This window comes from Bufo gargarizans, chromosome 2 (genome assembly GCF_014858855.1).
Source record: "Bufo gargarizans isolate SCDJY-AF-19 chromosome 2, ASM1485885v1, whole genome shotgun sequence".
Classification (NCBI taxonomy): Eukaryota; Metazoa; Chordata; class Amphibia; order Anura; family Bufonidae; genus Bufo; species Bufo gargarizans.
Window position 1 is genome coordinate 278737154 of NC_058081.1, and position 144179 is coordinate 278881332.

The window sequence follows — 144179 nt, forward strand, 5'->3', positions numbered from 1 at the left end:
TGATCCTTTATGCAAATGTCAGGTTTTTCAGGATAAGACAGTGATAAATAGTGTCCTTTCATACACCCAGCATCTGCATTTTTTGTGTCTTTCCCTTTCTTGTTGTTTGGGAGACTTCACAAAGGAAATGTTGCCCTGGTACAACACAGGCACATCACTTCCAAAATTACTGTGGCCCTCCCTTTCCTGGTTTAAAAAAAAAATTAGGGCATTGAGCATCACCACTTCTTGCAACTGATGAAATTTGCCTGCCTGGCCTGCCGATCTAAATAAAATGTAAGCATTACACAGTGCCATCTGTACAATGTACACAGACAGCTTTTTGTACACACCTTCATTTTCCACATGGCACTGTATGGATTTAGAAATTGACCTCTCCCATGTTAGTATTGTAGTCCAGAATGCAGTTTGGCTTGGGGTAGTGGTACCTCGTACAGGGGCAGGAGAGCTGGTGTTACGGTGAATGGTGGTCAGCACAATGAGATCCCTCTTGTCCTTGTGCTTAATCACTAGCATGTTCTCATTTAGGACCTACTGTTGCTCTTTCTTAGCGGTTGCAAGATCTAGATAGGCCTCTCTGATTTTTGCTTACCCTGCCACAAGCTGCAGAACCTTAGGAACTTAAATAGTGGAATACTCATGAAATAGTTATCTACATAGAAGTGATCTAGCAGTGGGTGCATTAAATTCCAAACTATTTTTGTACTAAATTTTTTGATGGAGCAGACATTCTGAGGATTAAATCCGGGTGTCCCTCCCTTCATAAACCCAGAATCTGTGGGTGTACTAAGAGGTATTATCGTACAGCTTGTAAGTTTTAATTGCATAACTTGCCCTCTTGCTGGTCAGGCATTGGTGAAGTTTTTCTCTTTCTTTAAAACTTATAAGGGACTTGTTTATCCAGATGTTTTTTTTCAGGGATGTACACTTCAGCAGATTTGATGTTAAAGTGGTCAAGAATTGGGCTAATTTTAACAGTCATACGTTGGCTCATTTCGGGGTGGGCATTGTGTGTTATATTTGTTAGAGATGAGTGAAGTTTTGAAAAATTCTATTTGGCAATTTTGCCGAAATTCACTAAGAAATTTGACTCCTTATGAATAGATATACCCAGGCCACTCTGTCTTAGGGTATGGCCACACTGCGGACGGGTTGTGGCAATGCTGTGGCAATGCTGCGGTGAAGAACCGCATGGCCAATTTACCTGTACTGTATATTCAGTGTTCATTGTTCATGGCTGCGTGGCACCGTTAATGCACCTTTAAACAGGGGCTGTTGCTGGTATGGGGTTTGGCGGGGGCACACAATGCAAATTATTGCTATTCTGGCCTGCAGTCTACTGCAGGTTATTTGACAGTAAACACAGATTATTAATCAGCTCTGGCATACCCACTTTTCCAACCCCAGTGCTCTCCTGCCCAACCCTTCTTCTGCCATCTGCTTTTCCTCCTTTTCCACATCATCTAATATTGATGAGTATATGTCATCAGGGTCATCCAGCTCCTTCTCTCTCTGCATCTTACTGACTTTTTTAGGACATGGAGACTTTGAAGGATGATTTGGAAGAAGTAAAGCCAGCAAAATATGAGAATGGTCATCTTTAAGACCTGGACCCCCTAAGGGGTAGAGACTGAATGGTATCGGATGGCATGCTGGAAGTGGAATACCATGCCAGGTCATAGTATGCAAAGTACATCCTGACACTGTTTTCAGTCAGAACATGGAGGAGCGGTGAGTACAGCGCTGATACGATAATTAGCAGTGGGCCACTGGCAAGGGTGGCCCTGCAGGCCCCTGGATTAGGAGATGGTTAGAGATGTCACAGATACAGCTCTGCTATACACACATACAGCTCTGCTACCTACAAAGTTCAGTTAAATACATACATACAGCTCAGCTACACACAAACAGCTCAGTTGAACACATACAGCTACACACATACAGTTCATTTACATACATACAGCTCTGCTACACACATACAGTTCGGTGACATACATGAAGCTCTGCTAAATACACACACACAGATTATCTTTAGTAAAAACATCTCCCTACACTAGTGCTGGCTGTACAATCTTCCTGCTCTGGCTCCTCCCATAGATAACATCATCAAAGGTCCTTAAGTTGTACTGGAGTTCTCATCTCCTCTCATTACAGCACAGAACCTTCCTCCCCAAGCACTAAATGATTTTGCTGTGCTCGATGTTGACTGGAAGAGAGAGGTGAGTGCCGGGCCCCCACCTATGCTGGTCCCCTGTGCAGCAGAGCTGCACATGCGGTATGTCCGCCCCTAGTCCATTTGAAATCAATCTGGGGGCTGCCTCAGAATTTGGTTGCATGCATCCGAAAATGTAGTATAAACATTTACCACAGTTAAAAAACAATAAACTAATATATATATATTTATAGAGAGAGAGACATTCACAGATTGTGCCAAAAAATGAGCACCGAAGAGATAAAAAAACACCTGCATAAAAAACTCAGGATCAGATCAGGGTTGCCAACTGTCCAGAAATTTCTGAACAGTCTGTAAAAATAGGCAACTTCTTTTCTGTGTCCGTAAAAATAAATAGATGTGATTTTTTTGAGGGTGGTGGCTTTTAAGTAGATTATTTTGGTGGTAATTATAATTTTGATAATGAGGTGTTATTAGTACATTGAGCTATAAACGTGTATTACTTTATAATCTTTATCATTCATTATGGTTTTCCAATTTGTCCATAAAAAATGTTGGATGTCCATGATTTTGGGATAAGTTGTCCAGAAAAAAGAAATATTTGGGTTGGTAACCCAGGTGCTGATCATCTGCACTAATTAGCACTTGGCGGTCACAGCCCATACACAGAAAAAACTGGTATAGGGCTTGAAAGAAAAGACAAAAAAGTTACAAAAAAGCATACCTGGATTGCTTGGCATTCATCAAAAGGAAGAGGGTGGAACATAGACAGGGATTTGAACTTGGGATCGGGGGTCAATGATCTGGAACTGCTGCAAATTCATAATAAATCGCTGAACACTGCAGCAGTTCCAGAAAAAAAAGTAATTGTTTTTAACAGAAGTACTTTGAACCCCAGATGCATTAGGATGCAAAGTCCCTGTGGCGAAATCCAAAGCACTAATCCTTTTGAAGGCTACCAGGCCTGTCCTAGTGAGCTGCCTGCAGAGACAGCCAGCAATCCTATAGACTGCAATAGTAAAATGTGCCGGCTCCACTACAGCCTGGTATAGTATATATGGTATATCAGCCTCTAGCAAAGCATTGTTGGAACATGTAGGAGAAGCAATGTGCATTCACACCTCTATAGTGCTCATTGCAACCCCTCAGTTGAATCTGTACACCTCTGACATATTTCTGTTAGGCCTCATGCACACGAACATATGTATTTTGCGGTCCACAAAAAACGGATCTGCAAAAAATATGGATGACGTCCGTGTGCATTAAATATTTTGCGGAACGGAACAGCTGGCCCCTAATAGTATAGTACTATCCTTGTCTGTAACGCGGAATGGAAATACGGACATACGGAAACGGAATGCACACAACAGAGTAACTTCCTTTTTTTTTGTGGACCCATTGAAATAAATGGTTCCGTATGTGGTCCGCAAAAAAAACTGAACGGAAAACGGAAAGAAAATACGAGGCCTTAAAGCGATTTTGGGGATTAGAATATTGATGACCTATCTCCAGGATAGGCCATCAATATCTGATCAATGGGAGTCAGACACCTGGCACCACCACTGATTGGGTGTTTGAAGATGCTCCGGAATACCATGCACAGCGTTGTAAATTCTATAGGGGCTGTGCTTGGTATTGCAGTCCAGTCCTGTTCACTTAAATAGGGCTGAGCTGCATATACGCCATATGACTGATGACATCGCTGGCCTAGGATGAGACTACAGCTCTCCCCAGAGTGTCGTAGGGTCCCAAAAGTCAGTCTCCACCAACGAGATATTAGTGACCTGTCCTGTAGAGATTAGCAAAGTTATCAAAAATTCAATTTGGCTGCTTTGCTGAAGTTCGCGAAGAAATTTGTTTCAAATTACTTTGTCACGAATCGCATTCCATTGTATGTAGCTGGCATAATGATGGGGAACTGCGATTGCCCCGACCCCCATGATTGAACCCCTCAAATGCCTTGTTCAGCGTTGATTGCGGCATCTGACAGTTATATTCAGGACTTTCAGGGGTAAATAAGGGGTTAAAATACATATCTTACCCATTTGCTCATAGAGAGGCTGTCGCGGCCATCTTGATTGAAGAAAGCACACCAAATCTTGCGCATGATGACGTCCTGATGACGTCACCATGCCCGGCCAGCATGATGATGACTGGTGACGTCACACATCAGTGTGAGTGAGATTTGGCACATTTTTTAATCATTCAAAATGGCCGCGACGGCTTCTCTGCGAGAATATAGATGAGGCGAGTATGTATTTTTTGTTTTTTTACCGCCATTTCAGGAAAAATTGATTCATTCATCCCAAGTGTGTGGAAATTCGGCCTTGTGACAAATCAAATTTATCCAGAAATTTGGATGGAAGTCGACTTTGTTAACTTTGATTCTCTCAACACTACTCATCAATATTATATTCCTCGAAAACCCTTTTAATTTGAGGTATATAGCTCTGTACATAGGAGATGACCTGTTCTTTTAAGGGAGTCAAATCTGGCACTGTGAATGGAGGGTTCTCTTATTTCCAATTTGTCCTATGGCATCCCAGTTCTTTTTTTCCACCCTACTTCAGTTGTATAAAACTTTACCTTCAGTTATGGTAAATAGTAAAAAAAAAATGCTTAAAGAAAGTGGTAACCTATTTCATACTCTGAGTGCTGTGGCACAAATGTGAGCAGTGTTACTTCACACCAATCACTATATTGTAATTAGAGATGGCCTTGTGGTTCGCCCGGCGGTCGTTTCAAGGTGAACTTTGCGCGTTCGTGATTCGCTGAACAAGTGAACATATGACGATGTCCGCCGGCGCCATATTCTTTTGCATTGCCCGGAACTTTAACCCATGACACACACATCAGGTGGGCAGGACAGCCAATTGAGACGTTTCAGCACATGGACACACCCCCACCCTGTAACAGAACCCGATCTGGCAGCCATTTTACATTCTGTGTTTTGCCAGTGTAGGGAGAGGTTGCTTTGTGGAACAGGGACAAACTGTTAGGGACACCAAATGCTAGCTAATAGTACTGGTATAGGTGTGCTATCCATAGGTGTGATATTCTGAGGGGTGTGATATACTTATAATATACTTTCTACCATAGAAAGTATATTAAAGTGCAATTGTATTGTGCAGCAGTCGCGCGTGGTTCTGCTGCGATACCGCAGCTATATAGAGGGACAAACGCTATTGGAATAACTAATTGCAACTGGTGTGATATAGCTGTTGCTCCCCAAAAAAAGGATATACAAAATACATATTGAGGGGTGCAATATATCTGCTTTCACCAAATATTGATTAAGGGGTTCTATATACCTGCTTCCACCAAATATTGATTAAGGTGTTCTATATACCTGCTTTCACCAAATATTAATTGAGGCCTGCAAAACACTTGCTTCCACAAAATACTGATTATGGGGTTTGATATATCTGCTTTCACCAAATACTAATTGAGGCCTGCGATACACCTTCTTCCACAAAATACTGATTAAGGGGTTTGATATACCTGCTTCCACCAAATACTGATTGTGGCATGCAAGATACCTGCTTCCACAAATTACTGATTAAGGGGACTGATATACCTGCTTCCACCAAATATTGATTGAGGCCTGCGATACACCTGCTTCCACAAAATACAAATTAAGGGGATTGATATACCAGCTTCCACCAAATACTGATTATGGCCTGCGATACAACTGCTTCAATAAAATACTGATTGAGGGCTGTGATATACCTGCTTCCACCAAATATTGTTTGAGGCCTGCGATACACCTGCTTCCAAAATATACTGATTAAGGGGATTGATATACTTCCTTCTACCAAGTATTAACCACTTCAACCCCGCTAGCTAAAACCCCCTTAATGACCAGGCCACTTTTTACACTTCTGCACTACACTACTTTCACCGTTTATCGCTCGGTCATGCAACTTACCACCCAAATGAATTTTACCTCCTTTTCTTCTCACTAATAGAGCTTTCATTTGGTGGTATTTCATTGCTGCTGACATTTTTACTTTTTTAATTATTAATCAAAATGTAACGATTTTTTTGCAAAAAAATGACATTTTTCACTTTCAGCTGTAAAATTTTGCAAAAAAAACGACATCCATATATAAATTTTTCGCTACATTTATTTTTCTACATGTCTTTGATAAAAAAAAATGTTAGGGCAAAAAAAAATGGTTTGGGTAAAAGTTATAGCGTTTACAAACTATGGTACAAAAATATGAATTTCCGCTTTTTGAAGCAGCTCTGACTTTCTGAGCACCTGTCATGTTTCCTGAGGTTCTACAATGCCCAAACAGTAGAAAAACCCCACAAATGACCCCATTTTGGAAATTAGACACCCTAAGGTATTCGCTGATGGGCATAGTGAGTTCATAGAACTTTTTATTTTTTGTCACAAGTTAGCGGAAAATGATGATTTATTTATTTATTTATTTTTCTTACAAAGTCTCATATTCCACTAACTTGCGACAAAAAATAAAAAATTCTAGGAACTCGCCATGCCTCTCACGGAATACCTTTGGGGGTCTTCTTTCCAAAATGGGGTCACTTGTGGTGTAGTTATACTGCCCTGACTTTTTAGGGGCCCTAAAGCGTGAGAAGAAGTCTGGGATCCAAATGTCTAGCCTCTGGGCTGAAAGAAAAAAATGAACGGCACAGATTTCTTCATTCGCATCGATCAATGTGGATGAAAAAATCTCTGCCAAAAAAAAAAAAAAGGGAGGGGAAAGGCGTCTGCCAGGACATAGGAGCTCCGCCCAACATCCATACCCACTTAGCTCGTATGCCCTGGCAAACCAGATTTCTCCATTCATATCAATCGATGTGGATGAATAAATCATTGCCGGGAATTTTTTATTTATTTTTTTATATACAAAGTGTTTGCCAAAGCATAGGAACGCCGCCTCCTCCTCAGCTCGTATGCCTTGGCAAACGTATCTGTTACTGCAGAGTAGAAATCTCGTCTTGCAGCGCCGCATACACCGACTTGCGTGTAATCTGACAGCAGCGCAATGCTTCTGTCAGAATGCACATCAGTGCTGCAGCTAGTCGATCGGTTGGTCCACCTGGAAGGTAAAAAAAAAAAAAAAACAGGCCGCAACGCAATAATTTTATTAACTTTGGAACAGAACATGTAACTTTAACTTTTTGAACTAAACATTAACGTGTTTGCTTACTGGTGTTTTTTTTGTTTTTGTTTTTTGTTTTTTTACCTTTATAGAACAAACCTCTCCTTCCCCATGGGTCAATGTGCAAAGCGCAAATCGCCCAAAGATGTGGCGAAGTGCGTTATGCACTTTGTCCCAGGTGAAAGGAGACGTTTGCAGCAGCTGTGAGTGAATGGGCCCTAATAGCCCTGTGTGCCTGTCCTGGTGAGATGATACCTATGCTAGGTGTACCTGTGTGTGGTACTTCCGGAAACACTCCCCTAAGCATAGGGCAGGGTGGTCAGGACAGTCAGGACAGAAATAGCGGGTGTCACGCCTTATTCCACTCCTGCTACAGACACGACATCTTTTTCGGGGTGACGGTTGGGTTGAGGTACCAGCAACGACATTGGGGAAATGTCGCTCGTGTAGACGGCTAACCTCCTGGGTACAGGAGTCTCTCGATGATCTCTTCCTGAAATTTGAGGAAGGATCGTGTTCTCCCAGCCTTACTGTAGAGAACAAAACTATTATACAGAGCCAATTGAATCAAATATACAGACACCTTCTTATACCAGCGTCTGGTTCTGCGGGACACTAAATACGGAAACAACATCTGGTCATTGAAGTCCACCCCTCCCATGTGAAGGTTATAGTCGTGGACTGAGAGGGGCTTTTCAATGACACGGGTTGCTCGCTCAATTTGTATTGTCTGCGTGAATGGAGGAGAGCATGTAAACGTCACGCTTGTCTCTCCATTTCACCGCGAGCAGTTCTTCGTTACACAGTGCGGCCCTCTGCCCCCTTGCAAGACGGGTGCTAACGAGCCGTTGGGGGAAGCCCGCGCGACTAGTTCGCGCGGTACCACAGGCGCCAATCCGTTCTAGAAACAAATGCCTAAAGAGGGCCAGAAATTGTCCACATAAAGATGGTACCCCTTGCCGAATAAGGGTGACACCAAGTCCCAGACTATCTTCCCACTGCTCCCCAGGTAGTCAGGGCAACCGACCGGCTCCAGGGTCTGATCTTTTCCCTCATAGACACGAAATTTGTGGGTATAGCCTGTGGCCCTTTCACAGAGCTTATACAATTTGACCCCATACCGGGTGCGCTTGCTTGGGATGTATTGTTTGAAGCCAAGGCGCCCTGTAAAATGTATCAGGGACTCGTCTACGCAGATGTTTTGCTCTGGGGTATACAAATCTGCAAATTTCAGGTTGAAATGGTCTATGAGGGGCCGAATTTTGTGGAGCCGGTCAAAAGCAGTGTGGCCTCTGGGACGGGAGGCGGTGTTGTCGCTAAAGTGCAGGAAACGCAGGATGGTCTCAAATCGTGTCCTGGACATAGCAGCAGAGAACATGGGCATGTGATGAATTGGGTTTGTGGACCAATGTGACCGCAATTCATGCTTTTTAGTTAGACCCATGTTGAGGAGAAGGCCCAAAAAAAATTTAATTTCGGAAACTTGGACTGGTTTCCACCGGAAAGGCTGGGCATAAAAGCTTCCCGGGTTAGCGGTTATAAATTGTGTGGCATACCGATTTGTTTCTGCCACAACTAAGTCTAAGAGCTCCGCAGTCAAGAACAGCTCAAAAAATCCCAGGGCCGAACCGATCTGTGCTGTCTCAACCCGAACTCCAGACTGGGCAGTGAAAGGGGGAACTACTGGTGCGGCTGAAGTTGGGGACTGCCAATCAGGTTTTGCCAGCACCTCAGGGATTCTAGGGGCTCTACGGGCACGTCTTTGCGGTGGCTGCGACGGGGTCACTACCGCACGTGCCACCGTACCAGCTTCAACTGCCCTTCTGGTGCTCGCTACTTCACCATGTTCTACGGCAGTGCTGGTACTAGGTCCAGGAAGGGCTGCACTGCTGGTGTATGCCTCACCACGTAATCCGACAGCACCAGCCCCACTCTGCTGCTCTTGAAGCGGATCCTGCGCAACCTGCGGTATAGCGACACGGGGCCAGGTATGCCTGGTGCTATCAGGGACCTCAGCCTCCTCGTCCGAACTTTGGGTCAGAGAGCCACTGCTTTCTACAGGTTTGTATTCTGACCCGCTAGATTCATCAGATGAGGGTTCCCATTCCTCATCCGACTGGGTCAGAAGCCTGTAGGCCTCTTCAGAAGAATACCCCCTGTTTGACATTTGGGCAACTAAATGTAGGGGTATTCCCTGAGACTACCCAAGAAAAAAAGCAAGCCTGTCTTACAAATAGGAGGCTAGCGAAGTACCGGAGGCCGCTGCGGTTGATAAAAAATATCAAAACTGATTTTTTTATCACCGCAGCGCGTGTAAAGTGAATGTGCAGTGATCCCCCAAAAATATTTTTGGTCACTGCGGTGGGGCGGGCGTGGGTGAACGCACGTGTGGGCGACCGATCAGGCCTGATCGGGCAAACACTGCGTTTTGGGTGGAGGGCGAACTAAAGTGACACTAATACAATTATAGATCTGACCGTGATCAGTTTTGATCACTTCCAGATGCGCGGGCCGGCTGTGACCGAAATCTCGCGTCTCGCGAGATGACGCACGGATGCGTCCAGAAGGAGTAAATCAACCACCTCCCGGACGCATCCGTGCGTTATGCGGTCGGGAGGTGGTTAATTGAGGCATCCGACACACCTGCTTCGGCAAAATACTGATTAAGAGGTTTGATATACCAGCTTCCACTAAATACTGATTGAGGCCTGTGATAAACCTGCTTCCACAAATACTGCTCTTCTCTAGCAGTGATGAGCGGCAGGGGCAATATTCAAATTTGTGATATTTTGTGAATATTTGGGCGAATAATCGTCATATATTCTCAAATTCTCAAATTTGTGATCTCCAGTCTTTATTTTCTTGATTGCAAAAATCGGCAATCGGAAAATCAGAATTAAAAATTCGCGCTAAAAAAATTTGCGATACGAAAATTCGTAATCAGCACTACTCAAACACTATTTTCTAGGTACTTTGGCACAGGGTTATTTTTAAAATGACTGGCAGAGGAAGAGGCAGGCCATTCCGCAGGGGTGGTAGGGGTCAGGCAGGTGCACCAGGCCAGAGCCTAAGTGGGAAGTTGGAGAAGGTGCGTGCGATTACAACAAAGGACACACCAGAGGTGGTTGAGTGGCTCACTCAGCCTTCCGCTTCTGCACCCACCTTATCCTCTGTATCTGCACCCTCCTCACTCTCTTCTGTATGCTCCCCTAAAGACACCACCACTACCACCACCATAGAACCTCCACTCGAGTCATAAGAATTATTTCCCTATTCATTTCCAGACATTACCGATGCGCAGCCATTCTTGCCATCAGATGAGGAAGAGGAGGTAGCCACGGCCGCCATCCAGCAGTCTTACGATAGTACCCAGCTCAGCCCAAGGAGGGTGGTCCCCGCTGTTGCTGCCTATTCCGAGAACTCTAATGTCAGTGGTGGTGAAGGTGACGATGATGACGTGTCGATGGACGTGACGTGGGTGTCCACAAGAGTGGAAGAGGAGGGGAGTTCAGAGGGAGAGACAGAGCAGCAGTTAGGGAGGAGAAGGAGAAGAAGTAGGCAGAACTCGCAGTGCACAGGAGGCAAAAAGCAGACTGCAAATGTATCTGGAGCGAGCCATCCACCATGCACAGTCACATCTTGCGCTCTTAGGACGCTGGCACATGGCTCCACAGGGTGGGCTTTTTTTAACGTGTCAGCTGCTGACAATATTGTTGCCATCTGCAGCCTGTGCTGTCAACGCATAAGTCGCGGTAAACCCAACACTCCCCTAGGGACGACCGCCTTAAGAAGACACCTGGCCTCCCATCACCAAGCCCAGTGGGAGCAACGCCGTCAGAACCCACAAAGCCACGTCCTGCCTCTTCTCCTTTTCCTCTCTCCTCCCATTTGTCCTCCACTCCACCTTCCACCATGCCATCAGCGTGTTTATCTTGCACAATGCAGGCTTCCATGGCCCAAGTGTTCGAGCTTAAAAGAATGATGATGCTGGATAATCCTCTTGCCTAACGGTTGACGCTGGCTTCTCGGAACTGCTAGCCTGCCAACTACTGCTATATAAATTGGTGGTCTCGGAGGCCTTTCAAAAATTTGTGGCCATTGGCACACTGGAATGGAAGGTCCCCAGAAGGTACATAACTTTTACTGTCCACTGGGTGAGCCTTCTAACGGCCGTCAAGCATGTAACCCGTGGCACCTGTGTGGATTTGGTGTTACAACCATGGATTGCATGCAGGCCTGCCTCTTCTCCTCCCCCTACTCTATACTCCGTCTCATCCTCGGCTGACTCCTCCTTTTCCACTGCTACCGCCTCTTCCGCTGCATCCCCCAAGCTCCCCAGAAGCTATTTGACGTGCCAGGTGAGACCTTGCCATGCTGTGCTGCGGCTGTTGTGCCTGGAAGCCACACCGGTCCTGCACTGCTTTCAGCTCTGCAGTCACAGGCCGATCAGTGGCTAACCCTTCTCAATTTGACAGTTTGTAAAGTGGTGTGCGACAACGGTGCCAATCTTCTGAGCTCGCTGAAACAGGGCAAAATGACACATGTGTCATGCATGGCACACGTCCTGAACTTAGTCGTGCAGCGATTCTTTGCCAAGTACCTCGGGGTCAAGGACGTCTTGCAGCAGGCCAGGAAAATCTCTGGCCATTTTAGATCTTACACGGCCATGGTTTGCCTTGCTGACTTTCAGCGGCGACACCACTTGCCTGTCAGATGTCTGATTTGTGACTGCCCGATGCTCTTGAACTCTACCTTGTATATGCCTGATAGACTGCTCCAGCAGAAACGTGCTGTTAGCGACTACCTGTACAAACTCTGCAGCAGGACAGGTTCTGGGGAGCTTGCTTATTTTTCATCGCACCAGTGGCTGCTCAAGCGCGAGCATGCAGATATCTACAGCCATTTGATGAGATCCCCAAACTGGTCAGTTGCAGCCAGGGCACCATCAGTGACATCGTACTTTAAGCCTTCTTTCTGGAGCGTGCATTGCGTTGTGTCATTGATCAAGCCGTCGAGGAGCAGGAGCTGGAAGATGAGGAAGACGCAATGCTGAATAAATTCCTAGGGGGGGCTACTCCATCTGAGTTAAGTCAGCAGGAGTCTGAAGAGAAGTCAGAAGAGGATGGTGGCTGGGGCAGGAGGAGGAGGAGCAAGAATAGCAGGTGTTAAACTTTTCGAGGATCCCTGGTGTTGTCTGTGACTGGGGGCAGGAGACCGAGGACGGCATTTTCCTGGGCGATGAGCAGGAGCCAGGCCGCTCCACTACTTCCAATTAAGTGAAAATGGGGGCCTTCATGCTCCAGTGTTTGAGGAGGGACCCCCGTATAAAAAGCATAAAGGTCAAGGACCTGTAAAGGGTGGCAACATACTTAGACCCCCGGCACAAACACAAAATGGTGGACATGTTACCAGCATCACAGAGGGCTGTCAGAATGCAGCATTTCCAGGCCTTGCTGCGAGAGATGCTGCATTCTGCTGTTGCGGACACTGGCAGAGGAATTTCCACCCACAGTGAAACAGGTGCGTGTACCAATCCTACCGCGCCTGGAAAAAGAGGGCGGTTTGAAGATGTGTTGGTCACTTCGGATATGAGATCATGGGATTATAAATAATATAATTGTACCATAAAATATATATTCACATCCATAAATAAATAATAAAACACGTGTACACAAGTATTTGGGTGGAATAAATTACAGCTATATACCTGTTAACGACAAAAATTGTGCCATATACCTTCTTCCACAAAATACTGATTGAGGGTTTCAATTGCTATATACCTTCTTCCACCAAATACTGATTAAGGGCTGCTATACACCTGCTTCCACATAATACTGATTGAGGGGTGCCATATACCTGTTTCCGCCAAATACTGATTGAGGGGCACTATAAACCTGTTTCCGCCAAATTCTGATTAAGTAGTGCCGCATACCTTCTTCCACTAAATACTGATTGAGGGGTGCTATTGCTATATACCTTCCTCCACCAAATACTGATTGAGTGCTGCAATACACCTGCTTCCACAAAATACTGATTGAGGGGTGCTATATACCTTTTTCTGCCAAATAATGATTTAGGGGTGCTATATACCTTCTTCCACAAAATACTGTTTGAGGGTGCTATTGCTATATAATTTTTTCCACCAAATACTGATTGAGGGCTGCAATATACCTTCTTTCACAAATACTGCTCTTCTCTACGGACTTAGATGGTCATTTAGAAAATGACAGGCAGAGGAAGAGGCAGACCGTTTTGCAGGGATGTTAGGGGTCGGGCAGGTGCACCAGGCCGGAACCTAAGTGGGAATTTGGAGAAGGCGCTCGCGATAACTTCAAAGGGCGCACAAGAGTTGGTTGAGTGGCTCACTCAGCCTTACTCTTCTGCACCCTCCTCATCCTCTGTATTGGCACCCTCCTCACTCACTGCTATGTGCACCCCCAAAGACACCACCACCAGCACCACCATAGCCCCTACACTCAAGTCAGAGGAATTATTTTCCCATCTATTCCCAGACCTTATTGATGCGCAGCCATTCTTGGCATTGGATGAGGAAGAGGAGGAAGCAACCGCCGCCACCCAGCGGTCTCACGACAGTACCCAGATCAGCCCAAGGAGGGTGTTCCTCGCTGTTGCTGCCTACTCTGGAATCTCTAATGTCAATGGTGGTGAAAGTGACGATGATGACGTGTCCATGGACGTCACGTGGGTGCCCACAAGAGAGGAAGAGGAGGGGAGTTCAGAGGGAGAGGTGGAGCAACAGATAGGGAGGAGTAGGAGGAGAAGTAGGCAGAACTGCAAATGTATCTGGAGCGAGCCATCCACCATGCACGGTGGAGGAGCCAGAAACCTTTCTTGGTATTTGAGGTCACACACAAAAAAGTTGAACTATGCCTCCACCATATAAATAAATAGAAAATTATTTATTCAATAAGCATTAGACAGACATTATAACATGTAAAAAGACAGCAGTAAAAATACATACTTCATTGAGGAATAAAACCCGAGGGGACTGGGGGTCGACACACAGGGGCATCAAAAGTCGTGGGTGCCCACAAGAGAGGAAGAGGAGGCGAGTTCAGAGGGAGAGATGGACCAACAGATAGGGAGGAGAAGGAGAAGTAGGCAGAACTGCAAATGTATCTGGAGCGAGCCATCCTCCATGCACGGTGGAGGAGCCAGAAACCTTTCTTGGTATTTAAGGTCACACACAAAAAAGTTGAACTGCGGCTCTACCATATAGATAAATAGAAAATTATTTATTCAATAAGCATTAGACAGACATTATAACATGTAAAATCAACAGTAAAAAGACAGCAGTAAAAAGACATACTCCGTTGAGGAATAAAACCCGAGGGGGCTGGGGGGTCGACACACAGGGGCATCCAAAATCAAAAGAAAAAAATAAACGACATTGGGAGGAGGAGACTGAGGAATTGATGTGCACTTTTGGGGTGTTTACTATTGTCTATTGATTTCCACATTTAGTTCACCAACTTCCTATTTGGACCATGATGTCCGGGGGTTACATGTTCCTTGTTGGTCCTATGTGTGGCTTTTTCTCTTGACTTTGGATGCCCCTGTGTGTCGACCCCCCAGTCCCCTCGGGTATTATTCCTTACCAAAGAATGTCTTTTTAATGCAGATTTTACATGTTATAATATCTGTCTAATGCTTATTGAATAAATCATTTTCTATTTATCTATATGATGGAGCAGTGGTTCAACTCTTTTATGTTTGAGTTTTGATTAGTGAAGGATCTTCATAGTATTATTTTTATGACCCGGTGTTAAAAATGTGGTGGGCGCTGGTTTTTGAGGTATCTACTCTACTGCAGCTCGTGCTTTGCACTTAGATGCCTGGTCATGCAGGTTGTGCGCAGGTTGAGAACGTTTATGCCTCGCTTCAGGCTCTGATTGCACAGCGTGCAAACTACTCGTCTCTTGTCATCAGCACATTGTCTGAAGAACTGCCACGCCAGGGTACTCCTTGGAGCTGGCTTTGGTGTGCTCGGTCCCTTGCTGCGGTGGGCAGTAGCAGGCGTACTGTCTAGGGGACGGCCATTTCGCTTTTGCACCCTGCTCCCTCTTCTGCTTTGCTGGTGGCTCTGTGCGACCACCACCTCTTCCTCCGAACTACACAGGTCACTCGCATGACCTTGATTCCATGTGGGGTCGAGGACCTCATCGTCCTCCACATCATCTTCCACCCAGTCTTCACCCCTGCCCTCCTTGTCGGTCTGCACACTTTCCAAAGCCCCAGCAGTTGGCACCTGCAAAGCAGAAGAGACTGTTGCATGACTTGGGGCTCAGACAGCTTAAATGATTTGCAAGGGGATGAGGTAAAAGACTGATGGACATTGGCTGCAGGTGCCAACTCTGATCTTTCAGCAGGAGACGGGGTGGGAGACAATGTGAAGTAACTGGAGGCACTGTCAGCAACCCAATCTACTATCGCCTGTACTTGTTTTGGCCTCACCATTCGTAGAGCCGCATTAGGCCCGACCAGATACCTCTGAAGGTTCTGTCACCTACTTGCACCTGGAGAAGGTGTTTCACTTGTGCGTGTAGCTGGCACAGATCGATATTGATATTTGATATTACTCAAATTTAGGATCTTGCCCAAAATGGAACAATGGAATAGAACAACAGTATCTAACATGTGTATCTCACATTGACAGATGCAGCAAAGGCTGCAAATTAAGATTTTTGCCCTAAATGGGTGATTTTTTTTATAGCCGAATAGAACAACAGTATCTAAAGGGTGTTATTCACAATTACATATGCAGCAAAGGCTGCAAAATTAAGATTTTTGCCCTAAATGGGTGTTGTTGTTTTTTAATACCAGAATAGCACAGCAGTATCTAAAGAGTGTATCTCACACGTACAGATGCAGACAAGACCGCAAATTAAGATTTTATTTAATACCAGAACATGACAGCAGTATATAACGTTTGTTTTTCACATGTAGAGCTGCAGACAAGGCTGCAAAACAACATATTTTGCCCAAAATGGGCGTTTTTCTAATATCAGAATAGCACAGCAGTATCTAAAGTGTGTATCTCACACTGACAGATGCAGAAAAGGCTGCAAATTAAGTATTTTTCCCTAAATGGGTGTTTTTTAAAACCCAGAAAATTATAGCTGTATTTCTAGCTTAAATTGCACACTGACTAATGCGGCAGAGGCCCCAGATGGAGGGTATCATCAAAAATTGTTTTTTTTTCAAAGCCAGAAAATTATTATAGTATTTCAAGCTTTTTTTAACAATCACAGATGCAGCAAAGGCTGCAATATTAAGTATTTTGCCCAAAATGGGTGTTATTTTAATAACAGAATATGACAGCAGTATATAACGCTTGAATTTCACACGTACAGATGCAGCAAGAGCTGTAAAATTGTGTATTTTGCCCAAAAAGGTGTTTTTTAACACCCAGAAAATTATAGCTGTATTTCTAGCTTAAATTGCACACTGACTAATGTGGCTGAAGCCCCAGATGGAGGGTATTGCCAAAAATCTGTGTTTTTTCAAAGCCAGAAAATTATTGAAGTATTTAAAGCTTGTTTTTAACAATCACAGAAGCAGCAAAGGCTGCAATATTAAGTATTTTGCCCAAAATGGGTGTTTATTTTTATTAACAAAATATGACAGCAGTATATAACGCTTGAATTTCACATGAACAGATGCAGCAAGGGCTGTAAAATTGTGTATTTTACCCAAAAAGGGTGTTTTTTTTTTAAACCCAGAAAATTAAAGCTGTATTTCTAGCTAAAATTGCACACTTACTAATGTGGCAGAGGCCCCAGATGGAGGGTATTGCAAAAAATGGGTGTTTTTTTAAAACCCTGAAAATAATTGAAGTATTTCAAGCTTGTTTTAACAATAACAGATGCAGCAAAGGCTGCAATATTAAGTACTTTGCCCAATTTTTTTTTAATAACAGAATATGACAGCAGTATATAACGCTTACATTTCACACTGACAGAAGCAGACAAGGCTGTAAATTAGGTATTTTGACCAAAATGGGTGTTTTTTGATTAACAGAATATGACAGCAGTATATAACGTTTGAATTTCACATGTACAGATGCAGCTAGGGCTGTAAAATTGTATATTTTGCCTAGAAAGGGTGTTTTTTAAAACCCAGAAAATTATATCTGTATTTCTAGCTTAAATTGCACACTGACTAATGTGGCAGAGGCCCAAGATGGAGATTATTGCCAAAAATGGGTGTTTTTATTGAAGTATTTCAAGCTTGTTTTTAACAATCATAGATGTAGCAAAGGCTGCAATATTAAGTATTTTGCCCAAAAAGGGTGTTTTTTTACTAACAGAATATGACAGCAGTATATAACACTTGAATTTCACACGTACAGATGCAGCAAGGGCTGTAAAATTAAGTCATTTGTCCAAAAAGGGTGTTTTTTTAAAATCCAGAAAATTATAGCTATATTTTTAGCTTAAAGGATAACTGTCACATTTAGACCCTAATTTCAATTTTCATATATGTAGTTACTAATAACATGATATTCCAGAATCAGTTACTATTAGACTGACTTACTCCATATTTTATAAGATTCAGACCTTAGCAACCAGTCTGCATAAAACTGCAATCTCACTATTCAGTTAAGATGGCCGCCACTGCCCTCACCCTGAGGCTAATCCCGCCTGCCCTCACTAGCCAGTAACAATAGCCCCCCAAAAGTGTCAGTAACCACAGCCCTCCCCCTAAAGGGTTAATCTCCTGCAGCACAAAGCGGTCCTCTTACCACATGTTGCTTTCATTTATACACTGAGCAGATGGCAGATCTCCCTTCCCTGCTCTGCACTGCTTCAACTCTGTATTCTCCAGCTCTGCTGAGTGAGGGAGTGTCTGCCAAGCGCAGGGACAGGGAGAAGTACACACAGCCCAGGCACTGTTATCAGCTGCTGGAGAGGACCTGGCTTTAATCATTTACTTACAGTCCCTGGCTGTCAGTAATGTGACCTTGCAGGCTGCCTGCTTCTGCATCCTCCGTCCTTCAACACATAGACGGACCCTGCATAGCAACCTGATTTTAAGCACAGGTAAATGTAGGCAGTACAGGGAACAAAACTGTGGAATTAAGGGGTAATTGAATACACAGTGAAAAGTTGAAATAGGGCCACCAAGGAGATATTAATCACCACAATCCAATACTCCAACAACAAAAAAAATAATACGACAGTTATCCTTTAAATTGCACACTGACTAATGTGGCAGAGGCCCAGATTATTATTGCAGTATTTCAAGCTTGGATTTCAATGTCACAAACGCAAATATGCAGTGCTGGTGCACTGAGCTTGCATAAAATGGCCCCGCCCACCTAACTAACAGACGGATAAAAATTATTTTTCTCTGTTACTGGGCTCAGGGCAGGGTAAAAAGATTGTGCACTGCACCCACACAACAAAATCTATGTAGATTGCTGAGTTCAATTGCGTTTCTGATTAAAGTTTCTTTCCTATTCTCTCCCTCACAGCAGCAGTATCCTCTCCCTACACTAAGCACAGCAGAGTGACGTGCAGCACTATGTGACTCCAGCTTATGTAGAGGCTGGTTCACATGCTGCACTGGCCACTCACAGTTATGCCATTAGTAGGCATGGCTGTGATGGCTTCTAAGGGCACAGAGTTAAACGCTTGTTGATTGGCTGCTCTGCAGCCTTTCAAAAAGCGCCATTAACTCGCCGAACACCGAACCCGAACCCAAACTTTTACTTAACTGTTCGGGTTTGGGGCCGGGGTCCAAAAATCCTAAAGTTCGGTACGAACCAGAACTTTACAGTTCGGGTTTGCTCAACCCTAATTAAAATATAAAATAATTTATCCCATATGGTGAATGCCATAACAAAAAAAGGCAGATTTGCCTTCACCTCCCTTCCAAAAATGTAATCATTTGCACAGCCACATCCCAAAATGCCCTTACTATTAAAATATTTATCCTATATAGTGAATGCCGAAACTGAAAAAAATGGCAGATTTGATATTTTTCCCCCAATTTTTTTTTCATGATTATTAAATTATAAAAAAAGAAGTATACACTCCAAAATGTTATCACTGAAAGATCATGAGCCCTCACACAGCTTTGTAGACATGAATAAATTAATAGGTTATATGGCTCCGAATATGGTGATGCAAAAAATAATAGATTTTCCAAAGTTTGGGTTTTTTTTGTGTTTTTTTTTCAGCAAGACAAGATGGCAACACTATACATAAGAATTAGGCTCTGTATACATCTCTCCTGCCACTCCAGGACTCTGGTTGAGGGCTGTTCTACATCACTTCCTGGAAACTATTATCATCTATGTCATTTCTGTGTCAATTCATTTCAGCCACCATAAAGCACACACATCCTGCTGCACAATCTATACAGATAGGACTGGAAGAATGTGTGTGGCCCCAGTACAACTGACCCAAGGAATTTTTTTAAACAAGATATAAATGCCTGTAGCATTTACAAAAATAAATCTGACTAAAGAAACTAAAATGAAATATATGATACATTTCTTTTAAAGACCATTGTATGTAATAATCCAGAAAAAAAAGAAAACCTTATGTAAATTGAAATAATGCATATATTATCGGCATTGCTTTCAATCCATGGGCATGGAGCATTATTTCAGACTGCTGAGACAGCTTTGAATGGATAACTGTGTTTTGTAAACTTTGCAGAACAGTGTCGAAAATGTAATTACCCTCCATTTAAAATCTAGACATTACTGTTGTATTTTAATGCCCTTTCTAACATGCATGCTTCTTTAAACTTAGCAAAGCTCAGTCTTGACCATGTAAATTAACGAAGAATGCAACAAAAGCTGCAATAAAAGAACTTTATCCTTCAAGCCTTCAAGTTGCAGCAGAATGAGATTTCTTTGAAATGCAGATCAGTTGAACTAGATTAGTGAATTTTAGCTCCTGTCAACATCATAACAAAATACAAATACAATTGTTCACTGGCCTTATCTCCATGCTTCCATCTGCTGCCTTGTTATTTACTTTCCTTGATTTACTATGCAGATCTAAATAAGGCACATCAAGGAGGGCTTACAACACAATAGCTTCTTAAGCTTTACATCAAGGTATTTGAAACTGAAGCCCTGAAAGGGCTGCCATCAAAGACATATCTCTAATGAACTTCCATATCTGAGAAGGTTGGGTATTTAATACTGCTGTGAAATGGAAGAAAAACAAATCGGAACAGTCTTCGAAATAAAATGGTAAGAAATCTTGATGAGATTAGCACCTACTGGAATTAATATCCCAATAAAAGTAATGTGCTGAGCCATTGAGAGTTAACTCCAAACCTTGTAGAAAATCAGTGTCAAATAGGCCCATAACAGCTGACAAGGTTGAAAGGTCATAATAGGATTTCAGCGTTTTGATAGAAGACAATGAAACAGCTTTGGCTCTTTAATCAAATCTTGTATAAGTCAAATTATCAGCAGCATACGGTTGTAGATCACTAACAGATCCAGCAGCTTTCATTTCAAAAATATATTTACTGTATCTTTTACAATTTTAGAGCAGCATCAATGTATACTAACCTAATCTTAAATGACAGTTTCCAAATTCCAACATTTGTACATCAAATTCCCTATTCCAATTCCTCCCCCACAGCAATCTACACTTGCTTAAGGAAAAGTCTTCTGCCAGACTGGTTAAAAAAATTCTTATTGTAAGTTATTTCATGCATCTAATATATATCACAACTAATATATAATTTTTGAGTTGATAAACACAACCATTTGTAAAGAAAAGCTGAAATAAGTGTATGGTGTGGCCTGATAATAATCTCTCTGAAGTACATATGAAAAAGAGTAACGCTTTGTTTAAAAGTAATGCAATTCATTAAGATCCTATAAGCAAAAACTTAGCCACTAAAGTCAAGATGACATGTCACAAGCTTCAGTGCCTGTAAATCGTGCTGGAGGCTCACCAGATGATGGTAAATAAGGCACACGTTGGATCCCTTAGCTTTTGGGCATGTCACATCTTCAGCATATTTTTCATCAGGACAGAAAACACCTTCACGTTGCTCTAGATTAGTGTATTAAGAAAATAGATTTTTTCATTGCTCAACTCTATAATATTTGGTTTTGAATTGTGTACATTTTGATTATCATATAGCACAATAACAAATGTGTGCAGAGTATAACTTTAAAGTAAAATTGTCATATAAAATGGAAAGACACTTTTAATTAACTACAATTATCACCTTTTTGTACTGTTACTATGAACAGCATATTTTTGTGTCTCGTTTTCATCTTTAATGACAATGCTTTAGAAACAGGTGCTTGAACAGGTTTTACCTTAAGGTGACTTTAATAATATTGGAACTTTTATTTTACATTAGTTTTGAAAGATTTGTTACCAAAGATAACCAAATACTGCCAGACAAAATAATACTTCTTAAATAATCCTATGTCCTACTATTCCTATTCAACCAAAATTCAGGATACAAAAGCGCATATTTACACAGAATTGTACAGTAATATAGGATTTTAGAGTAATGTACACAGTTTTAATCACTGTGAATAGAGATGAGCAGATTTACAAAAAAAAAGTCAGTTCCGATTCAATCAATTCGGACGTCAGATTCAATTTGGTTAAAAATTGAAAGTGCCCTAATTGCCCCAAGAAGTTGTGTATGACACTCTGGGGTCTCCCACAACTGTATTTAATCCCTTTCAAGCTGTTCAATACCAAGATAGCATTAGGCAAAATGACAGCAATCCATATGGCATGTGCTTTTTAAAATTAAAGACTGATCCAAAATTGTTCCCTTTTGGGAACAGATGCCTGGTGATGATTACACTGTACACACTTGCTGATATGAAAAAAAGACAATGGGCTAGATTTATAATGACACTTACATCTTACTCCACTTTTACATATGTCCAAAGTCACTTTTGGCTAAGTCAGATTTATTAATGGTCCTTTAATACTGTGATAAATGTGGTTTGACGGTAGCAGTTTATCCTTCATTAAGCGGCTTTACAAAAGTCGCACGTCTTAAGAAAAAGTTGCATGTTTTATTGAAAAAGTTGCATAAGATAAGCATGGTCCTCACTGGAGTGAAATTGCGATTTTTTTTTGCACAATTTTTTTATGACTTTTTAAATTGTCGCAATAGTAAATCTATCTAGAGATTCATTTACATAAGAAAACACGTCCACATTCAGAAAACTGACAAGCCTAGGGCAGAGCCAATAAAAGTCGCACATTTTTGCGCAGTTTTAGCGATTAGGCAAAAATGTGCGACTTTTTCACTCCATTATCTTGACTTGAGCTAAGGATAAATCTGGTCAATTTTTTTTTTGTTGTTGTTTTTTTATGTTTCAAAGAGCATTTATTGTTTTTTTGCATAAGTAAGCAAAAATTTACAAGATGATTGACAACATATGTCACATAGAACAATTACATTTCTTGGGGATATACGCAACAACCATCACATCCTGTAATATACCCAGATAATAACGATATACTTCTGAACTTGAGGAAAAGGTACATTAATCCATCAACTCTACATTAGGTTACAAAATGTTATATGATTCATAGGGAGATACTATAACGCAAATCTGGGGAATGGGATGAGGATAGCGAAGGTTCCCATACTTTCTCGAAAGTGGAGAATGAGTCAGTGCGAATAGCTGATAATTTCTCATATAGTAGGATTTTATTGATCCGGTCTAAGACTGCTCGGAAGGATAGCGAGTCTGATCGCCATCTAACAGCAATGTGGATTCTAGCTGCTAGAAGTATGAATTGAGAAAGTTTGAATCTGGCGTAGGTTAACCAATGAGGTTTGTTCCCCAGAAGGCACAAGGGTAATGTTAGTGGGAAGTTGCAGTCTAACACTGATGATAACAAGTCTGTTTTTTGAACCCAAAACTGCCTAACAACAGGGCAAGACCACCAAATATGTAGCATTGACCCTTCCTCATCACAACCCCTAAAGCACATAGGAGATATCTCAGGATATAAGCGGTGGAGTCGGGTAGGGACTATGTAGGTTCTATGGAGAACTTTTGTGGAGGTTTCGGCCAGTGTAACTTGCCATTGTCCCTTCATAAGGGTCTGGGAACGTTGGAACCATTTGGAGGATGAGTACTCCTGTTGTAGATCCTCCTCCCAGGTCCTCATATAGGGCAACTTATGACCTTCTGGGATAGTGTTGAGGGCCCCATACATTCTGGACAACAGACCCTGTCTGCATAGAGAGTAGGTGATAGAACGTTTTAAATGGTGTAAAGTCCACAGCTCGATTAGGCGTTTGTATAGATCTTAAATAGGAAAATATTTGGTTAACGGTAAGGTATTCCATCATAGGGGTGAGTACTTTTCTTTGAAGTCTTCAAGGGAGATCAATTTGCCTCTAATTAGGAACCTGTGTAGTATACACAGATGATTGGTTGACCACCAATCAAGGTTGTGGTGTTGAAGACCCGGCGTGAACGCAGGGTTTCCTATGGGGTACACTAACGGTGATGATTTGGATTGGAGTGTGAATTTGAATCTGACCAATCTCCAAAGTATCAGCGAGTAATATGACAATAGGGAATTGGAACGTATAGCCTGAGGGATAAGAGCTGCATTCCAAATCAGAGCCTTCCAGGTATAGGGGTTAAGATTGGAGTGCTCTAGCGCGATCCATAGAGGGTGCTCTTGTGGATCCAGATGAGTCAGAAACATCTGTGCCATTCTAGCCGCTTTATCTTAGTTCACAAAATCTGGAACTGATAACCCCCCCTGAGACTTATGTCTGCACATGGTAGACTTGGAAATACGATGACGCTTGTTTGCCAAAATGAATCTCAGCACATCTCTTTGGATAGATTTTAGATCCGTTATTGGTATTGGTAGGGCTCTAAACAAATAGAGGAGTCTTGGGAGGATCACCATTCTGATAATGTTTATCCTACTCACCCAAGAGGTCTGCAGAGCTTGCCAGGAAGTCAAATCATGGCGTATCTTTTGATACATAGGTAAGTAGTTAGTTTTATAAACCTTGTCAAGAGCATTCGGAAGTGAAACTCCTAGATAAGAGATGTGTTGAGGCCTGTATTGGAAAGGGAAATTTTGTAGTAGTTATGACCTAGTGGAAGCAGGAATATTACATACATAGAAGCAATTCAGATTTGGTGTGGTTTATTGAAAGGCCTGACGCTTTAGTGAAGGAGTCTAATAGCTTTAAAAGGGAAGGGAAGGAGATAATGGGATTGGTAATTGACAGTAGCAGGTCGTCCGTAAAAATACTTAGTTTATATTCCGTTCCCCCAATTGGTAATCCCTTGATGTCAGTATGAGATCTTATATGGATGGCTAAGGGTTCGATGGCTAAAGCGAATAACGCTGGGAAAAAAGAGCATCCTTGCCTCGTTCCTCTTCCAATTGGGATAGGGGAGACCCTCGTGGTGGGAAGTTTAAGATAGGCTTCTGGTTTGGAGTAAAGAGCTTGGATAGCTGCCAGGAAGGGGCCCTTAATTCCCATTGTTGAAAGGACTTTGCAAAGATAAGGCCAAGTGACAGTGTCAAAGGCCTTCTCAATATCAAGGGCCAACAGTGCTAATGGGACTTAAGTTTTGTTAGAGGTTTGAATAATGTTTAGAATTTTTCTTATATTGTCAGGTGCTTCTCTGCCTGGTATAAATCCAACCTGATCCTTATGGATAAGGCTTGGGAGGAACCTGTTGAGTCTGCCTGCCAAAATAGAAGTAAAGAGCTTGTTGTGTTGTCTATGTTTAGTAATGATATTGGCCTGTAGTTAGATGGGAGTAGAGGGTCTTTGTTAGGTTTGGGGATAACCGTAATTGAAGTCTTGAGGAATTCCTCTGGGGGTATAGATCCTTGCATCAATTGATTACAGTAATTTGCTATATGGGGGATATGCAAAGGGGCAAACTTTTTATAGTACAGGGCGGAGTAACCATCTGGGCCCAGGGCTTTGCCTAATTTTATGGACTTAATGACGTGTTCTACTTCTTCCACTGAAATGGGATTACACAGCTCTGACTGGGACTCTGGAGTCACTACAGGCAGACGTATTGATGATAGGAAATCATTTTCCTGTGAACCAGAGTCTCCTTCAGGGGTAGAGTAAAGCCGCTTATAATATTTTTGGAATGTTGTATAAATGGTATCTGGGTTAGAGGTGGTTTGGCCTGACCGCGTACGTATTTGGAAGACATGGTTAATCCTTTGTTTAGCTTTGAGTTGGTTAGCTAGTAATTTGTCTGGTTTGTTGGCGTATATATAATAAAAGGAGTTCGTCCATCTTAGGGCTTTTTCTGTATTGTTATTGAGGATCATATTTAGTTGTTGTTTAACCTAATTTATTGCTTTGAGCAGGTACAGTGACGGGGATCTTTGATGGGCCCAGACTAGTCTGCTCAATTTGGCTTCCAGACCGACTTGGGCTTGAGTTCGCTCCCTCTTTCGTTTGGAAGCTACACTTATTAATCTGCCCCTCATGTAAGCTTTGTGTGTCAACCACAGTGTCATAGGGTCGATTTCAGAGGAGACGTTCTGATTGAAGAAAATTGAAAGGTCGTCTTGTAGTTGAGTAAATAAAGCCGGGTGGGTCAGGAGTGACTCGTTAAGTCTCCAATGAAACTAGGTATGACATTGGTTGAGGGCAGCAAAGTCAGAGATGATAATATCATGGTCAGACCATGAAGATACGACATGTCTGGAGTAGGACAAATAGAGGAGGAGAGAAGTGGATGCCAGGATCATGTCAATACGAGAATACAATCGATGAATAGTAGGTATAGCTCCTTTGTGGGCCATTATGTTCCCTCCAAGTATCAGCTAAGGATAGGGATTGTAGGACACGGCTAATCTTGGTTGCCTGAGTAGCAGAGTGTGGTGTTGCGGGTGGGGTAGAGTGGTCTAACACAGGGTGAATGGAGAAATTGAAATCCCCACACCACACTAATTTATGGAATGTGAGCGTTTCAATCACCCGACTCATGTTTTCAAAAAAGGTAATGGGGTCATCAGTAGGGGCATAAGTGCTAACTAAGCAGAGTAATTCCTCTCTATAAGTCCCTACAATAATAACGTACCTCCCATTTGGGTCAATGCATGACTGAGTGACAGAGAAAGGGAAAGAGTTTCTCAGCAATGTGATAACCCCTCTACACTTTGATGTGAAGGTAGATGAGTAAAAACTGGAGTACTGCGGGTGGAAGTATTTCGGATGGGAGGTGGGGATGAAATGCATTTCCTGTAGACAGATGACGTCAGGCGCATGTTTAAGATATATAGAAAAAGCTGTCTTTCTCTTTCTAGGGGAATTTAAACCCCTTACATTATGAGTTAGCAATTTACACATAGTGGCGATGTGGGCGTGAACTCTCAATATTAGGGGAGCGCCAGACGTCATCCACCCTCAGGACCACCTCCTGTCCAGTGATTCCACCCACCCCTGCAATCGCATTGATAATCATATGCACAATCTCCAAGAGAAGAACAACAATAAAGTTAAACAGTAGAAGAACATGAAAAAACATAAAATAGAAAGTTGAGCTGTTAAGCCCAAAACAAAGAACAATAGTGGATGGGATAAATGGGGAGAGAATTAGCCTTATAGTGGCCAGCATTACACTCCCACGGGATCCCAGGATCAGGGACAACATGAAAGTTCGCATCATCGAATCCCTGTAATATTAGAACTGTCCCGATGTGTTTTTCAAGGGTAAATAACAAGGGTCCTTATAATAACAGGTTATAGTAGAGCTGAGCATTACCGCTATCAGGCTGGATAGGATGGATAGTTCAAGTGATCCTTGATCTGTTCAGACCACCAGAAGCAGGAGGAACTTTGGTCCAAACTCTCGCTGGTCGCTGCGGCTTTGGCGAGGAAGATGACGGAGCTTGGTGTTCACAGGGGATCCCTACAAATTGCAACCTTTCCAGTCCCTCTGCCGACGAATGGACTGTGTGGAAGCGGGAATTCAGTTGGAAGGTCAGGTTGAAGGGGAATCCCCACCTGTACCGGATATGCGCTTTCTACAGGGCTTGAGTGACCGGCAGGGCCATCTTTACCAAGGGGCAAAAGGGGCAGCTGCCCGGGCCCAGTTGCTCCTGGGGGGCCCAAGGCAGCTGCCTCTTGAGCCCTGCTAGCCACTGCCCCGGGTGTCAGGCTGTCAGCTACACAGGGGGTGCTGCCATGCCTGCCGGCACTGAGTCCAGGCATCGTACTGTTAGCGCTGTGAATGTGATCTAGGACCTTAGATGACATCATCACCATGTGATCAGTAACCTAGCAATATTACTGGTCACATGGCTATGAGGTCATCACAGGTCCTACCAGGAGTGTTTGCCTTAACTGTGGAGCTTTTTTTGTCCAGATTACATCAGAAAAAGGTGACGGGGCTGTTATGCTAATATACTATAAACTACTGTAAAGTGGGGTGCTGTATACTGTGTGGGGGCCTGTATACTGTGGGGTACTGTATACTGTGTGGGGGCCTGTATACTGTGTGGGGCCCTGTATACTGTGTGGGGGCCCTGTATACTGTGTGGGGGCCTGTATAGTGTGTGGGGGCCTGTATGGGGCTGCTGTACTATATACTGTGAGGTACTGTATAGTGTGGGGTGCTATACTGTGTAGTGCTGTATACTATAGGGTGCTATACTGCATACTGTGGGGTGCTGGGGTGCACTGTAACACTAGGGTGAGCCGGGCCCTGGTCTCCTTCCTGCAGAGTGGTGCCCACTTCCAGCCTGAGCCCAGAGCACTGATCCTGAGCCACTGGAGTCTTCAGAACTGGAAGTATTTACAGCCATTCACTGTACTCTGCCAGATGTGTGGATTTTTGTGTGTGTGTGTGTTGTGGTGGAGGGCGTGATTTCCTGCTAAGGTGTGGGAAGGCGGGATCCAGGGGGCCCAAGTAAATATTTGCCCAGGGTCCAATTAATATTAAAGACGGCCCTGGTGACCGGTCTCATCTCTCTGCGTCTACGAAGCGTGGATGGTGCTAAGTCCGCATAAAAGTGGATTGAAGCAGGGAGTCCAAGTAAGTCAGAAAGATCCCTTGCTGCTGCTAGGACTTTATCCCTTGTTTCCGGGTGGTGGAATTTAAGGATTATATCCCTTGGGAGGTCCGGATTGTGAGGTTTCCCCAGAGCCCTGTGAACTCAATCCATTTTCAGGAAGTTTACGGTAGAAGAGTTGTGAACAGGGTGGATAGAGTGGATTGTATATCGGTATACGATTCAGGGAGGCCTCTGACCCACAGGTTACTTCTCCTGGACCTGTACTCGAGGTCCTCTATTTTAAGCTCCAACTCTGCCAGCTGGGCATTATGGATGTTAATGTCCTCTCTGTCACGGCCCAAAGCATCAGACAGGTCTTCTGTCCTAGTCTCCAAATCCGAGACCCTGTTTCCCAGATCTTGTGTCTGGCGGGAAAACTCTGAGTCAGCTTGTGACAACTCAGTTCGGAACAGAGCTGCTATGTTATTGTATAAATCGTCCTGACCTGTACAGGGTTCAGCCACGCAAGGAGAGGGCCCGCCACCGTCCGAGGAGGCCAGACTGGCGGGTTCTGCCGATATGTCTGCCATGACAGTCTGCCTGGTCTGCCGGAAGATCTCCGGCATAGTCTGCGATGGGACGGGAGTACCTGGGATTTTAGATCTCCCTTTGGTGCGGGTCATCTTCGGGGTCCCTTGCAACAGTTTCGAGGCTTAGTGGAGCCCGATAAACGGCGCTAAGATCAGGGATAGCTCGACAAGCGGAGCGGAGCTCACTGAAGCATGACCACCTCGTGAGCCGCGCGTATGCGCCTCCTTTTTGTTTTTGTTTTTTTAAAGCAAACGTTCCAACAATTATTCATTTTTGGTGAGTAGCAACAAGTTTGGTGTTAACAGAAAATATAAGATTGTTCTGGGACGTAAAGAAGAAGTGGCTTTTTAAGGCTAGTTTCACACTAGCGTTCGTCGGTCCGCTCGTGAGCTCCGTTTGAAGGAGCTCACGAGCGGACCCGAACGCCTCCGTCCAGCCCTGATGCAGTCTGAATGGAGCGGAACCGCTCAGACTGCATCAGTCTGGCGGCGTTCAGCCTCCGCTCCGCTCGCCTCCGCACGGACAGGCGGACAGCTGAACGCTGCTTGCAGCGTTCAGCTGTCCGCCTGGCCGTGCGGAGGCGTGCGGATTCGTCCAGACTTACAATGTAAGTCAATGGGAACGGATCCGCTTGAAGAGGTCACCATATGGCTCAATCTTCAAGCGGATCCGTCCCCCATTGACTTTACATTGAAAGTCTGAACGGATCCGCTCAGGCATCTTGCGCACTTAGAAAATTTTCTAAGTTATTAATGCAGACGGATCCGTACTGAACGGAGCCTCCGTCTGCATTAATATGATCGGATCCGTTCAAGCGCTAGTGTGAAAGTAGCCTTAAAAAGCTATAAAAAATTATCCTTTTTAGGGAGCAGCTTCAGGCTTCTTACACTGTGTATGATAGGGTTCCCAGCAGCAGCAATATAATATGGAGAATAAAGGACGAAGCAGGAGGTTGCTGCTGTGTAGGAGCAGCAGTAGTGACAGCAGCAACACAGTATGTAACATGATGGACAAAACAGCAGATGTGCGGCTTTGTAGGTGTAGTATTAGCGGCAGCAGGGGTAGTAGCTGTAGTTGCGGGGCACAGTATGGAACAAAATGGACAGACAGACAGCATCAGTGGCATCATTGGGCCAGTGATAAATAGCCAGTGCCAACTGTCAGCAATGGCAGATTCTTTGGCAATAGTCATAGGTATGTGAAATTCTTCACAGATACATGCCTGATTCATTTTCCCAAATGTAATGTTTTTCAAACTTGTGCAGGACAATTTTGTCCACTTTGGTTTGATGATACCATATACTGCACTGTACACCACTGAACCCACTGGTCCAATCAGCTGATCCAGAATCCCTTTGCTCATGTGTGTCAGGTTGGCATAGTGGTCAAAAAAATGGTTCCATCATGTTATGTTATGCTAATTATATTGGCTGCTGCTTCTGCTGCTTGTTGTAGCTGTAGTGCTGGTAGAGGCTGTGGAGTGGAGAAGGGTGTCCAGGGCAGATATGTGTCCAGCAGCTATATGCATGGCAAAAGTTGTGGCAAGGTCACATTCTGTAATAAACCAATTTTGCCTTCATTTTGGAAGAGGGTAAAAATGTTCCCATTTTTCTGTTACAGTAAAGGTCTAAAAGCATAGCTATCCAATAGTCATCCCTTTGCGTTATGCTAACAAAACATTTATCAACACATAAGCAACCAAGCAGCCAACCATGCCTAAGGAGTTAGTTGTTTTTCATTCTCCACCTCGCACTGCGAAGGCTGCAATGGCCAGCTTCACCATGATCGTCAACCTCATCCCCTAGCTGTGCCATGAAAAATATATGTCATGCTCTATTAACAATTTTTACAGCTTACCTTCCTGAAGCCCATCAAGCAACTCACCCTTCTTCACTTTCTCCTGCATATTGTCCTCAACAGCCGTGGGCAGTCATAAAGATGTGACAGCTGTGATTCATTACTGATGCCGCTGTTGTCCATACTCACATATTTGGTGGTCCCGTCAAAGGGCCTGAGTATGGGACACGTGTCTCTGATAAGCTGCCATTACTAAAATGAGCTAAAATGAACACATGCTCCTTGCTGTGGTGGCCTTGTTCACGATTTGTGATCATTGACCACTGTATGCTGCTCGTAAAAACAGTCCAGCATATGCAAGCTGGAATTCCAGTGATTTGGAACATCACAGATTAAGCAGTGCGAAGGCAGAGCATTCGTAGCCACATAAGAATGGTTGAAATGCGCACACACACTCCTGAACATGTTCAGTACCTTGTTCAAGCCACAATACATTTTAAAAAAAGCTGCTCCACCAAATGCTGGAAGCATGTGCTACATTCACCACTTGCAGTGTAGCTACAATATTCCTGCCATTGTCACTGACTACTGTACAGTACTCATTTGTAGCTGGCAATGAGATATCCAGTGGGAAATGTGCTGCTTAATGCACAGTAGTAAGTGATGCACTGTCCGTTTGCTCTTGCCTAGTCGCACTATCTAGTTTCTGTCTCCCAGTTTCATAAGTTGTAAGACAGCACGGCAACACGTCAGCTTACACATATGAAAGACAGGAGAGGAAGTGGAAGCAATGCTCTACTTTGTATCGACTCAGGATGTGAGGACATGAACGGGTGAAGAAGGTTATGGAGAAGGTATGTACCTGGTTTGGGAACCAGACCTGCACAACCATAGAGGGGCCAGTAGCACCTGACCTCGAAGAGATGGTGGATCAGCGACACTGTTGCATAAAACATTGACCCAGAAGGCTTTAAAAGATATTTACTGTCCCTGGCCATAATTACTTCTCCATGTGTTGATGGTAGTGTGCACCTTGCCAAACAGTGACAATTCCAAGGAGGAGCTATAATTCTCCACCACATGAGATTAAAAGGGAGGGACAGCTTTTTTCTTAGAAAAAATTGTGTTTAGGTATCCTCAGTCAAGCGTGAAGCAAAGCCATTAGTTGTCTAAAGGCTGTGGAATCTAATAAGTAGTACGGCGGCTGCAACATGGCCAGGTGGGTGTTCTCTTGTGATAACTGACTGCTCATCAGTGGAGGTGAACAGCTGCATTTACATGTAACTCTCACCTCCACTGTATGAGGACAAGTGATGATGCACACCGATAGATCAGTATAAGTTAAACACTGACATAATGACTCCTGACCTTTTTCTATCTCTCTCACTGCCAAAAAATAGTAAAAAGCATGGATTGCACATCCCCATGCTATGCATTGGTTTGTTATTGCATCTTAGTGAAATTCATATCCCTTCTCAGTGTAAATAATTGTATACTAAGCCTTAATTTACATACTGCACACAAGGGCTTAGTATATACCCCTGCTGTCAGACTAAGCCCATTTGGCACTGGGCAGCACCAGCCCACAGGCACAGCACCATATTAAAAACAGCAGCCGTTCAGCACCGCACCCAGTGAATAGATGTCACATGTTCACCTTTGCATATGGTCTCAGGAACTACAACCTGAGACCTAGTAGGAGTTTACTAACTCTTCTGCAGACTACTGCTAATTAAAAACACCTGGGGTGAATGGAAGAAACCATAGGATAAAGACAGACAATAGAAAAATTCCCCCAAAAAGAGCAATAAAACACATCTCTATGCTATGCAATGATCAGTTTTTGCTTCACTGCACAATTCACATCACTTCTCAGTATAAATAATAGTATACCAAGCCCTAATCTAAATACTGTACATGAGATATTAGTATATGTTTTGATCAAAAGGCATAGGCACTCCTCCCATTCAGCCCAGATGTTTTTAATTAGCAGGAGACCACATAAAGGTTGAAGACTAAGTTCTGAGACCACATGGACAGGTGAGTTATATACATCTGCTCACAAGGTGCTGTACTGTGTGGTTGCTGCTGTGGCTGTGATGTTGTGCCTGTGTTTGGTGAGGCCCAGTGCTAGGGGGCTCAGTCTTACAGCAGGGTTGCTGTTGGGCTGCTGGGTCTCACCACCTGTGGGTGCTATGTTTTGGGGGTAGTGGTTGCCACGTGGTGAGGTCCCAAATTAGGGTAGTTCCACTCTACAGTGACAACCTTGATGTGGACATTGAGCTTACACACTTTAATCAAATTGCATACAAATGGCCTTATGTACAGTAGTAGACCATGATGTTGTATACTGGTATTTATGTTGAGAAGCAATATAAATTGTGCTGTGCTAAGAAGCAACAGATCACTGCATAGCTTGTGAATGTTCTCTCTTTTTTTGTAATGATTATCTCTGGCAATTAATTAAAGTAGTCTGACTAGATAGTGTGATCTTTTTACTGTGAAAGAACCTTGCTGACTCTGAACTAGCTGTATTTTGTGTTTTAAGATTCCTTTTCTCTAACAGACATGTTATCCCTCTAATATACTAGTGAGATAAACATGGCAGATCCCGGCTAGGATTTTATATAGCACCTACTGTATGACACATCCACTCACATCAAAGCTATAGTCCCTCCCCTGAGGCTCAAGCCATTTATTATTGAAAAAAAGAAAACGTATAGACATATTGTAACAACCTGCTTTATAAAAATATCACATTATCTACTAGTAAAGACCATAAAAAATAAAAACATTAAAAGAAAATACTTTTTTGTCACTTCGCCTCACTAAGGCCCCATGCACACGGCCGTTGTTCACGGCCGTGTGCGGGCCGTGGAACCGCGGCCTGGATCCCTTCCTGTGAGCTGGAGCGCACGGCGTCACTGGTTGCTATGACGCCGTGCGCTCCCTGCTGCCGCCGCAATACAGTACTACACTGGTATGATCTATACCAGTGTATTACTGTACTGTGCCGGCAGCAAGGGGCGCACGGCGTCATAGCAACCAGTGACGCCGTGCGCTCCAGCTCACAGGAAGGGATCCAGGCCGCGGTTCCACGGCCCGCACACGGCCGTGAACAACGGCCGTGTGCATGGGGCCTAAAAGTGTAATAATTCACTTTCATGCCCACTCTAACAACAACAAGTGCGTGGTCCCAATAATACGTAACACCACAATACCACACCACTAATAAATATTAAATAACATCTTTATTCAAATACATCTATAAAATATTACAATGATACATAGTACATGATAATAATAATACTGAGTAAAAATTGTATCCCAATGTGACAGGAGGCGGTGGAAGAATAGCAGCACAGATTACATGGTCAAAACCGTACAGGATCAGAAACAGCCCACATAAGTTCAAATGTACGATAAATACAGACCGCAATGCTATCACTGCGGTGGTGGTGTGATAGCACTGCGGTCTGTATTTATTTATTTTGAATTGTTTCCCTTGTGTCTCATGTATCTGCTGTGATGTAACTTATACTCTGACATACCTGCCATCTGATTAGTGCATTTGTGGCTTATACATACAGGATTAACTTTTGTCTACCTGTGGACCATATAAAGTGGTGGGGGGTACTTTCATTTGAGCACCTCCCATAGCTATTGTTATTTGGTTATTCTGATGGCTAGTATATTGGAGGCATATAGTCACTAGGGGGACTGATATTCATTGTACATTTGAACTTATGTGGGCTGTTTCTGATCCTGTGTGGTTTTGATCATGTGATCTGTGCTGCTATTCTTCTGCCACCTACTGTCACATTGGGATCCAATTTTTATTATCATGTACTATGCATCATTGTAATATTTTATAGATGTATTTGAATAAAGATGTTATTTAATATTTATTAGTGGTGTGGTATTGTGGTGTCACGAAAAGTGTAATATCCATAATCTATAATAACGATCAAAAAGTACGATGGAACCAAGAAAATCACCACCACATCCCGCAAAAAAAAACGAGCCAGAAAGATCATTGCCAGAAAAGTAAATGGCTACACAAAAGCATGATTTAAAAAAAAAATCCTTTTATTGTGTAAAATTTAACAAAGTTAAAAAAGTAGACATATTAGGTATTGCTGCGTTCATAATAATCTGCTCTATAAAAACATTGCATGATTTATCCCGACAAGTTAATCCTGTATAAAAAAAAATTAAACAGTGCCAAAACAGCCATTTTTTGGGGTCAGCTCACTCGATACAAAGCATAATATTGAGTACCCCAAAATCGTATCAAACAGCTGATTATGCAAAAAAAAAAACAAGCTCTTACACAAGACCATTAGAAAAAAAATGGCTTTCAGAAAATGATGACACAAAACATGATTTTCTTTTTTTTCAAAAATGCTTTTATTGTGTAAAATGAAACAAGAAAATTGGAAGAAAAATGACTTAAAAAAAGTCACACAAAAGCATTGTTTTTTTTTTTAAATGCTTTGTGTAAAAGTGATAAAATATAAAAGAAAATATACAAAATTGGTATCTTTGTAATTGTAATAGCCAGCCAAAAAAAGATAATGTCACTTTTGATTAGTTTTTCACGCGCATGATAAAAAACTGAAGGTTTACAAACAACATCTCCTAGCAACCATCAGTGAAAAACGCATTGCATCTGGACTTGCTAGCGGAGGCAACTTGTTTTTCATTGAAGTCCCAGCCAGGGCTACGTAAAAAACGTAGAATATAGAACATGTTGCGTTTTTCAAACAACGCAGAACTGACCCATTGAAATTATTGGGTCAGCATTCAGTGCGGGTGCTATGCGTTCATGTCACGCATTGCACCCACGCAGAAAACTCGCTCATGTGAAAGGGGCCTAAAGATGGTGTTTTTTTTCTGAACCCTGCAGCGTACCCAAACAGCAGTTTAAGTCCACATTTGTTACATTTCAGTAGTCAGTAGAACCTGCCTAACAATTTAATGGGTGGAGTGTATTAGATGGCACAAGCTGGACACAGTATATTGGGCACTAAAATAGCATATTTGTGGGGGGAAAAAATCTAATTTTAGTTTTGCACCATTTGATGTGAATTAATTTTTGCAAAACACCTGTGGGGAGAAAATGCCTACTAAACCCATTAACTTAATTTTTGTGAAGGGTATAATTTCTAAAATGGGCTCACTTCTTTGGGGTTTCTTCTTTATTTCACCTCAGAGCCTCTGCAGTTGTTGACCTGTGCTGTACAAATAACTAAACTAGGCCAAAAGTGCACACGGTGCTCCTTATCCTCTGAATCCTGTGGTGTGCCCAAACAGCAATCTATGACCACATATGGAGTATTTTCGTATTGAGTAGAAAATGCGGTCCAATTTTTCCTGTTACCTCTTGTGAAAATGGAAAATATTAGGCTAAAGCAACATTTTATTGGTAAATATGTAAGTCAAAACACTCATCACACCTATTTATAAATTCCTTGAGGGGTCTAGTTTTCAAAATGGGGTCACTTTTTGGGGGTTTCTACTGCAGGAGTACCTTAGGGTCTCTTCAAATTGGACATGGTGGCTGAAAACCATTCTTGCAAAATGTGCCCTCCAAAAGCCATATGGCACTCTTTCCCTTCTGAGCCATGCGGCATGCACATACAGCAGTTTACAGCCACATATGGGGTGTTGCCATATTTAAGAGAAAATGGGTAACAAATTGTGGGGTCCTTTTCCTCTTGCTACCTTTTATGAAAATGAAAAATCTGGGGCTAAAGCGACATTTAATTGGAAAAATGTATTTTTCTTTTTTACACCCAAGTGTTTCTAAATTCTATTAAATGTCTGTGGGGTGAATGCACTCACTACACCTCCTAATACATTTCTTGATGGGTGTAGCTTCCAAAATAGGTTAACTTTTTGGGGGTTTCCTCTGTATGGAACAAACTCTGTGTTAAAAGAAAAATGGATTCAATGAATTCTTGTGAAACACCTACAGGGCTAACAAAGTTTGTAAATATCAGTTTTTAATAACTTGAGGGGTGTAGTTTCTAAACTGAGGTAATTCGTGGGTGGTTTCTATTATGTAAGCCCCTCAAAGTAACTTCATAATAGAATTAATTCTTAAAAACGGTTTTGGAAATTTCCTTAAAAATCTGAAAAGTTGCTTCTAATGTACTAAAATATAAAATTGCATTTACAAAATAACAAAGTAGACATATGGTGAATATTAATCAATAACTATTTTATGAGGCATCACTGTCTGTCTTTAAAGCAGAGAAATTCAAATTCAGAAAAAAATCGCTTTTATATTAAAACTACCAAACGAAAAAACACCTCCCACAGCCCGGCAAACGGTTCCGCCCCCTCCCCATGTCATAATCTACCTTATAGAAATGCCCCATCCTCCTTCCTGTCTGCGGCCAGAAAACTCGCGCAGGCGCAGTGCGGCCTGCGCGATCATCAACCTCCTGAGGGCAACAGCGCTCAGGTCACATCACTGGGCTCGGCGCGTGCCCAGTGAGACTTTTGAGGCTGTTGCCCTCAGGAGGTTGATGATCGCGCAGGCCGCAGGCGGTACTGTGCCTGCGCGAGTTTTCTGGCCGCAGACAGGAAGAAGGACGGGGCATATCTATTATGTAGATTATGACGTGGGGAGGGGGTGGAACCGTTTGCCGGGCTGTGGGAGGTGTTTTTAGGATCAGGAGGCGTTCTTGGGCACTGAAGGGGGGCGTCACTGGCCACCGGAGAGTGAAAAAAACGCCCCTCTGGGCACCTTGGACCCTAATTAGCATAACATAAAAATCGCTTTTATATCAAAACTACCAAACGAAAATAAGTAAAAAGAAGAGTCCTGGAAATAAGGTACTTTAGTCAACATAGCGATGGAGCCAGCTTAAAATGCTAAAAGCAGGTGACAGATTCCCTTTAACATAAAAGAGTCATATCTTACTTGTGTGACCAGAGAAGAGTCATATTTTCAAGCTCTGACTCATCTCAGGTTAATTTGCATATGTATCAAATCATTTTTTTTTACACAATAAAAGCACACAGAGCTATGGGGACTGGGTATTGCGGATGTGATAGCGGCAATCTAGCAACCCATGTTCTCAGCTCTATACCCAAAATCCAGGTGACAGGTTCCCTTTAAATTCCTTTAGTTTTTATGTCCTTTTTCTGGGTATGGCAAAAATTGCTTTTTGTTTCCAGTAGTCCATTGGCTTTGTTTAAGTGCATCCTGTGATTTGTGGTTCCACAATCTTTTTGATGTCTGTATAGTTGTGTTAGCTGTGGGTTCAGCTTTCTGTTTATTATTTTGGTTTGGATTTTCTACTGTCATGTTGGACTTAGCAGTTCATGGTCAATTTCGCTAGGTTTTATTCCTCTTAGGCCCCATGCTCAAAAACTGTTGATCAGATGCGGACCAAAAATACAGTTGTGTGCATCGGGCCTTGCTTATATTTATTGGTCTCCATCAGGGCCGGACTGGCCATAGGGCAGACCGGGCATTTGCCCGGTGGGACGGGCCGGGCCGAACACAATCAGCCGTTTTTTTTTTTTTTTTTATTAATGTGGCAGGCAGCAGCCAGCAACAGGACGGCCCGATGTGGGCGGAGCTATCATAGCCCCGCCCCTTTTCTACCCGCGAAGCGATTCCTGCAGCCTGAACCTTTCCTGCCCAGCAGCATGCTGAACGCCAGTTGGATTGTCACCAGTTAACTGCACCAGTGATGTGAGTGGCAGGGGAACTGGGGTTATATTCAGCTTTCCCAGACTGTGCACATGTGACCTGCAGTACAGTAGGAAAGCTGGGTGAATTATATAATGAAAAATGTCATCCAGCTTCCCTGCTATCCTGCATGGCACAAGTGCAGAGGTACTAGAGTATGGGGGAGAGGCACAGCAGGAAAGCTGGGTGTCTATATATGTGTATTGTATATGTGTGCGTCCATGTATGTGGAGAGTGCGTCCATGTATGTGGAGAGTGCGTCCATGTATGTGGAGAGTGCGTGTATGACTGCGTCCATGTATGTGGAGAGTGCGTGTATGAGTGCGTCCATGTATGTGGAGAGTGCGTCCATGTATGTGGAGAGTGCGTCCATGTATGTGGAGAGTGCGTCCATGTATGTGGAGAGTGTGTGTATGACTGCGTCCTTGTATGTGGAGACTGCGTCCATGTATGTGGAGAGTGCGTGTATGAGTTCGTCCATGTATGTGGAGAGTGCGTGTATGAGTGCGTCCATGTATGTGGAGAGTGCGTGTATGAGTGCGTCCATGTATGTGGAGAGTGCGTCCATGTATGTGGAGAGTGCGTGTATGACTGCGTCCATGTATGTGGAGAGTGCGTGTATGAGTTCGTCAATGTATGTGGAGAGTGCGTATATGAGTGCATCCATGTATGTGGAGAGTGCGTCCATGTATGTGGAGAGTGCGTGTATGACTGCGTCCATGTATGTGGAGAGTGCGTCCATGTATGTGGAGAGTGTGTGTATGACTGCGTCCTTGTATGTGGAGACTGCGTCCATGTATGTGGAGAGTGCGTGTATGAGTGCGTCCATGTATGTGGAGAGTGCGTGTATGACTGCGTCCATGTATGTGGAGAGTGCGTGTATGAGTGCGTCCATGTATGTGGAGAGTGCGTGTATGACTGCGTCCATGTATGTGGAGAGTGCGTGTATGACTGCGTCCATGTATGTGGAGAGTGCGTGTATGAGTGCGTCCATGTATGTGGAGAGTGCGTGTATGAGTGCGTCCATGTATGTGGAGAGTGCGTGTATGACTGCGTCCATGTATGTGGAGAGTGCGTGTATGAGTGCGTCCATGTATGTGGAGAGTGCGTCCATGTATGTGGAGAGTGCGTCCATGTATGTGGAGAGTGTGTGTATGACTGCATCCTTGTATGTGGAGACTGCGTCCATGTATGTGGAGAGTGTGTGTATGAGTGCGTCCATGTATGTGGAGACTGCGTCCATGTATGTGGAGAGTGCGTGTATGAGTGCGTCTATGTATGTGGAGAGTGCGTGTATGAGTGCGTCTATGTATGTGGAGAGTGCATGTATGACTGCGTCCATGTATGTGGAGAGTGCGTGTATGACTGCGTCCATGTATGTGGAGAGTGCATGTATGACTGCGTCCATGTACGTGGAGAGTGCGTGTATGACTGCACTATGGGGGCATCTACTGGGGGCCCTATATACTGGCACACATTATAGGTGGGCACTATGGAGAAGTGGGGGACAAGAGCACTATGAGGGCATTATATAGGGGCATTTAATACTGGCACCCATTTTGATGCCACTATGGGGAAGGGAGGAAAGGAGCATTATGGGGGTATCTATGTGGGGCATTTTATAGTGCCACATTATGGCGGGCACTATGGAGACGGGGAAGGAGCACTATGGGGGCATCTTCTGGGGGGACTATATAGGAGTATTTTATACAGGCACAAATTATAAGGTCACTATGGGCACCTAAGCTCAACTGGGCACTAAGTGTTTTTTGTAGTGGCACACAGTGCAGGTTATTAGAACACATGAGGGCACTCTGGGGACATTGGCTCTACTGGGGGCACTAAGAGGAGGTGTTTCTTTTTTTACTGCCACACGACTGAGCATTTTTTGTACTGGTGCACATTATAAGGGGGTGGGGGGGGTTCTACTGTCACACATTATAAAGATAATTATTACTATCGGGGCATTATGGTGGGCTTTATTACAACTGGGGGACTATGGGAGCATTATTACTTGTCGGACACATTACTGACTTTGGGAGCACCATTACTTTGGGGGCACCCTGGCACAGCATCAGTTTAGCACAGTTCTTTTTGCAGTATAGTTTTGGGGAGCACAGCTTCTCATTATTGGGGGTGCATGATGGGATGTTAATTGGAGGATGATGGAAAAGTAGGAAACTAAGATGTCTGTCAAACTCTACAGAGACGTGAGATGGCTGAAAGAAATGATCACGGTGGTCTGGTCTGAATGGAGAAGATGAAGAAAGAGAACATCTACATCAGAGGAGACGTCACTGGATAGAAGAGGTATGGGGCGCTGTATTAAGCTACTTTCACATCTGCGATAGTGATCCTGGAAGGCTGTTCCAGCTGAGAATTCACTGGATGCGGCACTGCTGGATGCTGACGGAATGCCCGCCAGTCCCATTAACTATAATGGGGTACGGCAGAGATCAGGCCACAATCTGGGAAAAATGCAGAGAATCAGCGGGACATAAACCGCTGCATGCTGTGCTTTGTGTCCAGTCGATTCCTTGCATTTTCTGCCGGATTAGGTGGCCGGATTGTACTAAGACCCCTAATGTCACCTGGGGACCCCCAAAGAACCTTGTGTGTTGGCTAAAGCCTTCCTATCTTACTGGTGGCTGACCCTGCCTCTCAATTGTGCTTCCGGTTTTGGCTCCGCCCCTAGACTGCAAGGGGGTGGGGTTGTTGTGGGTCATGTGATTGGGCTGCTCAGTCAAAAATGCCCGGGCCTATTTTTTGTCCCAGTCCGGCCCTGGTCTCCATGTATAAACCATTGGCATCTGCTGTCTGTTTTATTACCGGTCTTCATTTTCCTCATCCATTGCATAAAAGAGCTGTTGTGGGGAGGAGCTAAGCTGTAGTCGCAGATCGCACCTTTGCCCTCATAGAGCTAAGCTAAAAAGCAGCCAGGTAGCAAGAACAGAAAAAATAGCAGGTAAATATGGCCTTTAGGTACTGTCTTGCATATGATTTTTGACCTCATAGATTTATCAAAAACAAGATTTTCTGCACTAGTCTTGATATCTCTTGCGCTGCTGGAGGATGCACTTACGGTAATTTATGATGAGGCACACGTCTCCTCATAAATTAGGTACATCCCCTGGTAGTCTGTGCAGCTAAACAGAAATCTACAACAGCAAAAATCTGCCATAGATTTCTCTCATCAATTATACCAAAAATCTGCAAATAAAGATAAGTTTATCTAGGCTGTTGGCCACTCCCCTTTTCTGACCTTGCCACACCCTCTTTTGGAAAAGTGGCAAGGATGGCCCATAAAGAGGCACTTGTGATTTTTTTTTTTTTTAAAAGGCACATTTAAAAAGGCCAAGACACACAGCTTGCGACTTTAAAATCTTTTTTTCTGGTGCAAGGGAGATGATAAATGCTGATTCTCATGTTATAAAAATATATTGCAAACAATGCAGGACTGGCATAAGTATAAAATTATAAAAAAAAAAGATTTATGATAGCTGCACACAAGGTGATCAGTAATTGATAAAGTTGCCAAACAATTAATTCAAAACCATAATGTTAATAGCATCATTTGTGGGGAAAAAAGTGAAACAAAAGAGTTTAAAGAGGTTTTCTGGAAATAATTCCTTTTTATTTAATGCCTGCCACTGTAAACAAAAAAAATCATACTTACCTGCTCCCCACCACTCCAGTCCTCCATGCTGTCTCTGCTGTGTCCATGTTTCAGTCCTGCAGTGTTTACATTCAGCGTTGCATGGGCATGATCACATGCTCCGCTGCAGCTAATAACTAGCCTCAGCGGTTATGTGCTGCTTTTGGCCACATCACCACTGAAGCCAGTTATTGCCTGCAGCAGAACATGTGACCATGCCCATGCAACGCTGGATGTAAACACTATGTTAAGCATCATTGGGGACAGTGCTGGTAAGTATGATTTTTTTTTGTTTATGGGGGCAGGCTGCATGTTTTAGACAAAAATAAATGATTCCCCAAAAATTCCTTTAAGCTGAAGTACCAAAAGCCCAAATATTACACTACTGCATTCACTGGGCTTTTCGTATGCTTTGCCTGGATGAAGCTGAACCATGTCAATCTCAATCTTAATCAACAAGTAATTTTATTTTATTTTTTACATTTTTACAAATTGGCAGTAGACTAGTAATATAGAAGCATATACAGTTAACAAAGCATACCAAATAAATGCACAATTATGAAGTAGTAGAAGCAAGTGTATACATGAGTACTACCCCTTAAAGGGACTCTGTCACCAGTTTCTAACCCCCCCTTTTAAAACTATTGTTCTCTCCATGGTGCCCTTGTCATTACAAAGCTGTTGTTATAAGATAAATCCGCCGTCTAGTTTTGATAAAAATCGCTTTTATCTAACCTGTCAATCTTCTGGATAAGGTGCCCAGGGCGTTTCTGAAGGTCTGAATCTGCCGCTCTCCGCCGCCGCCGTTGGTGCCCAGCTCCTCCCATGATCCTTTCAGCGCCACCTGGATGTAATGAAATCCGCCTCCGGCTCTCCTCAGTGCCCCCTCCTCCTTTTCAAGGAGCTTTGCTCAACGAGGCAGAATCTAAAAGTCCGCACGGGCGCATCAGGCACAGGCCTGTGCGCACGCGCGGGATCTTTGAAAAGGAGGAGGGGGCACTGAGGAGAGCCGGAGGCGGATTTCATTACATCCAGGTGGCGCTGAAAGGATCATGGGAGGAGCTGGGCACCAACGGCGGCGGCTGAGAGTGGCAGATTCAGACCTTCAGAAACGCCCTGGGCACCTTATCCAGAAGATTGACAGGTTAGATAAAAGCGATTTTTATCAAAACTAGACAGCGGATTTATCTTATAACAACAGCTTTGTAATGACAAGGGCACCATGGAGAGAACAATAGTTTTAAAAGGGGGGGTTAGAAACTGGTGACAGAGTCCCTTTAAGTATCATGAAAAGACTGACAATCATCTATACACAAACTATAATAGCTAAATAGTAAATATAACAACAACTATAATAATCCAAACATGGAGGTCATACCTGATATAATTACCATCCCAAATTGAATTAATGATATATGTTGTATTATAAATTATTCTCACCACAGTTACTCTAGAAAAAAGTGAGCTGATTATGTTTCAAAATTACAAGGTGAAAACAATATATATTGAGCTGAATCAAACATATGTATTTGTTTTGTACAATTATTGTACTTAAGAGAGACTTATATGAGCAGTGTCATTATAGTTTTGAGATCTGTCAACAGAAGGTAACACCATATGCCCCAAGCTTGACATTCGATGCTCTTTCTGCAGTCTAATGTGGCTGTCAAAATGTGTTATAATCACTTATCTTCTCTTTCTGCCTACAATCCGTTGCTATGAATGGTGCACAATCCATAGTTTTATATTTTTATTTTCTTCAGGCTTCTTCATATAATGTTAAAACATATCTCTAGTTATAGAAGACATTGATTATAGTGCAAAAGTTTGCAATACAATCGTTTTTCTAGATTATTTTTTAAAGGGGTTTTCTGAGATTTTTAAACTAATGACCTACCCACATCCCATCATATGCAACACGTAAAATAGATACTTTTATGTCAAAATCATGGAAACCTCGGTGGAACACAGCACATATTGTAAGTCAATGGCAACTCAACATACCTCGTCGTAAATCAGGGGGGTATGTTGGGCGCTGATGGTGTCTGTCATGTGATAGATCCACCAATGAGCTGTGTTATACACCTAGATATCTTCTATACTCTGATATTTCACTTTTTCTTTGAGAGATATTAAAGAAAAATCAGACTTTTCAACAGATTCTTACTTCTCATCCATGACAGAAAAAGGCCGGACCAGGGTTTTATAATTTTCTAGGCTGAAATAAGAAGTGGCTTGTAGTATCCGTAAATACATGATACGGTTATTGGGCCAGCAAAAGGGACATAGATATTTGTATTTTTCTATGGATCCATGGATTCATGCTGAGTGATTCTGATTTTGTCAAATACATTTTTAAATTGGAAAGAGAATAGGGTTCAGCAGCACTTGGAAGTTCAGGGACCAGCACTTTATTATTTTCTGTTATAACATGGTTATAACGGAAAATAATAGCATTCTTAAAACAAAATGCTAAATAAAATGTCTATTGAGGGGTTAAAAAAAAATAACCTCATCCACTTGATCGCACAGCTGGTATCTTCTTTTCTTCAGGACCTGCAAAAGGACCTGCGGCGACGTCATCGTGCTCACAACGTAGTGAGCGCGGTGACGTCACCGCAGGTCATGCTGAATGAAGATAGAAGGTCCTTCTATCTTCATTCAGCAGGATCTGCGGTGGCGTCACCGCGCTCACCACGTGGTGAGCGTGATGGCATCATCGCCAGTCCTTTTGCAGGTCCTGATGAAAAGAAGATACCAGCTGCGCGATCAAGTGGATGAGGTGATTTTTTTTAACCCCTCAATAGACATTTTATTTAGCATTTACCATATTATAACGAAAAATAATAAAATCTAGACGAATCAGGCGTGGATCAGCCAGTATTTCCACCCACCAATGCCTGATGCATCAGATTAGATCATCAATCTCCACACTATGTTACAGTGCCACTTTGTGGTATCATGCTGCTGCTGTTGCTGCCATGTCCACACTATGTCACCTTGCTAATCTGTGGCATCCTGGTGCTGCCATGTCCACACTATGTCACCTTGCCACTCTGTGGTATCATGCTGCTGTTTCTGCCATCTCCACACTATGTCACCTTGGCACTTTGTGGCCTCCTGATGCAGCCATGTCCACACTATGTCACCATGCAACTCTGTGGTATTGTATCTGGCCAGCTAAGACCTGTCCTAGGTTGCTAATATAGCTTGTATGTTTATGCAGCTGGACCTGCCAATAACCTTAATACAGTTCCTATGTTTATGTGTTAGAGAAAAAAGCAGAGTTATTTACTGTGACATCATGTTTTGGATGTCATATAACTGTTATATTTTGTGTTCACAGAAGCAGAAAAAGATAATATGCCATTAAGATTCATTTTGTAATGTAAGGTAAGCTCAGTGACACAGCAGAAACAACAGAATAGTGTTAATCTGTTGTTACTGGGCATTAGTCTAGACCAATCACAGCCAACTTCTCACACAGCAAGAGTTTTCACCAATCACAGCCAGCCTCACACACAGCCTGTCTGGGAATTCCCCCAGCTCCTGCTGCGAGAATCATTATTCACCAGAGACAGGAGCTGAAGAGACATTCATTCCACTGAGAGCTGTGTTTTTATGGAAGCAGGAGAGGCCAAAATAGGCATTTAAAACAGTTATATAATGTTCCTGTTAGCATTGTAATTGGAACTGTATATTATTTGTGTGTTTATTTACAGTTCCACCAATTGCAAAGTGCAAATACAAATTGCAAATTGCAAGCTACAGTTGCAAACTGTGAACTACTACAAATACCATACAAACATATTGAAATCCAAATAGCATACAACCATACCAGATCATACTCAACCAATCTGTAAATAGTTACTGCCAACTGCATACCGCCATTTTGTGATATCTTTTCAACACGTGTTTTGTACATGGACTATCTGCTGTTATATATGAAGAAAAGTTGAAGTTAATAAAGAAGTTATTTGAAGCATTTGGTATGCTCTTTAAACCTACTGTTTCCATAGAACAGCGCTAGAGGAATTACAGAGTAATAGACAGTCTGGTTGGACTAAAAGTCAGAGATATCAAAATTCTTCTAATGCCACAGCGTAAAAGGCACTTCCTAGTGCTGTGCCTGCCACAGGTATCATGCTGCTGCTGTTGCTGTCATCAACACACTATGTCACCTTGCCACTCTGTGGACTAATCATCCTGCTGCTGTCACCTCCACACTTTGTCATTGTGCCACTCTGTGGCCTCCTTGTGCTGCCGCCACCTCCATACCCTGTCATTATGCCACTTGGTGGTCTCCTCATGCTGCTTCCACCTCAGCACTATGTCATAGGGCCAGTCTGTGGACTTTCCAAGCTGTTACCACCATCCCCTCTCTATGACAGGGTCGCTATTGTCCTTGTTTTGCCTTCTTGAAATCACCATTTATTTGACCTTTCTTTTGACCGGTCAGGAGGGAGGAAAAATGAGATGCACAATGGATCCTGTCTGTGTAGCAGCTGTAAGGCCTGTATGGTCCCATCAGAATTGGCTTATGATTTGGCCAATATTACCTTCATTTGTCATCTCTGTTTAGATCCACTCCTGTTTTTTTGGGCATTACCAATACTCATGGATTACTGAGTAAATGCTGACCGAGTGAAGGCGTATGCTCCCCAGACAGGTCTTTTTTTTGGGCGTTATTGTTCTGACGGATCAGAGGAAGGGCAAAATAATCAGCGACTTCAACACAAACTTACTGCTGACACCCTCTCCACTCTGTTGCGGGGCTCTACTTGTATAAGCGTTTAATAGAACAGGTTCTGTAGACATCTATGTGGAATCAGCTGACGAGAGTGTAAAAGGAATTTGTTTCTTCTTGACGCTAACATGGATCTGTAAGGCTGATTTAATACTTGAGTTATTTGGTCAGTTTTTGAAATAAAAAGTTGGATATGTCAAAAAACACATAAACTGTTTTAAAAGTATATCTGAGCAAAGATCAGTAATGCAGGATTAAATCATGTTTGCGATTTAACCCTGCTGGGACTCGGGAACCCATACAAAAAATCCAGTAGGACTCCCTGTTAAGGAGCTTACGCTTGTAGTCACCACCTCTAGCAGGAGGATTAACCCTTTCTAGGGCCTGAACCTGAAAAAACCTGCGGTGTCTCCCTGATGAGAGACCGTGAAATGTAGACTGGCCACTGAAACATTTCTAACTATGGTATGTGAGATGTCTGAAAGGTGTTTACAGATTCTGACTTTTAAACTATTGGTTGTGCATCCAATATATTGCAGACTGCATATAGAGCAAGTAATGCAATACACCACATAGTTTGTGTTGCAATTTACATATTGTTTGTTATTAAAGGAATTGTGAGTTGCTGTTGAAACAACTGCTGAACCTGTTTTAATGTAATTGCAGCACGTACAAATGCGGTTGCTGCATTTAAATGTGCCTTTGTGTCTCAGCCAAGCACCTTTTTATTTTTTACTGGTGTCACTATTAGTGAAAAGACTTGGGCTAATTTTTTGTGCAATTGTCGGTGAGCGACATGCAATGCATCTGACACCTGCTGATCTGATGTCAGACCACTGTTCATCACAATTTAGAACAGATAGATGTTTAGTAACTATGGCGCAAATTTGTGAAAATTCAAAACTATAGTTGGTGACGAAACAGGGAACATTTTTTGCGGCTGCATTGGTTTGTCTATTTATACATGAAGGTAGGTTGGGTTGTGCTTTGTCTGGAAAAACAAGCCTGTCTCTGGGTCTATTTAATTTTTATTTATTTAATAAACTTAGCCCTAGCTCGATCTAAGGTCCAAGGAGGGTACCTGCGCTCCGCAAGTCTCATGGCCAGAAAAAAACTAAAGATAAAAGAGAGCAAGAGGATGACTTGGTTAAATATATTAAAACAGAGTAAAATTATAGTATCATTCACAATGAGGGTCACTTACAAAACATCTACACCACTTTTCTGGGGTGAAAAAAGTCACAGCTTTTTTCTGTTTCTCATTTCTCTCAACACTTTTAAAAAAAAGTGGGTAGAGCTTAGCAGAAGGACATGTCCACCATGGCCTAGCACAGTAGAAACATGGACTAAATTATCACTGAAATTCCCACAAGATCCTCGCTAGAGTTGATTTCAGTTTGTGGGGCATGGACAGCAGAAAATGCACAAAGTTATGGTACTGGGCTGGTTCTAACTTTGATAGAAAAAGATTTCCATCTATAATATGAATTTCATTTTTTAGATTAAACATGGGATAAACCCTTTAAAGAGGACCTTTCACCTCTCCTGACATCCCTGTGGTAATAGGTTCATGCATTCCCATGTAATAACAATTCTGGAGCATCTATTCTTATGGCTCTATGTTGTGCCATTCCTTTCTTATTCCTTATGGAAGTTATGCATGAATTGCTAGCAGTCTGCAGTAAGGGTACAGAGGGGTGGTAACCAGTTGGAGGTGTGTACCTGCACAGACTCACTCTATCCAATCAGTGCTGCCATTTTCAGACTGTGCAGGTGCACACCCCAACTGGTTACCACCCCTCTGTACTTTTACTGAAGGTGAATAGCAATTCATTCATAACTTCTAGTAGAAATAATAAATGAATGGCACAACATAGAGCCATAAGAATAGATGTTCAAGAATTGGTATTACATGAGGAATGCATGAATCTATTAAAATAGGCACGTCAGGAGTGGTGAAAGGTCCTCTTAAAGTAAATGAGCTCCATTAGCTGCTGGAAGTTCAGGACGGGAGCTGTCCTATACTCATGCAGCGAGTACACAGTATGCAACTCACTTGTCTGTAAGTGGCCATTTTCTTAAACTTCATCCACAAAGAGCCAGTCTTTAGGTAGGAAGATCTAATCCCTCAACAATAAAAAACATGTCAATATAATCCTGGTTTCATCAATGATATTTTAGCTTTTTTCTTAATGCAGCATACTCAAGGTATGGTGTCTTTTCTAGCATTTTCTCCATAGGCTTTTCTATAGGACAAAAAAAAGCAAATGCCAAAACAAAAAGAATTTGAGAATGCTGAGAAAATGTGTGTGTATTTGTATTTCAGAAGCAGTCCTTAAGAGGTTTTACAAGATTACTGTTTTTTACCAGATATGCTCACTTTGTTTTGTTACATCCTGTATGTAGCACTTCTTGTTGCTATATCCAACCAAACCCATGATACATTTCTTTCTCTGCCACTGCTCCAGCACCACTTCTAACAATGCCCAGATAGTGAGACACATCGCTAGGGAGGGAGGGTAGGTTTAGGTTGAGTGGGCTGGAAATAGATAAAAAAGAGGGACAAGAAATACCAATGTCATTGATTAATTATGTATTTGTTTTAATTTTGTTGTTTCCTAAATAAAAATTATAAAACAAAACAATGTCCAACTAGTTTATAGCTCTTCCAACCCAGCTAGTTAGATAGATATTCCCCTGTCACTACCCATGTTGTTGCTTTGACACACCCATGGACATAACATTCTAAGAAATATGAAAGAACTTGTAGCCAAAGCCCAGAACAGAAGATAGGAGTGATACAGATAAAAAAAAATGCATTACAAAATTATATCAAAGGATTTGAATGCAAAATGGAAAACCTTGTTAAAGAGGCACTTCCAGAATTTGATATATGTATTATATTTTCAGCCAACATTACTTATGACAGTTACATCATGTGATGCCCAAAAAGACTCCCTGCCTACCTCAGCATCTGCTGTCTGGACAGGAAGTCAGTTTCCCTATTCATTTTTATGAGACCTTTATGAGAAAATGTTCATGCAACTGTGTCTGGCGATGAGTCTCATTGGGGGGTAGGTCACATAATCTAACTGCCAAAAGTTGCTGAAAATACATAAATTAATCTATATATACGTTATACAGGTTTATTTACACGACCATATGTATTTTGAGGTCTGCAAAAAGCGGATCCCCAAAAATACAGATGACATCTTTTTTGCTGACCCATTGTATGTACCTATTCTTGTCCACCAAATAGACAAGAGTAAGACATAGTCTATCTTTTTTGCAGGGCTGCGGAACAGACAGTATGTGGATCGGATGCGCAGCAAAAATATGGTGGTGTGAATAGGGCCTTATGCATACCATCATATTTCATTTTTTATTCATTTTATTTTAAATCCCAACCTCATATTGCATTTACTTCATAGGGTCTTGCCATAACATTGTCCATAGGATGTTATTCCATTATTTCCATATTGCCATAGGTAATGCAGCCTGTTTAGATGTAAGTTTTTCTGAGCTTGCTCTTCACTCCATCATTCAGCTTGACCTATGTGCATAATAAACCCCACATAGTGCAAAAACTTAACAATTAAAAGCATGACATGTACTAGTACAGTGCAAATGAAGAGGCTCAGAGGTGCAACAAGGAAAGGATGAGCCCCACAGCAAACTTTTGAATAGGCCCCCTTCTATTGAGCATTGACATTACACCCCAAAATGCACACTATTTTGTACATGAGGGCTAAATCTGATAAAGGAATTTTAAAAAGTTGCCCTGCAGGACGATATGTGCTACATACACTGGGTGTAATCCTTCACTCTAGATTGATTGTGTACAAGGTCGGTTCCACCTAACGCTTTGGATGCTATAGTGGTAGATATGTCCCTAAAGAGGCTACAGCGCTTACAGCAGCTTCCAATGCAATTAAAACCATGGGATATATAAAACTAGGGAGCAATGCAAATAATAAGAACAAAGTTTAATTTTCACTTATAAATAATATTGGGAGTGAGTAATTACAACCACCAATATTGCTACTATCTCTCTCATCCTTTCCTCTGCTCTCCTTGCCTGGCCATGGTGTACTCCCTGTCCTGGTGCCCCAACAGTGTTATAATATTGGTAGAACACCAAAAAAGAGAAAATAGGGCTCGCACTCAATAATATTATGAATATATAAATTTTATTAGTGTCTCCAATGAGACAAATCACAATTAAAAATACATAGAAAAGAATGGATGATGGAAAATGAGCACACAGAATGACATGGAGCACGACCAATATCTAAGATGGCAGATAAATACAAACAATAAATATATAAATATAGCAATAAGTGTGCATGTAAACCAAATAAATTATCAGAAATGCATGTAACAAGGCAGAGCTGTACAGGCTGGGTAAAGATATCATGTAAAGTATGACCAAAGTGAACATATACAATGACAAGTGCAGATATGTTAGAATGGATAAATAGCCATAGCTGAGTAATTCATTATAAAGCCATAAATCAACTACCTGTATAGTGCTCCAGCAACCCCGACGCACGTTTCACGCAAGGCTTCTTCAGGGGGAGGTGTGTGTGTTATAATATTGCAACCCCCAAAACTGTGTCCGCTTTAAGCCCCAATGTCTCCAGTCACTATGCTGTAAAATAATGATGCCGTATAGATAATCCCCACCATAGTAATATTACTCCCAAAACTACCACCAATAGTAATACTCTCCTAGAGTGACTTCCTTAGTAATTGTTCCCCCTAAATTGTCCCTAATAGTGATAATGATCCTGGAGAGTGCCCATGTCCTCCATATTTGCCCCACTAATAAAAGTGCCCCCCCAACAGTACGGACATCAATAATAATGCACCCATAGTGCATAGTATTAATAGATCCCCTCTATAAGGCATTCCTATAAAGTAGTCCTCCAGTAGTTATAAGGCTCATCTATAATGACCACAGTAGTAATAATGACCCCTATTGTTTGCCCAGCAGTTATAACGGCCACTATAGCACCCCAAGGAGTTACACTATTCCCCTATAGTGTTCCCAGGAGTAGTTATAATTTGCAGTATTAGTTACTAGTGCTCCTAATATTCCTAATGCCCCAAATGTTATGCCCTCAGTAGCTATAATGCCCCCTTGTAGCACCCCAGTAATTAAATTGTCCCCAGTAGTAGTAACAAAATTTAAAAAATCTAAATAATCCCTCCCTTCCAAATTTTGTGATGCAGGCCACAGACTTCTTCTGGCCTGTGTCTTAGCACAGGCAGTCTTAATGACTTTATACATCATCTGCAATGATACCAATCAATGATACAAACCTTCTTGCTTTGCATGAGTTTTTTGTTTCAAAAAGCTGCTTTGTGCACATTGTGTCACGAAAAGGTAGGGATAAGTGCAGCCCTAAACTCCACCCACTCCTCTATCTCTACCTACTTGCACGGTCCGACCTAACCGACTGAGTACAACTGGGCAGCAGTCCCTAGCTTACGTACTTGCATGGACTTGCCTAGAGGATGGAAATAACGAGAGAAGAAAATAAAAGACAAAGACAAACAGACAAAGAAAAAACTGTAATAAGAGCCAGAAAATTAGATGGGACAGAACTTGGGCAGCGTGGTCATAAGGTCTGGCCTGCCGTGGATGTGCCCCCAGACAGCGAGGACAGCGAGGACAGCAAGGGTGGGGGGGGGGGGGTTATAGGTCTGAATAATTTTTATTTTATTTTTTTCGGTCAATGGACTGACACTTTCATATTTTTTCTTCCCTCTACCTAAAAGATTTCAGTTTGTTTTTCAATTGAGTTGTACAGTTTATAGGTCACATTAAAGGTGGAAAAAGTTCTGAAATGATTTATCTTTGTCTAGTTTTTTTTACATCACAGAAACCTGACATTTTAACAGCAGTGTGTAGACTTTTTATATCCATTGTATGTTTGTAGCACAACCTGCGCTAAATTGCTCAGTGCTACGGAGAGCTATGTATAGCACCTATAAATGCTTAGAAAAGCTACCACACAAGAGGTTATCATAAACAATAATTTCTTTATTAGATATCCATCAGCAGTATATCATAAAAACATGTACACAAAAGCAGTTATCATAGAAAGACGATAGTGTTGACAAACATTTATATAAAAACAGAGAAAAGACTCCAGACCAAATAAGGGACTAGTACCCCCCCAAACCCACAGTTATAGCAGTTTCAGTGAGGTGGGGTTATTAGCAAGGATACACACAGGGCAATTATCAGCAAGACACAATAGCCGGTGGGGCTATGTGAACCTGAATGTCACCCCACACCACATGAACTGCAGGGGGAGAGAAAACAAATAAACATGCATAAATCCAGCAAAATATGTTTCTTACTGACCCTGGTCTGGAGTAGCCGCCCGACGATCGTTTCGCCCACGCTTCCTCTTGGGGCGTTCTCTAAACTACCATACAGCCCTCCTATATACTCCCACAGTTAAGTGCCGACCAATTTTTTTGCATACACACACAGCCGCCCATAATTATGCAAATTAGTAACTCATGCCTTACCGAGGATCGCGCCTCTCCAACAGCCAATCAGGTCATATTTTTTCCGATACCGCGTCACACATCATGTGACCCGTTCGGCTTGATTGGTTGGTAAAGCAGCATCATTGCTATGCATACTAAGGCGTCACCATTATATGATGTACGAGTCACGTGACCCGCCGGGCGGCCGGTGTAATTATGCCTCCTTTCCTTGTTTATATTAGTTTTCTGCATGTATGGAACCCCACAAGGACAACCCATTTCAGTCAAGGGAGGGAACTGATTTGTTATTGAGGGAAAACTCCTCCACCTGTATTCTTGCCATGTGATCCGCATCATGCGCCGCCCCCCCGGACGTGACAAGGCCAAAGCTGGACATATGCCTAATACCCACGCTGCATATGCGCAGCGTGGTACATCTCCCGGCAACCGGATCACGAGGCGGGTCATGTGGCAAGTCCCACAACACATCGGGTATTCCTGCATCACTCTAACACATATATATTGGTCCTACATCCTCTGTCTGATAGTGTATATATAATATAATCCAAAGAGTTAAAAAAAACAGTTTAAGAGAGTATTATAGTAAACATCCTAGCTCATCATAATTAATAAATAAGAAAAGTGAGTTATATACATAAAAATCATCAGTAACTACTAGATGAAACAAGAGACATCTACATCAAATAAAAGTGCAATGTGCATCAATGTAATTCATTTTAGAAGAGACCTATGCTGCAATACAAAAAAGCAGCAATGTGTACAATACATATCACATTTTAAGAGGAAATCCATCATATGTCAAACTCATAGTAGAGCCCAAGTGGATGTCCGTATACATATATAAACGGTATCTACCAGTCGGATATACACAAACACCCCAAATTGAGGTACCTATTCATAAAGTGCAAACAGGTGTCCCTATATGCATATAGAGGGTATCTAAACACAGTGTGTGCACAGTCTACCCAGGTCAAGATACATGTGTAGGTGTATATACACATATATATTACACCCAGAGTCGACTGTGCATAAACACTACTGCCATTGTTAGTCATGCCCATAGAGGATGTCATGCTCATCTGAGCTCGATTCTGCCCTAGGTTTGATTCCGATATCAACAGATATAAAGTGCAAGTGCATGTGTAAAGAGAATAGACCATAGAAGACAGACGTGATAAAGTGCCAAGTGCATGTGCTCTGTTAAAAAACACGATGATATCGGGACCACAACCCAGATTGCTACTTCACATATTCAAGGGCTATCAGTCTATCCATAGAAATACATAATAGTCTTTCTAAGCAATCAGAGACAGAGTACTCAATATATAATATTACATCTCTCATTGAGGATTTCCATGCACAGAGGATGTCAAGAATATTGGTCCTCCCTACTCCCCTACTGGTTCCTAATGCTGTGTATGCATGATGTCACGAAATCTACTGTGCATCCAATCCTCGGCCCATCAGTCCTCCTTCTGCGATAGATACTGTTATGGGATTCCAAAGAAGAAAACAAACTGTAAGGTAAGGAGGGAATATATTTGGTAGTCAATAGTTATAAAAAGATGTGAAGAAATAGAACCACCATGCGGCTAACCATATTGGGAAAGCCACGTCAATGGAGGTAGAAGGGGAACAACATACTGTTAAAAAAATATACACAAAAAACATGTACATAATTAAAAGAACCCATCCTACCTGGTGGGTCTGTGATGATCCTGGTTCAAAGCGAGATAGAGTGGTAATCTACGGCAAGAATACAGGTGGAGGAGTTTTCCCTCAATAACAGAAATCAGTTCCCTCCCTTGAATGAAATGGGTTGTCCTTGTGGGGTTCCATACATGCAGAAAACTAATATAAACAAGGAAAGGAGGCATATAATTATACCGGCCGCACGGCGGGTCACGTGACTCGTACGTCATATAATGGTGACGCCTTAGTATGCATGGCAATGATGACGCACGGCAATGATGCTGCTTTACCAACCAATCAAGCCGAACGGGTCACTTGATGTGTGACGCGGTATCGGAAAAAATATGACCTGATTGGCTGTTGGAGAGGCGCGATCCTCTGTGAAGCATGAGTTACTAATTTGCATAATTATGGGCGGCTGTGTATGTATGCATACAATTGGTCGGCACTTAACTGTGGGAGTATATAGGAGGGCTGTATGGTAGTTTGGAGATGCCCCAAGAGGAAGCGTGAGCGAAACGATCGTCGGGTGGCTACCCCAGACCAGGGTCAGTAAGAAAAATATTTTTCTGGATTTATGCATGTTTATTTGTTTTCTCTCCCCCTGCAGTTAATGTGGTGTGGGGTGACATTCAGGTTCACATAGCCCCACCGGCTATTGTGTCTTGCTGATAATTGCCCTGTGTGTATCCTTGCTAATAACCCCACCTCACTGAAACTGCTATAACTGTGGGTTTGGGGGGGTACTAGTCCCTTATTTGGTCTGGAGTCTTTTCTCTATTTTTATATAAATGTTTGTCAACACTATCGTCTTTCTATGATAACTGCTTTCGTGTACATGTTTTTATGATATACTGCTGATGGATATCTAATAAAGAAATTATTCTTTATGATAACCTCTTGTGTGGTAGCTTTTCTAAGCATTTATAGGTGATATACGAATAACTCCATGTGAGATATTTATGATAGCAACTCTTTTTTTTTTTAGAGCTATGTATAGGAAGAGACAGACAGTGTAGGGAGTGTAATAGGTAGATTTTTATACAATTTTTTCAGAGACCCAAAAGTCCTTTTAAGGACTATTGTGTGTGACAGCAGCAATATACTGTATATTTTTAGCGCATCCTGCGCAAAATAGCATGTAATATGCCGCTGCGGACAGTTTAATTATTCCCGCCACATCTCCTGTGTAAATTGCGCGCATCCCTAAAATATAAGTGACATCCAGTGCACTTTTTCCATAGATGGTGTCCGCTGTGGACAGTTAAATTATCCGCGTCACATCTCCTATGTGCATTCCTAAAATATCAGTGACATCCAGTGCACTTTTTCCATAGACAGTATCTGCTGTGGACAGTTAAATTATCTGAGCCACATCTCCTGTTGAAAGTGTGCGCATACCTAAAATATCAGTGATATCCAGTGCACTTTTTCCGTAGACGGTATCCGCTGTGGACAGTTAAATTATCTGCGCCACATCTCCTGTTGAAAGTGTGCGTATCCCTAAAATATTAGTGATATCCAGTACACTTTTTCCGTAGATTCTGACAGTGACATGACCAGGCCCACATCTGCTGTGTAACGTATGCGCTTCTAAAATTTGTCTATGACATAAAATTCTACAGGGAGTGCAGAATTATTAGGCAAATGAGTATTTTGACCACATCATCCTCTTTATGCATGTTGTCTTACTCCAAGCTGTATAGGCTCGAAAGCCTACTACCAATTAAGCATATTAGGTGATGTGCATCTCTGTAATGAGAAGGGGTGTGGTCTAATGACATCAACACCCTATATCAGGTGTGCATAATTATTAGGCAACTTCCTTTCCTTTGGCAAAATGGGTCAAAAGAAGGACTTGACAGGCTCAGAAAAGTCAAAAATAGTGAGATATCTTGCAGAGGGATGCAGCACTCTTAAAATTGCAAAGCTTCTGAAGCGTGATCATCGAACAATCAAGCGTATCATTCAAAATAGTCAACAGGGTCGCAAGAAGCGTGTGGAAAAACCAAGGCGCAAAATAACTGCCCATGAACTGAGAAAAGTCAAGCGTGCAGCTGCCAAGATGCCACTTGCCACCAGTTTGGCCATATTTCAGAGCTGCAACATCACTGGAGTGCCCAAAAGCACAAGGTGTGCAATACTCAGAGACATGGCCAAGGTAAGAAAGGCTGAAAGACGACCACCACTGAACAAGACACACAAGCTGAAACGTCAAGACTGGGCCAAGAAATATCTCAAGACTGATTTTTCTAAGATTTTATGGACTGATGAAATGAGAGTGAGTCTTGATGGGCCAGATGGATGGGCCCGTGGCTGGATTGGTAAAGGGCAGAGAGCTCCAGTCCGACTCAGACGCCAGCAAGGTGGAGGTGGAGTACTGGTTTGGGCTGGTATCATCAAAGATGAGCTTGTGGGGCCTTTTCGGGTTGAGGATGGAGTCAAGCTCAACTCCCAGTCCTACTGCCAGTTTCTGGAAGACACCTTCTTCAAGCAGTGGTACAAGAAGAAGTCTGAATCCTTCAAGAAAAACAGGATTTTCATGCAGGACAATGCTCCATCACACGCGTCCAATACTCCACAGCGTGGCTGGCAAGAAAGGGTATAAAAGAAGAAAATCTAATGACATGGCCTCCTTGTTCACCTGATCTGAACCCCATTGAGAACCTGTGGTCCATCATCAAATGGGAGATTTACAAGGAGGGAAAACAGTACACCTCTCTGAACAGTGTCTGGGAGGCTGTGGTTGCTGCTGCACGCAATGTTGATGGTGAACAGATCAAAACACTGACAGAATCCATGGATGGCAGGCTTTTGAGTGTCCTTGCAAAGAAAGGTGGCTATATTGGTCACTGATTTGTTTTTGTTTTGTTTTTGAATGTCAGAAATGTATATTTGTGAATGTTGAGATGTTATATTGGTTTCACTGGTATAAATAAATAATTGAAATGGGTATATATTTGTTTTTTGTTAAGTAGCCTAATAATTATGCACAGTAATAGTCACCTGCACACACATATATCCCCCTAAAATAGCTAAAACTAAAAAAAAATAAAAACTACTTCCAAAAATATTCAGCTTTGATATTAATGAGTTTTTTGGGTTAATTGAGAACATGGTTGTTGTTCAATAATAAAATGAATCCTCAAAAATACAACTTGCCTAATAATTCTGCACTCCCTGTATTTTTCAATAGAGGGTGTCTGCTTCTGACAGTGACCTTACCAGGCGCATATCTGCTGCCCATATTATGACAAGACTATGAATCCAATAGATGGTGCTTTTCATGAGTAGTGTAGATCGCAAAAATTCTAATCACACATTTTTATTGCCAATTTTCCATGCAAATGGTTTTTCAGGTGAAAAACAAGGCAGATTCTGCTCATTTGCATGTCTTTCCCATATGCCCATGTTTATGCAAATGAGTTTACATGACAAAACTGTATAGAAAGGTTATTGAATATTATGTTTGGACAATCTTTTTGTCACCCTAATGATATTGATCTAGGTGTGCAGGTCCACCCAAGCCATCTAACAGATATGAAACAACTTTGAGGATTATTGGCTCTCAGTCAGATGAGAGCTGGTTTGGAATGTCTCTCAGTGCACAAGGCTGCCATTGTAAGATATGCTGACTGTTAACTGTATCATGGATAGATTGTTGGCTTGCACATACCCGACTTTTGGCATATAGCCTATTTGTGGTTGTCTATCGTATGTCTTATGTAATGGGAGTCCAAGATACAGAAATCCTCCCAATGCTGTTCCCAAACTATTTTGGTGGGGTTTCCATCAATTTTTTTTTGTGAACCAGACACCCTCTTCTCTTCCAATCAGGGGGTGCCTGGGGTTTCCCCATTGACTTCCATGGTGCTCGGTAGAGCACTTTGGTGCTTGATCAACACTATTGATTTCATCTTCGATTTTGTGCGTATTATTGTCAGTCTGTAAAAGGGGCATACTAATCGGACAACATCGTTCCCAGCAGCAACCTGGGAGTCCAAGATGCATCCAGACATCCTCCCCATGCTGTTCCTGAACCATTGGTGTTTCCATTAATTTCTGACATTTTCCTATGAACCAGGCACCCTCCCCTCTTCAGAGAAGGGGTACCTGGTTTAATGCTCAGGTTCTCCCATTGACTTCCATTATACTCAGGAGCTCGGTCGAGCCCCGCGCACTACGGTGCTCAATCAATACTAGTGTAGACGTTTTACCTGGTCCATGAAAAGGGAAGCTAAAGTTTTAGCATTGGTCAATTTTGACAGAGGAATAAAATGAACCATATTGCTAAACCTGTCAACGACTACCCACACAACCGACTTACCCACTGCAAGAGCTTAGCAACTTCCCTAGCGACCAATAAAAAAGTTGCCTTCCCCTCACTATATTAGAGAACCTCCCCACAGCTATTTTGTGCTGTTTCATGCAGTTGTGAGTGTAAACTTTGTGCTGCACTGAATTCCTGTGACTTCTGATACATCATATATATAACCTAGATCAGGGGTAGGCAACCTCCGGCACTCCAGATGTTGTAAAACTACAACTCCCAGCATGCATACTTCCTCTGCTCCTCTCAGAACTCTCACAGAAATGAATGGAGCATGCTGGGAAATGTAGTTTTGCCACAGCTGGAGTGCCGGAGGTTGCTGACCCCTGACCTAGATAGTGTTAGATAGTGTAGGTTAGTGAGTGCATAGTGTAGCTGATAGGGTCCATTGTAGGGTGTCAGGTACATTAGTTAGGTAGCTCATATACACTCACCTAAAGAATTATTAGGAACACCATACTAATACGGTGTTGGACCCCCTTTTGCCTTCAGAACTGCCTTAATTCTACGTGGCATTGATTCAACAAGGTGCTGATAGCATTCTTTAGAAATTTTGGCCCATATTGATAGGATAGCATCTTGCAGTTGATGGAGATTTGAGGGATGCACATCCAGGGCACGAAGCTCCCGTTACACCACATCCCAGAGATGCTCTATTGGGTTGAGATCTGGTGACTGTGGGGGCCATTTTAGTACAGTGAACTCATTGTCATGTTCAAGAAACCAATTTGAAATGATTCGAGCTTTGTGACATGGTGCATTATCCTGCTGGAAGTAGCCATCAGAGGATGGGTACATGATGGTCAGGAGGGAGGGCCAAATTCGGACTCTACCATTTGAATGTCTCAACAGAAATCGAGACTCATCAGACCAGGCAACATTTTTCCAGTCTTCAACAGTCCAATTTTGTGAGCTCGTGCAAATTGTAGCCTCTTTTTCCTATTTGTAGTGGAGATGAGTGGTACCCGGTGGGGTCTTCTGCTGTTGTAGCCCTTCCGCCTCAAGGTTGTGCATGTTGTGGCTTCACAAATGCTTTGCTGCATACCTCGGTTGTAACGAGTGGTTATTTCAGTCAACGTTGCTCTTCTATCAGCTTGAATCAGTTGGTCCATTCTCCTCTGACCTCTAGCATCAACAAGGCATTTTCGCCCACAGGACTGCCGCATACTGGATGTTATTCCCTTTTCACACCATTCTTTGTAAACCTTAGAAATGGTTGTGCGTGAAAATCCCAGTGACTGAGCAGATTGTAAAATACTCAGACTGGCCCGTCTGGCACCAACAACCATGCCACGCTCAAAATTGCTTAAATCACCTTTCTTTCCCATTCTGACATTCAGTTTGGAGTTCAGGAGATTGTCTTGAACAGGAACACAACCCTACATGCATTGAAGCAACTGCCATGTGATTGGTTGACTAGATAATCGCATTAATGAGAAATAGAACAGGTGTTCCTAATAATTCTTTAGGTGAGTTTATATAATCCAGATAGTTAGTGTTAGATAGTCAGTGTAGGTTAATGAGTGAATAGTGTAGCTTATAGGGTCCAGCGCAGGGTGTAGTGTAGGTTACATAGAGTTATAGTATAGTGTAGGCTTTTGTTGTCTGTTTCGTCTGTGAAAAAAAAGTTTGTTTCTGTGTTTTAGGGTTAGTTAGTGTCAGCGTCTTTTGTCTTTGAAAAAAAATTAAAAACGTCTTTTTCTATTTTAGAGTTAGTGTTTTAGGGTTTCGTGTGGGTAGTGATTGGTGTCAGCGTCCTTTGGCTGTGAAAATAAAACAACAAAAAAAAGTATTTTCCTGTATATTAGGGTTTCATGTGGGTAGTGATTAGTGTCAGCCACTTTTTTCTGTAAAAAAAAAATAAAACGTCAATTTGTGTTTTAGGGTACTTTCACACTTGTGGCAGGACGGATCCGACAGGCTGTTCACCGTGTCGGATCCATCCTGCCGCTATTTCGCCGTGCCGCCGGACCGCTGCTCTGTCCCCATTGACTATAATGGGGACGAGGGCGGAGCACCGGCGGTGCACGGCGAAAGCCGCCGGACTAAAAAGTCCTGCATGTCGAAATAGCGACAGGACGGATCCAACATGGTGAACAGAAATCGCAGGTTAACAGCGGCTCAGATTAGAGACTGTGTGAATCAGGCCTTCATGGTAGAATTTCTGCTAGGAAACCACTGCTAAGGACAGGCAATAAGCATAAGAGACTTGTTTGGGCTAAAGAACACAAGGAATGGACATGAGACCAGTGGAAATCTGTGCTTTGGTCTGATGAGTCCAAATTTGAGATCTTTGGTTCCAACCACCGTGTCTTTGTGCGACGCAGAAAAGGTGAACGGATGGACTCTACATGCCTGGTTCCCACAGTGAAGCCTGGAGGAGGAGGTGTGATGGTGTGGGGGTGCTTTGCTAGTGACACTGTTGGGGATTTATTCAAAATTGAAAACATACTGAACCAGCATGGCTACCACAGCATCTTGCAGCGGCATGCTATTCCATCCGGTTTGCATTTAGTTGGACCATCATTTATTTTTCAACAGGACAATGACCCCAAACACACCTCCAGGCTGTGTAAGGGCTATTTGACCATGAAGGAGAGTGATGGGGTGCTGCGCCAGATGACCTGGCCTCCACAGTCATCAAACCTGAACCCAATCGAGATGGTTTGGGTGAGCTGGACCGCAGAGTGAAGGCAAAAGGGCCAACAAGTGCTAAGCATCTCTGGGAACTCCTTCAAGACTGTTGGAAGACCATTTCAGGTGACTACCTCTTGAAGCTCATCAAGAGAATGCCAAGAGTGTGCAAAGCAGTAATCAAAGCAAAAGGTGGCTACTTTGAAGAACCTAGAATTTGACATATTTTCAGTTGTTTCACACTTTTTTGTTATGTATATAATTCCACATGTGTTAATTCATAGTTTTGATGCCTTCAGTGTGAATCTACAATTTTCATAGTCATGGAAATAAAGAAAACTCTTTGAATGAGAAGGTGTGTCCAAACTTTTGGTCTGTACTGTAAATTATATTATAGGTATATCACACCCCTGCCTCGATCAGTTTTTTGGGGGGGCAACTGGTATATCACACCAGTTGCAATTAGTTGTTCCATTAGTGTATGTCCCTCTGTATAGCTGCGGTATCTCAGCAGAACTGCACATAACTGCTGCATATGCTCTGTATATAAATTATATTATAGTTATATCACACCCCTGCCTCGATCAGTTTTTTGGGGGGCAACTGGTATATCACACCAGTTGCAATTAGTTGTTCCAATAGCGTTTGTCCCTCTGTATAGCTGTGGCATCGCAGCAGAACCGCACATAACTGCAGCACAATACAAATGCACAATAATATACTTTCTATGTTAGAAAGTATAAGTATATCACACCCCTCAGTATGTCACACAAATCAATAACACACCTATACCAGTCCTTAAAAGGACTTTTATGGCACTATTAGCTAGCGTTTGGTGTCTCTAATAGCCTGTCCCTGCTCCACACAGCAACCTCCCCCTACACTGGCAAAAGACTGAATGTAAAATGGTGGCCAAATCGGGTTTATTTATAGGGTAGGTGGTGTGTCCATGTGCTGAAATGTCTCAATTGGCTGTCCTGTCCCACCTGATTGATGTGTCATGGGTCAAAGTTCGGCACAATGCAAAAGAATATGGCGCCGGCGGACATCGACATATGTTTGCCTGTTCGGCGAACCGCGAACGATCAAACTTTGTCCAAGGCCATCTCTAATTGGCACAATTCACTTTTGTCACTGCTTGAGAAAGGTCCCATTGTGTGGACTGAAACGTCGCTTTTGGTTGAATAAACGCAAATTTTTTTTTAGGCTGTGCTGTGTCTTGTGTTTATATAAAAATATATATATATATTTTTTTTATGTAATTTCTTGTGGGCTTTACAGTCTAAAAATCCTTTGAAATACAAAAATGGCAAAGGAATATATTGCAATTTGTATGCGTGGGAACACATTCCTGCTGCTGTCAGAGGTGTATATGTTTTTTGGGGGGTTGCCCAGGTTTGTCATGGGCCCATTCCCGGGAACATATTCCTGCTACAAACAAAGAATCGGCTCCAGTCTGTTCTGACAGAGTTTGGCCCAGCTATGTGTAGGCCTTATACTACACCATTACCATTTACCTACTGAAGTCTGTCCAGATAAGTTTGGGTGAGCTATGTGTAGGCCTTATACTACACCTTTTACCATGTACCTGCTGCTGCTACTGTCTGTCCAGATCCTGCTGAGTTTTGTGTAGGATGTTTACTCCACCATTACGTTTACCTGCTGCTGCTGCTGCTGCTGTATGTCCTGATCCAGATGAGTTTGCCTCAGGACTAAAGGGTCCTTCCTGCAACCTTATAGGTTAAAATTAATCAAAAATATAATATCTAAAAACGAAATCACACGTTAGAATGTAAAGAAATATTTATTAACAATGTTGATTAATAAATATTCCTTTAAGGCATCTTTATCAGTTGTTTATGGAGGTCCAGCAACTCCTGGATCCCCTTACGGTGCATCTCCTCCAGCTGATGCACCTTCTTATCCAGATGCCGTTCCGTTGCTGCTGGTGTAACCTCCTTTGCTGCTCCCGTATTAGCTTTTGTTGGGCGCTGATCTCCAGCATTGCCCTTTGGCCGGCCTGCTGCAGCTGCATAATTTTACTTTCAATTAAGAGGCAATTAGTGCATTTTGTGCAGTATTTGTTAAAACACTGATGATTTACATTACAATTCGTTAGTTAATATTTATGATGATTATATAGTTTGTTAGTTAGTGATAGTTCAGTATAGTATAATGTTATTGAGTTGGTTAGTTTGTGATAGTTATGTAGATTATAATGTTATTTAGTTTTTTAGTTATTGGTTTTTATGTGGATTACATAGTTAGTGTCCAGTATTGTTATTTTCTATTACTGTAGTGTGTGTTGTTCCCTCATTTTTGGTCCTTTGTTTCTGCACATGTTATGGATACAAAATTATATTGCTATGTGCACATATTTACCCTACTGGTGGGGGCTGGTGAAAACCTCCTTCTCTTCTTCCTCATCAGGAGCTGGGGGGTGGGGGGGGGGGGTAGAATGCGGCTGCAAAGAGAAACCAGCCTCTTCGGCCTCCACCATTTTGACAACATCAGGTGGTGGTGGAGCATCTGCATGCTGGGAGGGTCCAGCATGCTCTCCCTCCTTCTCCTACTCCAATGCCAAGACTACAACCACCACCATATCCTCTATAGAAGGCCTGTGCCATACAAAGGGAACTTGAACCCCTGTAATTACACAATGTTCAGAATTTAGACAAACAACTCAGAACACATAACAAATGCAAATTCACCCCTAAATGACCGGACCATTGTTCTCCTTTCTGCCAAGGCCATTTTGAGCAAATCTTACATGTGTCACTTTATGTGGTAGTAACTTTAAAATGCTTTCACTTATCCAGGCCATTATGAGATTGTTTTCACATCACATATTGTGTTTCATGACAGTGGGAAAAAATCTGTCACAAAATTTCATTTGTATTTTCTTAAAAATACAAAATTTACCAAAAATTTGATCACTGGCTTTTTTGGCTTCTTTTCTTTTTTTTTTTAAGGTGTTCACCTGAGGGGTTAGGTCATGTGATATTTTTATACTGCTGGTTATTATGGACATGGCGATACTTAAAATGTATTTTTTTTTATTGTTACACAATAATAGCATTTTTGAACCAAAATAAATCATATTCTGAGAGCCATATTTGTTAGATTTTTTTGGGCGATTGTCTTAGGTAGGGACTCATTTTTTGCAGGATGAGGTGACGGTTCAATTGGTACTATTTTGTGGATCATACGCCGTTTTGATTTCTTCGTGTTGCACTTTTAGTGATGTAATGTGACAATTTTTTTTTATTTAGCAGTTTTTTTCTTATTTTTTTTTTAACGGTGTTAACCTGAGGGGTTAGGTCATGTGATATTTTTATAGAGTCAGTCGATACGGACGTTGCGATAGATAATATCTACTTTTCTTTTTTTCACTATTTTTTTCAATTTTTATTTAACTTTATTTTGGAAAAAAAATGCTTTTTTTCTTAATTATTTTTTTGTTTTGAAACCTATATTTTTTTTAGTTTAGTTTTTGTCCCCCTTTGGGACTTCAACTTAACTTTTGGGGGTCTTATCCCCTTTACAATGCATTACAATACTTCTGTATTGTAATGCATTGGCTGTAAGTGTATATTACTAGTGTAATACAGGGGGCTGCATTTCACAGGCCCCTTCGGAAGGCAGCCACGATGCCTAAAGATGGCATCGGGCTACCTTCCCTGCCATCAGGTCTTCATCACAGCAGCACGGGGACCCGTGGGGTTAATGTGCCGGCATCAGTGATTTCACAGATGCCGGGGCATACAGCAGGGGTCCGTCTATCAGTGACTGCCAGAACAGTGCCCCCGATCGGGCGGGTGCAGCTCCTGCACCCGCCCGATCACTATGCAGTACATTTATGTCATTGGGCTTTAAGTCACGTCCAGATCTGATGTACATGTACGTCATCAGGCATTAAGGATTTAAGTAGGGGATGTATCTAATGTAATGATGTATGGGGACTTTTACTAGAATACAGAATTATGATTGCAGTTTATGTATATATACAGTTGCAAGAAAAAGTATGTGAACCCTTTGGAATGATATGGATTTCTGCACAAATTGGTCATAAAATGTGATCCGATCTTCATCTAAGTCACAACAATAGACAATCACAGTCTGCTTAAGCTAATAACACATAAAGAATTAAATGTTACCATGTTTTTATTGAACACACCATGTAAACATTCACAGTGTAGGTGGAGAAAGTATGTGAACCCCTAGAGTAATGACATCTCCAAGAGCTAATTGGAGTGAGGTGTCAGCCAACTGGAGTCCAATCAATGAGATGAGATTGGAGGTGTTGGTTACAGCTGCCCTGCCCTATAAAAAAAACACACCAGTTCTGGGTTTGCTTTTCACAAGAAGCATTGCCTGATGTAAATGATGCCTCGCACAAAAGAGCACTCAGAAGACCTACGATTAAGAATTGTTGACTTGCATAAAGCTGGAAAGGGTTATAAAAGTATCTCCAAAAGCCTTGCTGTTCATCAGTCCACGGTAAGACAAATTGTCTATAAATGGAGAACGTTCAGCACTGCAGCTACTCTCCCTAGGAGTGGCCGTCCTGTAAAGATGACTGCAAGAGCACAGCGCAGACTGCTCAATGAGGTGAAGAAGAATCCTAGAGTGTCAGCCAAAGACTTACAAAAGTCTCTGGCATATGCTAACATCCCTGTTAGCAAATCTTCGATACATAAAACACTAAACAATAATGTATTTCATGGGAGGATACCACAGAGGAAGCCACTGCTGTCCAAAAAGACATTGCCGCACGTTTACAGTTTGCACAAGAGCACTTGTATGTTCCACAGCAGTATTGGCAAAATATTCTGTGGACAGATGAAGCCAAAGTTGAGTTGCTTGGAAGAAATACACAACACTATGTGTGGAGAATAAGAGGCACAGCACACCAACATCAAAACCTTATCCCAACTGTGAAGTAAGGTGGTGGGGGCATCATGGTTTGGGGCTGCTTTGCTTCGTCTGGACGGATTGCTATCACCGAAGGAAAAATGAATTCCCAAGTTTATCAATTTTGCAGGAGAACTTAAAGGGAACCTGTCATGTGGATATTTGATTAGAATCTAACTAATTATATACAATCATTAACTACTAAAAAGTACCTTAGATGTATTAACTTGGTGTGACAGATGGTTACCTCATAATATACACACAAAGATGCCACATGCCGCATGCTAATGAGCTGATTTGAGTCCAGCGTGATGTCATTGAGTCCAGCTTTTATTTAATTAGCAGCTATAGCCACTCCCCTGCTGCTGATTCATATGGAAAATAACTTTCAATCAGAAGCAGGTAGGCGGGGAGAGTCAGGAGCTCATGAATATTCATGACTCATCATTATCAGCTGGAGCTTTTCAATACAAGATGTTGGCAGAGTGACTGGGTCAATTAAAGAAAGTGACCCAGCATTTTGCTAAGAGAATCAGTCCCTTAGTTAGGACACCATAAAACTGGTGACAGGCTCCCTTTAAGGCCATCTGTCCACCAGCTGAAGCTCAACAGAAGATGGATGTTGCAACAGGACAAAAACCCAAAGCATAGAAGTAAATCAACAACAGAATGGCTTAAACAGAAGAAAATATGTCTTCTGGAGTGGCCCAGTCAGAGTCCTGACCTCAACTCGATTGAGATGCTGTGGCATGACCTCAAGAAAGCGATTCACGCCAGACATCCCAAGAATATTGCTGAACTGAAACAGTTCTGTGAAGAGGAATGGTCAAGAATTACTCCTGACCATTGTGCACATCTGATCTGCAACTACAGGAAACGTTTGGTTGAAGTTATTGCTGCCAAAGGAGGTTCAACCAGTTATTATATCCAAGGGTTCACATACTTTGGCCTCCTGCACACGACAGTATTTTTTAACGTCTGTCCGTTGTACTATGATCCGTGCCCGTTTATTTTTCCGTTGGTATTCCGTGATTTTTGGAGGATCCACGGACATGAAAAATGAAAAAAGTCAAGTTTGCCATTAAAATGATAGGAAAAAACGGACACGGATCACAGACACGGATCACGGACGCGGATGACAATCTTGTGTGCATCCGTGATTTTTCATGGACCCATTGACTTGAATGGGTCCGTGAACTGTTGGCCGTGAAAAAAATAGGACAGGTCTTATTTTTTTCACTGCCAGGAAACACGGCTCACGGATGCTGCTGCCAAACGGTGCATTTTGCGATTTTTCAACGGACCCATTGAAAATCAATGGGACCGCAGAAAAACACGTTAAACGGGACAACGGCCACGGGTGCACACAACGGTCGTGTGCAGGAGGCCTTTTTCCACCTGCACTGTGAATGTTTACATGGTGTGTTCAATAAAAATATGGTAACATTTAATTCTTTGTGTGTTATTAGTTTAAAGAGGACCTTTCACCGATTATGACAATGTGAACTAGGTATACAGACAAGGAGAGCGGCGCCCAGGGATCTCAGTGCACTTACTATTATCCCTGGGCGCCGCTCCGTTCTCCCGCTATGCCCTCCGGTATCTTCTGTCACAAAGTTATGGTAGGCGGAGTCTGCCCTTGTTCTGCTGTAGCACTGGCCAATCGATCCGCAGAGCTCACAGCCTGGCAGGTTTTTTTCTCCCAGGCTGTGAGCTCTGCAATGCAATTGGCCAGTGCTACAGCAGAACAAGGGCCGACTCCGCCTACCATAACTTAGTGACTGAAATCTCCGCCTACTATAACTTAGTGGGCGAAGATACCAGAGGGCATAGCGGGAGAACGGAGAGGCGCCCAGGGATAATAGTAAGTGCAGTGAGATCCCCGGGGCGCCGCTCTAAATGTCTGTATACTTAGTTCACATTGTCATAATCGGTGAAAGGTCTTCTTTAAGCAGACTGTGATTGTCTATTGTTGTGACTTAGATGAAGATCAGATCATATTTTATGACCAATTTGTGCAGAAATCCATATCATTCCAAAGAGTTCACATACTTTTTCTTGCAACTGTACACACACATATACTGTATATATTTCTGTGTGTGTAAAACGCACAAAATCAGCCGGTTATATCATATATCTGTACCTTGCTGTGTGTATATATATATATATACATACAGTCAGGCCCATAAATATTGGGACATCAACACAATTCAAAATTTTTGGCTCTTTACGTCACCACAATGGATTTGAAATGAAATTTAATTTGAGGGTATTTACATCCAATCAGATGAACCGTGTAGGAATTACAAAAGTAATGGGACAGAATAATAATCATAAATCAACTTTTTAATACTTGGTTGCAAATCCTTTACAGTCAATTACAGCCTGAAGAACTGCCCACAAATACTCCCATTCAATACAGTCAACTGCCTTTTGAGCATCTAGTGAAAGTATAGCTTTCTCACCTGTTTCTATTCTGTTAGCCTCAACATTAAGGAATAACCTTCTTATATTTGAATATATCGTTTTACCGGGTATAAAACCAGTCTGATCTTCATGAATTATAACTTTGGTCACTTTAGAGAGCCTATCTGCCAAGACCTTTGCCAGAATTTTAATGATCGTATTTAACAAGGATATTGGTCTATATGATCCAGGGTCTAATTGTTCTTTACCCTTTTTTGGAGTTAATGTTATAATTGCCTCTTTTATAGAATCCGGTAAGTCCCCTATTTTTTTAGCCTTACAGTGTTTTTAGTTCTGGTATTAACACCTGGGAGAATGTTTTATATATTTCAAATGGAAGGCAATCACACCCTGGTGTTTTTTTGGGGTTTCACTTTACCCAGAACCTCATTTATTTCTGCCGTCGATATTTATTTTTCTAAATATTCCTTTTGGGCCTGAGATATCTCTCTCAAAGCAATCTGGTCTAAATATAGATCCAAATCTTGTTTCGAGTATTGTACCCTAGAGTTATAAAGTTCCTGGAAATATTCCAGAAAAAACGTTTTAATTCCTTAAGGGGAACTAATAATTTTATCCATTTTATCTCTAATCGCCCCTTTCCAGTATTTCACTCTTTGATTTTTTTTTACTATGTTTGCTAAAATTTCACCAACCTTTTCTCCCTCTGAGGCTAACCGGATCCCTTGAAAGAGTAGTTATTTCCTACTTCTATCTAGTTGATGTATTTAAAATGTTTCCTGTTCTTCCTCCCATACTTGCCTATTAAATTTGGTGGGTTACATTATACATGCAATTCTCACTTCTTCAAAAAAAATTTCCAGTGCGTTACCTCTTTCTTTGGTACTTTTCTTCCAGTAGTTCACCCTTTTAAACAGCAGTCCTCTTAAATATGCCTTGGCAGTATCCCAAACAATTAATCTATTAGCAGAATTATTATTCTCCTGGAAGAAGGTTTTTAACTCCTCCGTTATACTCTCTTTATCTGAAATCAACAATAGCCAGTGCGAGTTGAACTTGAACAGTGGCAAAATATTCTTTCTGTTCAAATCCAATTCCAGTACCACTGCACTATGATCTGATAAAGCCATAGTAAGATACTTTATCTTAACCCTATTTTGGGACATTAGATTTTTATTTCCCAGGGCCATATCTATTCTTGACCAGGTTCATGCGATTTAGAGTAGCAGGAGTACATGGTTTCTTCCAGGTTCTGAAACCGCCAAACATCAATCCAGTTGAATTCCTGGGCTAATTTAAACAAATCTACATTTTGTGTTCTTCCCCCTCTGGTAGACGTTCTATCCCTGAGTGGATCCATTAGCGCATTGTAATCTCCTATGGCAATCATTATACACTCTTGTCTATACAACATAAATCTATGCAATTCATGCAAGACATCTCGGTTATATGGTGGTGGAATATATACATTTGCGATTACCATTTTAACCCCTTCTATATTACATTGTAAGAAGAGGTATCTGCCACAGTCGTCGGCCTCACATGTAAAAACAAATTTGATCTGATTGTGCATCAAAATTGAGACCCCTCCAGAATAGGTAGTATATACCGAATGCTACCCTTCCACTATCCATCTCTTCTCTAACCACCTTAAAGATTCCTTGTCTAGGTGTTTCTCTTGGAGGCAGACGACAGCCGGCAAGAACCTCCTCATCCACTCAAGGATAGCATGTCTCTTTACTCTCTCTCGTAAAACCTCTCACGTTCAACGAAAGAATTCTAACCATCTATCAGAGAGGGAAGAACAAAAAAAAAAAACCTGCGTCCCTTCTCCCTCTTCCCATAAATACCCCAGCCACCCTAAGTAGCCCCCCCTTCTGCTAACCAGCAGTCGGGGCGACACCATAACTTAGCATATTGTCTCCCTATCCCCTCCGCGGCCCCCCACTTCAAAAGCCGATCCCGTCTGCCCACTCGCTAACCTCTACCAGCGTCTGAAAAAAAAAGTCCTTCCTTTATATTCCACCCTTAATTTTGCCGGAAAAAGTAGACTATATTTTAAACCTGCCTCCCTTATTCTCTTTTTAACCATTATAAACTCTTTTCTCCGGGCATTAGTGTCAGCTGAATAATCTGGAAAAAGCCTTATCTTTTCACCGTTTATCTGGTATTTTTTCGGAGGTTCTAGCATCATATAGTATTATATCACAAATAGGGATGAGCGAACTCGAACTGTATAGTTCGGGTTCGTACCGAATTTTGGGGTGTCCGTGACACGGACCCGAACCCGGACATTTTCGTAAAAGTCCGGGTTCGGGTTCGGTGTTCGTCGCTTTCTTCGCGCTTTTGTGACGCTTTCTTGGCGCTTTTTGAAAGGCTGCAAAGCAGCCAATCAACAAGCGTCATACTACTTGCCCCAAGAGGCCATCACAGCCATGCCTACTATTGGCATGGCTGTGATTGGCCAGAGCACCATGTGACCCAGCCTCTATTTAAGCTGGAGTCACATAGCGCCGCCCGTCACTCTGCTCTGATTAGCGTAGGGAGAGGTTGCGGCTGCGACAGTAGGGCGAGATTAGGCAGATTAACTCCTCCAAAGGACTTGATTAACTGATCGATCTGCAGCTGTGGATCATTGAGCTGCTGATCCTCAATTGCTCACTGTTTTTAGGCTGCCCAGACCGTTTGTCAGTCACATTTTTCTGGGGTGATCGGCGGCCATTTTGTGTCTTGTGGTGCGCCAGCACAAGCTGCGACCAAGTGCATTTAACCCTCAATGGTGTGGTTGTTTTTTGGCTAAAGCCTACATCAGGGTGAAGCTGTCACACCAAGTGCATTTAACCAGCAATAGTCTGTTTATTTTTTGGCCATATACTACATCAGGGGCAAGCTGCGCCTGTCACCAAGTGCATTTAACCCTCAATGGTGCGTTTGTTTTTTGGCTAAAGCCTACATCAGGGTGAAGCTGTCACACCAAGTGCATTTAACCAGCAATAGTCTGTTTATTTTTTGGCCATATACTACATCAGGGGCAAGCTGCGCCCGTCACCAAGTGCATTTAACCCTCAGTAGTGTGGTTGGTCAAGCTATCACACCAAGTGCATTTAACCAGCAATAGTCTGTTCATTTTTTGGCCATATACTAAATCAGGGGCAAGCTGCGCCCGTCACCAAGTGCATTTAACCAGCAATAGTCTGTTCATTTTTTGGCCATATACTACATCAGGGGCAAGCTGCGCCCGTCACCAAGTGCATTTAACCCTCAGTAGTGTGGTTGGTCAAGCTGTGACACCAAGTGCATTTAACCAGCAATAGTCTGTTCATTTTTTGGCCATATACTACATCAGGGGCAAGCTGCGCCCATCACCAAGTGCATTTAACCAGCAATAGTGTGGTTATTTTTTGGCCATATCCCAGTCTAATTCTGTCACTAAATCCATACCGGTCACCCAGCGCCTAAATACTAGGCCTCAAATTTATATCCCGCTAAATCTCTCGTTACCGCTGTCCTGTTGTGGCTGGGAAAGTTATTTAGTGTCCGTCAAAGCACATTTTTTGTTCTGGGTTGAAATACAATTCCCAATTTAGCAATTTAAAAATTTAGTGGTTTCTGCTGTATCAGAGCTATTTGAAATCTATCCCTAAAAGGGTATATAATATTCAAGGTGCACATAGGGTCATTCAGAATAACTTCACACACCCGCTACTGTGTATTTCCAAGTCTAATTCTGTCACTAAACCCATACCTGTCACCCAGCGCCTAAATACTAGGCCTCAAATTCATATCCAGCTAAATCTGTCGTTAGTGCTGTAGCTGGGCGAGTTATTTAGTGTCCGTTCAAGCACATTTCTTGTTCTGGGTTGAAATACAATTCCCAATTTAGCAATTTCATAATTTAGTGGTTTCTGCTATATCAGAGCTATTTGAAATCTATCCCTAAAAGGGTATATAATATTCAAGGTGCACATTGGGTCATTCAGAATAACTTCACACACACCCGCTACTGTGTATTTCCAAGTCTAATTCTGTCACTAAACCCATACCTGTCACCCAGCGCCTAAATACTAGGCCTCAAATTCATATCCAGCTAAATCTGTCGTTAGTGCTGTAGCTGGGCGAGTTATTTAGTGTCCGTTCAAGCACATTTCTTGTTCTGGGTTGAAATACAATTCCCAATTTAGCAATTTCATAATTTAGTGGTTTCTGCTATATCAGAGCTATTTGAAATCTATCCCTAAAAGGGTAGATCATATTGAAGGTGCACATAGGGACATTCAGAATAACTTCACACACCCGCTACTGTGCATTTCCAAGTCTAATTCTGTCACTAAACCCATACCTGTCACCCAGCGCCTAAATACTAGGCCTCAAATTTATATCCAGCTAAATCTGTCCTTAGTGCTGTAGCTGGGCGAGTTATTTAGTGTCCGTTCAAGCACATTTCTTGTTCTGGGTTGAAATACAATTCCCAATTTAGCAATTTCATAATTTAGTGGTTTCTGCTATATCAGAGCTATTTGAAATCTATCCCTAAAAGGGTATATAATATTCAAGGTGCACATTGGGTCATTCAGAATAACTTCACACACACCCGCTACTGTGTATTTCCAAGTCTAATTCTGTCACTAAACCCATACCTGTCACCCAGCGCCTAAATACTAGGCCTCAAATTTATATCCTGCTAAATCTCTCGTTAACGCTGTCCTGTTGTGGCTGGGAAAGTTATTTAGTGTCCGTCAAAGCACATTTTTTGTTCTGGGTTGAAATACAATTCCCAATTTAGCAATTTCATAATTTAGTGGTTTCTGCTATATCAGAGCTATTTGAAATCTATCCCTAAAAGGGTATATAATATTCAAGGTGCACATTGGGTCATTCAGAATAACTTCACACACACCCGCTACTGTGTATTTCTAAGTCTAATTCTGTCACTAAACCCATACCTGTCACCCAGCGCCTAAATACTAGGCCTCAAATTTATATCCTGCTAAATCTCTCGTTAACGCTGTCCTGTTGTGGCTGGGAAAGTTATTTAGTGTCCGTCAAAGCACATTTTTTGTTCTGGGTTGAAATACAATTCCCAATTTAGCAATTTCATAATTTAGTGGTTTCTGCTATATCAGAGCTATTTGAAATCTATCCCTAAAAGGGTATATAATATTCAAGGTGCACATTGGGTCATTCAGAATAACTTCACACACACCCGCTACTGTGTATTTCCAAGTCTAATTCTGTCACTAAACCCATACCTGTCACCCAGCGCCTAAATACTAGGCCTCAAATTTATATCCTGCTAAATCTCTCGTTAACGCTGTCCTGTTGTGGCTGGGAAAGTTATTTAGTGTCCGTCAAAGCACATTTTTTGTTCTGGGTTGAAATACAATTCCCAATTTAGCAATTTCATAATTTAGTGGTTTCTGCTATATCAGAGCTATTTGAAATCTATCCCTAAAAGGGTATATAATATTCAAGGTGCACATTGGGTCATTCAGAATAACTTCACACACACCCGCTACTGTGTATTTCTAAGTCTAATTCTGTCACTAAACCCATACCTGTCACCCAGCGCCTAAATACTAGGCCTCAAATTTATATCCTGCTAAATCTCTCGTTAACGCTGTCCTGTTGTGGCTGGGAAAGTTATTTAGTGTCCGTCAAAGCACATTTTTTGTTCTGGGTTGAAATACAATTCCCAATTTAGCAATTTCATAATTTAGTGGTTTCTGCTATATCAGAGCTATTTGAAATCTATCCCTAAAAGGGTATATAATATTCAAGGTGCACATTGGGTCATTCAGAATAACTTCACACACACACGCTTCTGTGCATTTCCAAGTCTAATTCTGTCACTAAATCCATACCGGTCACCCAGCGCCTAAATACTAGGCCTCAAATTTATATCCCGCTGAATTTGAATACAATACATTGGGCCAAATAATATATTTGTTGTTGTGGTGAACCATAACAATGAGAAAAACATCTAGTAAGGGACGCGGACGTGGACATGGTCGTGGTGGTGTTAGTGGACCCTCTGGTGCTGGGAGAGGACGTGGCCGTTCTGCCACATCCACACGTCCTAGTGTACCAACTACCTCAGGTCCCAGTAGCCGCCAGAATTTACAGCGATATATGGTGGGGCCCAATGCCGTTCTAAGGATGGTAAGGCCTGAGCAGGTACAGGCATTAGTCAATTGGGTGGCCGACAGTGGATCCAGCACGTTCACATTATCTCCCACCCAGTCTTCTGCAGAAAGCGCACAGATGGCGCCTGAAAACCAACCCCATCAGTCTGTCACATCACCCCCATGCATACCAGGGAAACTGTCTCAGCCTCAAGTTATGCAGCAGTCTCTTATGCTGTTTGAAGACTCCGCTGGCAGGGTTTCCCAAGGGCATCCACCTAGCCCTTCCCCAGCGGTGAAAGACATAGAATGCACTGACGCACAACCACTTATGTTTCCTGATGATGAGGACATGGGAATACCACCTCAGCATGTCTCTGATGATGACGAAACACAGGTGCCAACTGCTGCGTCTTTCTGCAGTGTGCAGACTGAACAGGAGGTCAGGGATCAAGACTGGGTGGAAGACGATGCAGGGGACGATGAGGTCCTAGACCCCACATGGAATGAAGGTCGTGCCACTGACTTTCACAGTTCGGAGGAAGAGGCAGTGGTGAGACCGAGCCAACAGCGTAGCAAAAGAGGGAGCAGTGGGCAAAAGCAGAACACCCGCCGCCAAGAGACTCCGCCTGCTACTGACCGCCGCCATCTGGGACCGAGCACCCCAAAGGCAGCTTCAAGGAGTTCCCTGGCATGGCACTTCTTCAAACAATGTGCTGACGACAAGACCCGAGTGGTTTGCACGCTGTGCCATCAGAGCCTGAAGCGAGGCATTAACGTTCTGAACCTGAGCACAACCTGCATGACCAGGCACCTGCATGCAAAGCATGAACTGCAGTGGAGTAAACACCTTAAAACCAAGGAAGTCACTCAGGCTCCCCCTGCTACCTCTTCTGCTGCTGCCGCCTCGGCCTATTCTGCTGCTGCCGCCTCGGCCTCTTCCTCCGCCTCTGGAGGAACGTTGGCACCTGCCGCCCAGCAAACAGGGGATGTACCACCAACACCACCACCACCACCTCCGTCACCAAGCGTCTCAACCATGTCACACGCCAGCGTTCAGCTCTCCATCTCACAAACATTTGATAGAAAGCGTAAATTCCCACCTAGCCACCCTCGATCCCTGGCCCTGAATGCCAGCATTTCTAAACTACTGGCCTATGAAATGCTGTCATTTAGGCTGGTGGACACAGACAGCTTCAAACAGCTCATGTCGCTTGCTGTCCCACAGTATGTTGTTCCCAGCCGGCACTACTTCTCCAAGAGAGCCGTGCCTTCCCTGCACAACCAAGTATCCGATAAAATCAAGTGTGCACTGCGCAACGCCATCTGTAGCAAGGTCCACCTAACCACAGATACGTGGACCAGTAAGCACGGCCAGGGACGCTATATCTCCCTAACTGCACACTGGGTAAATGTAGTGGCAGCTGGGCCCCAGGCGGAGAGCTGTTTGGCGCACGTCCTTCCGCCGCCAAGGATCGCAGGGCAACATTCTTTGCCTCCTGTTGCCACCTCCTCCTTCTCGGCTTCCTCCTCCTCTTCTTCCACCTGCTCATCCAGTCAGCCACACACCTTCACCACCAACTTCAGCACAGCCCGGGGTAAACGTCAGCAGGCCATTCTGAAACTCATATGTTTGGGGGACAGGCCCCACACCGCACAGGAGTTGTGGCGGGGTATTGAACAACAGACCGACGAGTGGTTGCTGCCGGTGAGCCTCAAGCCCGGCCTGGTGGTGTGTGATAATGGGCGAAATCTCGTTGCAGCTCTGGGACTAGCCAATTTGACGCACATCCCTTGCTTGGCGCATGTGCTGAATTTGGTGGTGCAGAAGTTCATTCACAACTACCCCGACATGTCAGAGCTGCTGCATAAAGTGCGGGCCGTCTGTTCGCGCTTCCGGCGTTCACATCCTGCTGCTGCTCGCCTGTCTGCGCTACAGCGTAACTTCGGCCTTCCCGCTCACCGCCTCATATGCGACGTGCCCACCAGGTGGAACTCCACCTTGCACATGCTGGACAGACTGTGCGAGCAGCAGCAGGCCATAGTGGAGTTTCAGCTGCAGCACGCACGGGTCAGTCGCACTACAGAACAGCACCACTTCACCACCAATGACTGGGCCTCCATGCGAGACCTGTGTGCCCTGTTGCGCTGTTTCGAGTACTCCACCAACATGGCCAGTGGCGATGACACCGTTATCAGCGTTACAATACCACTTCTATGTCTCCTTGAGAAAACACTTAGGGCGATGATGGAAGAGGAGGTGGCCCAGGAGGAGGAGGAGGAGGAAGAGGGGTCATTTTTAGCACTTTCAGGCCAGTCTCTTCGAAGTGACTCAGAGAGAGGTTTTTGGCAACAGCAGAGGCCAGGTACAAATGTGGCCAGCCAGGGCCCACTACTGGAGGACGAGGAGGACGAGGATGAGGAGGAGGTGGAGGAGGATGAGGATGAAGCATGGTCACAGCGGGGTGGCACCCAACGCAGCTCGGGTCCATCACTGGTGCGTGGCTGGGGGGAAAGGCAGGACGATGACGATACGCCTCCCACAGAGGACAGCTTGTCCTTACCCCTGGGCAGCCTGGCACACATGAGCGACTACATGCTGCAGTGCCTGCGCAACGACAGCAGAGTTGCCCACATTTTAACCTGTGCGGACTACTGGGTTGCCACCCTGCTGGATCCACGCTACAAAGACAATGTGCCCACCTTACTTCCTGCACTGGAGCGTGATAGGAAGATGCGCGAGTACAAGCGCACGTTGGTAGACGCGCTACTGAGAGCATTCCCAAATGTCACAGGGGAACAAGTGGAAGCCCAAGGCCAAGGCAGAGGAGGAGCAAGAGGTCGCCAAGACAGCTGTGTCACGGCCAGCTCCTCTGAGGGCAGGGTTAGCATGGCAGAGATGTGGAAAACTTTTGTCAACACGCCACAGCTAACTGCACCACCACCTGATACGCAACGTGTTAGCAGGAGGCAACATTTCACTAACATGGTGGAACAGTACGTGTGCACACCAATCCACGTACTGACTGATGGTTCGGCCCCATTCAACTTCTGGGTCTCTAAATTGTCCACGTGGCCAGAGCTAGCCTTTTATGCCTTGGAGGTGCTGGCCTGCCCGGCAGCCAGCGTTTTGTCTGAACGTGTATTCAGCACGGCAGGGGGCGTCATTACAGACAAACGCAGCCGCCTGTCTACAGCCAATGTGGACAAGCTGACGTTCATAAAAATGAACCAGGCATGGATCCCACAGGACCTGTCCGTCCCTTGTCCAGATTAGACATTAACTACCTCCCCATAACCATATATTATTGGACTCCAGGGCACTTCCTCATTCAATCCTATTTTTATTTTCATTTTACCATTATATTGCGAGGCTACCCAAAGTTGAATGAACCTCTCCTCTGCCTGTGTGCTAGGCCTAAATATATGCCAATGGACTGTTGCAGTGGTGGCTGACATGAAGCCTGATTCTCTGCTATGACATGCAGACTAATTCTCTGCTGACATGAAGCCAGATTGTCTGTTACGGGACCTCTCTCCTCTGCCTGGGTGCTGGGCCTAAATTTATGACAATGGACTGTTGCAGTGGTGGCTGAAGTGAAGCCTGATTCTCTGCTATGACATGCAGACTGATTCTCTGCTGACATGAAGCCAGATTGTCTGTTACGGGACCTCTCTGCTGCCTGTGTGCTAGGCCTAAATATATGCCAATGGACTGTTGCAGTGGTGGGTGACGTGAAGCCTCATTCTCTGCTATGACATGCAGACTGATTCTCTGCTGACATGAAGCCAGATCGTCTGTTACGGGACCTCTCTGCTCTGCCTGTGTGCTAGGCCTAAATATATGCCAATGGACTGTTGCAGTGGTGGGTGACGTGAAGCCTCATTCTCTGCTATGACTTGCAGACTGATTCTCTGCTGTCATGAAGCCAGATTGTCTGTTACGGGACCTCTCTGCTCTGCCTGTGTGCTAGGCCTAAATATATGCCAATGGACTGTTGCAGTGGTGGGTGACGTGAAGCCTCATTCTCTGCTATGACATGCAGACTGATTCTCTGCTGACATGAAGCCAGATTGTCTGTTACGGGACCTCTCTCCTCTGCCTGTGTGCTAGGCCTAAATATATGCCAATGGACTGTTGCAGTGGTGGCTGACGTGAAGCCTCATTCTCTGCTATGACATGCAGACTAATTCTCTGCTGACATGAAGCCAGATTGTCTGTTACGGGACCTCTCTCCTCTGCCTGGGTGCTGGGCCTAAATTTATGACAATGGACTGTTGCAGTGGTGGCTGACGTGAAGCCTGATTCTCTGCTATGACATGCAGACTGATTCTCTGCTGACATGAAGCCAGATCCTCTGTTACGGGACCTCTCTCCTCTGCCTGTGTGTGTGCTGGGCCTAAATATATGCCAATGGACTGTTGCAGTGGTGGCTGACGTGAAGCCTCATTCTCTGCTATGACATGCAGACTGATTCTCTGCTGACATGAAGCCAGATTCTCTGTTACGGGACCTCTCTCCTCTGCCTGTGTGTGTGCTGGGCCTAAATATATGCCAATGGACTGTTGCAGTGGTGGCTGACATGAAGCCTCATTCTCTGCTATGACATGCAGACTAATTCTCTGCTGACATGAAGACAGATTCTCTGTTACGGGACCTCCCTCCTCTGCCTGTGTGCTGGGCCTAAATATATGCCAATGGACTGTTGCAGTGGTGGCTGACGTGAAGCCTCATTCTCTGCTATGACATGCAGACTAATTCTCTGCTGACATGAAGACAGATTCTCTGTTACGGGACCTCCCTCCTCTGCCTGGGTGCTGGGCCTAAATATATGCCAATGGACTGTTGCAGTGGTGGCTGACGTGAAGCCTCATTCTCTGCTATGACATGCAGACTGATTCTCTGCTGACATGAAGACAGATTCTCTGTTACGGGACCTCTCTCCTCTGCCTGTGTGTGTGCTGGGCCTAAATATATGCCAATGGACTGTTGCAGTGGTGGCTGACGTGAAGCCTCATTCTCTGCTATGACATGCAGACTGATTCTCTGCTGACATGAAGCCAGATTCTCTGTTACGGGACCTCTCTCCTCTGCCTGTGTGTGTGCTGGGCCTAAATATATGCCAATGGACTGTTGCAGTGGTGGCTGACGTGAAGCCTCATTCTCTGCTATGACATGCAGACTGATTCTCTGCTGACATGAAGCCAGATTCTCTGTTACGGGACCTCTCTCCTCTGCCTGTGTGTGTGCTGGGCCTAAATATATGCCAATGGACTGTTGCAGTGGTGGCTGACGTGAAGCCTCATTCTCTGCTATGACATGCAGACTAATTCTCTGCTGACATGAAGACAGATTCTCTGTTACGGGACCTCTCTCCTCTGCCTGTGTGTGTGCTGGGCCTAAATATATGCCAATGGACTGTTGCAGTGGTGGCTGACGTGAAGCCTCATTCTCTGCTATGACATGCAGACTGATTCTCTGCTGACATGAAGCCAGATTCTCTGTTACGGGACCTCTCTCCTCTGCCTGTGTGTGTGCTGGGCCTAAATATATGCCAATGGACTGTTGCAGTGGTGGCTGACGTGAAGCCTCATTCTCTGCTATGACATGCAGACTGATTCTCTGCTGACATGAAGCCAGATTCTCTGTTACGGGACCTCTCTCCTCTGCCTGTGTGTGTGCTGGGCCTAAATATATGCCAATGGACTGTTGCAGTGGTGGCTGACGTGAAGCCTCATTCTCTGCTATGACATGCAGGCTAATTCTCTGCTGACATGAAGACAGATTCTCTGTTACGGGACCTCCCTCCTCTGCCTGGGTGCTGGGCCTAAATATATGCCAATGGACTGTTGCAGTGGTGGCTGACGTGAAGCCTCATTCTCTGCTATGACATGCAGACTAATTCTCTGCTGACATGAAGACAGATTCTCTGTTACGGGACCTCTCTCCTCTGCCTGGGTGCCGGGGCCTAAATATCTGAGAATGGACTGTTCCAGTGGTGGGTGACGTGAAGCCAGATTCTCTGCTATGGGACCTCTCTCCAATTGATTTTGGTTAATTTTTATTTATTTAATTTTTATTTTAATTCATTTCCCTATCCACATTTGTTTGCAGGGGATTTACCTACATGTTGCTGCCTTTTGCAGCCCTCTAGCTCTTTCCTGGGCTGTTTTACAGCCTTTTTAGTGCCGAAAAGTTCGGGTCCCCATTGACTTCAATGGGGTTCGGGTTCGGGACGAAGTTCGGATCGGGTTCGGATCCCGAACCCGAACATTTCCGGGATGTTCGGCCGAACTTCTCGAACCCGAACATCCAGGTGTTCGCTCAACTCTAATCACAAACCTTAGCAAGTAAACATTTTACCAATATTTGTCTAGGATAGTCGCCTGGGACCCACCTATTTTTGGGGACCCTGTGTGCTATTAGTATAGGGGAGGGATTTATAAGATGGGTCCAGCTTATATATTTCCACCCGAGGGCTAGGGTGATGGTGGACGGGAGCTTGTCCCTGCCTCTTGCCCTACATCGGGGCACTAGGCAGGGATGCCCTCATCTCCCCATTACTATTTGCTATTGCAATCGAGCTCCTGGCAAGTATAATAAGAAATGCTAGGGAGTTTAAAGGTTTTCAATATGCGGGAGGAGACGAAAAATTCCTAATGTATGCAGATGATATTTTATTATTTATGTATAACACGGGGGATCAGTTTAATAGAGTAATACATATAATAGATACATTTGGTTTCTTTTCTGGTTTAAATATTAACTGGGGGAAATCTCATATGATGAGATTAGGAGATGCCCAGTCGCAGGGGGGTGTAAGGGTACACGTGCTTGAAAAACACAAGTTTTAAATATTTAGGTATTCAAGTCTCCGGAAGCATAGAAGATTATGAAAAGCTAAATGTACTCCCCAAAATAAAAGAACTTAGAACTAGTTGAGCGACCTGAACTTCGTCCCGAACCCGAACCCCATTGAAGTCAATGGGGACCTGAACTTTTCGGCACTAAAAAGGCTGTAAAACAGCCCAGGAAAGGGCTAGAGGGCAGCAAAAGGCAGCAACATGTAGGTAAATCCCCTGCAAACAAATGTGGATAGGGAAATGAATAAAAATAAAAATAAAATAAATAAAAATTTACCAATATCAATTGGAGAGAGGTCCCATAGCAGAGAATCAGGCTTCACGTCACCCACCACTGTAGCAGTCCATTGTCATATATTTAGGCCCCGGCACCCAGGCAGAGGAGAGAGGTCCCATAACATAGAATCTGGCTTCATGTCAGCAGAGAATCAGTCTTCATGTCATAGCAGAGAATCGGGCTTCACGTCACCCACCACTGTAACAGTCCATTGTCATAAATTTAGGCCCCGGCACCCAGGCAGAGGAGAGAGGTCCCGTAACAGAGAATCTGGCTTCATGTCAGCAGAGAATCAGTTTGCATGTCATAGCAGAGAATCAGGCTTCACGTCAGCCACCACTGTAACAGTCCATTGTCATATATTTAGGCCCAGGCACCCAGGCAGAGGAGAGAGGTCCCGTAACAGACAATCTGGCTTCATGTCAGCAGAGAATCAGTCTGCATGTCATAGCAGAGAATCAGGCTTCAAGTCACCCAACATTGGAACAGTCCATTGGCATATATTTAGGCCCCGGCACCCAGACAGAGGAGAGGTTAATTCAACTTTGGGTTGCCTCGCAATATAATGGTAAAATGAAAATAAAAATAGTATTGAATGAGGAAGTGCCCTGGAGTACAATAATATATGGTTAAGGGGAGGTAGTTAATGTCTAATCTGCACAAGGGATGGACATGTCCTTTGGGATCCATGCCTGGTTCATTTTTATGAACGTCAGCTTGTCCACATTGGCTGTAGACAGGCGGCTGCGTTTGTCTGTAATGACGCCCCCTGCCGTGCTGAATACTCGTTCCGACAAAACGCTGGCCGTTGGCCAGGCCAGCACCTCCAAGGCATAAAAGGCTAGGTCTGGCCACGTGGACAATTTAGAGACCCAGAAGTTGAATGGGGCCGAACCATCAGTCAGTACGTGGAGGGGTGTGCACACGTACTGTTCCACCATGTTAGTGAAATGTTGCCTCCTGCTAACACGTTGCGTATCAGGTGGTGGTGCAGTTAGCTGTGGCGTGTTGACAAAACTTTTCCACATCTCTGCCATGCTAACCCTGCCCTCAGAGGAGCTGGCCATGACACAGCTGCCTTGGCGACCTCTTGCTCCACCTCTGCCTTGGCCTTGGGCTTCCACTTGTACCCCTGTGACATTTGGGAATGCTCTCAGTAGCGCGTCTACCAACGCGCGCTTGTACTCGCGCATCTTCCTATCACGCTCCAGTGCAGGAAGTAAGGTGGGCACATTGTCTTTGTACCGTGGATCCAGCAGGGTGGCAACCCAGTAGTCCGCACACGTTAAAATGTGGGCAACTCTGCTGTCGTTGCGCAGGCACTGCAGCATGTAGTCGCTCATGCGTGCCAGGCTGCCATGGGGTAAGGACAAGCTGTCTTCTGTGGGAGGCGTATCGTCATCGTCCTGCCTTTCCCCCCAGCCACGCACCAGTGATGGGCCCGAGCTGCGTTGGGTGCCACCCCGCTGTGACCATGCTTCATCCTCCTCCTCCTCCACCTCCTCCTCATCCTCGTCCTCCTCGTTCTCCAGTAGTGGGCCCTGGCTGGCCACATTTGTACCTGGCCTCTGCTGTTGCAAAAAACCTCCCTCTGAGTCACTTCGAAGAGACTGGCCTGAAAGTGCTAAAAATGACCCCTCTTCCTCCTCCTCCTCCTGGGCCACCTCCTCTTCCATCATCGCCCAAAGTGTTTTCTCAAGGAGACATAGAAGTGGTATTGTAACGCTGATAACGGCGTCATCGCCACTGGCCATGTTGGTGGAGTACTCGAAACAGCGCAACAGGGCACACAGGTCTTGCATGGAGGCCCAGTCATTGGTGGTGAAGTGGTGCTGTTCCGCAGTGCGACTGACCCGTGCGTGCTGCAGCTGAAACTCCACTATGGCCTGCTGCTGCTCGCACAGTCTGTCCAGCATGTGCAAGGTGGAGTTCCACCTGGTGGGCACGTCGCATATGAGGCGGTGAGCAGGAAGGCCGAAGTTACGCTGTAGCGCAGACAGGCGAGCAGCAGCAGGATGTGAACGCCGGAAGCGCGAACAGATGGCCCACACTTTATGCAGCAGCTCTGACATGTCGGGGTAGTTGTGAATGAACTTCTGCACCACCAAATTCAGCACATGCGCCAAGCAAGGGATGTGCGTCAAACCGGCTAGTCCCAGAGCTGCAACGAGATTTTGCCCATTATCGCACACCACCAGGTCGGGCTTGAGGCTCACCTGCAGCAACCACTCGTTGGTCTGTTGTTCTATACCCCGCCACAATTCCTGTGCGGTGTGGGACCTGTCCCCCAAACATATGAGTTTCAGAATGGCCTGCTGACGTTTACCCCGGGCTGTGCTGAAGTTGGTGGTGAAGGTGTGTGGCTGACTGGATGAGCAGGTGGAAGAAGAGGAGGAGGAAGCTGAGTAGAAGGAGGTGGCAACAGGAGGCAAAGAATGTTGCCCTGCGATCCTTGGCGGCGGAAGGACGTGCGCCAAACAGCTCTCCGCCTGGGGCCCAGCCGCCACTACATTTACCCAGTGTGCAGTTAGGGAGATATAGCGTCCCTGGCCGTGCTTACTGGTCCACGTATCTGTGGTTACGTGGACCTTGCCACAGATGGCGTTGCGCAGTGCACACTTGATTTTATCGGATATTTGGTTGTGCAGGGAAGGCACGGCTCTCTTGAGAAGTAGTGGCGGCTGGGAACAACATACTGTGGGACAGCAAGCGACATGAGCTGTTTGAAGCTGTCTGTGTCCACCAGCCTAAATGACAGCATTTCATAGGCCAGTAGTTTAGAAATGCTGGCATTCAGGGCCAGGGATCGAGGGTGGCTAGGTGGTAATTTACGCTTTCTCTCAAATGTTTGTGAGATGGAGAGCTGAACGCTGCCGTGTGACATGGTTGAGATGCTTGGTGACGGAGGTGGTGGTGTTGGTGGTACATCCCCTGTTTGCTGGGCGGCAGGTGCCAACATTCCTCCAGAGGCGGAGGAAGAGGCCGAGGCGGCAGCAGCAGAAGAGGTAGCAGGGGCAGCCTGAGTGACTTCCTTGTTTTTAAGGTGTTTACTCCACTGCAGTTCATGCTTTGCATGCAGGTGCCTGGTCATGCAGGTTGTGCTAAGGTTCAGAACGTTAATGCCTCGCTTTAGGCTCTGATGACACAGCGTGCAAACCACTCGGGTCTTGTCGTCAGCACATTGTTTGAAGAAGTGCCATGCCAGGGAACTCCTTGAAGCTGCCTTTGGGGTGCTTGGTCCCAGATGGCGGCGGTCAGTAGCAGGAGGAGTCTCTTGGCGGCGGGTGTTCTGCTTTTGCCCACTGCTCCCTCTTTTGCTACGCTGTTGGCTCGGTCTCACCACTGCCTCTTCCTCCGAACTGTGAAAGTCAGTGGCACGACCTTCATTCCATGTGGGGTCTAGGACCTCATCGTCCCCTGCATCATCTTCCACCCAGTCTTGATCCCTGACCTCCTGTTCAGTCTGCAAACTGCAGAAAGACGCAGCAGTTGGCACCTGTGTTTCATCATCATCAGAGATGTGCTGAGGTGGTATTCCCATGTCCTCATCATCAGGAAACATAAGTGGTTGTGTGTCAGTGCATTCTATGTCTTCCACCGCTGGGGAAGGGCTAGGTGGATGCCCTTGGGGAACCCTGCCAGCGGAGTCTTCAAACAGCATAAGAGACTGCTGCATAACTTGAGGCTCAGACAGTTTCCCTGGTATGCATGGGGGTGATGTGACAGACTGATGGGCTTGGTTTTCAGGCGCCATCTTTGCGCTTTCTGCAGAAGACTGGGTGGGAGATAATGTGAACGTGCTGAATCCACTGTCGGCCACCCAATTGACTAATGCCTGTACCTGCTCAGGCCTTACCATCCTTAGAACGGCATTGGGCCCCACCAAACATCACTGTAAAATCTGGCGGCTACTGGGACCTGAGGTAGTTGGTACACTAGGACGTGTGGCTGTGGCAGAACGGCCACGTCCTCTCCCAGCACCAGAGGGTCCACTAACACCACCACGACCATGTCCGCGTCCGCGTCCCTTACTAGATGTTTTCCTCATTGTCACCGTTCACCACAATAAGAAAAATATTATTTGGCCCAATGTATTGAATTAAAATTCAGGCCTTTTTTTACAGACACCTAACACTATCTGGCTATCTATTTAGGTACCGTATTGCACTAATAAAGGCACAGCAGTAATGACAGATTTAGCTGAATATAAATTTGAGGCCTAGTATTTAGGCGCTGGATGACAGGTATACGTTTACGGACAGAATTAGACTTGGAAATGCACGGTAGCGTGTGAAGTTATTGTGGATGACCCTATCAGCACCTTGAATCTAATATACCCTTTTATGGATAGATTTAAAGTAGGTCTGATACAGCAGAAAACGCTAATTTAGGAAATTGCTAAATTGGAAATTGTATTTCAACCCAGAACAAAAACTGTGCTTTGACGGACACTAAATAACTTGACCAGCCACAGCAATAACCACAGATTTAGATGAATGTAAATTTGAGGCCTAGTATTTAGGCGCTGGGTGAAAGGTATACGTTTACAGACAGAATTAGACTTGGAAATGCACAGTAGCGTGTGTGAGAAGTTATTGAGAATGACGCTATCTGCACCTTGAATCTAATATACCCTTTTAGGGATAGATTTAAAGTAGGTCTGATACAGCAGAAACCACTAAATTAGGAAATTGCTAAATTGGGAATTGTATTTCAACCCAGAACAAAAACGGTGCTTTGACGGACACTAAATAACTTGACCAGCCACAGTAATAAACACAGATTTATATGAATGTAAATTTGAGGCCTTTTATTTAGGCGCTGGGTGAAAGGTATACGTTTACAGACAGAATTAGACTTGGAAATGCACAGTAGCGTGTGTGTGAAGTTATTGAGAATGACCCTATCTGCACCTTGAATCTTATATACCCGTTTAATGAATAGATTTAAAGTAGCCCTGATACAGCAGAAACCACTAATTTAGGAAATTGCTAAGTTGGGAATTGTATTTCAACCCTGAACAAAAATATATCCTTTGCCAGACAGCAGACAGTATTACAATTGGCTGGCCACAGCTGAAACACCAGATTTAGGGTACTGCTCTTTTGGCAATTGTATTTCACCCCTCAATAAAATAGCAAGCACAGCCAAGCCCCTGATGTAGGATATAGCCAAAAAATAACCACACTATTGATGGTTAAATGCACTTGGTGACAGCTTGCCCCTGATGTGGGATATAGCCAAAAAATAACCACACTATTGATGGTTAAATGCACTTGGTGACAGCTTGCCCCGTATGTAGTATATAGCCAAAAAATAACTACACTATTGATGGTTAAATGCACTTGGTGACAGCTTGACCCTGATGTAGGATATAGCCAAAAAATAACCACACTATTGATGGTTAAATGCACTTGGTGACAGCTTGCCCCTGATGTGGGATATAGCTAAAAAATAACCACACTATTGATGGTTAAATGCACTTGGTGACAGCTTGCCCCTGATGTAGGATATAGCCAAAAAATAACCACACTATTGATGGTTAAATGCACTAGTGACAGCTTGAACCTAATGTAGGATATAGCCAAAAAATAACCACACTATTGAGGGTTAAATGCACTTGGTGACAGCTTGCCCCATATGTAGGATATAGCCAAAAAATAACCACACTATTGATGGTTAAGTGCACTTGGTGACAGCTTGCTTAATATGTATGATATAGCCAAAAAACAACCACACTATTGAGGGTTAAATGCACTTGGTGACAGCTTGCCCCATATGTAGTATATAGCCAAAAAATAACCACACTATTGATGGTTAAATGCACTTGGTGACCGCTTGACCCTGATGTTGGATATAGCTAAAAAAATAACCACACTATTGATGGTTAAATGTACTTGGTGGCAGCTTGTGCTGGCGCACCACAAGACACAAAATGGCCGCCAATCACCCCAGAAAAAAGTGAATGAAAAACGCTCTGGGCAGCCTAAAAACAGTGAGCAATTGAATAGCAGCAGTTCAATGATCCACAGCTGTAGATCGATCATTGAATTAAGTCTTTTGGAGGAGTTAATCACTGCCTAATCTCGCCCTAACGTCGCAGCTGCAACCTCTCCCTACACTGATCAGAGCAGAGTGACGTGCGGCGCTACGTGACTCCAGCTTAAATAGAGGCTGGGTCACATGCTGCACTGGCCAATCACAGCCATGCCAATAGTAGGCATGGCTGTGACGGCCTCTTGGGGCAAGTAGTATGACGCTTGTTGATTGGCTGCTTTGCAGCCTTTCAAAAAGCGCCAAGAAAGCGACGAACACCGAATCCGAACCCGGACTTTTACTAAAATATTCGGGTTTGGGTCCGTGTCACGGACACCCCAAAATTCGGTACGAACCCGAACTATACAGTTCGGGTTCGCTCATCCCTACTTAGAACCAAAATACACATTTGGAAAAGATTACCGCTGTCAATTCAGGGTCGGGTAAATCTAATAAAAATGGTTCTCCTCCCAAAAATACTTTATGTTCTACAAAATGCCCCATTGAGACTACAACTTTAAGGTTACTCGATAGCATAATGGGGGATTTCATTTGGAAGGGTGCTATCCCTAGGATAAAAAAAAGAAGTGCTTCAGCTCCCAGTAAGAGAGGGTAGGACTAGCTGTCCCGAACTGGTTTTTCTACTATTTAGTAACACAATATAGTCAGATAAAAGGTAATTTGAATGGATTAGTGGGAAGGCAGCAACTAAATAAATTGGGTTGGAGAGAGGACTGGAATCACTTAGAGGTATTGGAATCAGGCACACTAGGGGAAAAGAATACAGCAAATAGAATATTTAATTCACTGGAGTATATATGGGTGGAAATAAAAAAAATATTAGAGATTAAAGTTTTTTTGCACTATACACCTATTTGGAAAAATTTTAATTTAAAGGAATTCCAAACGATTAGGACTTACATAGATTGGGAAAGAAGGGGATGAAGTATCTAGGCCAGATATTCGAGAAAGATAAACTGAAGGACTACAGTACACTGGTTAGGGAGTTTGGGATCCCCCAAAATGATTACTATAAATACTTCCAGCTCAAGGATGCGTTGAGGACAGAGGTGCAGGTAGACAAATATAAAAAGGAACAATCAGATAGATTATACAAATTCACCAATGGAGAGAAAAAAAAAGGAACAACTGCAAAAAGGTACAGGATTTTGATGGAGGTAAAAAATATAAACGGATTACAATACTTGCCGAAAAAAAATGGGAAAAAGAATTATAATTTTTTACGGAAGAGAAATGGAAAGATGCCCTTAGAAGTTATTCTATGGTGTCGGATAGGGGTTCACATAAGATATCACAGTTTTTCATAGTGCATAGATTACATCGATCCCCTTGGATGTTAAAGAGAATGGGCGTGAGAGCCTCAGATAAGTGCCCAAAACGCAGGGGAGAGAAAGCAGACCTAATACAGCTTGTTCTTGGGGAATTTTCCCTTCAGTTTTGTCTTCAGCAAGTGAAATACATGCTCAATCGGATTCAGGTCATGTGACTTACTTGGCCATTGCATAACATTCCATTTCTTTCCCTTAAAAAAACTCTTTGGTTGCTTTTGCAGTATGCTTTGGGTCATTGTCCATCTGCACTGTAAAGCGCCGTCCAATGAGTTCTGAAGCATTTGTTTGAATATGAGCAGATAATATTGCACGAAACACTTCAGAATTCATCTTGCAGCTTTTGTCAGCAGTCACATCATCAATAAATACAAGAGAACCAGTTCCATTGGCAGCCATACATGCCCACGCCATAACACTACCACCACCATGCTTCACTGATGAGGTGGTATGCTTAGGATCATGAGCAGTTCCTTTCCTTCTCCATACACTTCTCTTTCATCACTCTGTTACAAGTTGATCTTGGTCTCATCTGTCCATAGGATTTTGTTCCAGAACTGAGAAGGCTTTTTTAGATGTTGTTTGGCAAACTCTAGTCTGGCCTTCCTGTTTTCGAGGCTCACCAATGGTTTACATCTTGTGGTGAACCCTTTGTATTCACTCTGGTGAAGTCTTCTCTTGATTGTTGACTTTGACACACATACACCTACCTCCTGGAGAGTGTTCTTGATCTGGCCAACTGTTGTGAAGGGTGTTTTCTTCACCAGGTAAAGAATTCTTCGGTCATCCACCACAGTTGTTTTCCGTGGTCTTCTGGGTCTTTTGGTGTTGATGAGCTCCTTCTTTTTAAGAATGTTCCAAACAGTTGTTTTGGCCACGCCTAATGTTTTTGTTATCTCTCTGATGTTTTTTTTTTTTTTTTTTTCCAGCTTTATCATGGCTTTCTACACTGATAGTGACAGCTTTTTGGGTCTCATCTTGAAACAGATTCCAAATGCAAATAGCACACTTGAAATGAACTCTGGACCTTTTATCTGCTCACTGTAATTAGGATAATGAGGGAATGACACACACCTGGCCATGGAACAGCTGAGAAGCCAATTGTCCCATTACTTTTGGTTCCTTAACAAGTGGGAGGCACATATGCAAACTGTTGTAATTCCTACACCGTTCACATGATTTGGATGTAAATACCCTCAAATTAAAGCTGACATTCTGCAGTTAAAGCACATCTTGTTTGTTTCATTTCAAATCCATTGTGGTGGTGTATAGAGCCAAAAATGTTAGAATTGTGTCAATGTCCCAATATTTATAGACCTGACTATATATATATATATATATATATATACTCATGGCGAGGTAGAAATGTATGATGTAGCCGGCTGATTTGCTACATGTCACACCAGTTAATAAGTAATTATTTGTAAAAGGATGAAATACTTATTTTCATAACTGTATATATACATTACAAAGTGTTGGCGAGAGATACAAAAGTAATGTAAGTATTGTACCTGGGTATTTTCTGTCACGGATCTCTCTGATCTGCTTTGAATTTCTCCTCTTCAAATCCGACCATTTTTTTATATGGCCATCTTAGGGTGACTGCCCCTAAACTTCCTCTTGAGCTCGGAACAGATCTCACGCACAATGGCCTGCTTCTAAGCGTGGACCTGGGTCCGGTCATATAATCCTCAGCAAAACATCAAAAAGTATTTTGTCTTCGAAGAGGAAATATTAGATTTAATGTTACCGTTATAAGATGGGATTGTTTTGCGATTGTATGTGTGTGGGGTTCGCCTCCCCGTGGTGCACCCTGGGTAACTCTAAATGAACCAGCAAATATTGGCGGTAATACATAGAAAGCTTCTCCTGAGTCCTGAGCAACAGGACACAAACTCTAATCTATAGACTGTGCTTGTGTGGCAGGAAAATGGATGTGCAATGTGCATGTGAGAGCTATTTCTATGCTGTCCATATGCACATTCTACAGACATAGTGCTGTGATGTTGCAACAATACTTAGTGCACCAATCAGTAATATTTACTTAAGGTATATGTATCACGAAAAAAAATTGGATCATAAGTGGCTATTTTGGCAATCATTTTATTACACTCTATCTGCATATAAAGCGATTGGTCTGACATGCATGTGAAATGTAATAAAATACACTAGTGTAATGTGAGATTATTTACAGTGATCAGGAGTTCATCCTCACTGTCTCGAAAATTGCTTCCGACCATCTTTTCCAATCACCTCAAACTTCGGGTAGTTCGAAAACAGTTGCTAGTCCACGCCCATTTTTGCACATACGTATTAAGCGAATATTACATTGCGATTTTATTAATGAAAAAGAAATTTGAACAAAGATAGCTAATTAGCAAATTCACGAATATATGACGAATATTCGGCCATATATTTGATAAATATTGCAAAATTGAATATTGCCCCTGCCGCTCAACACTAGTAGTAATCTCTGTTGTCAAATCAAAAGAAACTGCAGCCACAATGATACCTGCTGGCAAAATAGGTTCTGGTGGAGTATCAGGAGACTGAAAGGCACAAAAACTCCGGGATAGGGCATCAGCTTTGCCATTTTTACTTCCTGGCCTGAAATTAATGCAAAAGTTAAAGTGTGTAAAGAACAATGCCCACCTAGCCTGTCGGGGATTCAAATGTTTAGCAGATTCGCAAAACATTAAATTCTTATGATCAGTAAGCACCGTCACACGATGTTGAGCCCCCTCCAAAAAATGATGCCATTCCTCAAAGGCCCATTTAATAGAAAGTAACTCTCGATTACCAATATAATAATTTCTCTCAGTAGAAGAGAACGTATGAGAAAAGAAAGCACAAGGCCTCAGGTTCGTGAGAGTTAGTGACACTTGGGATAGTACTGCCCCTACCCCATCCTCGGAGGCATCAACCTCAACCACAAAATGCCTCTCTTGATCTGGTTGAACCAACACTGGGGTATTAACGAAATACCTCTTGAGTGTTTCAAATGCTTCTATGGCCTCAGGCAACCAATTGACTAGATTCGCCACCTTCTTGGTTAGTTCAGTGAAAAGGCTTTTCTTTTAATATAATTTTTTTTATAAACATCCTCTAATAATTAGAAAAACCCAGAAAATGTTGTAACACTTTGAGAGAGGAGGGTCTCCCCCATTCCAAAATAGCCTGCACTTTTCCTGGATCCATCTTAAAGGATTGGGTTGTGAGAATATATACCAAAAATTTAATTTCCTGCTCTCCAAATATACACTTTTTACTTTTCGTGAATAATCTGTTCTCTCGAAGAACCTCCAGTACCTGTCTAGTGTGAATAACTGGAGAATCCCAGTCAGATGAATAAATCAGAATATCATCTAAATAAACTATCACAAATTTTCCAATAAATTGCCTAAAAATGTCATTGACAAAATTTGGGAAAACCGTTGGAGCATTACTTAAAGGGCTTCTGTCACCCCACTAAACCTTTATTTTTTTTTTGGTTTACTTATAATCCCTATAGTGCGATTTCTGCATACATAAGCTAAATAATCATTTCGGTCCAGTAGAATTTGTTAAAAACATAATTTTAAAATATGCAAATTACCTTGCTACCAGCAAGTAGGGCGGCTACTTGCTGGTAGCAGCCGCATCCTCCGATCCTAAAGACGCCCCCTCCGCATGTTGATTGACAGGGCCAGGGAACGGGATCGTCCTCTGCTGGCCCTGTTTGAATTCAAAATCTCGCGCCTGCACCGTACCTGTCTTCGATGGGCACAGGCGCACTGAGAGGCGGCCGCTCGCTTGGTTGCTCCATCCTCAATGCACCTGCGCCGGGTGGAGATGTGACGTCATCGGCGCAGGCGCATTGAGGATGGAGCGGCCGAGCGAGCGGCCGCCTCTCAGTGCACCGATTGAAGACAGGTATGGCGAAGGCGCGATATTTTGAATTCAAACAGGGCCAGCAGAGGACGATCCCGTTCCCTGGTCCTGTCAATCAACATGAGGAGGGGGCGTCTTTAGGATCAGAGGATGCGGCTGCTACCAGCAAGTAGCCGCCCTACTTGCTGGTAGCAAGGTAATTTGCATATTTTTTTATTAAGTTTTTAACAAATTCTACTGGACCGAAATGATTATTTAGCTTATGTATGCAGAAGCCCTTTAAACCAAACGGCATCACCAAATATTCATAATGACCCTCAGGGGTATTAAAGGCCATTTTCCACTCATCTTCCTCCTTAATTCGAATAAGATTATAGGCCCCCCTGAGATCAAGTTTAGTAAACCAGTGAATTCCAAAAACTTGATTAAACGGGTCTGGGATTAGAGGCAAAGAGTACTGGTTCTTAACAGTAATTTTATTAACTCTCTATAATCAATACATGGTCTTAGTCCACCATCCCTTTTTCCAACAAATAAAACCCCGCCCCCATAGGAGTCACAGAGGGTCTAATATGTCCTTTTTGTAAGCTCTCCTTCAAGTAATCCCTCATAGACTTCTGTTCCAGAATGGAAAATAATAAATACGACCCCTAGGGTACTTAGACCCTGAAACAAGATTGATGGCAAAATCATATGGTCTATGAGGGGGAAGGAAATCAGACATGGAAAAAACATCAGCAAAGTCATTGATATACAGTACGTGGGAAGAGTTTTCGACTCTAGTAGTGACTTCAGCCTAAATAATAGGTAGAATACGTATACCCAGTAGATGTATGGACCATAACTCTCACAACAGCATGAATCACATTTTAACCCCTAGTTCTCTAACAACACTCCGTATGAAGGTCCCCCACAGTCAAGGTCACCTCAGGGGTAGAATACTCTGTTGTTCCACCCACCAAGGGAGTGAAGTCAATAGCAACAATTATGAATGGTATTAGCAAGAGACAAAATGGGCAAACCAAGGGACAGAGCAAAATTGTGGTCAATAAAATTACAGGTGGACCCAGAATCATTAAATGCCTTCCCAGAACCTTTACAAGTGCCAAAATAAATAACCGCAGGTAACAATACTTTGCCTTAACAGGACATTGCCGTAACCAGTGATCCCATTCTCCTGCAATAAAAGCAGGCACCTCTCTGATGTTTTTGATCCCTCATGTCCAATGAATAGAGATGGAGGCAGCATGTCCGGTACAAAAAATCCCTTTATTGGGAGCCGCTTAAGTGAAAAAACACGTGCAGAGGGTAGTTACGTTACGTCTGACCCACTGCCTTTATCAAACACAATGTGTACTCTAAAAGATCATGTTTAAATACCATAAAACACACCCACTCTCACAGATGTGGCCAATTGCCCAATCAGTGAAGTGCTTTGGCCATCACAGGTGTGTATATACGTGCTCATAAAAAGTGTCATAATGTGCCCCCACTACGGGCATACGATCCAACCGCCCACATTCCTTCATGGCGCACATCTCTCGAGCTTCCTCCAACAGCCAGTGCGCATGTCCGAGGAGGCGGGGTCATGTCATCACATGACCGTCTCAGAGTCACCTGATCGCCAGCAGCTCCACCCATGCGACCATGGCGTCATCCAGACTCCTCCCGATCCATGGCGTCAACCCTGATGATTAAACCAGCGGATAAGGGAGGGGCGGTGGTAGTGATGGACACGCTAGGCTATGAACGGGAGGTACATAGGCAGTTGAGTGACCGGGAGGTATACATCGAGTTACATAATGACCCCAAGTGGGACATCAAGCGTATCTTGGAAAACATCATCGGTGAAGCTTTGGGTGAAGGTATCATCGATAAGGATGTTAGTGAATTCCTCCTGATTAAGCACCCGGTCGCTCCTCTGTTCTATGTGCTCCCCAAAATTCACAAAAGCTTGGTCGATCCACCTGGCCGACCGATTGTGTCGGGCAGGGGATCGATCTTTAGCAACATAGCCATATTCCTGGATAGGGTGCTGCGTGTCCATGCCACCAGCGCCCCTTCCTACATCAGTGATACCAGCCTTTTTTTATTGAAACTCAGGGATCTGAGCCTTCCCTCTGACCCTCTCCTCGTCAGTTTCGATGTGGTCTCATTGTATACCTCCATTGAACACACATATGGATTAGATGTCGTCGATGTGGCCCTGGCCGGCACCGGGCTCTCCCCGGGGGGCCGCGGGTTTGTCCTCCATCTCCTTGAGGTGGTCCTAAGGCGGAATTACGTGGTGTGGCCATGGGCTCGAACGTGGCACCCACGTATGCCAATATGTTCATGGCGGAGGTAGAGGACAGACACATTTATAGATCAACCCTTTTTGGGGGGGCCCGGTGCTGGTGGCGCTACATCGACGACATCTTTGTAGTATGGGGGGCTCTCATGATGAATTACAACAGTTTTTTCAGTTTTTCAATGATATGGTACCTGGATTGGGGTTCACCATGACAGCTTCGCCAGTCTCATTACAGTTCTTGGATGTGATGGTACATCTCAGGAATGGGATAATTGAGACAGACATTTTTCATAAACCCACAGACAGGAATAATTTATTGCTGTTTAAGAGAAACCATCCACAACGGATGGTGGAGTCACTGCCCTGGAGCCAGTTGTTGAGGGTGAGACGGGTGGTATCAGGGGACGAGCTGTTTGAGAAGAGAGTGGATGAGATGGGGAAGAAGTTCCTTGACAGGGGCTATCCACGAAAATTAGTAGAGAGGATTTCACAAAGGGTTGGGAAGGTTGACCGCAAGGCCACGTTGCAAGGAAAGAAGAAGGATAAGGACCATAAACGGATCCCGTTTATTTCCACATATGGAGCCAATAGTGGAGATTTTTTTACATGCAGATCACGGGACGTGGTATACATGATCACGTGCCCTTGTGGCCTCATCTACATAGGTGAGACCACAATGATGGAAGCCCGTGAACTTATTAACTCTCATAAGAGTAATATCAGAAGGGCCCAGATTGACAAACCTGTGGCGAAACATTTCTTGGAACGTGGACACTCGGTCAACCAACTCAGGTTCCGAATCATTGATTCGGTTGGCAAAATGAGACGTGGGGGAGATAAGGACTGGCTTGCCGGATGACACGGGTGAGGCGATTGATATGAGGCATGTTATTGCACTATAGTTACTCTATTGTGAGGGCGATTGCACTTCCGCCGGGATCCCTGACGCGTTGGTATGGGTTCGCTACATTCACGGCGGGGCCGCGGGCGGATGGATCCACTAGCGTCCCTAACAGCGGTGCGCGGGTTGGAGGAGGATCGTGAGGAGTCTGGATGACGCCATGGTCGCATGGGCGGAGCTGCTGGCGATCAGGTGACTCGGAGACGGTCATGTGATGACATGGCCCCGCCTCCTCAGACATGCGCACTGGCTGTTGGAGGACGCTCGAGAGATGTGCGCCATGAAAGTATGTCTAATTGATGGGTCACGTGATGTGGCCAGCATCACGTGATCCATGTCCATCAGATCTAAACACCTGAGCGCCGACTCATAGCCATCGGCGCTCAATTCCCCCCGCTAGTTGTCTAGGGGATGAAGGATGCCATCCACGTTGAGGAGGCGTGTGCGGCCAGGTCCTACCAGCTCCCTTGTTACTATGGAGACGAGGACGCTGCAGGGAGCAAGCGCGTCGCCGGCTTCCCATTACACATTGTCAATTTTTTAACATTGAAGTTAATGGGGAGCCATGTAGGAAAAAGTGTGCAGTCTCCATGTTTGGGGTGGCCTCAATGCTATGCTGGGTCCCCGGACACTATTGAGGTGTCACCACGTGTTGCTCCTCTCCAAAACGGATGTTAAGGCATGGTGTAATGGTGTATCCCAATGGGTAATAAGTCCAGTCAGGGTCTGCAGTAAACTAACATGCTTATTTACTGGAGGAATTCAGATAAAAATTCAGGCGAGGCATAGGGCTGGCTTCTCCAGTCTTCTCCCTTGCAGAAGAAGGGCTTGATGCTGAGAAAAGGCCTGAGCTAGCTGTCCCTCTCTTTCTCAAAAGGCTGGTACCCTGTCCAAAGGCTGGAGGCCCACGTTCTGGTACCTCAATATTCCGGGTGGCTCCTTGGTCACAGGGCTGTGACCCATGGTCTGTGGCTCAGCGTCCCCATCTCAGAGTCTTCTTCTGGTTACTCATGCAGACTGGCAGGAGTCTCCCTTTCAAGCACTGGTCCCTAACTACAGAACACTAGGGGCTCTGTTTGCTCTCCTTATATATGTTGCAGGGAAATGATGAAAATGGAGATTTGATCAAATCCCTAAGATGAAAATGGAGATTTGATCAATTCCCTAAGGGAGATGATCAATACACGGAAGATGATGTTCCCTAAAGAAAGTGATTTGATCATCAAATCCCTTAACTGTTTTAGTGAAAAGTTTAATATTTTTGATAATATAATAATATTAAATAATACTGTTTAGATATTAAAAGTATTTATTGTGTTTATGTGTCAGTTGTAGTTTAAGTAGTGGTGCTAATTTAAATTGCTCAATGACAGTGATAGCTTCTTCTATCCTTTCACGAGTCCATAAAGGTTTTTCTTTATCATGCCGCTTGTTCAAAAACGTCCTGATAGTTTCATTAAACTGTTCTTCAGATACAACTTCGGTCAGAGTTATGCCTGGCTGTGTTCCCCCTGCCAGAATAGTATATACCTAGAATCAGGGGCGTCGCTAGGGCCTTTTATCACTAGGGCCTTTTATCAGGGAGCTGTGAGACCTATGGGATAAAGGACCTTTGATGACATCATCACCATGTGACCAGTAACATAGCAATATTACTGGTCACATGTCTATGAGGTAATCAAAGGTCCTTCAACTGCTTTCTTTTTTTTCCAGGACTTCCTACTTGTTTATTTAATCTTTTCACTAAAACTGTTAAGGGATTTGAACCAAATCACTTACAAACCGGATTCCAAAAAAGTTGGGACACTATACAAATAGTGAATAAAAACTGAATGCAATGATGTGGAGGTGCCAACTTCTAATATTTTATTCAGAATAGAACATAAATCACAGAACAAAAGTTTAAACTGAGAAAATGTACCATTTTAAGGGAAAAATATGTTGAATCAGAATTTCATGGTGTCAACAAAGTTGGGACAAGGCCATTTTCACCACTGTGTAGCATCTCCCCTTCTTCTTACAACACTCAACAGACGTCTGGGGACCGAGGAGACCAGTTTCTCAAGTTTAGAAATAGGAATGCTCTCCCATTCTTGTCTAATACAGGCCTCTAACTGTTCAATCGTCTTGGGCCTTCTTTGTTGCACCTTCCTCTTTATGATGCGCCAAATGTTCTCTATAGGTGAAAGATCTGGACTGCAGACTGGCCATTTCAGTACCCGGATCCTTCTCCTACGCAGCCATGATGTTGTGATTGATGCAGAATGTGGTCTGGCATTATCTTGTTGAAAAATGCAGAGTCTTCCATGAAAGAGATGACGTCTGGATGGGAGCATATGTTGTTCTAAACCTGAATATATTTTTCTGCATTGATGGTGCATTTCCAGACATGTAAGCTGCCCATGCCACACGCACTCATCCAACCCCATACCATCAGAGATGCAGGCTTCTGAACTGAGCGTTGATAACAACTTGGGTTGTCCTTGTCCTCTTTGGTCCGGATGACATGGCGTCCCAGATTTCCAAAAAGAACTTTGAATCGTGACTCGTCTGACCACAGAACAGTCTTCCATTTTGCCACACTCCATTTTAAATGATCCCTGGCCCAGTGAAAACGTCTGAGCTTGTGGATCTTGCTTAGAAATGGCTTCTTCTTTGCACTGTAGAGTTTCAGCTGGCAACGGCGGATGGGATGGTGGATTGTGTTCACTGACAATGGTTTCTGGAAGTATTCCTGAGCCCATTCTGTGATTTCCTTTACAGTAGCATTCCTGTTTGTGGTGCAGAGTCGTTTAAGGGCCGGGAGATCACGGCCATCCAGTATGGTTTTACGGCCTTGACCCTTACGCACAGAGATTGTTCCAGATTCTCTGAATCTTCGGATGATGTTATGCACAGTTGATGATGATAGATGCAAAGTCTTTGCAATTTTTCGCTGGGTAACACCTTTCTGATATTGCTCCACTATCTTTCTGCGCAACATTGTGGGAATTGGTGATCCTCTACCCATCTTGGCTTCTGAGAGACACTGCCACTCTGAGAAGCTCTTTTTATACCCAATCATGTTGCCAATTGACCTAATTAGTGTTAATTGGTCTTCCAGCTCTTTGTTATGCTCAAATTTACCTTTTTTCAGCCTCTTATTGCTACTTGTCCCAACTTTTTGGGGATTTGTTGACACCGTGAAAATTTGAATCAACGTATTTTTCCTTTAAAATTATACATTTACTCGGATTAAACGTTTGATCTGTCATCTAAGTTCTATTACAAATAAAATATTGACCTTTGCCATCTCCACATCATTGCATTCCGTTTTTATTCACAATTTGTTTAGTGTCCCAACTTTTTGGGAATCCGGTTTGTACTTTCTTTAGGGAACTCACCCCACAGAGATGTTATTTTAAACATCTTCTGTGAATTGATCATCTTCCTTAGGGATTTGATCAAATCTCCATTTTCATCATTTCCCTAAGGGATTTGATCAAATCTCTATTTTCATCATTCCCCTGCGACATATATACTTGCAAGTATGTCACACGTACAGAAGCGCAGGTTTTGTAAGTGTATGCGCAAATAAATTACACTTAATGTCACAGATAGTTAGGATGCGCAAATGTTACACAGGAGATGTAGCGCAGATAATGTCACTGTCACCAGCGCTAAAAAATTACACTGAATGTCACAGATATTTAGGATACGCAAGCATTATACAGGATATGTAGCACAGGTAATGTCGCTGTCACCAGCAGCGAAAATATTTAACTGAATGTCACAGATATTTAAGAGGCGCAAACGTTATACAGGAGATGTAGTGCAGGTAATGTCGCTGTCACCAGCGGCAAAAAAATTTAACTGAATATCACAGATATTTAGGATGCTCAAAAGTTATACAGGAGATGTCGCACAGGTAATAACACTGTTAGCAGCGGCCAAACAATTGCGATGAATGTCACAGATATTTAGGATTAGTGATAAGCGGCAGGGGTCATATTAGAATTCGCAATATTTCGAGAATATTTTTTAGAATATTCGGCGAATATTCGCAAATTCGAATATTCGTTCTATTCTACATTTTTTTTATTCCGAAAAATCGGCAATGTAATGATCGCGTAATATGCAAATATTACGCGATCAATACAGGCGTGGTTCAAAAAGGAATATATAGCACTGTATTGAATGTAGTGCTAGATATCTGTTTTTTTTAGAATATTCATTTTTTTCCTTTTGAAGTTATGATTCCTCCCTGCTTAAATCCTTGACAAGCAACTTAAGCAGGAAGGAATCATGACTTCAGATGGAAAAAAAAAAGACAAATATTCTAAAAAACAAATATATAGCACTATATTGAATATAATGCTCTGTATTTGTTTTTTAGAATATTCTTAATTTTTTTTTACTTGAAAAATCGGCAATGTAATATGCGAATATTACGCGATCAATACCAGTGGGGGTCAATAAGGAATATATAGTACTATATTCCATATAGTGCTATATATTCCTTTTTGACCCACGCCTGTATTGATTGTGTAATATTTGCATATTACGCGATCATTACATTGCCGATTTTTTTAGTAAAAATTAAATGACGAACATTCGAAAAACTAATATGCAGCACTATATAAAAAATATTTACGAATTCTCGAAGTTGCGATATTCGCGATAAATAGTCGCAATTCGAATATTCGCGCTCAACACTATTTAGGATGCGCAAATGTAACACAACAGATGTAGCAGAGGTTGTGTCACTGTCCTTAAAAGGACTTTTGGGTCTCTAACACCTTTCAAGACTAAACTCTGCCTAAAAAATAGAAAATTCAACAATTCCTGTCCCTACACTATCTGTCCATTTTGCTGCAGCTCGCACTGACTAAGACTGAGCTGAACCACGTGTCATCAGGTGGTATATAGCACCTGATGACACGTTACGGCCAGCCAATCACTGTATTGCCAGTAACCAACATGGCTACAGCATTACAGTGAGTGCCAGTACTTCCCCGCACGTTTATTGGCTGCTCGAGTAAAAATGGTGTTTGGCCGAGCATGCTCGCCCAACACTAGAAATTACCACCAGATCCAAAAGAGCATAACCCCTAGTGGGAGTTTCTACAAACTGACCCATAAAGTTGTCCTGCAGCAAGTTGAGGAATGTTCTCCCTTTTTGCGGTTGAGGCGGAATCATGACCCCAGTAAATGTCTGGGAAGTTAAAATCTCCCATGATGACCACTGTACCAGGATGTGCAGCCCCCTCTATTTGGTTATACAGTTGTGTTTCTATCTCCTCTATAATGTTAGGGGGTCAATAAATTATACCAAGTATTATTTTTCAGTGTTTATATCCCTTTGAACTTCCACCCATAAGGTTTCCACATACTCACCATCCTCACACACAATTGCCTCTCACACTTGTCTTCAATTCACTCCTCACATACAGGCATATTGTCACCGCCAGTTCTGTGACAAGGTCTGGCAGACGTTCTTCTCTATCCCTTGTATGATGTTCTTTGTTTTGGTTTCACTTTCTCATCTCCTTTCCTTCTGCCAGGTGTCACTTATTTTGACTAATCGTCTTCCTTTATATTCCCTCCCATACTGCTTCACTTTGCAGTTTATACTACTTCCTGGATGAAGTGTTCAATGCTGAAGGCTTTTACTTTATTGTGTTTCCTTGCTGGCTTGATTCTAGGTGACCCTGACTCCGTCCGTATTAAGTGCAGGGAGCCGGTGTTCGTGTCCCCTCACTATTATAGGGTTTTCAGGTGTCACACAGTCTTAGGTACGTGGGCATGCAATCGTCTACCATACAGACCCTTGCATGTGCATAGCAGTCAGGGAATGCTCTTAGGGTTTTATAGGGCTCACCTATAAGCTCCTTTGTTTAGGATCAAGCCAGTCGCTCGTTTATTTACAGTACAGACCAAAAGTTTGGACACACCTTCTCATTCAAAGAGTTTTCTTTATTTTCATGACTATGAAAATTGTAGATTCACACTGAAGGCATCAAAACTATGAATTAACACATGTGGAATTATATACATAACAAAAAAGTGTGAAACAACTGAAAGTATGTCATAGTCTAGGTTCTTCAAAGTAGCCACCTTTTGCTTTTATTACTGCTTTGCACACTTGGCATTCTCTTGATGAGCTTCAAGAGGTAGTCACCTGAAATGGTTTTCACTTCACAGGTGTGCCCTCTCAGGTTTAATAAGTGGGATTTCTTGCCTTATAAATGGGGTTGGGACCATCAGTTGCATTGTGGAGAAGTCAGGTGGATACACAGCTTATTGTCCTACTAAATAGACTGTTAGAATTTGTATTATGGCAAGAAAAAAGCAGCTAAGTAAAGAAAAACGAGTGGCTATCATTGCTTTAAGAAATGAAGGTCAGTCAGTCCAAAACATTGGGAAAACTTTGAAAGTGTCCCCAAGTGCAGTCACAAAAACCATCAAGCTCTACAAAGAAACTGGCTCACATGCGGACCGCCCCAGGAAAGGAAGACCAAGAGTCACCTCTGCTGCAGAGGATAAGTTCATCCAAGTCACCAGCCTTAGAAATCGCAGGTTAACAGCAGCTCAGATTAGAGACCAGGTCAATGCCACACAGAGTTCTAGCAGCAGACACATCTCTAGAACAACTGTTAAGAGGAGACTGTGTGAATCAGGCCTTTATGGTAGAATATCTGCTAGGAAACCACTGCTAAGGACAGGCAACAAGCAGAAGAGACTTGTTTGGGCTAAAGAACACAAGGAATGGACATTAGACCAGTGGAAATGTGTGCTTTGGTCTGATGAGTCCAAATTTGAGATCTTTGGTTCAAACCACCGTGTCTTTGTGCGACTCAGAAAAGGTGAACGGATGGACTCTACATGCCTGGTTCCCACCGTGAAGCATGGAGGAGGAGGTGTGATGTGTGGGGGTGCTTTGCTGGTGACACTGTTGGGGATTTATTCAAAATTGAAGGCATACTAAACCAGCATGGCTACCACAGCATCTTGCAGCGGCATGCTATTCCATCCGGTTTGCGTTTAGTTGGACCATCATTTATTTTTCAACAGAACAATGACCCCAAACACACCTCCAGGCTGTGTAAGGGCTATTTGACCATGAAGGAGAGTGATGGGGTGCTGCGCCAGATGACCTGGCCTCCACAGTCACCGGACCTGAACCCAATCGAGATGGTTTGGGGTTAGCTGGACCGCAGAGTGAAGGCAAAAGGGCCAACAAGTGCTAAGCATCTTTGGGAACTCCTTCAAGACTGTTGGAAGATCATTTCAGGTGACTACCTCTTGAAGCTCATCAAGAGAATGCCAAGAGTATGCAAAGCAGTAATCAAAGCAAAAGGTGGCTACTTTGAAGAACCTAAAAGGGAAAAAAGAAGAGAAGAGGCAGCGCCTCGTGTGTAGAACAATACAGCACTAGGTATAAGCAAAAAGCACTGATTATGCTTACCGAATGGGGTTGTGATAGGTCACAACTAGAGTTGAGCGAACACCTGGATGTTCGGGTTCGAGAAGTTCGGCCGAACATCCCGGAAATGTTCGGGTTCGGGATCCGAACCCGATCCGAACTTCGTCCCGAACCCGAACCCCATTGAAGTCAATGGGGACCCGAACTTTTCGGCACTAAAACGGCTGTAAAACAGCCCAGGAAAGGGCTAGAGGGCTGCAAAAGGCAGCAACATGTAGGTAAATCCCCTGCAAACAAATGTGGATAGGGAAATTAATTAAAATAAAAATTAAATAAATAAAAATTAACCAAAATCAATTGGAGAGAGGTTCCATAGCAGAGAATCTGGCTTCCCGTCACCCACCACTGGAACAGTCCATTCTCAGATATTTAGGCCCCGGCACCCAGGCAGAGGAGAGAGGTCCCGTAACAGAGAATCTGTCTTCATGTCAGCAGAGAATTAGTCTGCATGTCATAGCAGAGAATGAGGCTTCACGTCAGCCACCACTGCAACAGTCCATTGGCATATATTTAGGCCTAGCACACAGGCAGAGGAGAGAGGTCCCGTAACAGAGAATCTGGCTTCATGTCAGCAGAGAATCAGTCTGCATGTCATAGCAGAGAATGAGGCTTCACGTCAGCCACCACTGCAACAGTCCATTGGCATATATTTAGGCCCAGCACACACACAGGCAGAGGAGAGAGGTCCCGTAACAGAGAATCTGTCTTCATGTCAGCAGAGAATTAGTCTGCATGTCATAGCAGAGAATGAGGCTTCACGTCACCCACCACTGCAACAGTCCATTGGCATATATTTAGGCCTAGCACACAGGCAGAGCAGAGAGGTCCCGTAACAGACAATCTGGCTTCATGACAGCAGAGAATCAGTCTGCATGTCATAGCAGAGAATGAGGCTTCACGTCACCCACCACTGCAACAGTCCATTGGCATATATTTAGGCCTAGCACACAGGCAGAGCAGAGAGGTCCCGTAACAGACAATCTGGCTTCATGTCAGCAGAGAATCAGTCTGCATGTCATAGCAGAGAATGAGGCTTCACGTCACCCACCACTGCAACAGTCCATTGGCATATATTTAGGCCTAGCACACAGGCAGAGCAGAGAGGTCCCGTAACAGACGATCTGGCTTCATGTCAGCAGAGAATCAGTCTGCATGTCATAGCAGAGAATCAGGCTTCACGTCAGCCACCACTGCAACAGTCCATTGTCATAAATTTAGGCCCAGCACCCAGGCAGAGGAGAGAGGTCCCGTAACAGACAATCTGGCTTCATGTCAGCAGAGAATTAGTCTGCATGTCATAGCAGAGAATCAGGCTTCATGTCAGCCACCACTGCAACAGTCCATTGGCATATATTTAGGCCTAGCACACAGGCAGAGGAGAGGTTCATTCAACTTTGGGTAGCATCGCAATATAATGGTAAAATGAAAATAAAAATAGGATTGAATGAGGAAGTGCCCTGGAGTCCAATAATATATGGTTATGGGGAGGTAGTTAATGTCTAATCTGGACAAGGGACGGACAGGTCCTGTGGGATCCATGCCTGGTTCATTTTTATGAACGTCAGCTTGTCCACATTGGCTGTAGACAGGCGGCTGCGTTTGTCTGTAATGACGCCCCCTGCCGTGCTGAATACACGTTCAGACAAAACGCTGGCTGCCGGGCAGGCCAGCACCTCCAAGGCATAAAAGGCTAGCTCTGGCCACGTGGACAATTTAGAGACCCAGAAGTTGAATGGGGCCGAACCATCAGTCAGTACGTGGAGGGGTGTGCACACGTACTGTTCCACCATGTTAGTGAAATGTTGCCTCCTGCTAACACGTTGCGTATCAGGTGGTGGTGCAGTTAGCTGTGGCGTGTTGACAAAAGTTTTCCACATCTCTGCCATGCTAACCCTGCCCTCAGAGGAGCTGGCCGTGACACAGCTGCCTTGGCGACCTCTTGCTCCTCCTCTGCCTTGGCCTTGGGCTTCCACTTGTTCCCCTGTGACATTTGGGAATGCTCTCAGTAGCGCGTCTACCAACGTGCGCTTGTACTCGCGCATCTTCCTATCACGCTCCAGTGCAGGAAGTAAGGTGGGCACATTGTCTTTGTAGCGTGGATCCAGCAGGGTGGCAACCCAGTAGTCCGCACAGGTTAAAATGTGGGCAACTCTGCTGTCGTTGCGCAGGCACTGCAGCATGTAGTCGCTCATGTGTGCCAGGCTGCCCAGGGGTAAGGACAAGCTGTCCTCTGTGGGAGGCGTATCGTCATCGTCCTGCCTTTCCCCCCAGCCACGCACCAGTGATGGACCCGAGCTGCGTTGGGTGCCACCCCGCTGTGACCATGCTTCATCCTCATCCTCCTCCACCTCCTCCTCATCCTCGTCCTCCTCGTCCTCCAGTAGTGGGCCCTGGCTGGCCACATTTGTACCTGGCCTCTGCTGTTGCAAAAAACCTCCCTCTGAGTCACTTCGAAGAGACTGGCCTGAAAGTGCTAAAAATGACCCCTCTTCCTCATCCTCCTCCTCCTCCTCCTGGGCCACCTCCTGTTCCATCATCGCCCTAAGTGTTTTCTCAAGGAGACATAGAAGTGGTATTGTAACGCTGATAACGGTGTCATCGCCACTGGCCATGTTGGTGGAGTACTCGAAACAGCGCAACAGGGCACACAGGTCTCGCATGGAGGCCCAGTCATTGGTGGTGAAGTGGTGCTGTTCTGTAGTGCGACTGACCCGTGCGTGCTGCAGCTGAAACTCCACTATGGCCTGCTGCTGCTCGCACAGTCTGTCCAGCATGTGCAAGGTGGAGTTCCACCTGGTGGGCACGTCGCATATGAGGCGGTGAGCGGGAAGGCCGAAGTTACGCTGTAGCGCAGACAGGCGAGCAGCGGCAGGATGTGAACGCCGGAAGCGCGAACAGACGGCCCGCACTTTATGCAGCAGCTCTGACATGTCGGGGTAGTTGTGAATGAACTTCTGCACCACCAAATTCAGCACATGCGCCAAGCAAGGGATGTGCGTCAAATTGGCTAGTCCCAGAGCTGCAACGAGATTTCGCCCATTATCACACACCACCAGGCCGGGCTTGAGGCTCACCGGCAGCAACCACTCGTCGGTCTGTTGTTCAATACCCCGCCACAACTCCTGTGCGGTGTGGGGCCTGTCCCCCAAACATATGAGTTTCAGAATGGCCTGCTGACGTTTACCCCGGGCTGTGCTGAAGTTGGTGGTGAAGGTGTGTGGCTGACTGGATGAGCAGGTGGAAGAAGAGGAGGAGGAAGCCGAGAAGGAGGAGGTGGCAACAGGAGGCAAAGAATGTTGCCCTGCGATCCTTGGCGGCGGCAGGACGTGCGCCAAACAGCTCTCCGCCTGGGGCCCAGCTGCCACTACATTTACCCAGTGTGCAGTTAGGGAGATATAGCGTCCCTGGCCGTGCTTACTGGTCCACGTATCTGTGGTTAGGTGGACCTTGCTACAGATGGCGTTGCGCAGTGCACACTTGATTTTATCGGATACTTGGTTGTGCAGGGAAGGCACGGCTCTCTTGGAGAAGTAGTGCCGGCTGGGAACAACATACTGTGGGACAGCAAGCGACATGAGCTGTTTGAAGCTGTCTGTGTCCACCAGCCTAAATGACAGCATTTCATAGGCCAGTAGTTTAGAAATGCTGGCATTCAGGGCCAGGGATCGAGGGTGGCTAGGTGGGAATTTACGCTTTCTATCAAATGTTTGTGAGATGGAGAGCTGAACGCTGGCGTGTGACATGGTTGAGACGCTTGGTGACGGAGGTGGTGGTGGTGGTGTTGGTGGTACATCCCCTGTTTGCTGGGCGGCAGGTGCCAACGTTCCTCCAGAGGCGGAGGAAGAGGCCGAGGCGGCAGCAGCAGAATAGGCCGAGGCGGCAGCAGCAGAAGAGGTAGCAGGGGGAGCCTGAGTGACTTCCTTGGTTTTAAGGTGTTTACTCCACTGCAGTTCATGCTTTGCATGCAGGTGCCTGGTCATGCAGGTTGTGCTCAGGTTCAGAACGTTAATGCCTCGCTTCAGGCTCTGATGGCACAGCGTGCAAACCACTCGGGTCTTGTCGTCAGCACATTGTTTGAAGAAGTGCCATGCCAGGGAACTCCTTGAAGCTGCCTTTGGGGTGCTCGGTCCCAGATGGCGGCGGTCAGTAGCAGGCGGAGTCTCTTGGCGGCGGGTGTTCTGCTTTTGCCCACTGCTCCCTCTTTTGCTACGCTGTTGGCTCGGTCTCACCACTGCCTCTTCCTCCGAACTGTGAAAGTCAGTGGCACGACCTTCATTCCATGTGGGGTCTAGGACCTCATCGTCCCCTGCATCGTCTTCCACCCAGTCTTGATCCCTGACCTCCTGTTCAGTCTGCACACTGCAGAAAGACGCAGCAGTTGGCACCTGTGTTTCGTCATCATCAGAGACATGCTGAGGTGGTATTCCCATGTCCTCATCATCAGGAAACATAAGTGGTTGTGCGTCAGTGCATTCTATGTCTTTCACCGCTGGGGAAGGGCTAGGTGGATGCCCTTGGGAAACCCTGCCAGCGGAGTCTTCAAACAGCATAAGAGACTGCTGCATAACTTGAGGCTGAGACAGTTTCCCTGGTATGCATGGGGGTGATGTGACAGACTGATGGGGTTGGTTTTCAGGCGCCATCTGTGCGCTTTCTGCAGAAGACTGGGTGGGAGATAATGTGAACGTGCTGGATCCACTGTCGGCCACCCAATTGACTAATGCCTGTACCTGCTCAGGCCTTACCATCCTTAGAACGGCATTGGGCCCCACCATATATCGCTGTAAATTCTGGCGGCTACTGGGACCTGAGGTAGTTGGTACACTAGGACGTGTGGATGTGGCAGAACGGCCACGTCCTCTCCCAGCACCAGAGGGTCCACTAACACCACCACGACCATGTCCACGTCCGCGTCCCTTACTAGATGTTTTTCTCATTGTTATGGTTCACCACAACAACAAATATATTATTTGGCCCAATGTATTGTATTCAAATTCAGCGGGATATAAATTTGAGGCCTAGTATTTAGGCGCTGGGTGACCGGTATGGATTTAGTGACAGAATTAGACTTGGAAATGCACAGAAGCGTGTGTGTGAAGTTATTCTGAATGACCCAATGTGCACCTTGAATATTATATACCCTTTTTGGGATAGATTTCAAATAGCTCTGATATAGCAGGAACCACTAAATTATGAAATTGCTAAATTGGGAATTGTACTTCAACCCAGAACAAAAAATGTGCTTTGACGGGCACTAAATAACTTTCCCAGCTACAACAGTACAGCGGTAACGAGATATTTAGAGGGATTTAAATTTGAGGCCTAGTATTTAGGCGCTGGGTGACAGGTATGGGTTTAGTGACAGAATTAGACTTGGAAATACACAGTAGCGGGTGTGTGTGAAGTTATTCTGAATGACCCAATGTGCACCTTCAATATTATATACCCTTTTAGGGATAGATTTCAAATAGCTCTGATATAGCAGGAACCACTAAATTATGAAATTGCTAAATTGGGAATTGTACTTCAACCCAGAACAAAAAATGTGCTTTGACGGACACTAAATATCTTGCCCAGCAACAACAGTACAGTGGTGGGTAACGAGAGATTTAGAGGGATTTAAATTTGAGGCCTAGTATTTAGGCGCTGGGTCACCGGTATGGATTTAGTGACAGAATTAGACTTGGAAATGCACAGAAGCGTGTGTGTGAAGTTATTCTGAATGACCCTATGTGCACCTTCAATATTATATACCCTTTTAGGGATAGATTTCAAATAGCTCTGATATAGCAGAAACCACTAAATTATGAAATTGCTAAATTGGGAATTGTACTTCAACCCAGAACAAAAAATGTGCTTTGACGGACACTAAATATCTTGCCCAGCAACAACAGTACAGCGGTGGGTAACGAGAGATTTAGAGGGATTTAAATTTGAGGCCTAGTATTTAGGCGCTGGGTCACCGGTATGGATTTAGTGACAGAATTAGACTTGGAAATGCACAGAAGCGTGTGTGTGAAGTTATTCTGAATGACCCAATGTGCACCTTCAATATTATATACCCTTTTTGGGATAGATTTCAAATAGCTCTGATATAGCAGGAACCACTAAATTATGAAATTGCTAAATTGGGAATTGTACTTCAACCCAGAACAAAAAATGTGCTTTGACGGACACTAAATATCTTGCCCAGCAACAACAGTACAGCGGTGGGTAACGAGAGATTTAGAGGGATTTAAATTTGAGGCCTAGTATTTAGGCGCTGGGTCACCGGTATGGATTTAGTGACAGAATTAGACTTGGAAATGCACAGAAGCGTGTGTGTGAAGTTATTCTGAATGACCCTATGTGCACCTTCAATATTATATACCCTTTTAGGGATAGATTTCAAATAGCTCTGATATAGCAGAAACCACTAAATTATGAAATTGCTAAATTGGGAATTGTACTTCAACCCAGAACAAAAAATGTGCTTTGACGGACACTAAATATCTTGCCCAGCAACAACAGTACAGCGGTGGGTAACGAGAGATTTAGAGGGATTTAAATTTGAGGCCTAGTATTTAGGCGCTGGGTGACAGGTATGGGTTTAGTGACAGAATTAGACTTGGAAATACACAGTAGCGGGTGTGTGTGAAGTTATTCTGAATGACCCAATGTGCACCTTCAATATTATATACCCTTTTAGGGATAGATTTCAAATAGCTCTGATATAGCAGGAACCACTAAATTATGAAATTGCTAAATTGGGAATTGTACTTCAACCCAGAACAAAAAATGTGCTTTGACGGACACTAAATATCTTGCCCAGCAACAACAGTACAGTGGTGGGTAACGAGAGATTTAGAGGGATTTAAATTTGAGGCCTAGTATTTAGGCGCTGGGTCACCGGTATGGATTTAGTGACAGAATTAGACTTGGAAATGCACAGAAGCGTGTGTGTGAAGTTATTCTGAATGACCCTATGTGCACCTTCAATATTATATACCCTTTTTGGGATAGATTTCAAATAGCTCTGATATAGCAGGAACCACTAAATTATGAAATTGCTAAATTGGGAATTGTACTTCAACCCAGAACAAAAAATGTGCTTTGACGGACACTAAATATCTTGCCCAGCAACAACAGTACAGCGGTGGGTAACGAGAGATTTAGAGGGATTTAAATTTGAGGCCTAGTATTTAGGCGCTGGGTCACCGGTATGGATTTAGTGACAGAATTAGACTTGGAAATGCACAGAAGCGTGTGTGTGAAGTTATTCTGAATGACCCTATGTGCACCTTCAATATTATATACCCTTTTAGGGATAGATTTCAAATAGCTCTGATATAGCAGAAACCACTAAATTATGAAATTGCTAAATTGGGAATTGTACTTCAACCCAGAACAAAAAATGTGCTTTGACGGACACTAAATATCTTGCCCAGCAACAACAGTACAGCGGTGGGTAACGAGAGATTTAGAGGGATTTAAATTTGAGGCCTAGTATTTAGGCGCTGGGTGACAGGTATGGGTTTAGTGACAGAATTAGACTTGGAAATACACAGTAGCGGGTGTGTGTGAAGTTATTCTGAATGACCCAATGTGCACCTTCAATATTATATACCCTTTTTGGGATAGATTTCAAATAGCTCTGATATAGCAGGAACCACTAAATTATGAAATTGCTAAATTGGGAATTGTATTTCAACCCAGAACAAGAAATGTGCTTGAACGGACACTAAATAACTCGCCCAGCTACAGCACTAGGGACAGATTTAGCTGGATATAAATTTGAGGCCTAGTATTTAGGCGCTGGGTGACCGGTATGGATTTAGTGACAGAATTAGACTGGGATATGGCCAAAAAATGAACAGACTATTGCTGGTTAAATGCACTTGGTGTGACAGCTTCACCCTGATGTAGGCTTTAGCCAAAAAACAACCACACCATTGAGGGTTAAATGCACTTGGTGACAGGCGCAGCTTGCCCCTGATTTTGTATATGGCCAAAAAATGAACAGACTATTGCTGGTTAAATGCACTTGGTGTGACAGCTTCACCCTGATGTAGGCTTTAGCCAAAAAACAACCACACCATTGAGGGTTAAATGCACTTGGTGACAGGCGCAGCTTGCCCCTGATTTTGTATATGGCCAAAAAATGAACAGACTATTGCTGGTTAAATGCACTTGGTGTGACAGCTTCACCCTGATGTAGGCTTTAGCCAAAAAACAACCACACCATTGAGGGTTAAATGCACTTGGTGACAGGCGCAGCTTGCCCCTGATTTTGTATATGGCCAAAAAATGAACAGACTATTGCTGGTTAAATGCACTTGGTGTGACAGCTTCACCCTGATGTAGGCTTTAGCCAAAAAACAACCACACCATTGAGGGTTAAATGCACTTGGTCGCAGCTTGTGCTGGCGCACCACAAGACACAAAATGGCCGCCGATCACCCCAGAAAAATGAGACTGACAAACGGTCTGTGCAGCCTAAAAACAGTGAGCAATTGAGGATCAGCAGCTCAATGATCCACAGCTGCAGATCGATCAGTTAATCAAGTCCTTTGGAGGAGTTAATCTGCCTAATCTCGCCCTACTGTCGCAGCCGCAACCTCTCCCTACGCTAATCAGAGCAGAGTGACGGGCGGCGCTATGTGACTCCAGCTTAAATAGAGGCTGGGTCACATGGTGCTCTGGCCAATCACAGCCATGCCAATAGTAGGCATGGCTGTGATGGCCTCTTGGGGCAAGTAGTATGACGCTTGTTGATTGGCTGCTTTGCAGCCTTTCAAAAAGCGCCAAGAAAGCGTCACAAAAGCGCCAAGAAAGCGACGAACACCGAACCCGAACCCGGACTTTTACGAAAATGTCCGGGTTCGGGTCCGTGTCACGGACACCCCAAAATTCGGTACGAACCCGAACTATACAGTTCGAGTTCGCTCATCCCTAGTCACAACGCATCCGAATCGCTTTTCTGGATGATTACCCGTCCAGTTCACGGGAGAAGAGAAGACTGCATCTGCTGCCCCTGGTCTGTATCCCTTTGCGTGGTTACGGTTATCAGGATAAAATACGTGCAGAAAAGTGGAGAAAATTCAGACCATTCTGGGTGGCACTGATGCAGCTTTAAATGTGGGACAAAACACTGCCTCTGCTGCAACATAATCGTACACAACAGTAAAAATTTCAGCTTAACAAAAAATGGCGCTACTTTCTCAATAAAACACCACCTAAACTGCAAAAGCAGTTATGTAATATACCTTATAGAAGGTAAAAGCGGACTTCAGTATGTGGGGCGGACGACACAAGAGCTACATTGCAGAGTCAACCAACACAGACACAACATACAAAAACTATGCCCAAAACACAGCATCTCACGGCAATGCGCCGCAACACCAGAAAAAAGCAAACATACACTAAAAATCACACCCATAGATTACATCCCAGACAACCCATACAATCGATTCAGCAGCCTCCAGAGAAGAGAGGTATACTGGATCTACCAACTAGACACCCTGACCCCACATGGGCTCAATGAGATAAGCGAGACCATCCTGTAACCCATAACACAAGCTGTGACTATGGAACAAAAAGAATTGAGGATCCACACAATGGCAAAAAACTAGACCAGAAAGAAAAACATAACCACACTATATAAATAAAGGTGAACATATACCTATACACAAAGAGAGATACCATTCTATGACCACCCCAACCAAAAAATCTGTAAAAACTCATTTTTATATATATATATGTATATATATATATATATATATATTTAGACCAGCATGGACCTTTGCTTATAATTCATCTCTTTACCTCTCTCTCTCTCTCTCTATATATATATATATATATATCACGCATTACTACTTTCTTTTTTATCTATTTACTTATTTATTTATCACTCTATCCAGTTATTCATTTATTGATTGCCCAGACCGGTATATATATATATATATATATATATATATATATATTAAAATCCAAAGAGTTTTAGTCTCTCTACTGATCTCACCATCAATAACAAGCGCGAGCTACTATACACAATAATGCAGCACGTCTTTCAGATAAGTATTGCATTTTTTGCGATCCCTCTACCTAGACCTGCCCCTCTAGTCCCGACCTGACTTACGCCATGCGGCAGTTGGGTATACACAATCCAACAACAATGTACCGGACACCACTGTGCACGAAAAGGCTGCATGACAGAAGTATTTCAAACAGGGACCGGACAATATACACACCTGCTCTGTTTATCCCCGATGACAGCCGGACACGTAGGTATAGGAATAGACAACAGTCACCTGACCAAAAAAGAGAGAAAAATCACGTGACCACATGGCGTCACCACCTAACACATGCCCAGAATAATAAGACCTATCAGGAGTGAGAACTCAACCCCGCCTCTAAAATCGTCATCCAGAGGCCTGTCCAATAAGGGACAACACTGGGAATCATTGCATCACCGATAGGCCGGATCTACCACGTCATCTAGGTACCGCCCCACTGAAGTCATCCAGATGCCTCACCGAAAGACCGGCCCACTGACATCACCGATAGGCCGGATCTACCGCGCCATCTAGGTACCGCCCCACTGACGTCATCCAGATGCCGGACCAATCAGGGAAACTACCGCCCATGGCATGCCACTAGGAGAAGTAGAACAGAACAATAGTACAGCCCACAAGGCAAAATGATTGGCCACCTGACCCTGGGGGAGTGTTTGGTATCCTAGTGACCGGACAAACGTTCACGCCCCAACCTCCTCCCCACCCCTGTGACTCGCACACATTGCGCTCAAACTGAGTGCATAAAACAACTGGAAGCACCTTGTTTTAAATGTAATAATAATTTTTATTGTCCTGGTGAAGAAGGATGTTCTGCCCCCGAAACTCGTAGACCTTCTTTAATAAAAAGATTACCTTTATTGGTACCTTCTGAGTGATGAGTTCTTCCTGCATCACCCAGAATGGTCTGAATTTTCTCCACTTCTCTACTTTGAAGAACCTAGAATATGACATATTTTCAGTTGTTTCACACTTTTTTGTTATGTATATAATTCCACATGTGTTAATTCATAGTTTTGATGCCTTCAGTGTGAATCTACAATTTTCATAGTCATGTGAAAATAAAGAAAACTCTTTGAATGAGAAAGTGTGTCCAAACTTTTGGTCTGTACTGTATATGTTCCAGCTATCTGCTAACTTTATCCGTGACATTATAAACCGCCATAACCGTCTTAAGCATGGATCCGGTTTCAGCCTTAATTGACCGCATGCAAGGTCTTTCGCTGGAGGTAGCAGATCTCCGTAAAACTGTGTCTCAGTTTCAGGTGACCGGTTCTGCTGGCGTTCATGGAGTTTGTTCCGAGCCTAAGATCTCGCTCCCGGATACGTTCTCCGGGGGTAGTGAGAAATGTATACTTTAGAGAGGTTTGCAAACTCCATTTTTTCCTACTTCCCCATTTCTCTGGTGATGAGGAGCAGAGGGTGGGGATCATCATCTCGCTGCTCAGGGATAACGCTCAATCTTGGGCCTTTTCGCTGCCGGTAGGGGTACGGCCCTTCCGATCAGTGGATGAATTTTTTGTAGCCCTGGGTTCGATATTTGATGACCCAGATCGTATTGCTCTGGCTGAATCTAAACTGCGTCTTTTATGCAAGGGTAAACAGTCCGCAGGTATATATTGTTCTGAATTTCGGAGATGGGCAGCTGATACTGGTTGGAATGATGCTGCACTCCGAAGTAAATTTTGCCATGGTCTTTCGAAAAGATTGAAAGATGCATCCGCTTTTCATGAGAGACCAGCGTTGTTAGAGTCAGCCATGTCTCTAGCTGTTCGTATTGACAGGCATCTTAGAGAGAGAGAGGAGACTACTCTTTCCTGTCATATTCAGCCCAAGGACAGTGGGGCTGTCTCATTCAGTGCGCAGGGGTCTCAGTCTGTCTCAATCCCCTCTGAGGAGGAGGCCATGCAGATGGGTTTGCTTGCCTCTGATAGTAGAGGATTCAGCTCTAAGAGGAGGGTTTGTTTCTGTTGTGGGGTTATAAATACTTTTGGCTAATGTTTGCCCCTCTAGGAGATTCATGGAGATTTCTGAGGGTAATAAAAAAAAAAAAAAACACTAAAAACTTTCAATTTGCTACTTGTCACGGACGGTGTACAGGAAACAAGACAATGCAACATGCATATATGACTCACTGGATCCAAAGCTAAGGAACCAAAAGGGAGACCCCTGCACAAAACCTGGCACTTTCCCTGGCTGCTCAGCCTATGCAAAAATCCCAGAGGTGGATGGTTGCATATCCACGTACCTCGACTATAGAACACCTGAACACCCTACAATAGTGAGGGGACACGACCACCGGCTCCCTACACCAGACACGGAGGGAGTCAGGGTCACCTGGGATCCAGCAAACAGAAAATAACAGATAAATGTACAGCACTTAACTTAGTAGCAGACTGGGAAATAGGATCAGCATGCACACACACTCCAGGAAGAAGTATAAGCTGCCCAGTAATGCATTATGGGGAGGAATTTAAAGGGAAGCAATCAGTCCAACTACATGACAGCTGAGAGAGGCTAACGAGATGAGGAACTGAACACCACAACAAAGAAAACTCAAGGAGGAGGTTCTGAAAGGCTTCCACTTTGGAAAAGGATATACCTGTTTTTGCTATCGATTCCGCTCCACTTTCTCAAAAATCGTTAAAGGGCATAGTTCACAATATCCGTTTGACTGTGGGTGACGCTCATGTTGAGGATATGTCATGTTTCGTCTTAAGCACATTAACTACTCCTCTAGTGTTGGGACTACCCTGGCTCACTAAACATAACCCCACCATTGATTGGCAAGCAAGGAGTGAGTTTTGCAGCGAGAATTGCCTCACGGCGTCTCTTTCAGAGCTTTCTACCAAGACTGTGCCATCTTTTCTCTCTGAATTTTCGGATGTGTTTTCCGAGAGTGGTGTCCAGAAGTTGCCCCCTCACCGGGAGTACGACTGCCCTATTAATCTCATCCCAGGTGCCAAGCTGCCAAAATCACGACTATACAATCTCTCCCAACCTGAAAGAGTCGCTATGCGTACTTATATCTCTGAGAGCCTGAGAAAGGGACACATCCAACCCTCGAATTCACCTGTTGCTGCTGGGGGTTTTTTTTGTTAAGAAAAAAGATGGTTCTTTAAGACCTTGTCTGGATTTCAGGGAGCTGAACTGTAACACGATTCGTGACCCATATCCACTTCCTCTGATCCCGGACCTGTTTAACCAGATTGTTGGGGCTAAAGTTTTTTCTAAGTTGGATTTAAGAGGGGCATACAACCTAGTCAGGGTCAGGGAAGGGGAAGAATGGAAGACGGCTTTCAATACCCCTGAGGGTCATTTCAAGAATTTGGTTATGCCCTTTGGTTTGATGAATGCTCCGGCCGTCTTCCAACATTTTGTGAACAGCATTTTTTATCATTTAATGGAAAAATTTGTACTGGTGTATCTAGATGACATTTTGATTTTTTCTCCTGATTTCAAGACTCATCGGGACCACTTATGTCAGGTCTTGCTGAATCTGCGGGAGAATAAATTATACGCTAAACTAGAAAAATGTGTGTTTGCGGTTCCGGAGATTCAATTTCTTGGTTTTCTTCTCTCCGCTTCTGGTTTTAGGATGGACCCTGAGAAGGTCCGTGCTGTGCTTGATTGGGAAATTCCTGAGAATCAGAAGGCGCTGATTTTTGGTTTTTGCCAATTATTACAGAAAGTTCATTTAGCATTATTCCTCTGTTAAGCCACTCACTGATATGACTAAAAAGGGGGTGGATTTTTCTTCGTGGTCGGTAGATGCGCTTAAAGCCTTTTCTAGTATTAAAGAGAGTTTTGCTTCTGCTCCCATTTTGGTACAACCTGATGTCTCTCTACCTTTTATTGTTGAGGAGGATGCTTCTGAGGTGGGTGTGGGTGCGGTTTTATCTCAGGGTCCCTCTCCTGCCAAATGGCGACAGTGTGCCTTTTTCTCAAGGAAACTCTCCTGTGCAGAGACAAATTACGATGTGGGAGATAGGGAGTTGTTGGCCATCAAATTAGCTTTTGAGGAATGGCGCCATTGGTTAGAGGGAGCCAGAAACCCTATTACCTTCTTTACCGACCATAAAAATCTGGCCTACTTGGAATCGGCCAAGCGTCTGAACCCAAGTACAGGCCAGATGGTCTTTGTTCTTTTCTAGGTTTGATTTTGTTGTTACGTTATGCCCTGGGGTTAAAAATGTGAAGGCGGATGCCCTGTCACGTTGTTTTCCATGAGGGGGAAACTTTGAAGATCCAGGTCCCATTTTGGCTGAAGGGGTGGTCGTCTCTGCTCTTTATCCTGATTTGGAGGCAGAGGTCCAGGCAGCTCAGGCAGAGGCTCCTGATCTTTGTCCTCCTGGGAGGTTGTTTGTGCCTCTCGCTTTACGACACAAGGTTTTTAAGGAGCACCACAATACTGTCCTTGCTGGGCACCCGGGGAGTGGAGCCATAGTGGATCTCATTGCTCGGATATTCTGGTGGCCAGCTCTTCGTAAGACGGTTGAGGGTTTTGTGGCAGCCTGCGAGACCTGCGCTCGTGCCAAGGTCCTTCATTCACGGCCATCGGGTTCTCTCCTCCAGTTACCCATTCCTTCCCGTCCTTGGACGCATCTGTCCATTGACTTCATTACGGACCTGCCTCGTTCCTCGGGGAAGACTGTGATTCTGGTAGTAGTGGACCGTTTTGGCAAAATGGCACATTTCATTCCCATTTTCTGGGTTACCCAATGCTAAGATGCTGGCGCAAGCATTTGTTGATCATATTGTTAAATTGCATGGCATTCCTTCAGACATCGTTTCTGATAGGGGCACGCAATTTGTTTTCAGATTCTGGAAGGCCTTCTGTTCTTGCTTGGGAGTTCGGTTGTTGATATCTGAGACACTATTGACTAAGTGTCTCAAGATATCATCATATCAGAGTGAGGACTTTGTCCATATTTAGTGCTTGCATCTACTTTACTAAGTGCATTATTATTTTATTTCTGTGGTTTTCTTCAATAATATGGCCAGGGACATCTGCACATTTGTATATCGTATCGTGCAGGATGTTTTTATCTTAGTTTTTTCTGTGGATTTTTTTGTCTATGTAGTATTTGCTTGAGGGAGTGGCACCTTCAAGTGTGAATGCGCACCTATTTTATCTTGGGAGTAGCATTCCTCTGCACTTTTGCCCTTCCTATCCAATAGAGCACCTTGATTAGGTGGTACATATGGGTGTGCTTGCTCCTCCTCCCATTGGTTGCTTGATGCACATGGAGGTGACTAGGAGCAGCATACCATATGTGCGGTGTCTGCGCTCCTGAACATAGAAGCCCAACGGCTTAGGTAGGTTTAGCGTAGGACCCGCATGACCTGAGACCACCTTGGCGTTCGGTAGGCGGGCTTAGATGTGTTTTGATCAAAATATATTGACTAAGTGTCTTAGATATCATCATATCAGAGTGAGAACTTTTTCCATATATAGTGCTTGCATCTACTTTACTAAGTGCATTATTATCTTATTTCTGTGGTTTTCTTCAATAATATGGCCAGGGACATCCGCACATTTGTATATCGTATCATGCAGGATGTTTTTTATCTTAGTTTTTTCTGTGGATTTTTTTGTCTTCTGCTTTTCACCAGTAGTCAAATGGTCAGACAGAACGCGTCAATCAGAATCTGGAGACATATATGCGCCGTTTTGTGGCGGAGAATCAGGAGGATTGGTATTCTTTTTTGTCCCTTGCTGAGTTTGCTTTAAATAGCCATCGCCAGGAGTCCTCTAATAAGTCACCATTTCTTGGTGCATATGGGTTTCATCCGCAGTTTGGGACATTCTCTAGCGAGGGGTCTTCGGGTTTACCTGATGAGGAGAGATTTTCCTTGTCTTTGTCATTTATTTGGCAAAAGATTCAGGGTAATCTGAAGAGGATGAGTGAGAGATATAAGCGTGTGGCGAATAAGAGACGTGTGCCTGGTCCGGACCTGAATGTTGGTGATCTGGTGTGGTTGTCTACAAAGAATATCAAACTGAAGGTTCCCTCCTGGAAGTTGGGTCCTAAGTTTATTGGGCCTTACAAGATCTTGTCCGTCATCAATCCCGTTGCCTTCCGTCTTGATCTTCCTCAGACTTGGAAGATCCATAATGTTTTTCACAAGTCCCTATTAAAACCTTATGTCCACTCCTCTTTGCCTCCTCCTCTGATTATTGTTGATGGTAATCTTGAATTTCAGGTCTCTAGGATTGTGGATTCTCGCATTATCTGCGGTTCTCTTCAGTACCTCATTCATTGGGAGGGTTATGGTCCTGAGAAGAGGATGTGGGTCCCAGTGGCGGACATTAAGGCCACTCGTCTCATCAGGGCTTTCCATAGGTCTCATCCTGAGAAGGTGGGCTTGGAGTGTCCAGAGTCCACCCGTAGAGGGAGGGGTACTGTCACCGCCAGTTCTGTGAGAAGGTCTGGCAGACGTTCTTCTCTACCTCTTGCATGATGTTCTTTGTTTTGGTTTCACTTTCTCATCTCCTTTCCTTCTGTCAGGTGTCACTTATTTCGACTAATCGTCTTCCTTTATATTCCCTCCCATACTGCTTCACTTTGCCGTTTATACTACTTCCTGGATGAAGTGTTCACTGCTGGAGGCTTTTACGTTATTGTGTTTCCTTGCTGGCTTGATTCTAGGTGACCCTGACTTCGTCCGTATTAAGTGCAGGGGGCCGGTGGTCCTTTCCCCTCACTATTATAGGATTTTTAGGTGTCTTAGGTATGTGGGCATGCAATCGTCTACCATACAGACCCTTGCATGTGCATAGCAGTCAGGGAGAGCTCTTAGGGTTTTATAGGGCTCACCTATAAGCTCCTTAGTTTGGGATCAAGCCAGTAATTTGTTTATTTATATGTTCCAGCTATCTGCTAACTTCATCCGTGACACATATGCCACTACCTTTTCTACTGACCCTGTCTTTCCTAAGTGTAAAACCCTCAATATTTAAAGCCCAGACATGCAAAGAATCTAACCATGTCTCAGCTAGTGATGAGCCGCAGGGGCAATATTCGAATTTGCAATATGTTGCAAATATTTGGGTGAATATTCGCCATATATTCGAAAATTTGCGAATTTGTGATCTCCAGCCAGTATTCTCTTGATTCCGAAAATTTTCATAAAATTTGCATAAAATGTTTCCGAAAATTTTCATAAAAATTAGCATGAACTGGTATTTAAAAAAAAATCGAGTATTCGCAATTACAAATATATTTAGTGACATTCTAAATATTCGCGAATTCTCGAAGTGCCGTTATTCGCGATTAAAATTCGCAATTCGAATATTTGTGATCAACACTAGTCTCAGCCACACCAACTACATCTATGTGTTCTTCTAGTACCATAGCTTCTAGCTCCCCTATTTTGCTAGCTAGACTTCTGGCATCATCAGTGTTCATCATGGCTCGATCAAATGGATGAGGTTATTTTTTTTATTTTTTTTTTACTACAAGCAGAATAGGGGGAGGGGCAAAAGTTGTACTAATGAGCACTCCACAATGAAAGCACTTATTAGTATTAGTATTAGTACACATAGGAAAATACCAGCAATAATAAAAAAAAATACCGGCATTGACAGGGGCACTGAATTTCCGGCCGATGGCAACCCTAAGTGTGGCAACAGAGCGGGTGTTCAGTGCAGCGGGGGGCATAGTTACCCCTAAGAAAACTCGCCTTTCCTCCCAAAATGTTGAGATCAACCAGGATTTCCAGACACTGGTGCCTGATGCAACAGAATAGATCATTCTGCCACTAATGATCATATTGTAGTGTGCTGCCACACCAGAATAGTCAGTAAAATCAGCCCTTAATTCTGGCCTCGTGCTGCTTCCACCATTTTGATGCTGTCCTCCACCTGCTGCCTCTAATGCCATTCCTACAAAGGGATTTCTTGGCGTACTGATATGTACATGTCATATTTTACAAGGATATGCATAATACTGGCCCCTGCTATCTCACTGCTGTTTTTGGGTTCAGCTAGTACTGTGATCTGCCACCATCTTCTGCTGTATGCCACCCTGCCCATTCTGTCATGGGGCCGCTATTGTCACTATTACTGTCTCTGCTGCTGCCATCCTCCCCGTCCTGTCATGGGGCCACTATTGTCACTGTTACTGCCACTGCCACTGCTGCCCTATCCACTCTGTCATGGGCCCACTATTGTCACTGTTGCTATCACTGCTGCCACCCTGCCCACTCTGTCATAGGGTCACTATTGTCACTGCTACTGCGACCCTCTCCACTCTGTCATGGGACTACTATTGTCACTGTTGCTGCTGCCACCTTCCCCACTCGGTCATGGGGCCACTTTTTCATTTGTAATGCCACTGCTACCACCCTGCCCACCCTGTCGTGGAGCCACTATGTAAATATTGGTGCACTCCACAGAGTCTGTAGGTCAGCAGTCTCCTATGCTGTCCCTGCACTCTCCCTGCAATTTAACTTCCAAGCCTTCACACTGAGATTGGACCACCAAGTGGGAGGGATATAATTACCAGATTGGGCTGGGTACACCAGATTTATAGCGATTCATCGCAAATTAATTCAGAACAAATCTAATTTCTTGTGAACTTCGGCGAAGCTGCCAAATCAAATTTTTCAAGACTTCGCTCATCTGTAATTACCAGTATACAGCTCCAGATACCAATGCAATACAAGTGTTCTGCAGAGTATTACATCGCTGAAAAACAAGCAAGTAAATACAGCAAGAACCAGAATACACAGCAATTAAATCCAATAGTTCACCATTGATGTATTTTCTGGTTGTAGTCATGCTTTCTCTTTACAGTGTGTGATGAGTAAAGGTCATCTGATCAGATCCCATAGAAGAGCTACTCTAGCGCAAATTACTGAAAAGTTAATTATATCATAGAAAGGTAACCAAAGCACATAGCAAAACTCAGCTTGATGCACATGGGACTGTGTGGTTGCAGACCCATCAGAGTACTGACCACTGTTGAAAGTATCTAATATAGGCAAATGGAAATCAAAAACTGACCATGGAGCAATGGAAGAATATGCCTGATCTGATGGATTCAGATTTGTATTATATCATGTGGACATACAGCTGTATGTACATTGTCTGTCTAGGGAAGAGATGGCACAAGGATTCACAATGAGAAGAAGACAAGCTAACAGTGACAAGGTGATGCTCTGGGAAATGCTGGGAAATCTTGATTGCTGGCATTCATGCAGATATTACTTTACACACCTACCTAAACACTGTTACATACCACAGTATACCACTTCATGTCAATGATATTACATTCTCTTTCAGCAAGATACTGCACCCTGTAGAGTCTAAAAATTGTTAAGTTATGGTTTGAGGAACATGACAAAGAAGTCAAAGTGCTGACTTGTTCTCAAAATCTCCCAGATGTAAGTTGATTGAGACCCATTACAACTTACACACTTAAAGGATCTGCTGCTAATGTCTTGGTGTCAGATACCACAGGATGCCTTCAAAGGTCTTGTGGAATCCATGTCTTGATGGGTCAAAGCTATTTTGGTGACACAAGGGGGCATGCATATTATTAGATTATAATTAGATAATTAGATAATAGATTATAATGCTGATCAGTGTAACCAGATCCAAGCAATGATCCTTTTATCCTGACAGTTTTCTGTTTTGAAATGCTTCAGTGTAGTTCTATACCATAGTTCTTAATATTCTTCTGGAATGCATTCTGCAGCAAGCTCTCCTCGACTGGTCAACAGGAAATGTAAAGAAGCAGGTGATGTCAGAGGATACTGGGAGATCAAGTAGCAAAATACATTTGAAATAAGAACTAAAACTAAATCTGCAGAGATTGTCTTAAAGGAGTTGTAGAACTTTAACAGACCTCACAGAGTAGCCAGACCCACTGTGGTGATCCTACTTACCTGGTCCTCGCTGCTCTCCTCTGGCTCCATCGCTCAACGGCCAGCTCCACAGGTCCAAGGTCTCTCAGAATCAACATGCTGTTGACAGAGGCCACATGACCACTGCAGCCAATCACTGGCTGCAACACTGGCTGACCTATCACCCATGCGGAATGTCACAGGGTTATGTAACACCTGGTTGACAGGTCACTGCTATGGCCAGTGATTGGCTGCAGCGGTGACGTGACCAGCAACAGAGTGTTCATTCCAAGAGACCCGGGACTTGAGGAAGTGGCTGTGGAGCAATAGAGCTGAAATCCGGCTGCGGCCAACAGGCAACTATAATCACCACCAGATCTGGGCACTCTGTGAGATCTGGTAAAATAAAAATGTAAGTTATAAAATCCCTTTAAAAAACCCTTTAAAACATTCTAGTCAAGTATGAAAAATCAACAACCATGGAGTCACAGTCTTATAGTTGTATATGAGTTCCTTATCTTTATATTGTAAATACTTCATTCTTACCAATCTTTGTCACCTAAGTTTTTTTTATAAAGGTTCACATATCTAGGTCTGCTGTTGGGTGAAGTTCTGAACTGAAAAACAAATATCAGGAGAGACAACAGCAGTGGAACATAGCGAGCTGAGGCAACATTTTTTTTTTTTTTTATACAATAGGCCATGACTCTAATCCTACTCAATCCCCTTTGTGCCCTCACACAGTAATGGCTATCCCTTAATGCCCCAAAACAATAAGAATTTCCTCTTAGTGCTCTCCTAGATAGTAATGATACCCCTTAGTGCCTCCCCACACAGTATGATGCCCCGTTAGTCCCCCCTCTGCAGTATAATGCCCCATAAGTGACTCCTCACAGAGGGATAACCCCTTTTAAAGCCCCTTCATAGGAGAATCGTCCCTTAAGAGCCCTAACAGAGAGTGAGGTCGACTTAAGTGCCCCCATATAAAATAATGCCCTCTAAGTACCCCAAAGAGTTTTATGTTGCCTTAAGTTGCACCCCCCACAGTGGCTCACACACAATATAATACTCCTTAAGTGCTGACCCCTCACAGAGTGATTTTCCCTGAACTGGCTATGCTCTCTGTAGCTCAGAATGGCAGATGCGATGGCATTATTGCATTGTGCTTGCTTGGGCTGAATCCCAGATAGCAGGAAAATAGTGAAGCAAGAAGCTGATGACTCCCTGCTTCACCATTGTATTCAACTGTATCTGCATCCTAATGTTGCAGGTATGGTTGTAACTTGGACATGCAGGGCTGCACCAAACTGGCAACCATTTCCTGGCAGCAGGGCTGCCATCAGAAATTTTGGGGCCCCTTACACAGCTCAAGGCCTGGGCCCCCCCTCCTACCCTTCAGAATTCGTCCTGACTCCACCTCCCCTCCACCCCCAAGGACCTACCCCCAATTTCATTATTTTTTTACAACTACAAAGACAGTAAAAAGTGATAATCAGCGATTTCAGTAAGGAATTAATTTTTGACCAAATAATATGAAGACTGCTACCACGACAAGGTAGACTCTTTTAAGCAGGACCCCACACTAACACTAACTACACTACCTGTTCTAATCTGCCCTAGCAATCTTCCCCTGGCACATTTAAGAAAAAACACCTTAAAAGCACAAGGTTTACTGTTACAGTGTTATGGGGGGAATCTGTGGATGACCTACTGTTATGGGGGGAATCTGTGGAGGACTTACTGTTATGGGGGGAATCTGTGGATGACTTACTGTTATGGGGGGAATCTGTGGATGACACACTGTTATGGGGGGAATCTGTGGATGACTTACTGTTATGGGGGGAATCTGTGGATGACTTACTGTTATGGGGGAATCTGTGGATGACGCACTGTTATGGGGAGAATCTGTAGATGACACACTGTTATGGGGGAATCTGTGGATGTACAAACTAAAAAGACAGGGTGGCATTAGCAGGAGGTGCTCAAACCCACATGCAGTCGTGCATATATACAGGGGAGCAAATCCTGCACTTGTGGCCCGTTGCTAATGGCGATCCCCAGCAAAATGCATACGGTGGAGGATGCCCGCGGCGAACCACAAGTACCACAATAGACATCTCACACAAGGTAACAAGTGCGTATGTCATAATCAATATAACAATATAACAAAACAATAACAAATACAGGTGCACTCTGCAGTCTCACTAAACCCTCAAACTGATTTTAAAATTGAGAGATTAGTCAACATGTTCTACGCCGTAGGACATGTTGACTAATCTCTCAATTTTAAAATCAGTTTGAGGGTTTAGTGAGACTGCAGAGTGCACCTGTATTTGTTATTGTTTTGTTATATTGTTATATTGATTATGACATACCCACTTGTTACCTTGTGTGAGATGTCTATTGTGGTACTTGTAGTTCGCCGCGGGCATCCTCCACCGTATGCATTTTGCTGGGGATCGCCATTAGCAACGGGCCACAAGTGCAGGATTTGCTCCCCTGTATATAGGCACGACTGCATGTGGGTTTGAGCACCTCCTGCTAATGCCACCCTGTCTTTTTAGTTTGTATATATAGATTCCTGGAGGTGTATAAACTCCAATTTAAATGTGCCTGTTTTCCATCTACAGGCCACATTTAGGTGCACCTGTGAGGCCTGGGCCATATCAGTCAGTCTTGAGTGGGACTCACAGACTCCTCACTCCTCCCATTGTAAGCATGGTTACATGCTGGAGGTAACTGGTGAGCTGTTTGTGAGTCTGCCTCATGCTCCTGTAATTTGCCCACTGGCTCCTGGTATCGCCCATACGGCTCAGGTAGGAGAGTGTTAGGTCTCGGGCTACTTGAGAAACCTTGACGTGGTGTGCGGGCTTAGACATGTTCTACACCGTAGGACATGTTGACTAATCTCTCAATTTTAAAATCAGTTTGAGGGTTTAGTGAGACTGCAGAGTGTACCTGTATTTGTTATTGTTTTGTTATATTGTTATATTGATTATGACATACGCACTTGTTGCCTTGTGTGAGATGTCTATTGTGGTACTTGTGGTTCGCCGCGGGCATCCTCCACCGTATGCATTTTGCTGGGGATCGCCATTAGCAACGGGCCACAAGTGCAGGATTTGCTCCCCTGTATATATACACGACTGCATGTGGGTTTGAGCACCTCCTGCTAATGCCACCCTGTCTTTTTAGTTTGTATACATAGATTCCTGGAGGTGTATAAACTCCAATTTAAATGTGCCTGTTTTCCATCTACAGGCCACATTTAGGTGCACCTGTGAGGCCTGGGCCATATCAGTCAGTCTTGAGTGGGACTCACAGACTCCTCCTTCCTCCCATTGTAAGCATGGTTACATGCTGGAGGTAACTGGTGAGCTGTTTGTGAGTCGGCCTCATGCTCCTGTAATTTGCCCACTGGCTCCGGGTATTGTCCATACGGCTCAGGTAGGAGAGTGTTAGGTCTCGGGCTACTTGAGAAACCTTGACGTGGTGCCCGGGCTTAGACATGTTCTACACCGTAGGACATGTTGACTAATCTCTCAATTTTAAAATCAGTTTGAAGGTTTAGTGAGACTGCAGAGTGCACCTGTATTTGTTATTGTTTTGTTATATTGGAATCTGTGGGTGACACTGTTATGAGGGATCTGTGGATGACACACTGTTATGGGGGGAATCTGTGGATAATGAACACTGTTATGGGGATCTGTGGATGACACTGTTATGGGGGAATCTGTGGCTGACACACTGTTATGGGGGATCTGTGGCTGACACACTGTTATGGGGTACTGTGGATGACACACTGTTATGGTGGATCTGTGGATGACACACTGTTATGTGGATCTGTGGATGACACACTGTTATGAGGAATCTGTGGATGACAAACACTGTTATGGGGATCTGTGGATGACACTGTTATGGGGGATCTGTGGATGACGAACACTGTTATGGGGGATCTGTGGATGACACACTGTTATGGGGGATCTGTGGATGACACACTGTTATGGGAGATCTGTGGATGACACACTGTTATGGGAGATCTGTGGATGACACACTGTTATGGGGGATCTGTGGATGACACACTGTTATGGGGGATCTGTGGATGACACACTGTTATGGGGGATCTGTGGATGACACACTGTTATGGGGGATCTGTGGATGACACACTGTTATGGGGGATCTGTGGATGACACACTGTTATGGGGGGTCTGTGGATGACACACTGTTATGGGGGATCTGTGGATGACACACTGTTATGGGGGATCTGTGGATGATGAACACTGTTATGGGGGATCTGTGGATGACACACTGTTATGGGGGATCTGTGGATGATGAACACTGTTATGGGGGATCTGTGGATGACACACTGTTATGGGGGATCTGTGGATGACACACTGTTATGGGGGATCTGTGGATGACACACTGTTATGGGGGATCTGTGGATGACACACTGTTATGGGGGATCTGTGGATGACACTTTTATGGGGGATCTGTGGATGACACTCAACCACTCTCAAACCCAACTGGTCAAACTTGTTAAATGGATCCCAAGCACAATATGCACAATAACACACCCCACCCCCTCCAACACTTAATTAACCCCTTCATGGCCTAAACATTTTTTTTTCAAAGCAGAACACAAAGCTAAATAGAGCTGGGTGGGCTGGCAAGGGAGGGGTTAATAACAATAAATGATGGAGGATCCTGGCCCTGTGGGATAATCCAGAAAACAGCTTTGCATTTTACCCCCGAGCAAAGACCACACAACATAGAGCTGCCTAGCCAAGTAGACAACCTAAGGATCAATATGAAAATTAATAATTTGGAGCCTTTGAAATAGCTTAGCTCAGTATGCGGCATAGGCTACTTTCACACTGCCGTTTCTGGGTCCGCCTGTGAGATCTGTTTCAGGGATCTCACAAGCGGCCCCAAACAGATCAGTTTTGCCCCAATGCATTCAGAATGGATAAGGATCCGTTCAGAATGCATCCGTTTGGCTCTGTTCCGCCTCCATTCGCTCTGGAGGCGGACACCAAAACACTGCTTGCAGCCGGATCTTTAGATTCTTTTAACCTGTGACTCATTTGATTCTTAGACTCCCTGTACAGTGTGTGACTCAGACTCAAAGCTGCTAGTGCCTACCTTTCCTCAGCTCTGATTGGTTGGTGGGTGGGAAGGGGAGGGACTGGCAGCAGCAGCTTCCACTCTAGGATCAGATTACAGTCCTCCCGAGTCCCTCCCCTCCCTGCTGCCAGCGGCTCTGCTATTGTGTGCTAGGTCAGACTGAGCTGTTTCACTCGGATCAGCTCAGTCAGGTGAATCGACTCCTCCGGTTCAGTGAACTGAATCGATTCAAATGAATGATTCGTTCATGAACTGGACATCACTAGCAAGGAATAATCAATTGCCCCCCTCTAGCGATGCAATAAAGTTCAACTCAAGTCACTGACAAATGGGAGGGGGGAAAAAATATTTAAAAAGTTATTATTTTTTTTATTTTTTTTGGGGAACTGGCTGGGCCCCCCCAGGGTCTGGGCCCCTTACTGGGGTATTGGATGTACCCCCCTGATGGCGGCCCTGCAGTTGAGTATCCCGGCTGGATATGCTCTACATTATAGCATAAAGCAGCAGATATTTATGCTAGACAAATTTCTAAAGGCTAGTAATTGTGCTGGAGAGCCAGTAAATATATTTCTTCACACAGGAACTACTTTGGTGGCGCACACAATTAAGCTCCTCCCATGGTGGCAAACATGTTAAAAAGGCAGTTAGTTAGAATTCATTATTGGCCTAACCAAAAAATAAATTAGGCATTTATATGTTTCCCAAACACTATCACCTCACATGTGCTATTAGCATCCTACCAGAAGGGGATGTATTCAATGTGAAGGGTAGAATTTGCCTTTAAAAACATAGGGACTTATTTACTATTAGATTTACGTCTCTTTTTTGGTGTAAAATTATCACACGAAATGTTAACATATTTTGTGGTAAATTTTGCTACAGTCGCGTTGGTACGCCACTTGACACCACTTTTCATAGTGTTTTATGTTTAGGACAAGGATATGGTTTTACACCCATTGTAGACTTTACTTATCATTTGCGACAATTTCAAATTTAAGACTAAGTCACACAACATAATAATGTAGTGCCAAATACATGAAAACTGCACTATTTCATAAATTTGCCACAACCACACAATACAAAACCAGACTTAAAAGTGACAAAAAAATGATCTCAATTGATAAAATACATTCTTTAGGCATATGATGGGAACAGTGTCTTACATTTACATGACAGATGGTGACACAAAAGGAAACTATCCCCTCAAACCTTCATTTCAGATGAATCCACACTGGTAACTGCAGGTTAAGGCTACATGCACTCAAACGTTGTTTGTTTCTGTGTCCATTCCGTTTTGTTTGCAGATAGGATGCGGACCCATTCATTTCAATGGGTCCGTAAAAATTCAGAAAGCACACTGTGTGCTGTCCGCATCAGTATGTCTATTCTGTAGCCCCGCAAAAAAAAAAAATAGAACATGTCCGTGTTAGGTGTTGTTACAATGGATCCACAAAAAAACGGATGGCATCCGCAATTTGCGGACTGCAAAACACTTACGGTCATGTGCACGTAGCCTAAAACAGACAGGATTGAGTGTCTGGGTCTGGTTGAAGTGTTTCTTTTCAAAATTACAAACTGCTTTGTTTTTCTTATTTATTACCAATTCTAGTATCTTTAAACACTAAACATATTAAAAATATACACTTGTTACATTGTTCAAATACAATTTTGCTGACATTTTCGTGCTATTATCATTTTATTATTGAAATGTTTCAAATAGGTATTCTTAGAACTGCACCTGTAGAAATCTGCTACCCCATTAACAAGGCGGCTAAGGCTACTTTCACACTTGTGGCAGAGGAATCCAGCAGGCAATTTCATTGCTGGCCTGCCGGATCCATCAAAACGTATGCCAACCAATGGCATTTGTAAGACTGATCAGGATCCTGATCCGTCTTACCAATGCATTGCAAGAACAGATCAGTTTGTCCGTTTGTCATTTGGACAAACGGACCCGTTTCTATTTTTTTTCACATATTTTTCAGTCTGCGCGGATCCGGCATTTTTTTTTTTTTATTGGGTCTGTGCAGGACGGATCCGGCATTCCCGGATTTTGAATTCCGAATCCGGCACTAATACATTCCAAGTAAAAATAATGCTGGATCCGTCATTCCGGCAAGTGTTCAGTTTTTTTGGCCGGAGATAAAACCGTAGCATGCTGCAGTTTTATCTCTGTCCTAATCAGTCAAAAATACTGAACTGAAGACATCCTGATGCCTCCTGAACGGATTGCTCTCCGTTCAGAATACATTAGGATAAAACTAATCAGTTCTTTTCCGGTATAGAGCCCCTAGGACGGAACTCAATGCCGGAAAATAAAAACACTAGTGTGAAAGTACCCTAAGCTAGACAGCTAGGACAGACTTGGCCATAGTTTAGCATATGTAACAAGTGATGTCCCATAAACTGCGCTTACATCTGCACATCCTACATAAATGTAAGCTGGCTGGTATAGATCACCTTTTAGCTTCTTTCTGTAAACTACTGTAACAAAATATGAGAAGAGGAAGCAGTGGAAAGATGACAGCTGCTGTAAGTATAATGGCTCGTCCTGGACGGTATTTTACTTCATGTTGCTTCTATCACTGAATCAAGCTAAACCAGCAGAGCTCTAGTAGATAGAGGGTTTGTTTCCAGATGTGCAGGAGGTGGTGGACCATGGGCATCCAGTAAGAGGAGCTGGGGCACAGTTTACAATAGAATGGGTGACACATGCAGTATCTCATCTTTCTGCCACATCTGCAACACATTACCAGGCTGTCTGCTGCTCTCCGTGTAGTTCTATTAACTCAGAGCCAGACAATATAGGAATAAGAGGAGACGGAGAGCAGAGGCTGTGCATAGAGCAATTGTAGAAAGCACTTGGTGGATTGGATGGACAGACAGATAGATAGATAGATAGATAGATAGATAGATAGATAGATAGATAGATATGATATAGATAGGTAGGTAGGCAGACAGATAATAGATAGATATGAGATAATAGAGATGAAATAGGTAGGTAGATAAATAAATAGATATGAGACATATTTAGGTAGACAGATAAACAGATAGAAATGAGATAGATAGGTAGATAAATAAATAAATAAATAGATAGATATGAGATAGATATTAGTTAGATAGATAGATAGATAGATAGATAGATAGATACTGTCCCAAATACTCAGCAGTGAGGGACATCCACTTTAGGAGACTCTCTGATCTACTCCCAGACTTCAGCTCCATGGAGGAGGAAAAGAAGCTGCCCATCCTGCTGGGAGAGGAAGAGAACACTGTGGACATAGCAGCACAATATATCAGTGACTGCCACAGACTGAGAGGAGCCTGATATGCCATGGACGTCAATACCCTGACCCGGGGTGTGTCCCACACCCCTTTTCCCCCTGTCATGATATGCCACCGACTCCTATACACCGACCCCGGGTGTGTCCCCATTTTTCATTCCCCTATTTCCTAAATGCTTTGGCAATATTAATGTATAATTTTAGATCTGCCAATAAAGCTTTATTGATTGATTGATTGATAGATATAGATCAATAGATAGTTAGATAGATAAATATGAAATAGATAAATAGATAGAAGTTAGATAGACAGATATGAGATATATATCAAGTAGATAGATAAACAGATAGAAATGAGATAAATTGATAAATAGATAGATATTAGCTAGATAGAAGACAGACAGATAAATAAATAGCAGATAGATATGAGATAGATAGATAGAAGACAGAAAGATAGATGATAGATAGATATTAGACAGATAGATAGATATGAGACAGATAGGAAGATAGGTATATATATATATATATATATATATATATATATATTAGATATTCGATGGAAAGAAGGCAGATAGATAGATAACTGATAGATATGAGATAGATAGAAGACAGAAAGATAGAAGATGATAAATAGATATGAGTCAGATAGAAAGATAGAAAAAGATATACAGATATATGTATATATATATATATATATATATATATATATATATATATAATGTAGATATAGATATTAGACAGACATATGGTTCTATAGATGCTATGTATTATTTCACCTGCACATCCTCTGATACCATTTGTACATATGTAACAATAACATACAGAGGTGAGCACAGTCATGTATCCTTCTAATATCCATAGACATTGGGGTCACCAGGAGCTGCTTTATTAATGTGCGTCTCATTTTATTTTGTCCCCCTTATTCTATAACATGTCTTAATAGAATAGCCACATGACAAGTGCAGTGCAGACTGAGTACCCCACTACTAGAATTAGGGTTGGGGGCATGTAATATTTATTTAATCTTTTCGTATCTCTGTTATTGGAGCTGGAAAAAGTTTCAGTAAGATGACATTTTATAACGCACACTATCAGTAATAGCACAGCATAATGTAATATAAGCACACTATCAGTAATAGTACAGCATAATGTAATATAAGTACACCATAGTACCTTATACAGTATAATAATGGCCGTCACTGCACTGTGTAATGCATGTACTATGATACTATCATAAACAAAATATGCTTATTTGACAGCTTCTACTGACACCATATGACTTTGTCGTCTCATCTACTATGAACTATGGAAGTACTAGAAGTGAAGAGAGCCTGAAGTATCCAAGCAGCTGTAGACTAGCCTGTAGTCCATAGGGTAAGCAGGGGTCAGTGAGGTGGAAGTTCAGCCCTGGGGCAGGCACACTCCTGGTGGGGGGAGTATGCTGGGTGGTCATCACTATACAAGTCTGTCCTGCTGCAGTTCCTGGGCCTCCCCTATTCTATAATGGTGCACTCTGTCCTTTATAAATCCATACAGCAGCTCTTGAAGAACAGTCCCTTTTGTGTCAGGGGGATAATTGCTGCACGCTTCAGTGTCAACTAAGGCTCTGCAGCATGCATAAACTACAACTCCCAGCATGTATAAAGGAAATGGTAAAAGCTGGAAAATAGTGCTGCGACAGCTGAAGAGGCAAAACATGCAAAAGACATGTTTAATGTCACAATGCTAACAAAACAATTAGGATAAACTCCAGATGTGCACAGGTTCTGTCCCCTCAGGAATGGCGGCAACAGTGCAATTCTCTCAGAAGTGACCTCAGTGTAAACTTCAGCACTTTACATGGAGAAGGTGAAGTAAGTCTCGCTCCCTGCTACACACAAATTGCACCTTTGTCCCCATGTAAATGACATTCCTTCACTTTCCCGCCTAGTCCCCGGAGGTTTAGTGTTACTTATGGTAGTTTTGAAAACAGAGACATGGCTGGCATGGGACAACCTCACTAGGCGCTTATAGAGGATGCGAGAAACGTTTATTTTCTCCACAGGATTTACTGAAGACCCTAAGATGAAACTGGTTGTTCCACAAGACACGTGTTTATTAGAGGAATGCCAGTAGAAGGATTAATTGTTAGGAGAGCGGGAACTCGGCTTCTTGTTTGTGCTTTCTGAAAAGCATATGTTCCGTTACAAGCTTTGCGGGGAGCAATGGAAAGCAGCCAGGCTGCTGAGAGTGCGAGCAAAGGGATTTATCTGTGGAACACCAGCGCCACCTGTTGGAGGAGATTGTGATAGTGCAGTACCAGTCTGACTTCTCGGCTGGAGCAATGAAACCTGCAGTTTTTAACTAATGCTTAGCTTACTAAAGCAAATTAATATCATGGTCAGCTCTGTATAGAAGTGTTTCCAGGAGTTCTCATTCCTGGAGATACTTTGGCACATTTATAAACACGGGGAAATAGGGGCAATGGTGTCCCAAGCATCATACTTTCCAAAGGTAAAAATTGTGTCAAATATGCCAAGATGGCAGACACTTCATCACATATTTGGCACAACTCAAACCTCTACGCATTATACTCTTTCTTTCGCCACCTCATGGCTGTCATACATGTACACTGGTACCTTACTAATTCATCATACATGTGGCACAGATACTGCGGCTCGTTTTACCACAGACCCTTGATGCATCTGGTGAGCTTCAGAGAATGAGATTTAATATGACACACGCATCCTTCACAAGTAGGTGTCATGTCTCCGAGCTTTTTGGCTGTGATGCACATTAGACCACTTTTCGGGTATATTTCACATCATAAATGTGCCCCGGTATTTTTAAGACACTGTTAGGAAGGAAAAAGACTACATTTATATGATGTCTGAGCATCATTTTTTAATTTAAATTTAAAAAAATAAAAGTTTTCTGTTTGTGACTGTGGTAGAAAAAAAATACCACAGATGTGATTTACGAAGAACAGGTATTATCTTAACAACAACAACAAAAAAAAGAGCTTACATATAGGGGAGATTTATTATGGTTGTACGCCAGTTTATGGTGTGTAAAAGTCACAAATTTGGTCGGTTTGCATCAAAATTTGCAACTTTTTATCTTTGACAACCTTGCCAAAAAGGATCACCTTTCTCTGTCAAGCCTTTTCCAAAAAGTGGGCAGGTTGTAGGCAGGAGGAGGCTGGGGTAGATTTCAGTTTTCCATGGGCGTCCCGACATTATCCACAATTAGGCCTCCTGCACACGACCGTATGGCTTTTTCAGTGTTTTGCGGTCCGTTTTTCACGGATCCGTTGTTCCGTTTTTTTGTTTCCGCAGTTTTTCCATTTCTGTTCCGTTTTTCCGTTCCGTTTTTCCGTACGGCATATACAGTATACAGTAATTACATAGATAAAATTGGGCTGGGCATAACATTTTCAATAGATGGTTCCGCAAAAAAACGGAACGGAAACGGAAGACATACGGATGCATTTCCGTATATGTTCAGTTTTTTTGCGGACCCATTGACTTGAATGGAGCCACGGAACAGGATTTGCGGGCAATAATAGGACATGTTCTATCTTTAAACGGAACGGAAATACGGAAACGGAATGCATACGGAGTACATTCCGTTTTTTTTTTTGCGGAACCATTGAAATGAATGGTTCTGTATACGGACCGTATACGGAACGCAAAAAACGGCCAGTAAACGAGGGGAAAAAAGGGTTGTGTGCAGGAGGCCTTAATAAGAGGCGTGCACCTATAATAATTGTGGCTCAGAGTCATCTCACACCAGCGCAGGACAAATTTAGACTGTCGTATACAGTTTTGTGCATATACCATAAACTTTACGCTGTATCTGTTTTTCATCAGAACATTGTTGAGTAGCCACTACACCCCCCGGCGAGCAATATCATATTTATTTTGCGATGGCTCTCCTAAAAAGGCATGTGCTAGGCTTCTTTAAATGTAAAGCTTAACTTTCATATACATATATTGCTACTGACAGAGAGATTTATGTGTGCACAATTAAGATTCAGAGTGAAAGATATTTAAATATATATATATATTTTTGTGTATTTTTATATTTTGAGTTTTTACTTTAGGCAAATATTTTTACAATTGTTCTGAAGTGAACAAATCATAATGATAATTGCCCAATGTAATTAAATGCATAGTATCAGTTTAGAAGGCTGAAAAAAGACATTTGTCCATCCAGTTCGGCCTGTCATCCTGCAAGTTGACCCAGAGGAAGGCAAAAAAAAAAATGTGAGGTAGAAGAATAACTCCCTGGATCAACGACCCCTCTCTAGTAGCTATATCCTGTAATATTATTACACTCCAGAAATACATCCAGGCCCCTCTTGAACTCTTTTAGTGAACTCACCATTACCACCTCCTCCTCAAGCAGAGAGTTCCATAGTCTCACTGCTCTTACTGTATTGATGTAGAAACCTTCTTTGCTCTAGACATAGAGGATCTCTCTCCTCTTGTCACCGTCACAGTCCTGGAAATCATAATTTGCAATATTGTTACAGGAATAATCATTCTTGTTCATACTATGGGCTTGTTCACATCTGCATTGGAGGCTCTATCACAGAGTCCGTCAAAAAACGACCAGACAAAAAAGTCCTGCATGCAGGACTAAACAGGATCCCAAATAGAAACTGAACTGACTCCATTATAGTCAATGGAGTCTGTTAAGCTCTGGTGTTCTCAGTTATGTGCCAAATTTGGCACTTCTGTTATTTCCCTTGATCAGCTCCTCTAAAGAGCAGAACAACAGAAATATATAGTAGTGATGTGAACTTGCCCTTAATGAGGTAATATAAAAATTCTAGCAGTTTCTCTGAAGGCAAGCTTTTTTGGTCACAGTTCCACATACCACACATGATTTCCCTACCATTGCAAAAATGTTTAACTTTTCTGTTGATGTAGGCATATGACAGCTTGTTTTTTGTGGTATATATTGTAGTTTTTAATAGCACCATTTTGGGGTGCACATCATTTACAGATTAACTTTTGTTAACTCTCTAGGGGGGATGGGAAAAACAATAATACTGCCATTGACTTTCATGTTGTAAATTTTCCAATATTCACCTCTCCTCATAAATACTGTAACATGATAACTTTACACTTTTACACTCTGGGTTAGTATGAATGCAACCGTACCAAATACAAGGATGTGTTAGAGTTGGTCTAGTCTGTTAGAAGCCACCTTGTCGTAGGTAGATGGGCACAACATATATCAATAATATGTGCCAAGAGCTTCTACTTTGTCTCATAGTAAGTATAGCAGTGATGCATTTTACGTTTTTCACATATTCACCGTCTACTTGTGTCTTAGTGCATACAGTGGTATGCTGCTACTTCTAGTTCTACATATATAATAGCCATGGTATCTTGCACCTGCACCTAACTTATTCACCTGTAGGTGCTGGTTTATCTTGGTTTATTTGTATATTTATATACAGCCGAACTCCACTGCCACCCTCCATTACGCTCACCTCATTTGAAGTACACTCTGTTCGCATCTACTCTCCCTCCAACCTTCAAGTATCCATCATTTACTGCCCCCCAGGCCCAGCCACCATCTTTCTTGACCACTTTAACACTTGGCTACTACACTTTCTTTCTGCCGACATCCCCACTATAATCATGGGTGACTTCAACATCCCTATTAACACCTGCCACTCGTCCGTCTCTAAACTTTTATCACTCTCTTCCTCCTTCGGCCTGTCACAGTGGTCTTTAGCTCCCACCCACAGAGATGGTCACAATCTGGATCTTATCTTTACCTACCTCTGCTCCCTATCTAACCTTTCTAATTCGCCTATCTCCGTATCTGACCACAACCTACTCACCTTCTCTTCATTGGTCTCTTCTGCTGCTCCCCCAGTCCACACACTAGCACACCCCCGCAGGAACCTTAAACATCTCGACTTTCGCTTGCTTTCTGACTGTCTTCTCCCACTCTCTACCATCTTTTCTCTCCAAGACTCAGATGCTGCCACCACCCTATATAGCACCACAATAAGTACAGCTCTGGACACTGCCCCCCCCCCCCCCCCCAACACACAACACACAACAAAACCCGAAAAATTAACAGACAACCCTGGCACACCAACCTAACCAAAAAACTCAGACAATCTTCCAGGCTGATGAGCGGCGATGGAAGAAATCCCATTCTAAAGATAATTTCACCGCATACAAGCAATCCCTCCTCATATTCAAATCCTCACTCGTTGATGCAAAACAGGCCTACTTCTCATCTCTCATATCTTCCCTGGCTCACAGCCCTAAACAAATTTTTAACACTTTTAACTCCCTTCTCCGTCCCCCAGCGCCCCCACCCTCTCCTCTCATCTCATCTCATCTCAGCTGAGGACTTTGCCAAATACTTCAAACAAAAGATAGTCAACATCAGAGAAAGCTTCAGTACACAGTCCCCACAGACCCTCTACACAACTGCTCGGTCCTCTTCTCCCAAAACCCGCTTTTCCACCATTACAGAAGAAATACTCTTCACTCTACTCTCCAGATCTCATCTGACCACCTGTGCACTTGACTCAATCCCACCTCATCCCTAACCTCATGCAGTTTTTATCCCAGCCCTAACTCATCTCTTCAACCTATCACTAACCTCTGGTGTCTTCCCCTCTGCTTTTAAACATTGCACCCATCCTCAAAAAGCCTTCACTTGACCCATCTTCTTTGTCCAGTTATTGCCCCATATCACTTCTTCCGTATGCCTCAAAGCTACTTAAACATGTCCATTCAGAACTGTCCTCTCACTTCTCCTCCTGCTCCCTCTTTGACCACTTACAATCTGGCTTCCGACCCCACCACTCAACTGAGACTGCCCTTACCAAAGTCACCAATGACCTACTAACAGCCAAAACCAAGAAACAATACTCTGTCCTCCTTCTCCTTGACCTGTCCTCTGCCTTCGACACTGTTGACCACTCCCTTCTGTTGCAAACTCTCTCATCTCTTGGCATCACTAACCTGGCCCTCTTCTGGATCACATCATACCTCACAGACCGGACGTTTAGCGTCTCCCACTCCCGCACCACCTTCTCGTCTCATTCCCTCTCTGTTGGCTCTGTCCTAGGACCTCTGCTCTTCTCTATCTACACTTTTGTCTTGGGACAGCTCGTAGAGTCCCATGGCTTTCAGTATCACTCATATGCTGACGACACACAAATCTACCTGGTCCAGACATCACCACCTTACTATCTAGAATCCCACAATGTCTATCTTCTATATCATCCTTCTTCGCCTTTCACTTTCTAAAACTTAACATGGATAAAACAGAATTCATCATCTATCCCCCATCTTGCTGGTCTCCCCCAACAGACCTATCTATCACGATCAATGGCTGCACACTATCTGCCCTTTCTGCCCTTTCCTTCCGACCGCACATCCAAGCCCTTGACATCACCTGCCGCCTCCAACTCAAAAACATCTCCCGCATCCGTGCTTTCCTTAACCAGCCACCGACTGCCTAACGCAGGGATACATCCTGCGGGTGGTCGGTCTGTTCCTCTTTGACGCCGCGGCGCATCATCTCGCGAGAAGCGAGATTTCCTGTGAATGCGCGCTCACAGGAACGCGCGTTCACAGGATCGGAAGGTAAACCAGTTGATCTACAGCCTGCCAGCGGCGATCATTCGCTGGCAGGCTGTATATGCGATTTTTTTAACCCTTGAAAGGTATATCAGATGCTGTTTTGTTAACAGCGTCTGATATACCTGCTACCTGGTCCTCTGGTGGTCCCTTTTGCTTGGATCGACCACCAGAGGACACAGGCAGCTCTGGAAGTAGCACCAAGCACCACACTACACTACACCCCCCCGTCACTTATTAACCCCTTATTAACCCCTGATCACCCAATATACAGTCGTGGCCAAAAGTTTTGAGAATTACATAAATATTGGAAATTGGAAAAGTTGCTGCTTAAGTTTTTATAATAGCAATTTGCATATACTCCAGAATGTTATGAAGAGTGATGATTGCATAGTCCTTCTTTGCAATGAAAATTAACTTAATCCCCAAAAAAAACTTTCCACTGCATTTCATTGCTGTAATTAATGGACCTGCTGAGATCATTTCAGTAATCGTCTGGTTAACTCAGGTGAGAATGCTGACGAGCACAAGGCTGGAGATCATTATGTCAGGCTGATTGGGTTAAAATGCCAGACTTGACCTGTTAAAAGGAGGGTGAAGCTTGAAATCATTGTTCTTCCATTGTTAACCATGGTGACCTGCAAAGAAACGCGTGCAGCCATCATTGTGTTGCATAAAAATGGCTTCACAGGCAAGGATATTGTGGCTACTAAGATTGCACCTCAATCAACAATTTATAGGATCATCAAGAACTTCAAGGAAAGAGGTTCAATTCTTGTTAAGAAGGCTTCAGGGCGTCCAAAAAAGCGCCAGGATCGTCTCCTAAAGAGGATTCAGCTGCGGGATCGGAGTGCCACCATTGCAGAGCTTTCTCAGGAATGGCAGCAAGCAGGTGTGAGCGCATCTGCACGCACAGTGAGGCAAAGACTTTTGGAAGATGGCCTGGTGTCAAGAAGGGCAGCAAAGAAGCCACTTCTCTCCAAAAAAAACATCAGGGACAGATTGATCTTCTGCAGAAAATATGGTGAATGGACTGCTGAGAACTGGGGCAAAGTCATATTCTCAGATGAAGCCTCTTTCCAATTGTTTGGGGCATCAGGAAAAAGGCTTGTCTGGAGAAGAAAAGGTGAGCGCTACCATCAGTCCTGTGTCATGCCAACAGTAAAGCATCCTGAGACCATTCATGTGTGGGGTTGCTTCTCATCCAAGGGAGTGGGCTCACTCACAATTTTGCCCAAAAACACAACCATGAATAAAGAATGGTACCAAAACACCCTCCAACAATTGAACTTCTTCCAACAATCCAGCAACAGTTTGGTGAAGAACAATGCATTTTCCAGCACGATGGAGCACTGTGCCATAAGGCAAAAGTGATAACTAAGTGGCTCGGGGACCAAAACGTTGACATTTTGGGTCCATGGCCTGGAAACTCCCCAGATCTTAATCCCATTGAGAACTTGTGGTCAATCCTCAAGAGGCAGGTGGACAAACAAAAGCGCACTAATTCTGACAAACTCCAAGAAGTAATTATGAAAGAATGGATTGCTATCAGTCAGGAATTGGCCCAGAAGTTGATTGAGAGCATGCCCAGTCGAATTGCAGAGGTCCTGAAAAAGAAGGGCCAACACTGCAAATACTGACTCTTTGCATAAATGTCATGTAATTGTCGATAAAAGCCTTTGAAACGTATGAAGTGCGTGTAATTATATTTCACTACATCACAGAAACAACTGAAACAAAGATCTAAAAGCAGTTTAGCAGCAAACTTTGTGAAAACTAATATTTGTGTCATTCTCAAAACTTTTGGCCACGACTGTAGACTCCCTGATCACCCTTCTGTCATTGATCATCCCCCCTGTAAGGCTCCATTCAGACGTCCGTATGTGTTTTGCGGATCCGCGGATCCGCAAAACACGGACACCGCGGAACTGTAAAACACAGACACCGGCAATGTGCTTTCCGTATTTTGCGGATCCTCACATTGCCAGAACTATATAGAAAATGCCTTTTCTTGTCCGCAATTGCAGACAAGAATAGGACATGTTCTATAGGCTCTACAAAAAACGCAGTGTTCGCCCGATCAGGCCTGATCTTGTGTGCGCACTTGCTTTCAGTCCGCCCCACTGCAGTGACAGAATCTTTTTTCTTTCTGATCACTGCAAAAACACCGTAAAATCACTGCGGCGCTATAAAGATCACTTTTGAGGGGCATGGCGAGTTCAAAGAAGATTTATTTTTTTGGCACAAGTTAGCGGCAATAATTTTTTTTGTTTTTTTTTGTTTTTTCTTACAAAGTCCCATAGTCCACTAACTTGTGACAAAAAATAAAATCTCACATGAACTCACAATACCCCTCACCGAATCCAAATGCGTAAAATTTTTTAGACATTTATATTCCAGACTTCTTCTCACCTTTAGGTCCCCTAAAATGCCAGGGCAGTATAAATACCCCACAAGTGACCCCATTTTGGAAAGAAGACACCCCAAGGTATTTTGTGAGCGGCATGGCGAGTTCATGTAAAATTAAATTTTTTGTCACAAGTTGGTGAAATATGAGACTTTGTAAGAGAAAAAAAAAAACTTTTTCCGCTAACTTGTGCCCAAAAAAAAATATTCTATGAACTCGCCATGCCCCTCACGGAATACCTTGGGGTGTCTTCTTTCCAAAATGGGGTCACTTGTGGGGTATTTATACTGCACTGGTATTTTAGGGGCCCTAAAGCGTGAGAAGTAGTTTGGAATCCAAATGTGTAAAAAATGCCCTGTGAAACCCTAAAAGTACTCATTGGAATTTGGGCCCCTTTGCGCACCTAGGCTGCAAAAAAAGTGTCACACATGGTATCGCCGTACTCAGGAGAAGTAGGGCAACGTGTTTTGGGGTGTATTTTTACATATACCTATACTGTGTGTGAGAAATATCTCTGTAAATGACAACTTAAATTTTTTTTTTATATAAAGTTGTCAATTTACAGAGATATTTCTCTCACCCAGCATGGGTATATGTAAAGAGACACCCCAAAACACATTGCCCTACTTCTCCTGAGTACGGCGATACCACATGTGTGACACTTTTTTGCAGCCTAGGTGCGTAAAGGGGTCGAAAGTCCAACGAGTACCTTTAGGCTTTACAGGGTTGCTCACAATTTAGCCCCACCCAAAATGCCAGAACAGTAAACACACCCCACAAATGACCCCATTTCGGAAATTAGACACCCCAAGGTATTCAATGAGGGACATAGTGAGTCTGTGAAAGATTGAACTTTTTGTCACAAGTTAGCGGAAAGGGAGACTTTGTGAGAAAAAAATAATAATATTTCCGCTAACTTATCCCAAAAAAAATAAACTTCTATGAACTCGCCATGCCTCTCACGGAATACCTTGGGGTGTCTTCTTTCCACAATGGGGTCACATGTACGGTATTTATACTGCCCTGGCATTTTAGGGGCCCTAAAGCATGAGAAGAAGTCTGGAATCCAAAAGCCTAAAAATGCCCTCCTAAAAGGTACTCATTGGAATTTGGGCCCCTTTGCGCATGTTGGCTGCAAAAAAGTGTCACATATGTGATATCGCTGTACTCAGGAGAAGTAGGGCAATGTGTTTTGGGGTGTATTTTTACATATTCCCATGCTGGGTGAGAGAAATATCTCAGTAAAATGACAACTTTGTATAAAACAAATGAGACAAGTTGTCTTTTACAGAGATATTTCTCTCACCCAGCATGGGTATATGTAAAAATACACCCCAAAACACATTGCC